Source organism: Falco peregrinus, chromosome Z, assembly GCF_023634155.1.
Source record: "Falco peregrinus isolate bFalPer1 chromosome Z, bFalPer1.pri, whole genome shotgun sequence".
Taxonomy (NCBI): domain Eukaryota; kingdom Metazoa; phylum Chordata; class Aves; order Falconiformes; family Falconidae; genus Falco; species Falco peregrinus.
Window position 1 is genome coordinate 50,721,874 of NC_073739.1, and position 144,179 is coordinate 50,866,052.

Consider the following 144,179-nt stretch of genomic DNA (forward strand, 5'->3'; position numbering starts at 1 on the left):
TAGCAAATTTTCCTTAGACTTCCATCACTTAGTCAAACCTGCAAATCTATGTGAATCTTGTGACAGAAAGCTGGAGACCTATCTTGAATTCTATGAGGTATTAAATAATTGGTGAGATTTGGCCTGTGCGCTTCTGCTTTCCTGCTCTTCTGAATGGAGGAAAAAAAATAATGTTTGAATACTGGATTTTCCTTGGTTGCAACTGCAATTGGTCAGTAAAATGAATATATGTTAATTTGGACACTTTAACATGCAACAAGATTTTGAATAGCGGTTAACTGAGAATTTCAGCTTTTAAAAAGTATCACACTTATAAGTAGGCAATATGTGTTTCTATTAAATTGATAATATACTTAGTTTTAATTTCATCAGCCACCCTGAAATAAGATCAAACCTGTTTTGCCATTACTTACAAGGCAAATTAGTCATGTCTGTATTTCAATAAAGACTCTGCCTTCTTGTGGGGGTAAAAATGATCTGAAAAGATTAGGTCACCTCTTTGTCTATGAATCTTTAATACATAAATGAGTGTATATGTGTGTGTGTGTTGAATTAAATAAACTAGCAGAAGTGGGGAAGAAAAATGAGCAAACCTTATTAACAGGAGCTCAGTTTTTAGTTTCAACAGACTTAACTAGCAGAAGGGGAAAGGAAGACCTGGGGCTGGCTGCCAGAGAAACATTGCTGAGTGTAAACACTCCAAGGCATCTCAGAATGCCCTTATCGTAGGGAGCCCGAAAGTGTTTGCACGCTGGGTCTCTGCAGTCAGGAGCAGTCCTGCAAGCAAAGAGTGTTTATTGTGGATTTTTAGTAGGAAGAGAACCACAGCCAAGCTGACCAGAAAGACTGGAATTTCATCTATCTCTTTATCCCCTCCCCCTCTCTGTCTTTCTTTCTGTCGCCCACTCATTGGATTTCTCTCTCTGCCAGTCTTTTAAACCAGAGATTACTGGGTCAGTGACATTCATTATTTCTTTTATTCTAGTATGATCTCGTGTTCAGCCTCCTGGAGAAACACTGCTACCTGTAAGTATCTGCTTCAAGTTTGTTGTATACATTGAATGCTGTTGTGTTTGTGGTTGTAATAATATTTAACAGCTTCAAACATCCAGTTTTCTGCTGAATGTTGCAGCAAAGCAGTCAGACAGTAATTTTTGTACTCAGGATGAATGAAAGCTCAATTCTAACTCTGGGGGAAAACAGGCACTGGTTCTTGCCAGTATTTTAGAAGAATTTAACTTGGAAGTTAAGGATTCAAAGAAACTTAGTGTATCCTAATGTTCAAGTTGATACAGATTTCTCAACTATGCTGACTTTCTTCCACCAGCTTTAATAAAACTTTGTGCATTTTTTGTGGTTTTTTTTTTCTTTTTTTGTTTTTTAATAAAGGTTTAGAAGCACTAAGCAAGATTTCTTTTCTTAAAATTGTCTTTTTCCTAAGACACACTGGGAGAGACAAATGTGATAAAAAGCACTGGAAGACATAATGAAAATTTTCAATATTAGTAAGTCTTTCTAAAGGATATATTTCATTCAGCTAGAAGAACTTTTTTTAAAATGCATGTTGTAAAATTGTAGACTTTTATTTTGCAGTAGGGATCTGTGAGAGTTTTCATGTCATGTACATTCAGACAGCTGACTTCATTCATCTGAGTCAGACAGACGTTCATTGGTCATATGCATGTGTAAATGTTTATGTGTGTTTCTGAACACACACATACATGCTTGCACAGTTTTTATATTTCCTGTTGATTGCTATGCATTTATCTAGCTCCAAACTCTTACAACGTCACCTTGTAGGGATTAGTTGCTGTCCCTCTGTGTTGTGCTGAGACACTTCAACAAAATCTGTAGAAACAGGAAAAAACGTTTCTTGAAACAGTTACTAAAAGGGAATTTTTTAAGTTACGTTTTTGCTAGTTAGAGAATTCTGCTAGGTCATTATCTCAGCTAACTTAGGACTGCACACTACCTCGAGAGAAATGCATCTCTGCTGTTGACATGTGTCCAAGGTGTCTGTGGGAGACATTGGCACTGTAAATCACCAGTTGCTTTCACCGTATAAGAGCACACACACCTGCAGAAATTGTCCCATCTCTTTTCTCTTAACTCAGGTGTTACTGCTGTGGGCCTGCCAGCATTTTCATGATTCTTCCCTAGGGTTTATTTTGCATGCAACATGACTGCATGCAGATCGTTTTGACCTAGAGACTAAGGTGGTCTGGATTGGGCACCTTTAGATTTTGAAATTTTTTTCCAGCATGGATCCCTGCTCTGAGAAGAATTAGGCAAGTACAAGAACAATGGATTAAACAAGTCCCTGGACAATGACTTGAGTTGTTAAATGAAAGTACCTTCTGCCTATTCATTCCTCTAATTTTCTGCAGTCCTTGTAGTAGTCTTGGTAATATTAGTCTATGATAATATTAGTTACAGTACAAGTGGTCTTGATAATACATGTCTATTATAGTATTAGTTACAGTACAACAGGAATTAACTTATTCATGGGGAAAAGAAATGATTTCTGACTTCATCAATCTAACGGTGAATTTAGGCAACAACAACAGTATGTGTAGTAAAAACATCATGGTAAAATAGCACATGTTAGCCAAATAATGATACATTAAAAGTACAATTCACTTGACTCTACCTGTTGAGCATAAAGAGAAACTGAGCAGGTCATTTGTCATCAAAACTTTGCTTCTCTCATTTTTTGAGATTCTGTGGCAGTCAGTTGTAGACCAAGATTAATTTATTCCACACTAACGGCTGCATGGGCTAGAATTACTGTAGCTAGGGTGTCCCTGCACAACTTCATCCTATCGACTTGCAACAGGAGATCCTCAGGATGATTCAGCTGCCTTTTGTGCAGTTGAGTAAATAAACCTGAATAGACTACATCTGGGAAGTTGTTAAACACTGCCTAATGAAATGTGCTATTTCCATCTGTAGTTGCTACCATTGTGAAGCCTACAATAGTATTTCAAAGAACACTAATAACTAACCGTAGCTGGATTGTGTTTGATTTTCTGACAAATGTTGTCTAAAACCATGATGTGACTACATGAGCTGACAGGTTGCAGCTGCACTGTGCAGGCATCCTGAATGCATAAAGATATATATTTATCAATGGAAATTGTTAACAAAAGAGGAACTTGGTTTCAGGGTTCTTTTTTAGTGGCTCTAGATTAATTTTGGTGAGATGTGTAACTGATCTAGTGCATACTACTTGTTTATCAAACATCATCTGAAGACAACCATAACACATCTAAGTAACTTACGGATTTCACAGAAGGACCTCAGATCAGTTTGATTTGTATGTAGGGAATATCAAATTCCCAGTGGAGTCCCCTCACATACCTTTGGAAACCTAAATTTTTGTCTGGGCTAAATCTATCCTCTTTCCCTTAGACAGCTATATAAACAGGAAGGAATTGCTCTTTGGAGGCATAGTTTTTTCTCCCAGAATATAGCAGTAATCCTGGCAAAAAGCTCAAATTAGCATCTAAGTTTCACATATCTGAGACGCAATGAACCAAGCCAGTGTGTTTGTGGGAAAGTTTAAACCTTACCATCTACCAGCTGTTAAAATTTAAGCATTCGAAAAAATCCTCCATGTAGCATGTGCAGCAGATTGCAAGTCTTCTTTTGTTTAGCACTGCAAGATGCAGAACACCTGCCACTGAGCTTGTTTTTGTGAAGAACAATTTGCTAAGTCTTCCTTCTTGAAAATTCAGAACTTTTGCCATTACCCTCAAGGCTCATCAACTCAAAGCTCAGCCTCTCCCCCCTGCTCAGTTAACCAGCCAAACAATGGTAGTGCATAAAGAAATTATTCTAAAAACACCAAAATCAGATGCTGTGCTTCAGGTAGTTTCTACCTGTAAGAGGGAGTCTGCCAGAGGTGGAAGTCCACTGCCATTTCATTGTTCTCTACTTCCATGTAGAGCAGGGTTGGGTGTTATCTCATTCAACTTACTGAATACGTGCATACTGCATAACACTATGGAGATGTGCAATATGTCATTGGTACTGCATTTTACCACCACTGTCTGATGATTGTTTCACTGAAGTATCAGACCTTGCTGTTCATGGTGTAATGAAACAATGCCATTGTTGGACCGATGGTCACAGATTCCTTGTCCCTGCTTCCTCACCTTGTTATTCCTTATGCAGGAGGCTATTCCTGCTCCTTTCCTACGGGTTTTGACACCCTTACACCTATGGGTCAGAGATCTGTTCACTCTCTGGTAGAGCTGCTCTGATGTAAGTCAAGCTCATCTAGCACCTTGTGCATGACATCTGACCATAGCTTGCAAAGGTCGTGAAAAGGTCTGGGGCTCCAGAGCTGGAAGCCTTGTGTTGTCACGTTAGGTACTGAATGTAATGCCGTAATTTCTGTCTTCGCTCACCAAAGTTATGGGTCAAGGTGAAGCTAACAATTTTGTCCTTGTAACACAAGCACAAAGGTCACTGCCTAATCCTAGGCTGTTTGCTGGGTTTCACTAGTTTCTTTTCTATTCATTGCTAGGTAAGTGCTGAAATGAAATGTCTTTTCAAAGTCAATGGTCTTGGGATGTTTATTCTATCCACTACACTCCCTTTATCACACACATTTTCCATTATTAGGGGTAGTTTTCATTTTTATTTTTGAGTCATTCTCTGGGTGGATTAAAGGAAGCATCCTACTACCCACACATTGTTATAGACTGTTCTTCTTTTAAGATCAGTAGGTTTTATTCCCTCTCTGCAGTGCATATGATTAAACAAGAAATAAAAAGGATGGCTAACTAGTGCTTTTATTTTACTGGTTTCAGTGGTTTCCCCCTAGTTTATATTCCTCCTCACCCCATAAGTGGGAATCTCCAGGATCCCTCTCTCCCTTCTTATACAGAAAAAGCAGAAAAGAAGGACTAAATGAGTTCCTGATCTTTGCAATTGTGTCATGCCCTTAGAAGAGTACCAATATGATATTATAAACCAATTAAACCAGTAAAAAACCACAGTGGTTTGTATTAACATTTACACTGAGAAGTAGCCTGCTCCCTTTGATCGCCAAACCCCCAAATCTATTTCTGTATTTGAATCATCAAAAGAAAATTTGAAGTGGAAATATTTAAACCTTCTGAAAATTTAACTAGTCCTGGAAATGGCAAAGAGGTTGGTTCAGTCTGTGTTTCTCCTAGGCTGGTTTGACCTTCCCTGCAAACAGCTATACCCTATAGCTTTACATTCTCAAAGGAAAGATGGGAAATCAGTGAGCACTGAGACCCAGGAGGATGAGGGTCATGTGCAGGACAGTAACCTATGGATAGCATCAGTGGAACAACCTCACTGGTAGCTGCAGTGTTTTATGGACTTCCTCAGACAGCTGTCAAAAAGATGGAATTATTTCCTTTTCAGAGTAATTTCTGCATTGCACTCTGTTCCAGTTCAGTGTTCATGTGTGGTGGAGAACAGGTGACAGCTCTTAGTTGCATAATGATCTTAAAAACACATAAGGGGCAACTAAGAGAAAAAAAAAAATCACTTCATCTCTATATTCTCAACTTCTGTTATGTGAGACAGTTTTCTGGGCTTAAAAGAGTAGAGGGCAAAGGCTTTTTCATTGGTCCCTTGAGGAGAAAGTATTTACCTGTTCAGAAAATGTAATTTAGCTGTTAGTCTCTCACCTTTATTAAAACAAAAGCCAAGACTTAATTTTATTTGCTTTTGCAGTTGTCTTCAGTACTATAGGCATCTGTTAACAATAAGATCTCGATCTCTATCTCAAAATGTAAAGTACTTCTAACAATATAATCAGATCTATTTAACACTTGAAAGGGAACAATGCATTGTCCTCAAGATAGTCTTTAAGGGGGCCACCACAATCAATAGCTCTTTTTTTGTTAGACTCAGTCTGGGACTCTGACCTTCTCTACCTTTTCAAATGTATGTTGTGTAGTGGTTGAAGGATAAGCTGTTAAGAATCCCTGAGATTGATTGATTGAATGTGTTCCTCTCAGTGTTGCTTTCTCTCTTTATTTTCTTGTCCATCACTGCCTAAGCCCCACCACCTGTCCCCTTACAATTTAGCCCTGTTTAATGGGAAAGAGCTGAGCACTGCTCCTTAGACAGAAACCCCTCTGGCCTTACAACTTCTGGTTGATGCAGAAGGGGGACTCATAAAGACTGGAAAATAAAGGGGTTCAGGGAGGGATACTGAGTAGTCCTGTGGAAAAGAATAATTCATTTTTCAGCCTTGCATTAAGCTGTAATACTTGATATTAATAGTGCAATAATGTTTATGGTGTTATATTCAGATTTTTCTCCTCTGCTATTTGTCTACCTTTGCCTAACGTCAAATATGTTTTCAGTCTTATGTTGGCTTGTCAGCATACGGGATAGTTCTACACTCAGATTCCACTACTTAATAGCCTAAGCTTGGATGGATCATAATTTAGTGTACAACAGTGACAATATTATGCTGAGAATGAAAACTGAAGTCAGAAATTATCTCTGTAAATTGAAACTGTATTGGGTCTTAATCTGACAATCACTGTTAAAATAGCTGTAATGTGAAAGAGGGTAAAATGAACAAAACCAATGTTTTTCTACCTTACAGTATTCTGCTTTAATACAACAAAGAAACAAAAGAAAAAAAGAAATGTTAATAACCTGGATACATCTGATGTGCTTCACATCCTTCATCTCTTTTCCTTGATGAAGAAAGGTCTATTCACTGACCATGTAATGAAACACTTCTTGTTTCCTTACTTTGCTAAAAAGTGTACAGGACTTCTGTACACAGACCAAAGCTGAGAAAGGAAAACAAAGAAGGAAACTGTTATCTACCGCTCCTTAACTCAACAAATACCTTGCTGAATACCTAGTTTCTATGTGACCTATAATCCTTGTTTCTAGTGCATGGAACAAAAACATTAAATAGTAAACAGTCCAAGGGATGCATGTGTTAATTGCACATTCTGAAGCAACAACCCCCTAATTTAAAAGCTCAGGATACTTTCATTGCCCGGGGCTAAGTTTTAATTGCTGTAATAATATTTGTCCTGTTTCCTAGAAATCATGCAAGGCTGCTATTTGTTTTCTTTAATCCCATCCTCCAAAAAAAGAATCCTATGTTCTTTCTGTGTCTTGTATGTTTCCTAGAAATCACGCAAGGCTGCTATTTGTTTTCTTTAATCCCATCCTCCAAAAAAAGAATCCTATGTTCTTTCTGTTTCTTGTAAACTTTTTCTGGTGTTCATTAAAACAATCAGTCCAGCTCCCAGCCAACAACAATCATCCTCTATAATCCCCTTCAAGCTTTGCAAAAGAAGAGGGCAATTTTGGATCCAATCGTTCTGTGAAATCTCCCAGGCAACCAGAGATTTTGTCAGGTACAGAGAAACTCTTAAATTCTCATCCAAATCCGTTGAAGACTTTGGGTGTCATTGAGACTTGGCTCAAAGTCACTGTGATTATAGATTTTTTAATCAGGTTTTAGGTATTGCAAATGAGAGTTACTGGTGCTGTTTCTGATCTTATTTTCAGCTGTTTTGCACCAGTAGATAGCTATCTAAATAATTGGGATTAGTCTTTATTTACATCACATTATCCCTCCTCAGAATCACTCAGGAATCTGTACACTTATAACTTCTAAATAAATAAGAAGTGCTGGAAATCTTCCCACCAATGATTAATATTTGCATTCTTTGAAGTAAACTTTATTCATGCAGGAGTTGTAATGACAATTATTTTTTCTCCCAAAAATTATCTAAAATAACAGATCTACTTAACACAAATCCAGAGACACACAACTGTGCATTTCTACATATACCTCTGGATGGGTCCTGCACAGATACATACACAGATATGCAGTTTTCTCCAGAGTCTGCTGTTGGAAGGACACCTAGCTTTAAAGAACTCTCAGATGCTCTTAGGGACTTCATACAGTTCTCCAGGTTCCTGAAGCGAATGACCACTTGACAAATTGGGAAGTTTTGACAGATATTTTGTGATGATAACTCTACAGCAGTTTTTTTAGTTCCTTTTCTGCAGTGTTTCTTTCATCTTTTTTTTTTCTTTTCTTTTGGGAATCTTGAAAACCAGTTGTATTTGGTGAGAATGGTGATGTTTGTAATTAGCCATTGCATCATTTCTCACATGTGCACCAGCAGCCTGGAGGGAAAACTAGTTTTTCTGGCATTTGGAAGAAATTTTTAAAAAACCACATCTGAAGTTCTCTGTAACCCTCCCCTACATTGTCCCCAGTCTGATTTATCCCTCTGTTAACTCTACAGAGCCACATCCACCAGCTCTTCAGAGGCCCCTTCTCCCCTCTGCCTTCTCCCCGGTTTCATGTGCAGAGTGGGGCAGGGGTCTGCCAGCAGACAAAATGCTCCTCAAAGTTGCAAGGGTCCCTTGCACAATGCCTTGGACATGTCTTCAAGACTCCTTTTCCAAGCTCCCAAATCCTAGTGTCAGCTTGGCCAGTCTACCTCTAATTACGAGAAGGAGGTCTCTTTCTTTGTTGCCACATTTTTTATACCAGTATGGTTTTGTATTGGATTTCATGGGAATTATGGGAATTTGTATGGAATTTCATGGGACACTTTGCAGGGTACAATGCAGTGTTTTGCAAAAATATACCAGGTAGTTAACTTGGGTCCTGGGAGCCAGAGAGTTCTGTCATTTCACGTTAGAGTCATCACATGATTTAGGGTGTAAAAGACCTCTGCAGGCAACTGCTCCCACTCCTTGATCTCAGCATAGCCAGCTTTTATGCAAGTCCAGCTTCAAAATCACATAAGGCTACTCAGCCCTTGATAATTTTTTTTAAAAATGTCTTTGAGGGTGAGGACTCCACAGCTCCCCTGGGAAAGCCATTCCACCAACTGTGCTCACTGTGGCTTTTCTTTTTCAAATATCTGATGTGAATTTCCCTTGTTATGCATTTTGTGGGTTGCATCTTGTCCCTTCCCTGTGCACCTCCAGGTTCTCGGCACTCTTCTGTTAGATGTCTAAAACCAGCGATAAGTCATCTCTTCAGGCTGAACAGACCCTGCTTTCTCAGCCTCTTGTCATGTACCATGTTTCTCCATCCCCACTGAGGGGTAACAACTGATGTATGATGTATCACTGAACTGACAAGGCTGTTTTACTTCTGATATTGAGCTTGTAGGCACAGAGTGCTCCTGGAGATGTTTCACCATATAGACAGACTCTTAGAAAGTCAGTGAGGAAACAGCTTATTTTAAAAACAGTGATCCTCCTGATGAACACTATTATGTCATTAATCCTCTAAGTATATCTGAAACATTGTGGTGCATTTGGAATTAAATAGAGCCTTGGTCATTTATTCATTCTGGATACACAGGTGACATGCCAAGGGATTGCAGGGATGAATCGGGCTCAGCTGTGATATTAAGGGCAGAGAAGTAAGGAGACTAAGGAAGTCCCAGGCAGCCACAAAACATGTCAATGGCATCAGCAGCAGTTGTAAAGCTGCCAGAGAGCAGTGTACTGTCACTGTAGATCAGTATTAAGTACTGTGTAGCACACAGGTGACTGCTGAAGCAATGGCCTTCTTCACACAGAGGGGAGAATATTGGTCTCATGGCATTCAGTCCAAAACTTTCTGATTTTATTGCCATTATGTGCTGAAAGGATCTCTTGTCATTTCACTTCAGTATCATTGGATAAGTGATTGAGAAAGTGAGTTTATACTTCTCAAGATCGTCACTTGGCCACAGATGGAGACAGCCCTGCAGCTGGGTAAGATGCAGGGTAAGAAGAAGCAGCAGAGGCACCACCACCTATGCCTGAGGTTTATACCTGCATCCGGTGCTGGGGTTTATGGAGCAGGCACCAGAAACAGGTTGACCTGGGCTTCATCAGAGCTGAGGTGCAGACACCTCTTCGTGAATGACTCCGTCAGTGACTACTGGAGAGAGACAGCTGGCTTTCCCTTCTTGTAAGCACCTAATGTAAGGTGTAAAGAGAACAGTATACTCCTGACCAGTGCTATTTCTGAGCCAGTGATTAGGCTGTCTCTGAGCTATAACGTGTTTTTGTGGTAGCTATTTGGGTGGGAGAGAAGAAAGCAAAAACTCCCCAGGCTGTAATTTTAGCTTTTCTCATAAGGTACCCAGTGCCCTGTGAATAAAGGCATTTTGCACAGTAAATCAGTGCCCTGGCCTGGTACCATGGAGCATGAAGTTACTAGCATTATCGTGAGGTGTGAACCACTGGGTCTATGCTTCAGAATGATTAACTGCCTCTTGACACTTTGCCAGGTCCAAGTTGGAGCATAAAATTCCTAATGATTTTCTTCTTATCTGAGCCCCTCTATGGTTTAAGAAACTGGGTCTTCTCTGGAAACTGTCAGGCTCACTCATGCATTGCTTCTTCATCAGAGGCTGGAGTTAAAGGATTTAAAATCTATTGCACTCCCTGTGCCAGGAGCTTCCCGCTGGCCAAGGATCCTGGGATGCCTGAAGTCAGAGGAGACATTAGGCAGAGCATCTTCTTGAGACATATGCCAAGGAAGTTATTTCACTTTCCTGAGCCCTACCTTCACTTGGTTTGATGTAGGAAGTAGGAATAGGGCACAGCAATAGAGGTTTCCGCTCAGAACATCTCTCCATTTTTTGCAGCTGGTGTTTTAAGGAAGAAAAGGTGGTAGCTGATAAACGCTAACAATCCATGCACTACGTGATAAATGCCAGTCAGATATTCAGGTTAAAAGGGTATACTGGCTGCAAACCATACTTTCTTATTTGGAGGCTGATATGTTTTCCTCCCCCTCTTTCAAAGTTGTGCTTTATAAAACTGTGGACAATGTTTCAAAACTGTGTGGGTTTTAGGAACTGGAGTGCTGTCTCAGATGCGCTTATTGCATTTAAGTGCTATGCCTACCCATCCCACTTAGAAAGAAACAAAAATTAGTAAGTACTTTGCACACATTTACATATCTGGATTTTAGTAAAAGCTATCTAAGTAAACTTTTTTAAAATTAATTGAGATTTTGATTTGTTTCTGGAACATGTTAAAAAAACTTGACCATGGATTTAATTCCCTTTCGTCTGGCTTGAATTCTGCATTTTCTCTCAGCTTTTGATTAGACTGATCTGGCTGCATAATTTCAGACTAAAATGGAAAGATAAAAGTCTAGAAAAATGTAGTTAAGATTTGCGGACCAGACTACATAATCAGCATACATCTAACTTTGATCAATGTTAGTCCCAATGTCTTCAATCTTCAATCTCAGCTTAAGTGAGTGAACCTGTCTTGTGTTACTTTGGGAAGTAAATAATTTAAAATAAATTCTTAACTGCTTATGGTTTTTCAGTGAAACATAAAACTAGGTGAATAGGTGCATACGATGGTAAGCTGTTCAGAAGGTCAATCTGCCAGAAACAGCAGAGTGAAGATTTACTTACTTGTTAACAATAATGAAGAAAATAAAGAGATACATGGATTTGGGTTTTTATTCATTTTCAGGAAAGCTCATGGTTGGTGGTAGGGTTGTGGTTGAATTAGACTTGTGCAAACAAGTAGTCAGGACACTAAAAACTTAGAGGAAACTGAAGGAATGCTGATGCTTTCCTAGCCTGAAATTGTTATGAACTTATCAAATTTAATTACATTAATGTCATTGCCTATACTTTGGGCCATAGATTCAATTACTTTGGAGGGTTATAGAAATTAGGGTTTTATAAGGATTTCAATAGTTCTTGTTCAACATCGAAGAACTGTGTTTTTCTTATGAGTTTATAAACATGAAAGATGAAGATTAACTGTAACTGGGAGCATGAGGAACTTGTGTAGGTTTTTTTTCCTCCATATTATCTTTTGTTCCTTATTTCCACTAAATTTGCCTCAGAATGACTACTTTCTTTCTGTGAAAAAGAAAAAAATCAGCTTTGTCATGACATATCATGTTTCTATGATGACATCCTGGCATAGTTACTACAGCAGGAAGAGTAGAGAGGCATTGGCAAAGTGTTTTCAACTAAAGGTTGACTTTCCACCCCCTCCCCCCACCCCCCACCCCCCATTCAATGTGAGGGAAATGGCAAAAACCCAGATTTAACAAAAAGCCACTCTACCTTTATCCTCCTTCCAGGTATATTTAATCTATATGAATGCCTACTCCTGCACTTTCAAATTACTTGGATGCTCATATATGCCCTTTTATTGATATCTACTCTGTCCAGAAGTAAAAAAGGCCAGTAGCAATGGATCCTACAGAGCAAGTGTTTGTATATGCACACAGATCAAAGTTGCCTGGAATCCACATTGAGAGCTGATGCACTGAGAGAGAAGTCTCATTGGTCCAGAGCTAATTTTCTGAGCATCTGTGCACTTCATAGTATTCAAAGGTGAAAAGCTGCTGCTTGAAATGAACTGCAATTGTAAAAACAGGCAGGTTTTTGTGTGGTTATCCCCCGCACCCCCACCCCCCAGGTTGATCAATGCCTTGTCTCAATTTTCTTTCTTTATTTTCAGGATTAACAAACCCTAAAAGTACTCTGGGAACACATTCGTCATTTTGTCAGGCTTGACCAATGAATTTTATATAAACCCAAGGATATTTTGAGAGGACCCTGTCCAAATTTCTGTCAAGGAGTGCATCTTAATAGAAAACATGTGGTACATTGTTACCTGTGACTAACATTTTGGTCCTTCATTATACGGTGAAAATCTGCTGGCAGAGAAAAAGAAGACTTCTTATGTTAAGAAGATTTTCACTGGTGGAGAAGAGCTGGCACCCCCTTGTAATATGAAGCCCTTTGAGAAAAGCTGGTTGTTTCTACTGCTGTTTGTTGTACGAAGAGTTGTATGCTCCTCCTTTATTAGTGTCAACCTTGGGGTGAAAGTGATGAAGGGACAGTCTGTCTTCCTGTCCGAAGATGACCTCAAGTTTTCCATCCCCGGAGAGAAGGATGACTGCAAAGTAGAAGTTGTGATTAATGAGCCAATAACACAGAGGGTTGGGAAACTAACTCCACAGGTAATGGGGCTCCGTTGTGCTGCTCTGTGTGTCCATGTGCGTGCAGATGTGGGAGAAACTAGAAAGAGCTGCTTTACTGATTTCTTTTTTGGGAAGTAGTGGAACACATGAAATCAAATAGTCTGTGAGATTCAGCCTTTTGCTAAAAGTAGCCAGCTGACAGATAACTGCACTCCTTAAATCCAAAAGCTGAGCTCAGTAACATGAGTGCATAAAAGTGAGTTCAGTCAGTCTGTTTTCACAAGCAGAGAATGACTAGGTCAAAAATTTTGGTAAGCAGATATCCTCCAGTCTCTCAACTGTTTGCTTTTGTACCATGACAGTAATCAGCGTCCCGCGGGTAATGCATAGCCCTCTGGAGCATTTTGTATTTTAGTCACGCAGCCACTACTTAAGGAGCAATTAAGAAAAAAATCATCACATACAATAAGCTCATTGTGTACACCATTGTTTGCTCTGCTCTACAACAGCTAAATTGCTAGCAGATGGCAAATACATTAAAAAAAATCATGTTTTCTGTTAAAATTTCAAGCTTGTAGGAATAATGAAATGTATTTCACATATCACTGTTCTGCTACTCATCCACCTTACAAATCTCCTCACCTAAGCCATAGCAAGAAGGAGTTGAAAGTAATTGACATGAAGATGTAATGGTAGAGGTAGAAGATGAATGGTTTTAATGAACCACAACCGAACAGTTTTTGTCTGTTTTAAAAATTTTTTGTTTATTGTACCATACACTTCTATCTGTTTGTATATGTCTATTGTTTTAAACATCTGCTCTGAATTTTCTGGTGGTCTCTGCAAAGGCTGATGCAGGAGCACCAGTCTCAGTGATTTTTCAAAACTTCTAGCTTGGTCGTCACCATTATTTTTGCGGACCCCTGATGAGTATTTCAGCTGAACCAGCACTTGGAAGGAGCAGAGGCACATCAGGGAAAACAGGAGGCAATGAGCAGGGCAATGTATGATCTTCTCTAGAGACTGTCCCCAAGTGCAGTGCCTCTGCTGAGACTGCCACAGGGCTTGCTCTCTGCCAGCACAGGTGCTCTGACTGTAGTCCCCCCTTTCCACTTCCCCAGGCTAGTTTGGCCCATGAAGAAAAAAGAGAGAATTAATGTCTCATTGCTGGCAGACCTCTTCTGTAGGCAAGCTGGCTGGCCAAGGAAGTGACTTTGCTTTCAATTTCTGTCTCAGCCTCCATTATCCTTGTCCATGCAGTCCATGCAGTAGGACCCCGGTATTTTGAAAAAGCCACTTTGTCCTTTGTAACCTGACATGCTTTAAGCACAGGGTCAGCAGCAGCTTTCCAGAGATGCCAGGCAATGTGTATTTACCATACCTTATTTTCCAAAAACCCCTAGTGTCCTTGGCTTCCCGCACTCCCAACCCCACTGCTGTCAGGCGCCTGTCCTTCCTGGGCCTGGACAGAGCCCGGGCAGCGCGGCCTGGCCCTTGGAGGCTGCAGGCACACCTCGTCTGGGGGGGCGTCAGCTGGGTGGGAGGCCCTGGGGTACCAGGACAGAGAGGGGCTGTGCCTGCTGGTAGAGCCTGGGATACCTCCCCTGGACGGCTCCTGGCCTGAGTGCTGTTATGTTAGGAAAGGTGCCTTCCCCTCCTCTCCTCAGTAGAGAAGTGGGAGTGCCAGAGGCTTACCACCTTGCGGGGACCCCCAGGGTGACTGCCAGTGAGATAGGCAGTCTGGTTATCTCAAGTCATATTTCTCTGCCCGGAGAGCACTAGATGGCATTTGTGAGTCGAAGGCTTCTGTTTTAAATGACAAAATCCTCATCCAGACACTGAAAAGTGCTGCTTGAGCTGCCACCATTCCTGAAAAAAGGTGCCAGAGTCTGGCTCTCCCAGTGCCACTCACACTCTTTCTACCAGGAAGTTCTGCAGCCAGATAATGTCTCTGGTCTGATCTGTTTTATTGCCATTAAAGTGAGTAATGTCCTAGGAATGTATGACAATTTAATTACAAATTGTAATTGAAAAGCAGTTGAAGTGGAAAAAACCAAAGCTCGACAGTAATTAGGAAAAGATTTAGATCTCCTTTATCTTACCCAGCAAATTTATAGACAATTAGAGTTGCCTGTTCATATAAAAGGAAAACATATTAGGAAACATAAAACAGATGTTTCTTTTTGCAAAGCAGATTGTGTCTTATATACATACAAAATGACTGTCAGTCAGTGGTAAAGACCTTTGTGGAAAGGTCCTTCATTTTCTGTCCCATTGTTGTCAGCTAAAAGGTGGAACTAATGATGTCTTAGAAATAAATTAATTCTTTGATATGATAAATCATCTCCTCTGGTGTGGGCAGTCCCCTCTGATATGAACAGGGATGCGTCATCTAAGCAGTGTCTCATTATCAGGTGCACACCAGGTCTATATGTGACCAAAACCCCTACTGACTTTGACAGCTCTATATGATTTACGTCAGTGAAAAATCTCATCTTCAGTGTACAACATTAAACTACTGGAAGCTATAAGTGGCTTTTGTATATAATATACTTCTTTTTTTTTTCTTTAAGGTCTAAACTGTCACTGTCTAACTACCGTCCTTGATTTTTTTGTTTTTGGTAGGATATCACTTAGGACTATCCAATTAATAACTTAACTATCATCTTCCTTTATGTTAGCTTGTACTAAGAAAGAAAAGCCATTAAATAAAAACAAGACACTTGTTTTGTTTTGCTAAACACTGAAAAATAAAAAATCACATAGAACTGTGACATTTGGGAACAATACACAACAGAAGAGCCACAACACAGTCAAAACCATCATATAAGAGAAATTCCATTTTTCACAAACTGTTCTTGTTTTTCCTTTCTAAGCAGTCCCAACAAATAAAATAAATTGTACTTTCCATAGCACCATATATTACAGATTATTCCAAGATTATTTTAGGAAAAGTGGTAAATTCATGTATATGTATCTGATTATCAACTAACTCGTCACTTAAAAAAAGTAAAAAAGGACTTTGTACAATGTGCTTCATGATGAAAGTTAAAAGCAGACAACACATTTTAAAATCACCAGGAATACAGAACAATTATCACATAGCTTGAGCATCTGAGAATAGCTTCAGTGGAAGTGGACACTGACAGTAATCATGAAAGCCGGTAAAATCTAATTTTCTTTCCAGTATAGAAAGATGCAAGATATAATTCTGTGTAATGGTCAGAAAGAAACAAACCTAGTTCTTACATCCTTTCTGTAAACACATGAAGTAGTCTTGATGCACTTTGGTTAACTATGCATTAACAAGTAATTTAGAAATTAAAGTATTACTTTATTTTTACATTGAAAATGTATCTAAAGACTTTCTCTATGCAATGCATTTCCCGTCAACATTTAAGAGCCTCACTAAAATCCCCTTTCCATTTCACTGTCCTCCAAAAGGGTTGGAGAGATGTAGGTAATTCAAGCAAGACACTTCATCTTTTGGTGTATTTTAAGAAATGACTGGCAGTAAGAAATGACCTTTCTGCAAAAAGATGTGGTTTGTCAATCAGCTGTATATGTATATTAATCCTGATTAACTATGGCTTCATTAGGTTTATTAGTGAATGCTGAACAGATTTTACTTTAGTCTGTAGAAGTCCATAGAATCATGTTTGAATGAATACTGCCCATAAAGACTCAATCAAACCCACATTTAGTCTCACAGTGAGACACTCAGGAAATGGAGTGAGTAGGTTTTGCCTTCTTGCTGACAAGAGTATGTCCTGTCTCTCTGCAGTTATGAAACGTGAGTATCCTCCATCTGTGCCTGGGCTGTGTAGAGGTTCCCTGTCATCACAAGGATAACATAGGCATGGTTTTATTTACTAGGGGCTTTTAGCTGTTAAACTCTATAAAGAAATATAGCTACATGGAATTGTAATTTGCCAGACTTGCAAACTGGCTTAAGCGAGGACATAAGAATTCAATCCGTTCTCTAAAGAATGGGTGTGTCAGAACTCTCCAAAGCCATCTTTTCTCCATTTCGGTCAGGCATGTTTTCCTCATTGCCTTACTTTTGCAAGTCAACAAATCATTGAATAATACAACCAGTCTGAAACCAATGTCTGCCTTAGATGGTTAAATTGTGGCCACCCAGCTTTGCAAATGTGACCTGTATCAGGTATGTCATAAGAGTTAGGGGTTTTTTTAATTAGTTGGTGGACACAATATAGAAATTCTGCTTGCTTTTATGCTGTGGGATTACACTGACATTGGGGCTGGGTGTTGGTATGGCACAGAGATGATACATGATCTGGTAAAAGGCTGCTGGTACAACATCGGTATTCCACTATGTAACAAATCTGAGCTAGCAAAGTTTCCAGCAGAGAAGTTTCACTGGGTCATGTTTTTGTAGTCCAGTGGTAGTGGCCATAAAGCAGGATTTACTATATAATCAAGCTACTGCCACTAGAAACTTTAAAAGCTATTAAATCTAACATTATACTGCAGGAACTGCTTGCTTTTCAGATCCACTGCAGTTGTCCCACTGAATACAACTGGATCTGTAAGTCCACAGGCTTTGGTGGTAGAGAAGTGTGCGCTAGAATTATTTGTTGCACTGAGGGAAGGACTCGGCGACCAGCAACAATCACATTTATATGCCCATTCCCTTTCTAACTATAGAGTACCAGCAGCCCCACATTGAAGCGGTTGCTCTGATTCTCACTGCAATACCACAGAACGAGTGAATACCTATTCATAGAAGTAAGCTACAGATTAAGTATTTCCTTAGTCTAATGCATTCCTGCCAGAGAGAAGCGGAAGGGAAGCCATGAAATTAATATCTTTGAGAGTTCTACTAGTATATTCTTTCTCCTTCATAGGTTTTTGACTGTCACTTCCTTCCTAATGAAGTAAAATATACCCACAATGGCTGTCCGATTTTAGATGAAGACACAATCATGCTTAGGCTGTACAGGTAAGGACAGAGGGATGTCATACTTCATTGTTACCAGAAGCACAGCTGCCCTCAGGAAGAGCAAACAGTCCATTTTTCATGGCAAAAGCATGTTCTGCTGTACATGTCATAACTACTTAGATCCAGCAGCAGTGTCACTAGTCAACAAATGACCATCTGTTTACAGACATATTTCTCACAGTGTATTTCATCTATGCTCAAATAAAGTGTTTGTCAGTATTAATACATATTATGTATTACTTGCTTATTATAGAAACCAGTGATTTTTCTTTTTATTATTGAAAGTGACAACAGTACTTTCAGAGCACTGTATGCTGTTAGGGACACAGATCCTTGCATATAGACGGCAAGTAACCTCTTCCCTAGCACAGATACCCTCTTTACAAGTATGAGCCAGTGGGCAGCAGGGGCTGGCACCTCATGGTCTCTGTCGGTCTGGGGTTTGAGGGCACATGAAAGAAAGGGGTTCAGGTAATTCAGTTTAGAAGGTGAGGCCAAAGCCAGACCCACAGAGTGAAAAAAGACAGGGTGAAGCATAACTAATTTGTCTTCTATCACTGCAGATTTACAGAAACTGAAACATTTGTTGAAACATTCACGCTCCATGTGCAGTTGCTTGAGCCAGACTGCAACATCATCAAAATGCGCCCCGGTGCCCTGGAGGTCCCTGAGTACTATGGTCTCTCCAGAGCAATTGACAAGAATGTCCTCACTTTTGACTATGACAGGAAGATAAATCTGGATTGCACCATTTCCATAGCCTCTTCGGAAACCCACCTGCCTGCTCATGGACAGCTCATCACCAGGGACGTGCAGCAAGAGCAGCTTCGTGGAGACCAGCTACAGCACTTCTTCTCTGGCCCTAGTAAGATGTGCTTTAGTTGTTTGTATTAGCAGGGTCAAAGAGACCCAGCAGATTAGACCTGCAGCAGTGGGTTGCTTCAGATGTGCTGCGTAAGGGTGGGTCATTTGAAGTTTAATGAACAGCTTGAGCTATCATGGGAACTGAAAGGGACATGAAGCTGGTGTGGGGCACAGCACAGATCACAGATCTGGGTCAGTAACCCCTGACTGGAATCTGGTTTTGGCTCCTAGATTCCTAGACATGTGGACCAATATGACAGCTTTGGGAGTGCCAAGACTCAGTAGAAACAGCACAGGGAGACAGCGGAGGCAGCATCTACCCGAGAGACCAAGGGAGGCTGGAGCTGGAACATGGCTGTTGAAAACAGAATCCTGTAGGGGAAGTTAAAAGTCAGGAAAGGAGTCCTAATTCTCATTACACTGTTTTTATCAGGGTTAGTTTAGCTATATGAACAGGTTCCCATGCTGTTTTCTGCTCCAGTAACTGCTTTCTATTGCTTTTGTTGGGTTACAGAGCACACCCTGGGCCAGCAGTGCAGAAATGGAAGCTGCATGCTGGGGCTGGGAGTCATTCACAACACAAAAATGAGCTGCGATGAATTTCTGAGGATGGGGATTCGATATCGGCACCTTGATCCTCCCTCTCCTGACACCGATTATATTCCTGTGAGGTTGGATCTCACAGACAGCAGAAGTAAAACTCTGCACAAGGTAGATTGTTATGTAACCTTACAATATCTTGATTGTCTTCCTGGTTTTAAAGAAAATGTAAATTTGTTGCTTCTTTTCCCTTTTGAAGAGAGAGAGTGAGCCTGGAAGTTTGTTACATTTTTACAACATTGCCAACTGGGCAAATGAAATGCTTTATCTCCATACCTCTATGATTAGACCATTATCGCTACAGAGAAACACCCCTGGCTGTTTACTGGCAGACAGAAGTAGTTTAGCCTGACGGCACAATGAATTCTGGCATGATTCTGTCCTTTTGGTAAAGTACGATCTGCACTGGCTTCAACATATGTAGTAATTAATAAGTTAAGAGCTGTGTGAACATATTCAGTTAATAATAATTAATGGCTCGTGCTGGTTTCTGTCAGGTAAAGTTATTCATTAAACTTAGATCAAATTAAGCAAGTTGTTTCAGTCCAAAATTAAGGACACAAATAAGACTAGTGAACCTGGAAGACCTTTTCATGAGGTCTGAGTATTTACTTTAGGCATTTTCTCATTAAAATGTTTCTATTTTTCTTTTCAAAATAATTATTGTTTTGACATGTACCTCAATTAGCTATGTGAAGGTGATGGAAATTGAATTTATTTTGTTTGCTTCACTTTGTCTTTCAGTTGTCCTATTTTTTTCCTGTTATAGACTGAGTATGCGTGGCTCCCTGTTCATATTAAAGGTGCCAGTCCCAATCAGATACCCAAAGCTGCCCCGATGGCAAAGTTCATCCTGGAAGTAGATCAATTTATTTTAACCCCCATTACAACCACAACTGTTGATGCTGAAGACAACGAAACTCCAAAGTCCCTGCTTGTATTCAACATTACCAAGCCACCTCCACAGGGCTTCATCACTCATCTATCTGACCACACAAAACCTGTTGGTTCCTTCACGTGGAAAGATCTCAGTGACATGCTCATTGCTTATCAGCCTCCAAATAGGAGCCACACAGAGAGAAGGAATTATGAGGTAACAGTGAAATGTATAAGCATTTGCTATTTTTCATATCCTTAGGATTCAGTTAGCTGTAAATAAATGCATTCATACATCAGGATATTTTTCAGAAAAAAAAAAAATGTCTCTCTCCAGATCTGCCACAGAGTGCTGCTGATGTTGAATGTCTCCTACTTCGGGTACAGAGTTGCTTTATTTTTTCATTAACCAGTGCTGCTAGGTATTTTGTGTAACTCAGTAGCATGCCAGCAGTCTGAGAAATAAACAACAGGTTTAAAAAGGAGATGTAACAGGAAGATAAATGATGTAAAGGAGCATTTAAATATGCTGAGAGTTATAAAATAACTATCTAATAAGACAGTTACAAGCAATAAACTAAACAAAACAAAATGTTTGGTATTAAAGTGATGAAACTGAAGAAACAGAAAATCAGAGCAAGGTAAGCTGCAGAAAGGGTGAACTAGAAAGCAGAGGAACACAGTAACTTTGGCACGTGATGATGACAATGCATCTTTTTTTAACCTTGGCTGTCACAGGAACCTCCTTTCTGTTTCCTTAGTATGAGGATCAGTCTACCACATCTCCTGCTCCTTAAGGGCTTCTTCTCTGTTCTGCTTTCAGCATTGCTTGACTGCAGGTTCAAGAATTTGATAATTCAGGAGTCTGAAATTTTTGTTTGTTTTGTTTTTGTTTGGGTTTTTTCTGTGCAGGTCTGTATCTTTTGTTTCATACTTTTTTTGGTCCTACATATGTTAAAAGAGTAGGAAAGCCCCTCCCACCTTTAATTATTACTATTAAAGAAGCCTTAAGTTAATTACTGAGTTAATTGTACCCCAAACATCAGTGAAAATGCTTATCTTTCCCATTAAATTCAACACATTGCAAACTAACTTTTCCAGCATTCACTGTGAAATGCATAGAAGGAAGATACGTAATTTAATGCAGAACCTCAAAAGTTCTTTTCAGAAACTAGGTCAAGTTTAATTTGTTAACGTATTATCAGAAGCCTTTAAGATCTCTCAGGAAAAAAACACACTATATGTGTTTTGAGGTACAGCTGGTTTTCAGGGTGGTTTTTTTTCCCAATAAATAGCTTGTCTGTTTTCACAACAGGTGGAGTTTGAGGTTCATGATTTCTACTTTGAAAGGAGTTTACCAATCACTGTGCATCTTTCTATCAGAACAGCAGATACGAATGCTCCTAGGGTTTCATGGAATACAGGTGAAATCTCTTTTCTTCAGTTTATTTTGCTACAGAATTTATAATGTTTTGACAGAGACAGTTGACAAATCTCTAAGATTTAGTTTTACACCTGGAGTTTAAGGATTATTAAATGAAGGGAGTGTAAATCTGTTTTTTTTTCCTTTATCCATCTTGGGGGACACAAATTGCTACAACTTGAAAAAATCTTAAGTTTTAACTGGAATGGAAAATAAAGAAAAAAAGGCCTTACAGGAAAACCAGGATTCCTGTATATAGCATGTTCTTCAAGAACGAGCTGAACATAAGAGAGTGTAAATAGTAAAGACAAATACATGATGGAATAGGAGTAGTAGGGTAGTGTGTGAGAAAGACCAAGGCTCGTGGGTATTGTTAAAGTGGAAGTCTGCAAAAATGAACAGGTAGAAAAAAAAGGCATGACATACCACCAGTCATTTCAAGCCTGGAAACCTTCCAGGGTTAAGGCTTATTCAAACAGATTTATAATGCCTACATTGGAGATGGGGCAGGCCCTCCCATCTAGAGTGAAATGTGCATTGATATTTAATCAACAGAAGGCAAAGGTGTAAGGTCAAGCAAGTCTTTAAGTTAACGCCAGGGAAAGTGCAGTCTCTTCACAGTAGAGAAGGGAAGGAGCTGAGAGGAACAGGCTTTTATGTCTCCCAGAGAAACTTCACCCAAAATGACTCTCAGAATAAAAAGAAGAGATACTGTCCTCCACCATGAAGATCAACATACATTTTTAAATGCAGACTCAATAAGGAAACTGAGTACCCAGTTTCAGATGTTGTGATATTTCAAGTGCAATGCTTCAGTTTGTGCACAAGTCCAGAAATCTGCCTAGCTAGTCTATCAGGTAATTTGGAACCAGAATATATTATTTCTCTGTAAAAAAGTCTTTAAAGACAGTTGACTAAGGCAAGTAACATCTTTTTTTCTTGACTGCAAAAAACTTTAGAAAGGTTAGATGCTGACAGCTTTTAAAGTTGCAGACACTTTGGTGAATTAACAGTCCTCTCTTCGCAGGCCTCAGCCTCTTGGAAGGGCAATCCCGGCCGATTACATGGAAACACTTCCAAATTGTGGACAACGATGACATCCAAAATGTTTGCTTGGTCACAGTTGATGGCTTACAGCACGGTCGGCTCACGGTGAGAGGTAAATCACTTCCACTTGAGGGCCTGGAAACATGTTCTCTAGTGACAACTCACTATGATAATGTGGCAGTCAGTAAGACATTGATAGAGCCTGTCGTATTTCCCTCCCTGCTGAGGGCTGCCAGCATGAGCAGGATTTACAAGAGAATGACGGTGAGGATGGAAATATCTGGATGCAGAGTAAGAGATTCAAAAATTCACAAGCTCATACAGCAAGTCAGTTGCATAGCTTTGACGCATTTGCAAATAGTGTATTTATGCTATCCACATCCTTAAATTTGAGATACTTTAAGTCTGGCATTTTGCCTACACATCACTTCCGTTTGAAACTGAAACTGGTTCTTAGTTTCTTCACTTGAGGTGAATCCAGCCCAAGTGAGCTAATGTAGCTAGTAGCAGCATGCAGCAGGTCTGGTGTGGCCCTGTCCCACCAAGGCGAAATAAGGATGGGTAACTCCCCAGGAGAGAGTGCTGTGATGCCACTGCAAAACAAGAGAAACACTAGCATACGCATTCATTGCTTAGTGTTTCTCACATGAAACAAGAAAACCCAGGGCATGAGAACACATTGTATGCAGGTTTCCCCTCTGGAGCAAAAGGCAAGACCCGCATGGAGAGAGGTGGGCACAGCCACACACTAGTGGGAAGCTGCTGCTGGCCAGTCTGGCTCTGCCATCCTGCCCTGGCTTCCGCAGCCAAAGGCAAGTAGACATGCTGGTGGTGCACTGGGAGGCTGCTCTCTCTGCTGTTTGGCTTTGCTTGCTACAACCACACTAGACACAGGGACTAAAACAAAAGTGTTGAAAAATTCAGTATTTATAAGTTATTTTCTTAACATACATCTACATCCCAAAACTGAAATTTTAAAGGAATCAGCTATGCTTTCATCACGCAGGCACAACCTAGGCAAAATGCAGTGACTATATTTTCACTCTTACATTTTTGCTTGAAGGTGCTGAGGAATGCCAAGTGATCTTGACTTGCTGGCAAATACAGACAGTACTTGGATATGGTTGCTATTTACTGGCAGCTTTAAGATTTATTTTGAAAAGTGGCAATTAAATTAGACTTATAATTTGTTAGCCTCCTGCAATGTCAATGTTGATAATTTTGCTTTGCAGTCTCATGAGTCAGCACAGTGCTGCTCTGCTCTCTCGGGGAAAATGGTTGCATAAAAAAAGTTACTCTGCTGTTGGCAGGGTGGAAAGATGCTGCCACTGTCAGTGCTGGATTTTTTGGTAGTTAAACATATTCATTAAAATGCATAGCCTGAAGACATAAAAAGCAAGTATTTAAAGAAAAAGAAAAGGTGATATTTGGAATTTAGTGGAAAGATAAACTATTCAGAAGTATGTTTCATCTCAGGAAATTATTGCCAAGGAGTTCAGTGTCTGCATAACCATCCTCCTGTAATGCCACAAACAGAAACTCTGTGGTGTCAGAATTGTTAGACAGGCTAAGCCCCAGATATGCTGTCATGGCGGGCTGTGCGGCCAGCCAGGGAGTGGGCTGCAGGCTGTAGAGCAGCAGACCAGCTGCACCTGCAGGGACTATCTCATGGTGATAGTCTCATCTTTGCATACACCCCCCAGGGTTTCTCAGCCTCCCATGGGCCAGCCAGGGGTGGATATTTCTTCTCCAGTGACTGTGCCTTACTCTCTTTTATGTGTCTGCATAGGCACCTGCAAAGTAAACCATCACCACAATTTTTGGCAATTGCCTTTTTTGTCTAGCAAGCACCAACTGATGTTCAAACTTTGAAACAAAGCTCAGGTTTAGTCCTCCAGCTGCACTATAATGCTGCTGGCAAATGGTCTGAGCCACCACCCACTGAATCAGTGGAGGGATTCCCATTAACTGTGGAAAACAGTGAATCAGCCCAATGTCTTGAAGTCTCTGTTGTTAGGTTTGGTAATGCCAGCTGAAGGAAACCCCTGAAAGAAAGAGGTATGTATGGTGGTGTTGCCTGTCTTCTGCCACCTTTAACAGACTTTTGTACAGTGATGAAGCAGTTATTTCTCCATCCTAAAGTTTACCCATAATTCTTTTCAAGTAAGGAGGCAAAAGGAGTGTGTGGGTGTCTCTGCTGATATTACACAACATGGAGGGCAAAAAAATGTTACCTTTGGAGGCCCTGCTTCCAGCACCAGTTTGCAGTTCTCAAAACCTTTAACCTGTCTGAATATTGCATGTGTGGGTACGTAACATGTCTAGTGAAGCAGTGGTGTAAAATTGCCTTAGTATAGACACTAACTTCACCATGCAGAAAAAACAAGACTCACAAACATTATTTTTTACTTGCAATGAAATGCTGAGCAGTAATTATAAAAGCATATTCTCTTCAATGCTTAAAATACATACAAAATGCTCTGATAAGAAAGTAGAGGTTGAAATAAAAGTGGAAACAATTACAGTTACAAGTCCTTGATATTGCCAGTTATTTTAATTGCAATGGACATTTTCTTTGCTACCACAGTTGAAAATTCTGCATTCTTATTAACTATTCTACCTTCTACAAACTTGCTTCCAGTAGGTGAAGTTTTGTTTGATTTTTCTAAAAATGCATTCTCCTTCTTTCTCCCTTAATAACATTCATATTGGTGGAAGGATTCTCTGGGCTGAACTGCATGTTTTTGATGCATTTTCTTCCACTGTTTTGACAGGAGGGAAAGGATTCATGTTCACAGTCTCTGACATTCAGGCTGGAGTTGTTCACTACCATCATGATGACAGTGATTCTACTAAGGACTTTGTGGTGTTTAGGATTTTTGATGGCCACCACAGTATTCGCCATAAATTTCCAATCAATATCCTCCCTAAAGATGACAGCCCTCCATTTCTTATCAGCAATGTGGTCGTTGAAGTTCACGAGGGACAGACGATTCTGATTCAGGGCTCCATGCTTCATGCTTCTGACATGGATTCCAGTGATGATTACATACTATTCAATATTACCAATCCACCACGGGCTGGAGAAATCATGAAGAAACCAGGACCAAACTTGACAGGTAATAAAACATGTCCACAATAGCAAGCTATTCTTTGTCCTCTCCTTTTAAACCACATCAAATGTTACAATTAGGGGACTTATCTTGCCTCAGGACAAATCATGGCAAATTTGGACTTTTTCATTATAGTGTAAATCCCCACCATTAATTACTGTTGATTTCTGCACCAGCATAACTATGCCTGTGAACACAATTTATCCTATAATTCTTCCATTCTGAGTCTATTTCCCTACTGTGTTTTTCTCCTCCAGAAAAGTTGGGCTGGTCAGTTAACTTTATCCACAAGGATCCCTGGCAAGTTCAAAGCTATCAGGTGACACTAATGGTGCTAAAAGAGGAAAAAAGCTCTCCTTCCATGTAACTGAACTCAAAAACTCCTGTGCTAAGCTGCAGACACTGCTAGTCCTGCAGATTCTTTTGCCCCCTAACAGGGTTTTAGGCCCATTTGCTGTGTTGCTTCATTTTTTGAATGATCTTTAAGGGACATAAAAAAGAAGTTGATGATCTTCAGGAAACATGGAAGACAATGAGATAACATTTCAAAGGGTTTATTCTAGTTAGGGTGAAAGAAAGGACATTATGCTTCACTGGTTACTTGCAAAGGTAATGGATAATTTTTATGAATTATTAAAATTATGCACTGTTCAATAGAAGATATATTTTTCAATTCAACAGGGTACTCTGTCAGCAGTTTTCTTCAGAGGGATCTATTTAATGGAATAATTTATTATCGCCATTTGGGAGGAGAAGTATTTGAAGATTCCCTTGAGTTTGTGCTGTGTGATAGCCATGACCCTCCCAATCTCTCAGAGCCACAGGTATGAAACTGAAGCATCTTTGACAGAGTACAGCATTTTTCCTTCAAAAGGCTGATGATTTTACAGATTCTGATATAGATCTTTTCTGTTTACCATCACCACAATCACTATCACAAGTAATGTTATCTAGATCTATCTCTTGTTCTTGCTTTTCATGGGGCAATTCTCTCTGCCTGGCTGCAGAGAGTTGAGTCCATTGCAAAGACTTTTTACCACATCGTAAAATGAAATGTTGAAAACAAATTAGATTTGGAGATGGTACAAACAAACTAAACAGCCCTCCTGAAGTCAGCTGAGAAAAGGCTACTTCTTTCACCCAGGAGTCCAACATACTGAATTTGACTTTGTTTTTAATTTAAAAGGAAACTTCTAACATTCATAGGCTTTGTATTGAATTGTTTTATATCTCCATTACTTATGTATTCATGATATGTCATGACAGCCACATCCTACATCTCATATTCCAGTCATCCACTTAGTTCTGTGTGTGCATGTTTGTAAGCAGCTGTCTGGACACTCTCTTACTGAGTGGAACAGCTGCTGATTTTACTGTCTTCCTGATTTCAGGTGATGATGGTACACATTGTCCCTGTGGACGATCAGCTACCCAGAGAAGCCCCAGGAACAACCCGTCACCTGGTTGTTAAGGAGACTGAGATTGCTCACCTAACAAAGAAACATCTCCACTTCATGGATGTGGAAGAGCAAGACAGGGAACTCACATACACCATAACCACTTCCCCATTTTTCTCTTGCATGCCTGGGTAGGTGTGATCTGCCATACCTTTCAGGTGGGACAGGGCAATGACCCATGTAAGAGGAGCAGTCTCAGTGGCACTAGCATGCTTGTGTCTCAGGTTCTTCATCTGTTTGCTTAAAGCACAGGTGCCAACAGCTGGGTGCAGCTCTACTGTTGATGAGTAAGGGTGAGCTAGAGCTGAAAGCAACAGAGTAATACACAGAGTAACAAAAAACAACCAACCAAAAAAACCCAAACAACAAACCCAACCCAACCCCAAAGGAAAGAAAGTATAATTTAGCAAAAAATAAGGAGGAAAGCACCTGAAATCTTTGCTTTCCTTTTGTTGGGCTTGCATTTTACACTGGCCTGTGGGATCCTGTAAAGCCTTGAACTTAAGTCACAGCACCTCTGCTAACAAAGTGGAGCTGAACTGGGCCTGCCCCAGGCTAAGATGAGGTGCTCCAGCTTCTTCTAGGATATGTATTATCACTGTGGCACTGTGAAGGACTCCTGATCCAGGACCAGGAACATGTGGAGCAGGATGCAGGCAGAACAAGTTATGGGGGCAATGGGGATATGGGATAGATGGGTGTGGTAGCAGTTTACATGTCACTGATACTGTTTCACCATTTGGTAAATTTGTGAGAGCACCAGCAACAATTTGCCAAGTTGTTTGAAGAGCCACACTCTGAGTTTTAACCGTAAACAACAGGGAATCATTATGCAGCTGGGGCAGAGGGATGTTTAGGCTGTTCCCCTATTCAGTCAAATCCAGTTCACTGGTTACTGCTGTTGGGAAGCTGACTTGCTGGGAACTGGTTCGTTTCACAAGTTTATAAGATGCACAAATCCCAGAAATAATTTATGTTTCTACATAAAGATAAATGTGGGTGTGTAAGTAATCAGATTGTGATGGACTAGACTTGCACGTGGTGTAAACGGTATCTGGCTTGTGCAGAGACACACTTGTAGCAAGCTGAGTTTGCTTAAAAGGTATGCAATGATTTTTCATGACCATCCTGAAAAATATTTCTTGCGTTCAGTTTGCTGTGATAATGTTTGCATTAATAACAAGGATAGAAGAGAGAAAAATGCTTTTCATCCCAATCCAGTTGGGTGTGGGATGTTAATAAATGCAAGATTGAGCTACGTGACTGTTGTTTTTGCCATTCTTCAGTATTGCTAACCAGGATGTGACATACATATTTTTGTGCAGCCATTCAGATGCTGGGAAGCTGTTTATGGTGGACACCATCCCCAGGCTGGTCAAGGATCCTGCTGCTCTTGCACTGCAGTCATTTACTCAGGTTTGTTATGATACCTGATACCACAACCAGTTCTAAACAAATATAAAAAGTTACAAGTGTACAGCTTCTTTTTGACAGGAAAACAAGAGGTGAAGAGTGAGGAGCAGTACTATTACAAGCTCTGCTTAAGAAGCTCAAAACTTTGCTAACTCAATTCCAGCTTTTAAAACAAATTTCCATCATGCTTCAGTCCTGCAATACATAAACAGTATTCTTCTGAAACCAGCAGGGGTTGCAGTTGCCTAGAGCAGCCTGAATTTGGCTTCAGCATGACATTTAGAGGAAGGAAAAAATACACAAAACGTGGAAATAAGGCCTTGACAGTTTCCTGCTTCTTCTCAGTTTTTCCACTGATAGATACAATACAGGCTGGAACAGGTCTTTTTTCAGGATTTTTTTGTTCAGTTTTCATGCTTCTGTGTTATGATATATATTTTACAAATACCAGTGAAGTACCCTGGTTTATATCCTGCTGTATGGTTAAGATTGCATAACAGTGATTATTGCAGTACTATAATGAAAGCTCTGAGGCTAGAAGTCCTTGATCAAGTGCCTAATATGTGTGTCTGGATGCAAGCCTTTGGTGATTATTTTAGCCTTTTTCACTGGCCTGCCCTCACCTGGGGAGACAGGATGCACATTTCATTTATACCGGTGAGGGCAAATTCAGCTGCTATGGGCGACATTACATTAAAAGTTATGTGTTGATGAATTGTTTATTTTAAAGTCACAGTTAGTAAAGGCCCTGGGACCAGCATTCTTAAAGGGCTCCATCAAGGAGATAGGTCCATTGCCTCTGTTATCACTTAGAAACTGTGTTTGTACTTTTTGCTACAGGTTTGAGTATTTGAACCTGTACTCACCTGATTTGTAGCTAAACATGCATTTAATCCAGGCATTGCCAGTGGCTAAAGAGTAAGTGTAAAGTTTCTGGGAATTATTTTTGACAGTTTGGATAACATCTAATCAGGGGATGAGAAAGGTCCCTATTGTCCTGAATTATGGCTGCTCCCATTATCTCTTCTTACATGCACCTCTCTTCTCCTTTTGCAGCATGCTGTAAACTATATGAAAGTTGCCTATATGCCACCGCTGCAGGATATTGGGCCTGAACCTCAGCAAGCCCAGTTTATTTTCTCTGTCAGCAATCAGCATGGTGGCACTTTGCATGGGATCTGCTTCAATATTACGATTCTTCCCGTGGACAATCAAGCTCCAGAGGTAGGGTGGTGGTGAAGGTGAAAGGAAAGGACTTGGAAATGGCTTTGAGTAGAAACAGAAGTGCAGAGAGATGTCTTGATCTGACTGAAATAAAAAATAAAACTTCCATGGGATCAGGGTTTCAGCTTCTTGCATGTAGCCTGCATTGGGACTGAAGTAGAAGGTAAAGTCCAGTAAGTGTGCAAGGTGATTTTTTGTGCTAAATAAACTGAAGGCTACCTTCAGCATCTGAGTGGCTGTATGAAAACACATATATCGCATCCTGGTTACCCAAACTGCATCCCTTCTCTTTGTGTTGCCTTTTGCCTGTGAAGGCCAGGACCATCAGTGAATGGGATCAGGATTGGGTTGCACTATCAGGGCCTACTGTTAGTAAATTCGTTAGGTTTTCCTAACACAGCATGAAAGAGTACAGCCTTTGGCATTTTCGTTTTTAAGGTGTCACAGGTCCTTATACCAGAGCAAACTGAAATTGCTCTATTTGGTGTGTGTTTGGAGGTGCAGTAGAAAAGAGAGTTCAGCCTTTCTCCTCCATGCAGGTTTTTACAAGCCATTTGAGAGTGGAAGAGGGTGGCCTGAGCCCTGTCACAGAGGAACACATTCTCATCTCTGATGTGGACACAAAACGGGACCATCTCCTTCTCTTCCTGCAGAGGCAGCCTCAGCATGGGGTGGTGGAGCTGGATGGCATTTCCATGAATGAAGGAGACAGGCTTTCCTGTGGGGACCTGCATACACTGGCAGTCAGGTTGGAAGAGTGGTCATCTTTTCCTCTGGCGGTGGCTGTGTCTCTCAGTCAGATGAGTGAAAGCCCTGCAGCGAAGTGGTGTGAGGTGCAGAGGGTACAGCTAGCCATGCTTGCCATAGCACAGACCTGGCAGAGCTGCTCAAGGCCAAGATTGCTGGCTGAGCCTTGGGGCCGCAACAGTCCCTGTGCAAACTGAGCTGCTGTGTGACCAGGAAGCAGGAGCTAGTGACCATGTCTGATGTAGAATGGTTTCTCTATAAAGCACTGCCCCAGGCAGATGAGGAGGCAAATTCTATATTCAGCCATGCCATTCCTGTGAAGAAAGCAATGGTTGCCAGCTTTTTTCTTTTAAAGAAGTTGTATATTTATTAAACTTGGTTAGTTTACAAGAAAATTTGTATTAGCACCAATTAACCTACAGATGAAATTCTTTCTGCTGTGTTTGTGACAAGAACAAGACTCAGCTTTCTACATGCATGCAGAATTAGAGGTCCCTGTCTCTGTTTCCATCTGCTAGTTAAAGAAGGCACCTACCACAGAGAGGACGTACATGTTTGGTAGACTCCTCCTTATAAGCAGCCAGGACACAGATGACAGAGCCTCAGTGAAGCCTTTTTCCCAGCTGATGTCTGGTATATTTTGAGGGTTTTCTTCTTGTAGGAGACCCCACAAACCCTCTAAAGACATTGATTCAGAATAAGCAGTCTTAGATGGACACCCTTGCACAGCGATTAGCTTTTTACATTGGGAGGGATCCACATTGTCTGGCATGACCAGAAAGTGCAGCTTCTTTGTGTGAAATCTGCATAGCCTTTTTTTCCCCCCACAGGTATCGGCATGATGGCTCTGAGACTCTCACTGATGATATCCTCTTTGTAGCCACAGATGGCATTCATTTTGTAGACTTCATCCTGCAAGTCAAGGTCAGTATATTGCACATTTCTGAGAGCACTTGCCTTTGTAGAAGAATGCAAAGCTTGACTTGTGAAAGCCTTCACATTCCCTTGGAAATTAGAAAATAACGGATATGCTAGGCTTCCATTTTAACCTCAGCTTTCAGGTTTATGTGGCAAATCTGAGAGGAGATTTGGGTTGTATTAGCTGAAAGGTGTTTGTGCTTGCTCTAGCTTGGGTTCTTCTGTCTGGAATTATTCTCTCTGTACTTAAATATGGGGAGTGAGTTTTCTTTCTCAAGTTATAATTATCTAGTTTGGTTTATTTTGTCTTTGTATTTGAAGAGTGACCTTAATTCAGCTGGTTTCATTTTGTTCATAGAGAAACCTCAATGTCCTCTGACACTGACATCATACTGCTGGTTTGGGCTAGAAATCAATGTATTAAAACAACAGGTTTCCACTGAAATGGAAAATAAAAGATGCTAAATTATTTTTCTGGTTAGGTATCGCCTGTGAATGACGAGTTACCTGTTATGCAAACAGACCTTGTTCCTGTGCTCCACTGCCTGGAGGGTGAAGAAGTGGTCCTCTCCTCAGAGTACATTTATGCCACAGATGCAGACAGCGATGACATGAAACTGATGTTTATGCTGGCTCGCCAGCCCTACCATGGGGTAGTGAGGAAAGCTGGCATTGCCGTGGATCGTTTCTCCCAAGCTGATGTCATCTCTGGTTTAATCACATATAAGCACACTAGTAAGTGAGTTAAGGACAGCATTAGACTGGAAATCAGAGAGTTTTTGGCAAAAAAATCTTAACCTGCATCCTTGTAATCTTTGCAGAAGCTCAGCAGGAATTGCTGAGACACCACATGTGTTGTGACTAGGGGAAAAAGTAAGCTGGCTTCCAAAGAGGGCTGATAATACACAACTACCAAGTGTTTTAATGTGTTCTCCAAATCCCTGCCTGAACTGAAAATCTTATTAGAACAAGCACATGAAAGCATCATAATCCTGGAGGATTTTACTGTTGCTGACAAAATATCTTGGGCTCTTTTGGAAAAATCATTCTTAAATTAGGTATAAAATTGGGGGGGTTTATTTGTTTCATGACATTAAAAAAAACTTCGACCTTTTCCCATAGTTGTTTTTAGATAAAATAGTGTAATGCTGTAAATGAATGTGCAGAGTTTTAATAGAAAACTGTTAACAACTTCAGGTACTTTTTACTTGCCACTCCAATCTAGATCGATATCAACTTTTGGACAGTTTATAGTCTTTCTGTACCACAAGATAAGTGGTGTTTGGATTTTCTTCAAGAGAACCACAGTGCTAAAAATATGTCCTTTTGTGGTTTTGTCATTAAAATCCAAAAATACTTTTTTTTTTTTTTTAAATTACCCACATAAATCAAGGGATGGTTAACTCCCTTTCCTACTTAATTTCTTCTTTTCATTAGCATTAAAAGGATTCTCTTTTCTACGTCTCTGATGACAGCTTTAGTCTATTTTTTTTCTCAAAGGCTCTGTTTTTCTGTGTAATTAGTCTGTAATTTTGTGCTAGCATGGAGCATATACATGATATTTTCAGGCTTGGCACTGTCTAAAATGAACAGCTGGTATTTGAGAAGAGAAGGAAGTACTTGACTATGGCCACCCATAACAAACTTTTCTTCAGCATACTTAAGATATCAGGAACATTATTTCAATGGCATTGTTTTGCAAAGGCAGTGAAGGGCAGACCTTCAAGGATGCATGCAGTGCCAGTGTTTTTCATTCCCAGATTTCTCCATGTCAAATGTGCTGCCAGTTGATACTGCAAGAAAGGGTGGGAGTTGTTGCCTTTCTTTTGCAGACAGCTTATTAGTAATATCTCGCAGCAATACAAGACACAGGCTGCCAGAAGTGCTGAGAACTGGAATGCACTCAGCTACAGATGCTTCTTGCAAGGGGTGACAGTTCCCAGTCCCGTGCTGTATCAGCCTACATTTTGAACATGATTACATATAGGCATAATATACAGTACAGTTACAAAGCACAGTCTTTGTGATAGTCCATTTTGTAGGGGTAAGAGGCACATAGAAGTACACGCATTTCTTGGTAGGTATGCAAAAATGTTTTCTTCTGGAAGAGCATGGATATTACCACTTGTCATAAAGAGAGTATATACATAAAGAAAGATCTTTTCCTACATTCTCTGAGTATAAGAAAAACCTCTGTTCCTGCACAAATGTACATTTTGAACATGCCTTACTGCAGAAAGAATCATGAGGTCTACTAGCAATTTTATTACAATTTCAATATAATATTATAATGTTGCAATATTATTATTTAAATAATTAGTAATACTAACTTAGTTATACACTTTTCTACACTCTTTTGCTCTAGAAGTAGGTTAAAATTAATTATAAACAGCAAACAAACTCCCTAACCAAATAGCACCCCCACCAGCCAGAATTAAGAAAACTAGTAATTTTGCTGCCGTTTTCTTCGACTTTGAATACTGCAGACTGCCCTTGCAGGATACAAAATCATTCTTCATGAAGTTTTGGTAAAACATTTCTTCTGAATTGCAACATTTTTTCCAGGTGGGGAGATTGGCCTGACTCCTCGCATTGAGATCTTAACCTTTGTTGTCTCTGATGTTGTGGCTGGCCTAGATGTGAAAGACTGCTGTTACAATGGACCTCTTCCTTCTCCAGTGCCGCGTCATGATGCATTTCCAGTATATGACCTCAACGTCACTGTACTTCCAGTAGACAACCAGCCTCCATCAATTGCAACTGGTGAAAGCTTCCTTGCACTATAGCATTATAATGTGGGCTATGAAGTACTGCAATAGCTAAAGACTCAGGGTTTTTGTTAGCATCCGAAAAAGTCAGCTGAGATGAGCATACAAAAGTTTTGGATCAGAATTTCCATCAATATTTGTTTTTTCTTTTGCTAGTTTAGTGCAATCACCAAATTCAGCTGCAGGTGCAAATATGAGTAACTGCTTGTGGCTCTTAAGTTGCATGTTTGAATCACGTGCTTAGAGATGAAAGCGCTCAGATCTGCTCTCCTCCATGCCCATTGCTGCATATGTAAACTATGGCTGAGTAAAAGTGATTGATATCTTGTCCCTGAAGAGAACTGAGGTCCAGACAATTGTCAGGTTTATACAATGCAAAAACATAAACATAAATATCCATCTACCTTTGCATGTAAAATATACTACAGAAATCTAGATTCTGGTCCTCACATGAAGGGAGAGAATCTTTTATTACCTATATTTAATTCTGTTAGTGAATAAAGACAAATCTAGGCGATATATATAACAGATCAAATTAAGAGATGTGAAGCCATGTTTTCACTAATACTCTTCAGGATGTAAAACAGTTAAAATGGAAATAATGTTGGTATTGTATATTTAGTCCAATAACCGCCCATTCCATGGACCTCCTGCCCTTTTGATGAAGTATATAGTATTCATATTAAAAGGTATGCTTTCTTTATGCTCATCTTTTTGAATGTCATTTGTTTGTAAGCATCACATATAAGTTACTTATCTCAGAGAATATTTAAGCATATGTATAAGTAGTTTTGTAATTTGCAGGCTTTTACCCAAGTAACGTTCTAGAAACGAAGCATTGTCCCAGCAGGGAAATTAAGCACAGATGCATGAAGAATTGTTCATTACGAGCAATTCGTAACACCTCTCATATAATCAATGCTCTGACAAACAGAAGTAACAAACTGATTTTAAGCAGGACATAAACTATACCTAATAACTTAGCAGTAAAATAATTTCATGATCTCATTCTTCTCTACTTACATGATGGCAAAAGTAGAGCTGATAGCACGAGCAGAGAAAAAAAGCCTGAACCAGAACCTCCTCAGTAATGCAGTATTTGTTGGTTTTCCCCCATAGCTATCTTTCCCATTCTGGTTAACAAAAACAATAGTAGAATGAGGTAAATAAGCACTAATGCTTATCATATTGTTTGTGCGCAGGTGCAAGGTTTGTGGTGGAGGAGGGCTCCTCAGCAGCCCTTACCACCAACCATTTGTTTGCCATTGACCCTGACACCACTGCAGATGACTTAGAGTTTGTCTTGGTTTCCCCTCCCCAGTTTGGTTACATTGAAAACATACTGCCTTCTCCTGGGTTTGAGAAGAGCAACACTGGTATAAGTATAGGTAAGTTTTAATGATGTATGGTAATCAAACAGATGAAATACAGAGGGCTTGTTGAGGGCTGTGTGGCGGGCTCTGGTGAAACAGCTGCAGGTGTGTGCATTAATATGGACTTACTGAGGAAGGCAGATGCTGGCAAATTAAGAGCAGTGGGACTGTGTGGGAGGAGTTCAAAGGGAGACTGCAGCTCTGCAAATGTGAAGAATTGAAGCACTTGGAGTAAACAAGCCAATCCTTGTTTTATGCATTCCAGCTGCAATCTATTAGAAGCGCTAATACGAGACATTAATCTGCTCTCTCTGCCTCCTCCTTCACTCCCCCATGCAAGGCTCCTGCACTTTGCTGAACTAAACTTCTGTCAATTAAATGTGGTAGCTGTGAATCTGAAAAGCCTGGGTCCCATGTTAGTTTCTAAGGCAAAGTTGCAAAAGTGATGGAGGAGGTGGTTGACTTGGGTCTCTTCCCTTGTCCACCTTCAAACACTGTAAAGCAGCTTTATCCTTAGCAGAACAGATTGTGGCATGCTCTGTAATGCTACCAGCTTTTTTTACCAGTGTCTCCAGCTGGACACCTGGAATCACTGAGCATTTTGGTCTCCATTTTCCTGGCCTGTCAGTCAAATAACAAACCATGTAGTTATTTAGATCTCAGATCTTTTCCTACTTGTTCTTTGCACCTTTTTATTTGGGCTCTGTTCTGCAAACTGAAATGAAAAGTATGAAGTTGCACAGTCCTGCAAGAAGCAGAAGGATGTATTTTTGTTTCAGGGGAAGGGCATGTGTCCTGTGGTAACATATGCAGTGTAAATCTTTCAGCCAAAAAATGACTGAGAACTTTTAAAATCCAAGTTATTTGTTCTTTGAAGAAAGACACAGTTTCAGATTTTTTAAATGATACATAAGACAAGAAAGCAGGAAAAGATTGTGCTAACTCATCATCTCTTTAAAATCTCCAGCTTCGTTTCAGCTGAAGCACCTGAAAGCTCTGAACATAAACTATGTACAAGCCAGGCACATGCGAATGGAGCCAACAGCAGACCACTTTGTACTTTATGTCACTGATGGGCTGCATCACTCAGCAGAGACTCCATTTTTCGTGTGGATCAACCCAACCAACGATGAAGTCCCAGATTTCATAGCAAGGAATATTACCGTAAGGAGAGAATCAAAATGCCTGTCATAGAATTATTTTATATCAGAAAACACTTTTTAATATGAACAAGAACATTGTTCTGTCACCTGTTCCTCTGCACCTTTCCCTTACTTTATTAGTCCAGCCTAGTTCAGGAAACAGCCAAGTTAAAATCCATGTAAACCTGTAAGGCAGAGCTTCAGCTGGACCAGTGCAGTGCACAGCTCTGGTAACTTGCAGTTAAGTAAAAAAGAAAAAAGTAATCTAGAAAGTAGAAGGATCTTTATGTTTTCAAGATAACAATCAAAAGCTTTTATAATTTTTTGTAGAGTTTTCTTATGTTTCTGGCATAGCCTCTCCCCTATCTGAAGACTGCTTTTAACGTAGACAATAATTCTGTGACCACCATGCTAGGGCAGTGTAAGCTAATCTTACCGTAAAGTGCATATAAGTGTAAAAATCTATATACATCAGATTTTTATATATATTTATGTATTTAAAGGCTTTCTGCTCTGTGCATTCCCTCATACTTACTAAGAAGTTTACTTACCCAACAGCTTTTCTATTAATTAGGGCAGGTATGAACCCCTTATCTCACCTTCTCATTTCATCACTGTAACCATTTACTACTCTGTCTCTTAAACTGTTTGAAATCAGTAGCTGGTTCAATACCTACTAGGAGGGGGGTGGAGCAAACAAAGAGATAAACTAATACACAAAAGTACCTACTTAAGAAATCATGTTAAAATTTTGTATCTTATTTTTATGTAAAAGAATTGGACATCTTTTCTTTCATGTTCAGGTCCGAGAGGGGGATATGAAAGAGTTGGATCTCTCTGTTATCAATGCGGTTGATCTGGATGTTCCTCAAGACCGTTTGGTATTTGAGGTTGTGCAGAGGCCCTTGTATGGGTTCCTTATTAATGGAGTTCATGGCAATGATATTCTGCACTATAAACAGTTAATTAACCATGACCACCACAGCCATGTGTTGCTTGTTCATGACTTTTCCATGGAGCTACTGAAGAACGGTATGTGCGCATTCTTCTGACACTGGTCTTTCTTTCCTTTGAAGGGGCAAGGTGGCACAGTAAGGAATCTTCACCACTTATTTATTCACCTGCCTTGTATGTATTTCCAAGACAGTGTTTAGGAACAGAAGTTAACCTAATTAATGCTAATGTTGTCTGTTGATTTTAGGAACTGTCAATAAAATCACCGTGAGAGTCCTACATGTTAGAAAGTGTAGTAATATGACTAGGGAGGCCATCTGCCCTGAAGAAATAAAGGAAATATTATGACTTATCAGCAAACAGGTCTCAAAATGTTTGACAGCACCTAGAACAGAGACAGAGTGATTTAAAAACACATTAACTGATCATGGGATTAAATATTGCTCTAAATGATTACAGAATCATAGAATTATAGAACAGTTTGGGTTGGATCATCTAGTCCAACCCTCCTGCCATGGGCAGGGGCACCTTTCTCTACATCAGGTTGCTCAAAGCCCCATCCAACCTGGCCTTGAACACTTCCAGGGATGAGGCATCCACAGCTTCTCTGTGTCTCACCACCCTTGTTATAAAACATATTTTCCTTATGTCCAGTCTAAACCTACCCCCTCTCAGTTTAAAACCCTTGCCCCTCTTACTGTCACTACAGGCTTTGGTAAAAAGTCTCTCTCTATCTTTCCTATAAGGCTCCTTTATATATTGAAAGGCTGCAGTATATACCTTCGTCATAACTCCACATACCTAAAGGTAAAGGTATGAACTGGGGCTATATAGCTTAGCATGACCAGTTAACTAGCTTTGAAACAACAAAGCTCTTCCAAGTATCTGTAATCAAAAAGTGTATTTAACAGTGCAAAGAATATGGTGGATTCTTTCAGACTGTGGCCATTTAATGAAACATGGGATGTATCATTATAAAGAGGGACACGTATTTAATCCTTCCACTCAGGTTACAGTTCAGCCCTCAAAACCTGAGGAAAGATTTCTTCTCTCTGCCTGTCTAATACAAACCTTCAGAAATATCATGTCCCCACCCCAAATTCCTGAGCCTTCCCAAGTCTTATTTTTGACTCTTTTGCAATTGTTTGGCTTTTCTCTTTTCCTGTCAACAATGGTGACCAAGCCACCTACAGCCCAGATCTTCCGATTGTCCATTGTCACAGTCACAAGGCCAGCTACTCTCCCCAGGGCTTGTTTAAAGCTCCCTGAGGATTATTTAAGACACAGAAGAGTGTTGCCTGATAGTCTCACCCTTTCTGTGGTCCCTGTTAAAATGGATTGGAATGAGGGGAGGAGAAACAAAGTGGCTTTTTCAGGCTGAGAAACTCTTTTGTGAAGTGACTTAATCAGGTCGGTCTGGTGTCTTTGAGTCAATAGTATGTTGTTAGATTAATGAACAGCAGTGGCTTGCCAAGCTCATCTTCTGGTATGCTGTGACCAGGGCATATGTAGAGGGGTTAAGGAAGGAGGGTGGTGGAAGCAGAGTGAAACGATGTGAGAGATTTTTGCAGGAGTCAGATTTATTTGTTCTTTCCATTTGTCTTCCTCCCTCCCTCCCTCTCTCTCTTCCTCTTCTCCCTGCTCACCCTGCATAGGAATGAAGCTGATGTACTTGCATGACAATTCGGAAAACCTCACTGACAGCTTTAAAATCCAGCTATCAGATGGGAAACATAAAGTCCTCAGAACCATTTCAGTAAAGGTCATCCCGGTTAATGATGAGAAACCACTGCTGAGCAAGTAAGACACATGTTCCTGTCTCTGACAGAGGGATGAGTTCAGACAAAATGATACAAAAGTGATAAAACAGTAAGTCAGTGACTGATGGGGATGATGCCATAACTAGTCACAGACTGTCAATGCAGATGTTTCCATGTGGGTCTCTATCAGCCAGTTTAACGAATAAAGAATTTAGTGAAAGAAGGACATACTTTAATACTGCTCAATATTAAAAGAATAGAGGAAAAAAAAAAAAAAGCAGGGTAGCATGCTTGTTTTGTCTTTTGCAACTAACTTTAAGATGTTTGCCAGAGAGTCCTGATCTTTGCACATCTCTGCTGGCCACTGACCATGATGGTATGGACTGCAGCTACTCAACTTTCCCCTTCCCTGGGGCAACCGCCTGTCTAAACATGTCTCTGAAAGCAGCTCTGAATTTTGGCATAAGAGAATCCACAAAGCTGATGCCTCCTTGCACCATGAGGGAAAGCCTGTCAGTTTAATGATTCTCTTCTTTTCTATTACAAAACTATATTTTTCACCCATAATTCAGCTTCTAAAAAGGTACATGATAACTTCCTTTCCAGTTCAAAACTAGGACTCATAAATGAATTAAAGGGTCAGAAATTGGCTGGCTGACCATTTGCAGATAGCTAGCTGGCTGCAAGAGAGCCAAACCTCTGGGACATTTTAACAAAGGGCTGATCCCTTGGGATCCCCATTTTTTAGCTGATGACCTGCCACATGGATTACCAGGGCTTCTGTCCTCCTGGCTGCTTTCCAGCCCTGGACAGGCAGATGGGGAGCTCAGGACCTGAAGGCTTTGGGGGTATAGCTCTGAACCTCTAAAGCTGGCATTTCAGAAATGACTTGCAGCCTGTTAAGCAGGCTGCCACTAAAGTGTGAATTTCTGATCCCTTGGGATATTTGGCCTACCTTCTGATCAGACCTCCATTTCCCATGGCGAAGAATGCTGAATGTTTTTTATACCATATAGAGCTTCCTGCATTAATAAATGTTAGTTTTAATAGTTGAAAGTTTATCGAGGACCACATAATGCTAACAAGAAAGTCCATATCTTGCTAGAATAAAGGTTATAGTGTTTGTATTCATATCATGTACTGATAATTACCTTTTTTTTCCTCACATGGTAAAGATTGATATGTTGTTTTCCACCCTTTCTTTGTGAAGAAAAGTGATGGACTTCAAGAAGCCAAGTGTTTTTAGCTTTGCCCAGCTCTGTCCAGAAACTTGCTGCTTTGTCTGGTGATGTTAGATCTCAGCATTTGCCATTCCTGTGGTGAACGGTAGCACATAGTGAGGCATCTACTTGCAAAACAGCTGTTTCATTGTAAGAAGTTACTCCTTCTTGCCTGCTACTCTTCCACTGACATGCAGTATGCTCCCAGTGGTTAAGCAGTAGTGCTCTAAGGAAACATGTTCTGTTTGGCATTGAAGTGGTTTAGCTGCCACAGTCACCACATCTTTGCTGTGGAGTAGGAACTCCTTTATGATACTGTGGTGTTTTACAGATGAACATTTGACAATACCTGTAAGCTTTTTCTCATCTTTTGATCTAGGGGCACCTTTCCAGCCCAGGGAATTTCAGCTCTCATCTCTGTTAGCTATGGTCAACAGACTGATGAATCTGGGATGGGACATTTTTGGCTGGCAAACAGTGGCTTTTATTCACAGTGATTGCCAAAAACTCAATCTGTCACCTCTTGGATTGCATCCTGTAGCAAGGGGTGCCCTAGGGGAATGTAGGCCTCATGAGGGTACTTCCAGGGGGTACTACATTCCCCTTGAAAGCTTCTTCTCAAGATGAGACTTGTGAGTGCTACAAGGACTTAATCAACTAACTGCTATGCAGAAAAATGAGTTGGGATTAGACAGCATTCAGGGTGTAGCTAAACATGTTTATCTTCACTTTTTTTTTTTTTAATCTTCTCTTCCTCGCTCATACAGTCTTTGGGTCAGACACCTGGTCTTTCTGTTTGCATAGTCCCAGCATGTTTATTGCTGGTATGAACAAATCATTAAAGCTGCTTGATCTTCATTAATATGACTTCATATACTTTGTCATATCAGTCCATTTTCGTTGCTTCTCATTTTGCCAAACAGGACATTTCTATGCCTCATATCCACATCAGTTTGAATATGAATCTTCAGCAAAAAACCCTCTGCTCTTTCTGAGAATAATAAATGTATTCCAAAATCACTAAGTAACTCTGACAACTCCTTCTCTGGAAACCTCAGCTGCCACTCTGCTTTGGAGCAGCCAGTTGCAGCTTGGCAAAGGAAGGAGCAGTTATATGAAGAATGTGTCTTTAGAATTCTTGTAAAAATTGATCTTTATTTGGCCTTTGAAATAGCACGGCTTGCACATGCTTAGTTGTGTCCAGCCAGAGCTTAGCTGCCCAAATGCCTAAGGAGTCTGTCCTTCTCCAACCTGCCCCATGGCCCCTGGGCAGATTAGCTTGAGGAGGTCCCATCCCTGTGGTGACTGAATATGCTGAATCCCCTCCAACCTCCTTGAAACTTTTGTATAGTCTAATAATACTGTTAGGGTGCTACATTGCAAAAATGTAAAATAGCCAATAGCAAAACAATAAAGCAGGGTGCAGAAGCAAACTGGAGGATGGCTGCTCGCTGAGAACAGAAACAGAGCAGGTATGATCCAAGAATCATCCTGGAGAAAAACTGCATGAATTTCAGACTATGTGGGATTTTTTCCCTAAGAGCTGCAGCAAATTTTATTTCTTGCTAGTGATGCCATTTCTGCCAAAGAATAGGTGGCTTTAACCTACTTTTTGAATCAAGAACCCAGGAGAATTCTGCAGTGGGGAGCACAGAGAAGTCAGATAGGTCTTTGTAGTGTCTCTTAAAGATCAAAGTGAGCAGGGACAGACTATTTGAGAGACTGTCTTTTCTCTAATAAACAATGAATTCATTAGAGCCAGTATTGCTACGCTATGGTTTATAGTAGTAGTAACATACAATACAGCCTGTTTGATTACATTGTCCTCTTATAAATTGTATGAGGGTAAGTGGAATAGGGCCCAGGGAAAGAAGGCAGATGTGGTAAATCTCAGGTTGTAGGTATCTACTTTGTTGTTTTTCACCATTGTAAGAAGAAGCTGGCCTACCCTGTTTGCTTTTTTTTTTTTTTTTTTTTTGGTTTTTTGAACTGAAATAGGCACTCTCCTTTCATTCTTTCTGCAGTTGTAATTTCTGTCAGCATCTGGGTAATCCATATTCCTGGCAGAGTAATTACATGTTGGAAAGGTTACTTTTCTTTTATTGCATAAATACATGACTCTAATTTTTGCAGGAAGGATGATATAGACGTGAACATGGGTGAAACTCGAATAATTTCTGGTGCTGTTCTGTCAGCAGAAGATAAAGATACCCCTAGGGAAAGAATTTACTACTTATTTGAAACACTTCCAGAAAACGGTCAGCTTCAGCTCAAGGTTAGTCTTTGTACTTCAACAAAAAGCAGGCATGCAAAGAACTCTGTTATTTTAGGGTAGAATGAAGTTCATCTTCCTTTTCTCCCAAATGTCTGTCATGTTTTGAAGTAGACAGCTGTGGCCAGTTCGATTGTTGGAAGAACGTTTGAACCAAACAATGATGCTGTCCTAGAGACTTTGACAGTAAAGGCCAGATCCTCAGATGGAGGACAGGGAGGGTGAGAAGCATGGCAGATACCTCAGGTGATAATGGAGAGATATGCTCAGAGAGTCAGCCCATGCAGGGGGACAGCCAAGTGTTGAAGCTGGGATGGGTTGGGGGGAAGGTCCTTAATCAAAAAAAGTGACTAGTGAGCCATTGCAATTATTTCAGGGTTCAGAAGGAATGGAGAGAGTGTGAAAAAGTGAGCAATAAATCATTAGTTAGAAGAAAAGTATGTGGGGAAGGAAGGGAAAAAAGGAAGAACATGTAAAGGACATAGCAAAAGGAAAGGCAGAAATAAGATTAGGAATGGAAGGAAAGATGGCCATCTGTTAACCAAAGGTAAGCCACAGGAACAAGCATAGAAAAAATGCCTCTTTTTAATGGCATGCATATATAACAGAAAAAAAATCCAGTTTCTGAGACATGTGAGTCTGGAAAGTATTTTGATGTGGGATCCCTCCAAGGATCTGTGGATCACCCGAGGGGACTTGTGAATTAAAGGTGTCTCACACACCGGGGTGAGGAAGTGTTGGAGTCTGGAGTTGTTTGAACATGTAGGGTGCCTGCATGTATTTGAGCTCTCTGTTCTTGATAACCTTTGCTCCAAAGCTACTGACACTGTTACTGCAGGCTAAATGTCAAACACACAGATCTCCAATACAGAGTACTATGTTATCTTCAGAAAAGCAGGAAATTGTATTGGGCAATTCACATCTTGCATGAGAGGACTTCTGGGGCTTTAAATTTCTGAGCTTCCCTGAAATTCTCTGTGGGTTCATTCCTGATATCCCTTTAGGTATTTTTTTTTTGTTAGAACCAAGAGCAGCTTTGTGAAATTAAGAAGTAGAAAACATAATCTGGGTCAGGAACTATCTAATTTTCACCTTGTTGGTGTCTCATTGAGAAGTGTGCAGAAATTTATTTCCTGGAGTAAAAATGGCTACATTCCACTTACTCCATTTTATTTATGATCACTGTATCTTCTCCACCCTTAGAGCTGTTTGGAAACAACTCCAGCTATTTTCTTCCCTTCAAAACATGAAGGAAAGGGTCTATAGCTCAGAAGGGAAGTCAGGTAGCTGCCACTAACAGTCTGCATAACCTGCTAAGAAACACAGTTAACGGGAGGATTCATGGGAGACTATCTGTTTAATGAAGCATGCCTGCTCTTTCCAGTTAGACCAAGGATGGATGACTCTCCAAACTGGAATGAAGTGCACTCAGGAAGAACTGGATATGAACCTTGTGAGATATGTCCATACAGGAGCTACAGGGTCCAAGAACCAAGACAGCTTCAAGTTTTATCTGTGGGATGGGTACAACAGATCCCCAGCTGTGGACTTCTACATAAATATCAAGGACACGGAAAAGGGTAAAGATCTGCCAGACCTGATGTTTTACAGTGTCAGTTTCTGAAATAAAGATGATCTGAGTGCATGTCCTCCTGATCCTTCCCTGAGAACTACATAAGCCCTTGGCAAGTCTCCTCGCAGATCCCAAAAGTCTGTCTGCTTGGATTTCACTGCTGACCAGAGCCCTGATATTCCCATTGGTGAAGAAGGGGTCCTGGGATTTTAAAAGGCTCTGCCTGCAGCAATGCCTTGCACCTTGCCTCCCAGGACTCCCAGCTACTTCCAAATGGAGTAGCAAATATCCTTCTTAAACTAGTTTTATGTCTGACTAAATCAAAGCACAGAAAAACATCAAGGATGCAATAAGGTAGGCAAAATATTGTTCAAGAACAGCTCTGTCTCCCAGGTTTATGCTCTTAGTCTCACTATCTCTCTCCTTTTATTGCATCCCTACCAGAAACCGAAATTATACCAAGTTAACCTACACTGCTAAGATAGAAGCAAGGGTCAGAGAGTTGTGCTGTCTCCATCCTTGACAGTATTCCCTGATTGGATAAAGCCCTGAGCAATCTGGTTATGGCTGATCTCATGATTCACCCTGCTTTGAGCAGAAGGTTGGACTAGAGATATCCTGAAGTCCCTTCCAGCCTGAATTTCCCTGTAATCCTACAGTCCTATGATTTCTCTACTGGTGATGGCTTGTGTGTGGCTAAATAATGCATAAGAGATCAATTTACAATTCACCATGACTATTTCAGTGTTGTTTTATCTACCCTGCAGGAGACATTGCTGTTTTCTTAAAACCTCTTAGAGTGCCAAAAGGGGGTCGGGGCTACATTACAACTGATGTCCTCCTTGCACTGGATGGTACTGACAAACCAGAGGAGCTCCTCTGTGTGATAACTTCCCCACCCCAGTATGGACAAATAGAATACATCAGCTATCCGGGTATCCCCATTACAAGCTTCAGTCAAATGGATGTAGCAAGACAGATAGTCTGCTATGTTCACAACACAAAGGCAGCTGTTTCTGAAGATACATTCAGGTAAGGCATAACACCCCACTCCCTAAACTTTTCCCCTTGAATGTTCTTTTTGATATTTAAAAAAACCCACAATACAACAGAAACAAAACTGAAACCCAGACAAATTATTAAAAAGAGGTGAAAGCTCTGTGGGTATTCTCAATATTTATATAGCAAAGATATTTCTACACATAGTTGTGACTGCTTTGGTAAAAAATGCATTTTCTAATGGATGCTGAAACTGTAGCCAGAACCACATTCACTCAATAATACTAGCTTCAATATTATTATAGCACCCAAATATACACAGCTGTTAAGATTTAAGAGAGGGAGAAGGACTGAGAACATGCTTTATGGAATTTTCCTGTGGTTTCTTGCTGCAACTGGATGTGGTAAAAGTGGCCCATACAGGTATTAAATAACTGCTTTCTTTTTTATTCTTATTTATCATATTCATTCGATTCCAGGCTTTTTGAATCCATAAGTAGTTCTTCAACATACTGAAAACCATTCCACTTATCTATTCTGGCATCACAATGGCTCAGAAATTCATGTAGACAATTAGATTTTTGGGGTAGACCTGGTTACCTATAAGCCCAGTTCAGCAGCCTAGTGATAAATATCACTAGGTTTAGTTTCATCTGTTTCTGCACCTTCCCCTTACACCAGCTTAGACTAGCTGCACTCCTAAAGCGAGTATTTCCTTGTTTTGTTCTTAAATGAACCTTCCTTAGTTACAGAGTGGAATGATGTAATGAGCTATAACCAGGTAAAGTCAGAGTAGAGGTTTTATTGTTCAAGTCTCGGGGACATTTTTGTAAAAGATCAAATTCAGGGGAAAAAAAAAGCTCAGAAATAAGAAGTTTCTAAAGGAGGAATGCTTACTTCTTGCTAGCATTGGCAACCCCCCCTGAAAACAGTTTTTGACACAAAACGGACTTTCTATAAAATTCAAATCTTCCACACAAAATTAAAAACATATTGTTTTTTTTCATTTGTGATTAAGAAAAATGAAAGATTCATCTCCTAAGAGTTGCCATTCAGAAAAGACTCCTTTTTACACTCTTTTTTGAATAGATTCCTGATCTGAATGGCATTTTCCATGATGCATGATGAAGATTCAAGAACATGTTGTGTCATCCAGTTTGAGAGCTTTTTTGCAGGGAAGTCAAGCAAGTGGGGCATGAAGACATCCAATAAACTTCCCTGTAACACCAGGGCAGCTCAGGTGACATTATCTAGACTTAAGGCAAAAGTAATTTTGTGACTTTCCTCAGTTGAAACATTTTAAACTATTCCTTCCAATAAACTAAATGTGGTGGAAATTCTAGTTAGGAGATTTCTCTAATCCACTTCTGGTCATAGCAGAAAAAGTGAACAAATATTCTCTGGCTTTGTGTTTCTTGATTGTGAAACAATATGACCAAAACTAGAATTAGCTTAGACAAGTAATGTTGCAGTAATGCCAGCCCTAGGTCAGGCAGCGTAGGAGTGGCTTGCATCACTATGATTTCTGTCCCACGCTAATTAAAGCAGGCCAAACAATTCTGAGGAAACTGTACATGTAGATAAACCCAATATCTTCTGTTTAGACCAATGGCTAAGAACCAAACTAGGAAGTCAGCCTTATAAAAGTAAGGTTATGATGCTTTAATAAATACTGATATTCAATAACTATTTTAGTCACAATAATTGACGTTCCTTGATGTTATCATTTGGAAAAGAATTTTATTTTGTTTAGGCATATAAATATTGTGGCAGGATATTATTCTTATTAAAACAAGGAATGGTTACATTAATTATATGGGTAATTATGGGGGGAGTTAACTGATCAGATTTTTACTTTCCACTGAAGTACTTCCTTCAGACATAAATTTGCCTGTATTGTTTGGTGCTGCTGGCCTGGAAGAAAGATTTGGCAGTGCTTATTTGGACAGATGACTTCAAGTGATTAGCAACCTGACATCAGATGCTGGCAGCAGGATACTAAAAGAACATGCTAATGTCCTCCATTTTGACACGCTGGCTCGATTTTGTAATGAGCTGGCACTATTTATGATTCCATTTTTATCTTTTAAATGCCATGACAGATGGTAGGTCCTACAGCCAACTCTGTTGCCATCAAACTGCAGAAAGCATGAAATGTTGGTAATGGTGAAATCAAACCATGCAACATGTCCTCCTAACTGTGCCTGAGAGTTGTCCCCTAAATTTCATCAGAGTGAGGAGAATACTGGCTGTTCTCCATTTCTGAGGAAAAGATGAAGCAGCCATAAACCAGAAACAAACAACCAAAATCTCCCAAGGTGCAGAAAAAAGGACATGTTGGACACAGGCAGCTTCATCACCTGTGAAATCAAGTGGCATACCACATTTGCATTGTAAATTTCAGTCTGATGTAAATAACCACGAGGTTTGCTCCTATCTGGTATTCTGTAAAGACTGAATGAATCTTCAGTTTAATGAACTGAATTATCTAATACTTTCACTTAAATATTGTTTGAGACATCATCCAAATGATTTTACAGCCATCAAAAGAACCAGAGGAAACTCTCTTCCACTGCAATCCTCCACACATTTTGAGATGGTTAAGGTCTTGCCTGAACATCTTTTGCCCTTTTTTTCCTTAGCATAGTATTGATCATCATTATTCTAGTTCTGTATTTGATTTCAGCTAGATTACTAATAGCACAACTCTTTTACCATTGGTACAATAGCATTAGGTCAGTGCAGACAGATGTCTCTAGGTTCCCAGCTGGGAATACCATCCTCAGTAAACATATTTTTAACAGCTATATAGTCCCTGGTTTGCCTACACTCATTCCCATCTGTTTCATGGCATACTGCCAGTTTACAAGTTGATCAAGCCCTAATCATCCAGCACTGGTGAAGGCAGTGAGGAGCTTTGGATGGGCAGTCTTTGTGACACAGTAAACTACTCCATGACCTACTGAAGGTCACTCATATTCCAGGCACACAACGGTATGCCAGGTCCTGACACTGTAATTATTTAAATACTTCTTTGAGGTCTGCAGTCAAGAGAGCGAAAGGAGACAGGAAATCTAAATGTCAACCAGTCCCATTTCACTTATGCGTGGCAGCAGCATGCTAGATGGAAAGCAGCCAGCTAGGCTGGCCCTCATATTGTCTGAAACAACTGACCCATGATACTGTTCCATACAAAATCAACTAAATAACTGTAACTGTATGTACATCTAAAGTGCTGGGATTTGGAGGGTGGGGGAAAAAGGAAAGTCAGGGAATGTGAACAGTCTACCACAAGCAAATTTCTTTGCAAAGCAGACCCTGTTCTGACTCAGGCAGAACAAACCTGGGTGGAAACCACCCTTGAAGATGCTTTTGAATGTACTATGCAGCATAACCACAGAAACTTCCTTAGAAAGAGAGGTAACTCTTGAGTACTGTATGGTGATGGGACATAAAGGCTCAAGAGACGTTTTCAAAGGAATTTTTACTTTGATATACTCTCAAAAGTCTTTGTTACAAGCATAATGTGCGATGTAAGAGCTTTCAGAAAAAATACTGAAGTAATAATCTTGACAATGAAAGTAGAATGAATTTTGAAGACTAAAAGATTGGTTTTCTCTATCTGATAATAAATTTCTGCAGACCATACTGTCACTCGTATGGCAAAGGCCCATACTCAGCTGGCAGGGTTCTGTTATGGTTTAACCCTAGCCAGCAGCTAAGCACCACTCCTTCACTTGCTTACTCCTCCCCAGTGGGATGGGGAGAGAATCAGAAGAATACAAGTAAGAAAACTCATGGGCTGAGATAAAGACAGTTTAATATGTAAAGTAAAAGCTGTGCATACTGGCAAAGCAAAACGAGGAATTCATTCACACTCCCCATGGGCGGGCAGGTGCTCAGCCATGCCAGGAAAGCCGGGCTCCATCACGCGTAATGGTTACTTGGGAAGACAAACACTGTAACTCTGAACATCTCCCCCTTCCTTCTTCTTCCCCCAGATTTATATGCTGAGCACGGCACAGTACAGTATGGAATGTCCCTCTGGTCAGTGGGGCCCAGCTGTCCTGGCTGTGTCCCCTCCCAGCTCCTTGTGCCCCCCAGCCTCCTCGCTGGTGGGGTGGGGTAAAGGCCTGGGCACTGGGTAAGCCCTGCTCAGTGACAGTGGCAACATCTCTGCATTGTCAGCGCTGTTTTCAGCACAAATCCAAAGCACAGCATCATACTAGCTACTGTGAAGAAAATTAACTCTACCCCAGCCACAACCAGCACAGCTTCCAACAGATTTTCTCTTCAGCCATGGGCACCCTTTTCTTTCTCTTGTTTAGGAAAGGAAAATTAACTATAGAGCATAATCAAATCATGATTATATTTATCATGAGTATATTTAAAGAAACGTTACTGTCTGAGAGAGGAATATAAGAAACTATGCTGCTAGTATATACGAATTCCCAGCATGGAATAAGAACTTTGCAGGTCTGAGCTTTTGATAAATACAGGGTACATACATCTACATTTCAGAAATTACCCTAGCAACTTGTATAGTTCTGCCCAATATCTCCCACAGAATCTTAGTATTTCAGTGAAACTTTACTTGAGAAACATGAGCCAGTTCCCCTGAGTACACAGAAATTTACAGACACAGTTAGTGCCTAAAAAACATGTAAAGTGAAATGAGGATGGATCTTTTTCCAGCTTGTTTCTTCAGTTTTGGGGCTATTGGCTACAAAAGGCTTGTAACAGTGAACAGAAAAAAAAGTATTGTCCAGGAAGATCATGCACTTCACACATCTCTTTCTGTAAGTTATGGGCAAGGCCAGCATTTTCACTGGCAGTTGCCACTGCCACGTAACCAAGTGAAGATAATGTATTTATGTATGTATGTATGCATGCCAGAGGGTGCAGTAATGCCCCCAGCCAGCCCACCATTTTAGATCTCCATCTGTATCTGAGCTAAAAGGTTAGATCAGCTCTGTTATTACTGCTGAGACTGATGGATACATCCTCAAAGCCATTCCTCTGGCACCTACCCAGATTCCTGCAGAAGCACTACAACTCTTGCCATATACCTGGCCATCAGCTTTCATGTTTTTCATCCACCTTACCCACAGTCTGGGTCTAAGCTCGGACCAGCTCTACTACTTTTGCAGTATCAACACAGGCAAGTCCTGTAGTAAAGGTGTGTATTATCATTTCATTTCAGTACATGGTGAATCAAGAACACATGCTGAAGACTACCTTGCCTCTCTTTGCTAGATTCGTCATCAGCAACGGACTGAGGACTAAGCATGGGACATTCATGATCTCCCTGGAGGCAGCCGACCAAGCTTTGCCCACACTGTCTAGGAACATGGGGTTAAGATTAGTGGAAGGCACTGTGGCACTCCTTTCTCCCGATGTCCTGCAGCTTTCAGACCCAGACACTGCCAAAGAAAACCTTACCTTCCTTTTGGCTCAGCTCCCCCAGTATGGTCATCTCTATTATCGAGGGGCTGTGCTACTGGAGTACAACTTCACCCAGCAAGATGTGGACAACGGGGATGTTGCATACAGGCACCGAGGTGGGCAATCTCAGATTGACAGATTTACGTTTGTTGCAACAGATAAAACTAATCAAGGCTTCATCGTGAATGGGAGGGTGCAGAGTGAGCCAGTGGCATTCACCATTCAGGTGAGTATGAACACAGGCCTACTTAAAAGAGATATATAGCACATATATGCAGATATAAGGTGGGAAATGTAGTAAATTTGATAAGAACTTGATGCAGTCTGTAGTTTAACTGAGGCATTTATCAGCTAAAATGTTTGCTTTCTGTGTTCCATGAATAATTAACCTGGAGAATTAAGTACTTGCCACAATGCATTACTCAGAGAATTTTATAGAGTGCAAAGAGATAGATGGTATTTAAGAGAAGAAAGACATCCTGTTTATATAAATATAAGCAAGTATATACCTGCTAAACTATTTTACACAGAAATCTCAACCCTAAAGTTGAGCCCAGCTATGAAGAGGAATGAAATTCCTCCTGCTCTGCTTTCCCACTTGGTACCTGACCCACTGATTTGCATTAGAGGGATACTAGGGTGACTGTAGATCTCTAAGCCATGGGAATCTTGAATTACAGCCACCTTGCTTCCACAACAGGACAGTCTGTCTTCCTTCTGGGAGTCTTTCTAAGATGCCTGCTCTGATTTTTACTTCCTTTACTAGGATGTTTCGGTTCACTTCCCATTTCCCTCATTTTCAAGTTCTTCCCACTGTGACATAGGCTCAGGTGTCTTTGCTATGACTTCTTGTACGTATTTATCTGGCATGTTTCAGTATATAAAGCAGGCCTGGTTGCACTATATGTCAAAATTCTGTATGTTTCAAAACACTGATACTAATGAAGAGGCTCCTAACTTCTGATGACAAAGTCTGAAGTTATATGATGAGCGAGGAGTGCCATTTTAGCAGAAGACAAGACACGGAAACAGCACCAAATATTGTGGAGTGCTAGAATATTCATCAAAGTTGTGAAAAGTACCACAGATTTGTGGAGACATATTGGCCAGGTCTATGATTGTATTTATGATAATCCTTGGGTGTCCATGATTGTTATTGTAAACAGAGGTAAGAAACCTTTGCTGGAGTTTTCATTTGCTATGAAGAAATTTACATCAAAAAGGAGGACTACGGGGAGTGTGGGACATCACGGCAGAAGTACACAGAATTTGTGTTGCCCTCCCCAGCACATGCTTTATCCCACCGCATGCAGCAAGTGACTGGGCAATCTGGGCTTGGAAACCTTGCATGGGAAGAGTAGGTAGCTGGAGATCAGACTTCTTCTGGAGCAGGCTGTGAGTCAAAGTAGCTATTGCTACCCTGAGCAGGCTGCTGTGCTTTTAGCAAAAATAAGACAGAGAATAATTTGATGCTGTAAATGAATATACATTTGTCTAACTTTCATTTAGGTGGATCATTTGGACAAAATGGCACCAAAAATTATTCATCTCCATTGCTTTTCTGATGTGGAAATGCTGAAGAATGGCAATTACGGGATCTATATTACTGCCAGGTCCCTGAAGGCATCTGACCCCAATACAGAAGATGACAAAATAATTTTTAAGATTTTACAAGGTCCTTATTATGGCTACCTGGAAAATGTAACAACAGGTGCTGTCTTCTATAATCTCTGTATTTTGGGACATACGTTAACGTTTGCTTGATAAAGGAAATCAAAATTTCTTAGCAAACTGGGCAAGGTTTTAATGTAGCAAGAAAGCTTTTGAAATGAAATCTGAGTTTCAAATTCATCATGAATCCTCAAAGAGTTTGAGATTATAGTCAAGAGCTTCTGTTGAGAAACTATTTTTTGTTTGTGTCAAGAAAATATAGATTAATATTGAACTTAGCCTTTTGATGAACAAATCACATGGGGAGAAATCAGCTGGGGCTTATAACGAGCTGGGACGTAGCTGTTTAGCTATAAAATCAGGTTTCTGAAAGTTCAAATTTTCTAAGTGTTCAACAAAAAGAAAAGTTGAAAACAGACTGTTTGAGCTACATGGCTTTTATTAACAGGCTTTTAATTGACCTGAATGTTTCTTTTCTTCCTCAGGTGGTCTTATTCAGGAAAGGTTTAGCCAAAAGGATTTAAACAGCAAAATCATACTTTATGTCATCAATACATCACAGGAAGTGAATTCAGACAGCTTGGAGTTTCAAGTCACAGATGCCAGTGGAAACTCCGCGGTGCCCCAGAGGTAGTTCCGACCCTGGGTGGTGCACTGGGTGCGCCACTCCCCCCACCCCCTGGGTGAAGGAACATGTGCCAGGCTTGAAGCTGTGTATACACAAATATAGCTATGACTCAAACTGCCTTTTCCTTTGTTGAAGAGTAGAGAAGGTTTCTTCCGCTCACGGAGGTGAAATACAAAGGGCTAGCTCCAGGTTAGGCTGAGGCTCAGTTCTCAAGGGCCTTGGGGGTCTTGCAGGACAGTATAATGGAGTTCACTCTAAATGGCAGCTGGACATTTTGAGATCTGAGATAGCTGGGTGCTGAGGGACAGGACTTGCTTCATGTACGTAGTTCTGCACCTGGAGGTCATTCGTGCCGTGTACTGACAGCAACACTTTTTTCACAAGCTTGAGATCACGATGGAAGAGATACTCTCAAGCAGTAAAAGCTATGAGAGCCATACTTCCAGGAAAGAGCACTGAAAGAAGCTGGAGGGCACACAGCATCTTCTCTGTCATCCAAAATTTGTATTAGGCATATTATCAAAATTTCCTTGTGAAATATGATAAGCCTCACACACAAAAATTAGAGGCTGGCATATCCTTCAAACTGCTTTAACAATAAAGGCCAAAAGTGGGAGCAGCTCTATAGCAAGGGCAATGTTTTTCTTTGTATCTGAAAATAAGACTGAATGTTCAACCAATTTATTCAATCAGAAGCAACTGAGAAAAATAACTAAGGCTATTTAGGCTATTTTCCTGTGCTAAACTGGCTACTCACAAACTGGGACTGATGGTGGGGGAGGGCGTCCCTGCACAGGGGAGAGGGGATGGGGACACAGCGGAGCTGGAGACAGCGTTTCAGCAGTTATGCGCTGTGCCAAAAGATGTCCCCATACACAAACACACCTGAATACAGCCAGCCCGAGCAATTCCCAGCTGCACTGGGCCAGCTCACAGATGCACAGATATTAAAAGCACCATTATAAAGCCACCACTCCTCGTGGGGAAGTGTGGCTTCTTGTATATAAATAGCAATGTGTAACATAGCTGTATGAAGAGAACAAAGAGAAGGCACTTTTTCTATGGAAAATGGGAGTTTCTAGGGAGTAGAAATTGTCTGTTACTCGCACTGAACCTCAGAATGAAGTGGGACTTGGCTTTTAAGGAAAAAATAATTCTTTTAATATTGCATTTAACAGCCTGTGAGACATTATTTTTTTAAAAAACAGTGTATCACCTAATGGTCACTGGTTCAAAGTACGAGTCTGATTTGCATGTTGATATTATTAAAATTGAATCCCAGCTTTTACCTGAATGCTGCTGGACTACATCTGGCACATGCATCCTCTTAAGCAAAAATAAAGCAAATCTAAATGGGTTGCCCACAAAGTCATTGTTACATGATATAGGAGGACAGGAAGAAACTTCCACTGGTGTTAGAGCTAGTCAGCCCTGATAGGTTTACAAGTTTGTTTTAGAAGCATTCACATTGTTTTGTAGGCAGCACAGCTCATTTTCCTTCTTTCTGCTCTCTTTCATTCCTCTCTGACTTTCACTAATTTTTATCACAGCTTTTAAAAGGGTGAGATCTTTATTGGCTACTCTGTGCAGTCCTCCAAGGTTCATTCACACCCCTTATAAACGATTCTAAAATCCAGTGTACGAGACACTCAGACTCAGCCACTTCTATGGCTGAAGAGTGAAATACAGAGTATTAAAGTAAGGGGAATGGGGAGGGCACTCGCACAGAGACAGAGAAGTCCTGAGTGTGTCCTACGCACTGTAGGAGGAGGGTTAGAGGGCAGATGAAAGAAGGTGGGAGAAAAGGAGGATATTGCAGAAAAATACTGGGGAGTGAAAGTAAAATAAAACTGTAGCATTAAAGAGAACAAGGAAGAAACAGTGATAGCTTGTCTCGGCCTGTTTGGTGTTATGGACAAATCCTGCTCATCTCAAATCTCAAAGTTGCTGCAGACCCCCTCTGGTTCTGCAACAAGGTTCAGGCTTGGTTTGGGTTAGACCAGGGCTTGACTGGAAGATTTATTAACCACCTCCCCCTCTTCCTAATCAGCCAAATCACACCAAAGTGTTGATCTGGAAACACAGACTTGGTATGTGTATTGGCTAAATCAGCAGGCAGGGGAAAGATAGCTCCTCACTGAACCTCGGAACAGCATGGGCTGGGGGTAGCAGGGGAAGTGGCTTTGCTTCACACGGGCTTTCCTTCCTCTCCCCCACACAGGCTGGAGCTGCGATGGTCTCGGATTGAAATGCAACAGACTGAATATGAAGTGTGTGAGAGTGTGGGAGTGGTGTCTCTGAAAATCACCAGAGCGGGACATTCTGCAGAGTCTGCCTTTATAGCTGTGGAGGTAAAGCTAAAAGCCAAGCTCCTAACTGGAAACTTGGAGCCCATTAATTTCTGCCTCAGACTTTAAAGGCATTTCAGTAATCAGCAAAAAGGCCATACAATTCAAACCAGACTCGCCAGGACACTGTCCTTGCTAGTACAGATGGTTGAAAAATTGCTGGCAAGACTTTCAGAGTTTTAAGTAGAAATGCTGATGAACCAAACCTGGAATATTTTGGAGTAGTATTTCAGTTTTGATGACCTTCTGTGACAGAGCAGGCAGTTTCCTCTGGTGCTATGCTCAGAAGTGAGTTTCCGGAATTTGCCACTTTGAAATCCAGGCTTTTGGCAACCTGGGGCCTTGAGACTTCTCTCCCTACTCAGGCTGGAAAAGCCCAGGAGCTATGGAAGCTTCAACTCCACAGTCATGGCAGCTTCCCTCATTTCTCTCTGCACTGCCATCAACCCAGAAAAAAGCCAAAAGGAACCCTCTATATCTTCAGTAATGGCCTCTGTCTTACATAAAAATGTATCGTTCTAATTTTTTAAAACAGGTTTTGTACAATTTGCCTTCACAAATTTTAGCCTTCCTTGTAAGGGTTGGCATGTCTTTTTTGAAGCTCCATGAAGAGGCACACAGTAGCTTTAGCACACAGCAGAATGCAGTGGTTTGATGAAACAGGTCACAGCTTGGCATTTACTGTTTGATTTCTTCTCAGGTCAATGGAGTATCTGCTGTGGTGGGAAAAGACTTTACAGTGAATCCCTCCAAGCTTGTTCAGTTTGATCCAGGTATGAACCAGCACACCGAATAATTTTAAAATTAACTCACCGATTTTGAAAGTTTAAACTTTCATTTTGGAGAGTGAAACCTATTACGTATCTGTAGCTATAGGAGCTGAATAGGATTAAAGACATTTGGGCTTATTTTCTAGAAGCACAGTGGACTTCCTTTGTGAATTAATATCCTTGAGATACTAATGGATGAGATGGAATACGGTCCCTTTACATCAGTTAAAATATCAGAGGTGCTGAAATGATTTCTTCTAATCTCCCTGCACCTAGGCTGAGGAGGACTCATCCTGAGCTGTGAGATGCTTTAAAGATCTCAGGCATAATATTTAAAGCCCAGGACGGTGGTCAAATTTAGGCATAACTGAGTACAGCTTAAGTTATGCAAGATATCCGAGACAAGAAGGGTGCAAAAGAACCTGAAAATTGTCAAACCTCATCTCCGTTTGCACTGTAACCATAACAGCAGCCTGACCTTGGCTGAGGCTGTAAATAGCAAGAAATGGTAACTGTATTATCAAAAGTAGCTTGACTTTTTTTGCTGGAGGAGAATCAATAGTAAAAATGAATACAAATGTGAAGATGCTGAAAGTAAGCTTCCTCTGTTCTGCACAATTTATTATTGTTATGCTTTGGTTTTCTACCTGGGTTTAGAGAGTTTCAGTCCAGGTCAGAGTTTCACAATTTACCATTCAGAAATTCAGCTTCACCTGAAAAACTTGCTTTTACTCAGATAAAAGGGGAATTTCATCTGGGAATGAAAACCCATTTGCTATCATAATCACTTCCTTTGAATATGCAAGACCAAGTTTTTTTGGAACACATCCTGTTGGCATAGGCCAGAACATATTTGAGTTTAGAAAATGGAGGTCCACACAGGCCTCCCAGGATGTCACCTGCAACACTGGCAGAGGTTATCCCAAGACTGTCACCAGTAAGGTTTCAATGGCAGAAAGTCACGGTGACTACAGAGGATACAAAATACATTATCTGTGAGTGGCTGAAATAAATAGTATGTATTTGATGGTAAAAATGTGTTTGAAAAACAGATATGGGGAATACAACGTCAGTTCCGGCCAAAGCCTGGAGATTTTTACTTTAGGACTTAAGCTTTTTACTTTGTAAAAAAGGCATTGTATGCCACAGAGATTTTGTAACACTGCATCCTATGGATGGATTCATATATACATCAGCTTTGCTTGGCTGTCCCATAGGAAAAATTGTAGCTTTAAGTTCAGAGTTACAAATCTGATTATTTGGGAAATTTGCCACTACAGTCCACCTTGAGAAAGGCAAATTTTGTGTGAAGGTGTGGAATCAGCAACTGCTGGTTAATTTTCAGAGGTGGGTGAAGGAGGACATCCAGCAGACAGCAGTAAAAAAACCCACCTGGGCAGAAAGGTGGAAATTCACCTTAATTTCCAGTGTTTCTGGAACATACATTTCAGAACACATGTTTATGAAACATCTGAAACCAATGATCCACTCTCTGAGACCCTTTAACTAGCAATAGCGGTGGGGTTTTTAGTTTGAAATTAGAAGATGGAAGATCTGAGGGATCAGTGTAAAAAGCCCTTCATACTGTGCTGACCCAGGATTCCAGCTCTCTTTCCTCTAATGTACCATACAGTCAAGCTTATCAGCCTCTGGAGTGAAATAGCTGAAGATCACTGTAAAGACATTTTTAGTGCAAGGACCTTTGATATAATTTTCCTTTTCTGCTGGTCCATGGAGATTTTTCAAGCATGGGACAGTTTGGAGTTGCTGTTGTTGTCTTTCTGAATGTGGTGTAAAGTCACAGGCAAATTAACTGTGAACGTAGATAGGAGACATGCACACTGTTCCCCTTTTCTGGGCAGCTTCTCAGTTAAGCCAGCTGAGCTCCTTCACACAGTCTTTTTTGGGTGGCTCTCTTCAAAAGGCCTTTGGTTAGGCTTAGTCTGAGAAGGACCCCCTGAACTATTACATTCAAGGCACCAGCTTCTTAGTTTTTAATTCAAGACATTTGGTATTTATTAATTAGAAGTATTTATTAATTATTTAGTAAGGCTGATAGGTCTGTTTTAAAAACAAACCTCAGCTATGCTAATTGACTGGACTGATTAGTACCTTAGGCTGCAATCCAAAAATTATAATGGAAAGGAGCAGAAGATGACCCTATTCAAGTTTTGGGTCTGTTTGTACTGACAGCTTCTCTTAGCTAGAGGATTCGTACTGGAAAGGAGCAAGAAAATAGAAAATAGAGCAAAGAAAATGGAGAAAATGCAGTGTCATAAGGATGTAGAGATTTTTTCTGACGTTGTTGCACATGTCCTTTTAATACTTATTTTGGATATTTACACCGACTTCATGATGCAGAAACAGCTCCCAAGATGTTTTGTTGACAGCAATGTGTATGTTGAGATCTGCTTCTGCCCTGCTGCCTCTGACTTTTCCTGAACAAATTTTATAGTCTTTCAGGTAATAATGAGCCCAGTCCTTTATCCTGGAATGATCGTTTCTCATTCCCATAATGCAAGCCTGAACTTATCCAGTAAAGACAAGCAACCAAGTAAAAAATTTTGTAATCAAGTATAAAATTTGCCTAAAAGATTGTACTTCAATCTAACATAGTCTTTGATCCATTTGCAGGTATTTTAAGTAACTGGTCCATCTCTAAAATTAAGTTTTCAAGATAAAAAGCGTATGATACATTTTCTCTTGAAAATTGCAATGGAAGTCCTAAATCCATGTATTTTGTAGTGTCATCTTGCACATCTACAGCAGCTTTTTGTTACAGTGTGTGCACTTGAACTGAATCACTGCCTAGGAACAGATTCAAACATGATGTTATTTGGGAGAACAGCAGGAGTCTAGTCAGTTGGTAGGAGTACAATAGCATACACCAGCTACTCCATTCTAGTGGCAGACATGTTAATTAATATATTTCTTTGACACCCTGATTGATTGAAATAGCACTTAAAGAGTAATTAAAATGTTTATTTCTGTTAGGAATGTCAACCAAGACATGGAATATAGCAATTACCTATGACGGATTAGAGGAAGATGATGAAGTCTTTGAAGTAACTCTGAACTCCCCTGTGAATGCTATTCTTGGCACCCGGACAAAAACTGTAGTGAAAATTTTGGACTCAAAAGGAGGTATTTTCTCTTTTGATCTGCATCATTAAGAAGGTGGGACAATCTTGGCTGAGTAGCTACTTATTTTCAACCACAAGTTGTTCCTAACACTCATCTTCAGATCAAAATGCTTAATTTCTCTTCAGAGAAAACGGGCTTGTCTGTTGCAGACCCTTTATTCTCTCACACAACCATATGCATCCTCTTAGGAAACACAGCATGGAGAAAGCAACAAGTACAAAATAAGAAGGTTTCAAGGAAATAAACCACTTTTCATAACAGCACTAGTTCAGTTCTTGTTTATTAAAGTAGGAAAAAAAATGGGTTTAGGTCCATTAGCATTTTTTCCCCAGTTATTGTTTAACAGTTGTTATACATCACTGAAAAAGATTTATTTTCCGCTCAAGATAGAAACCTAACAACTAAATCCAGCTCTTAGCAATACATCTTCTAATGCTTAACAGAGTCCACAGCATTACAGCAGGCAGCAGTGATCATTACAGTGTTGAGGCTTTTACGTCTGCATTATTATTGTGTTTTTCAGTGATCAGATGGGGTGTGCCTAAAATCACACCAAAAAAGAAGCAACTGTAGAAAAACAGAAATAACTAGCAAACCAGCTGTGTCCTCTGAAAGCAGAAGAGTGGGGTTTTTTTACTTCTGGTGCTTAATGAAACAATATTTTAAATACTTGTATTTAAATTATATGAATTAGGCTTCATTTTACAAAAAAATCCTTTTAAAATTGCACATCTGTTTTCCCTTTAACATTCAATATGTAAATCAGCAGTAAATTGACATAAAGTGTTTGTAGAAACAATAGTGTCCTGGATTTCTGAAGAGAAAATTGTCTGGGCGTGATGGAAGTATTGCCAATGTTAGTTAAAGATACCTGTCTATCCATGACCAAAACCAGCACTCCAAACCCCAGTCTATACATGAAAACAGGTATTTTTGGCAGACATTTTTGCTGAAATTCTGATCTGTGGGTAGACAGGTGCATATGAAAAACTTATGTATAAAAACATAAGATGTACAGGTAGTAGCTGCAGTCATAGTCACAGCAAACCCCACAAATGAGAATGACTGAACGAACAGCAAATCAACCACATCAAGTGAAAGAATCATCCAACTTAATGACAAGCTGTTTATATGCCCATGTCGGCGTGACCAGTTTTCTGCTCATGCAGTTAGAACTGACCATCTGCCATTTTTTATGCTTTCAGGTCAGTGCAGCTATTCCCATTCTTCTGGCCAAAGCAAGCACGACTTCTGGAGGAGAGGCATGCTGTTTCCACTTTCCTCAGGCTCCTCATCACCTTCCAGGCCTGGCAATGCTCCCTTGGAAGGGATCCCACCGTCTCCCTCCAAAGGGATGAAAGAGCATGGAGGGGACCTGTGGCAGGGACACAGCTTGGCGAATTGGTCCAGGACCAGGCTGAGAGTTACTGGAAATGGCAGAATAGTAAGACGCTTCTGTGGTGCAGTGAATTTATTGGGATGTGATATCTTTATTTAGTTATCATATTTCTGTAGTGATTCTACTTGATCATGCAATAACCATAAATTACCTGAGTTTGCTTTGAGTCAGGTTTGAGAACTATTTAAAAATATTGCAAGGAAAAAAAAAATAAAGTCCAGATTCTGAAGATCCATATGTGCAGGAGAGGAAGAAAAGTAGAGCTGGGGGAGGAAACATGCATCAAGCAACTTCAGCAATTATGCAGCTTCTAATCTTGTCTAAATTATGGGTCAGCTGGAAGAAAGAAGTCACTGGAGCCAGGCAAATATATACAATCTGTGCATCTGGTGCCGAAGTTTTAAAGCTGAAAATACCGTTAGCTTAAACATGGAACAGTTACTTAAAATTTGCCCATTGATTTTCCTGCTTAAGCTATACTGGTTTAGCTAGGTGGTTTAGTAACAGTCTGCTACTGTGATCTTAAAAATTAATAGAATCTGTTTATAAACACACTTGTAATGTGTGAATTTTAATGGTTGTTTTCAGAGGTGATCATTTTCCATTCTGAAAGAACTAAACCCAAGATATGTTCTACAAGTTTTGTAATCTAGATCTCATAGTAAATCTTGCATAAAGTGTTTTTGTTTCTATAATTCATGAATATGCCCACCTTATTCTGCTATTCTACCTTTTTCAGGTTCATCCTTCATCTGTATTCAGAAATGGAACTGATGTGGTTTTCCAAGTAAGAGTATTATGAGTAATGCTCAGACATTTGTATGATTTCTTTCTGATTCTGTTCTTTCCAGGCTTTATCACTCTTAATAATTCATTATGATCAATATTTCATTTTTCTAAGTATCTTTCTTTGGTGTCACTTTCCCTTGATTTGCAACAATTTGTATTTTTTTTATTTTCTTGAGTTTATTTAAGAGTTACTTGTATGTGCTAACCCTCTCTTTTCCCTCTCCTGTTGTCCTTGTGTGTCTAACGCTATAAAACAAAGTATCACAGTATGATATCACTCAAAATAGAGGATGACACCTCATCAGCTAAAGCAAACAAGAAAGCTCAAGTGTCAGTAATTAACCAAGCACAGCCACAGATAAATGTCGTCTCCTCTAGGAAGACGGAAGTCCCACAAGCTGATAAGGTAGAACCGGCATCTGAACCAAACTCAAGACATCAGGTATGAAACCTTTTGTCTCATAGGCGTTTTCACCATCTGTTTTCAGTCATGCTGTTTTCCAAAATGATTTAACACCTCTGAGATCTAAAGCCTAACCCTTCCTACTCCAAAGCTGAGTGTAACCAATACACAGATAAATTAACAACAGCCCTTAAAGAGTTTTCATGGCATAAAGTTTTAATATAAGGCCTATTTAAAGTTTCATGTAGCTGCTTTGTTTTGTGTAATTATTTTCCTTCAAATGTTTAAATGACATTTCACTTTCCAGGACTTTTATGTTTTTCCAAAGGCCTGTACACCAGATTTAAAGGGGCTCTTGCATTATGAAGAAAGCACTCAAAAGTTATTTCAGTGTGATGGGATAATATGGAAATTCTGGAATTCCCAAGGCAAGGTAAAAATGTCACCTTAAGTATGCATCTAAATCAGAGCATGAGGTCTAGAATGAGCGAGAATCTCAAGCAAAGGACCTTCCTGTCACAACTACTGACTTGTCCAGGGAATAAAAGAATTTTCCAGAGGCAGGTTTGCTGTCACCAGAAAAAAAGATTCCTAGGAACACGATGAAGGCTTGATTGCTGGGGCTGCCTTTCCTCTCTGCCACCCACAGGCACTCCTGGACAAACCACGTGAGCACTGATGTCTTGGTACCTGTGGGGGTGTGGGCATAAGACAGTCAGTGAATGGAGTCTGTGAGAATGAGTGGGAATCAGTAACATTAGCTCACTTAGGTATTCTGTAAACATACATCCCCTCCACCACGTAGATGTTGTGCTGGATTTTGTTGCACTGCATTCCCTACACAGACCACAGGAGACAGAAAACGGTGTCCAAAGTAATGTGATCTTGTAAGAGGATTTTTGGAACTGAAACCTGGTGCCACCTTTAAAGCTACTCATATGTGTCACATTTAAAGCCTACTCATGTGGGCTCCTCTAGCAGGCATTTATTTCTTTATATTTTTTAAGCAATGCTATAACTTCATTGTTACATACCAAAATTCATGTTCAATTTAATTCTGGCGAGGTCATAAGCCATAAGCAGCACCTCCAGCCTTCAGCCTGATTATTAACACACTGACGTAGTTCACTGTGGGCAGGAGTCTGTTTTGTCTTTTATTTTAGGAGGTAAGCCTGAAGAAATGTCCCTCTGGATGGAGTCATCATGAGGGCAGCTGCTACTTCCTGGTGGTGAATCACAAGGTCACCTGGAACACTGCTGCTCGTGCTTGCAGAGAACAGTAAGAGACTTCTCAGACCCAATGTGTTTGCTGTGACTGCTGTTGCCCTCAGCTGAATGCTGCTGTCAAGGCAGAGTTTATGCACATAAGCTCCATTTTGGTTGTGATGCACACCTCCCCAAAAAAACAGAACAAGACCTGGGATTCAGACCCAGTGGCAGATAGATATTATTAGTGTCGTAACGGTAGCGATGCTACCCTGTTCACAACATGAATTCCCAAAGCTGTCCACGTGTAGTGAGGATGCTTTTCTAATGGGAGAATAGTTTGGGAGAAAGGAAATAGAGAGCAAAGACTCAGTATTTCATCCGCTCTGACCCACCACTTCCTTTGCTCTACCTTCACTTGATATAGCAACAGCAAAATGTTGCCAGCTCCTGCATGCCTCACCATAATAACAGTTGTATCAAAGTAGGAGAGAAATTGAAAATCTGCCAGTCTTGCTCTTTGGAGGCCTGCTTTGTGGTTTTGGTCTTAGGAGTGGTAGCTTAGGACTGGAAGAAATGCAGGCCATGGTAACATGGAGTTTGCCCTGGGAGCATGCATATTCTGTACCTTGTGTTGAGCTGTGAGCACTGGGTTGAAGACCAAGCTGAACAACAGGAGGGGCTTTAACAGGCCTTTCCATTACTCCATGAAATTAAATTTGAAACAGGGAAGAACTGGAGATGAACGAAACAGAATACACTCCATTACATTAATACAACCATGCTTAGTGGTTGAAGGACATGCAGGAAACATGGACAAGCGGGCATAACAAACCTTGATTTCTTCCACTCAGTTATGCCAGATTATGTTGTCTTGGTAACACACAAAAGGAAAGTCTTCATTCTAATACCTCCCTGCTGATGGAAGTTATTCATTAAAATGTAGATGCTACCTTCTTTTGTGAGATCACTACAAATTTCACATTGTTAATTTGTTTATTCAGAATTTCAGGTCCTGAAATGGTTTTCTATCACCTGTTTTTATTTTGTTACTTATCCAAACAAAGCTCTAAGTTCTGAATATTCTAATATTTTCTTTCTGAAGGCTTCAACATTCAGTTGATCCCTTGGGAGCACATATCACTCTGCTGGGAGGTGTTCTCAATTTCCTAGAAGTGTGCCCCTGCTGACCTGTATTATTTGTAGGCAGCAACTTCTTGCCAAAGCTGTAAAGTGCAATATAGATGTTAAACTGAATAACTGTAAGCTGTGTAACAGTAAATTAATGACAGTGTTAAAGACCTACACAAAAAACAAGGTACGTCACTGAATCCAAAACCAAATGAATCCTAGGGCAGTGATGATTCAATTAATGTCAGACTGCCACAGACTGAAGAAGCTTTATCCTAGTAAATGGAGTTCTGCTGACCTCCATCTGGAACTGATTACAGAAGTACAACCACAGGCACACACTTAGATGTGGTACAAGAAGATAACAATGAGGTTTATTTTGTGCTTTTGCCCAGCTCATCCCTGGCAAGTTATTAATCATTCTATTAATCACAAGTTGGCATTTAAATAGCTGATATTTTCAACAAGGAAATAAAATCAGTATGGATGTCAATCTGCAGTTTTTAAATATATCAAACAAACATTAGACATTAAATGAAAAGATTAGAATTGACTTGCAGTAAATCAGGCAATTTCACTGAGAAATAAGAATGATTTTTATTATTACAAAAATGGCATTATCTTAAATAATTTTCTTTCTAGACTTTTTCTATTATAAAGAACAGGAAAAAAAGCACAAGCATTGTTAAAGTTGTTTCAGTAACAATCTCCAACTAACCAACCTCCTAACCTTGTAGAGAAAACAGTTATCCTGAGATGATGGACTTGAGACCAAGCTATACAAAAAAAGATGTGGACAGGCTGGTGAGGGTCCAGAGAAGGGCCAAAAACATGATCAAAGGACTAGGAACCCTGGCATACAAGGAAAGGCCGAGAGAACTGGGTTTGTCCAGCCTTGAGAAAAGAAGGCTTAGGGGAGCCCTTATCACCATGTTCCAGTATTTAAAGGGTGGCCACAAAGAAGATGGCAACTCCCTTTTTACAAGGAGTCACATGGAAAAGATGAGGGGTAATGGGCAGCAATTATTCCTGGGGAGATTCCAGTTGGACACAAGAGGAAAATTTTTTGCAGTGAAAACAATCAGCCGTTGAAATGATCTCCCCAGGGAAGCGGTGGATTCCCCAACACTGGACACTTTTAAGATTTGGCTGGACAGGGTGCTGGGCCATCTTGTCTAGACTCTGCTTTTGCAGGAAAGGTTGGACCAGATGATCCTTGAGGTACCTTCCAACCTGGTATTCTATGACTATATGGTTCTATTCCATCAAAGCAATGCTATCAACTTATTGTGGAAGCAACTGTTGTCTGGACATTACTGTATGTACATGGGCTTATGCAAACCTGTTTGGGCTGCTAATGAGCTTTGACATACATTGCATCCATTTGTCACAGGTGGCATATCAACCTTTTCTTCAATTTCCATGTGTAGCAATAGAAACAGACACAAAAACGTGCTCCTCTTGAGAGAAGTTGCTGTATGCCATGGTGATAGTACGGGTGGAAAAAATCTCAGCTAATTGCTGTGAAAGTCTTGCACCATTTCTAACCCTTCTCCAAAACATTGAAAGAAAGGTGGTTTAAGAACTCATTTCTCTGGCTTTGTTTAGTATGCATGAAGAGGCCCTTGGCAACATGAAGAGAAGCATCTGGGGGATATTACGGCTGAGTGACCCCACAGCAGCCTGATTTAGCAGCAATTTTGGTGATTTATGTTCCAGTTCTTGTTTATCCCATAGGAAAATGTCCTCCCCAAGGGTCAGTGCAGCAGGGCTCACTCACATGTGAGATGGTTTCACTGCTGCCACCGAAGGGACTCCACTGGATAGACAGAACCCACAGCTGCCTCTTTTGCTTTGTCAGTCAGATTATACTTTCATCAACATTTAGTTAGAGCTTAAATATGGTCAGATTTCAGATTCTTCACTTCCAGCTTTGTGAGGCAGGGTCTATTATTTTGTTTAGTGTTCGTACATGTGATCTCAGTCCCTGGGAATCATGGGCAGAACCCCCTCTAAAATTATAGGTTAGATCCTTCACGATGGCTCATTGTTGCCTAGTGCAAAGCAGGCTGGACCTTGCTGCCCTCCTCTCCTAATGCTGTGCTAGTTCTGTAAGTGACTGGTTTAACTTACATTATTGCTAGTGACTCCAGCACAGGGATTCTGGTACCTAGAGACATTTTAAAGGCCCAGTGCAGCTCGTCTGATTTGCAACTGCCATTCTGGAGGCACAGGGCTCCTGTAAGCTCTGCATCATGTCTGTCAGCCTCATCTGAATGTTTTGAATACCACAAGGTGTTGTAAACAACACTAGACACCTATTTCAAGGCACAGGATTACTCCCTAGGCGGTCAAACAAAAGCCTGGGATAAGCAGAGCCTCTCAGTCACTCTTGCCCACTTCATCATCAATATAGTATGTGGATTTACTACAGCAGTTCAAATTAAATGTCTTCCTGTGCTACAGAAACTTTCCTAGTTAGTCAAATGTGCTTTTGCTGAAGTGAAATTTATCAGAATGGTGCAAACCTCCTTCAAATGTATTTAATAATTAAATGTAAAATCAAAGTCTTTGTGATAAGTGTTTTGCATATAATACTTCAAGATCAATGTCTACTTAAACCTTTCCTTAATTTGGGCAACTGGTCTAAGATGATGGATGCTCTTGACCTTATGACCCCTCCTTTAGAGTCATTTAAGTTAGGAAGTGTTAGATTTACATAACTCCATAACATTATCTGGTTATTTCCTGTGTCTGGCACTCTGCCTAGAGGTACAGTTAGTAATATTATCCTAAGTGGTATGTTCCTTCAGGACTGTTCTTATTTCCCTACATTACATCAAAACCCCTGGCTAGGTATAACAGAATAGTCGTTCTCTCTTCAGTCATGTGTGTTTCTCAGGCTGTATTTAGAAAGCACTCCTATGGAGAAAAGATTAGATAATGTTATAATTATTGCAGTGCTTTCCTCTAACACTGCTGAAGTCTCTCCCTGGTACTTGGATTGAGGTGGAAGTCTGAAACTGTTACTTCTCAGACCACCCCTGTATGTCATAAGCGATACAACCATTACTAATACACACTGATGCTTTTTGTTTTCACATTTTTTAAAACAATTGAAACATCAGAAGTAAGCTATGCTTGCTTAAGTGACTTAGCTCCATGGCTTTGTTTTTCCTTAAGCAGAAGCCAGATAAAATGCCCTATTTCAGTTCTGGCTCAGGCAGTAGTGATACCACAGAGACTTCTGGCCAAACCTCTCCTTAGCCCCCAAGTTTGGGCAGTGGCCAGCCACAGCCACTGTGAGGGGAATGGCATCCTGCTGCTGCATCAGTTACTCTGGGAAGTCACCCTGAATTAACTGAGCCTGCTTTCCTGGACCTTTTTGTCTGAGGAAGAAGATGGAGTACAAAACTTCCCAAGAGCTTCTGTCAGTGTAACAGTTCTTGGTTCGCTGCAGATTCAGTGCCTGGTAGACGGGCCCAGAAGTGCGGAAGCACGTCACCCTTGGGACATGCAGGTGAAATTGTCCACAAAACTTTGCCACGGTGAGAAGCACAAGTCAAAGCCTTTGCTGGGAGCTTCTCGGGGTGAAGTTTTAGGAGCCTGTACCACACGGAGGTGCACAATCCTGACCGTTACCAGACAGTTGCTACTACTTTGTGCTGGGATGGTCTGCTGTTTGTGAAGTCATGATCAATGTTTCTGAGGCCATCCTGCTGCACAACTAACTGAGCACAGATGTCAGCGAGATCCCTTACATTTTGTTCTCTGGCAGCCCCTGAACTTAGGGGGCCCTTGATGGGACCCGTGTTGCTTTGCGGTGCTTGGTCTAGGGCAGCCACGATTACACAGACTGTGTGAGCTAATACTCAGCTGTCCTGCAGGCCTTGGCAGACCCACCATGCAAAGAAGAGCAGAGGGCAAATCCCCTGCTGCTTTGCTTGACTGCAGGGATAATGGGGGAGGTCTTTGCAGCAGGAGCAATCACATCAGCATTACAATGAATTTGCTCCATATCATACCGCGGCGTGCCCAGATTAAGGAACAGTCCAGATTTTCTCCAGTAGGGACTACCTTGAATTCCTCCTGATGTAAAAGTTGACTGCTTCCCTGTTTTGTGTGGTGTTTTATGACATCCACGGGGTCAGTGTTAAAAGAGATACAAGGCAGTTACAGAGCTCCAGGCATGGGTTTCTAACTGGGCAGCAGGCTTGGTGGTGGACTTGCACTTCAAGATCTGTTCATGGTCTCCATAGTGGACTCAAGTCTGGCATACCACTCTTGGGGTCTGGTTGTGGTCCCAGCTCTTAAAGAAGACAGTCTGTACCGCCTTTGGAGAAATACTGACCTTCTGCCTCTGTTATCTGGCAACAATCATAAAATTTGCAAAACAATGCCACTGACTTATTCTGCTGCCAGAAAAGTTTTAAACTCACTTAAAACGTCTTGATGAGCAGTGTTGTTTGCCTGGGCCCTATCAAGCATCACCCAGGATATTCTGGGAGGCTGACGGGGTTGGCATCATTGTTAGATTGACTGGCAGTCAGAAACATGGGACAACAGAAATAACAGAGGCTCAGTATTGAATGGAAGACAACAGCAGACGTGGCATGTAAAAAGGAGATGTGATATCAAGGCAGGCAAAAAGATGGATAAAAAAGGAAGTGGAACCACTGATGGCTGGCGGCTCCTGGCAAATGTGAAGGACGTCATTTGTATCTTAAGACTTCAAGATTTAGCCTCATCTGATCTCTAAATGGCTTAAGAGCAGCCTGCTCATGCTTGCATGCTTAGTACTAGTTGGAAGACTTCACAGTGTCAAGGCTGCTCAGTGGCTAGGGTTCGAATGTCTTCCTCTGGGGATGGCATACTTTAAATACAAACACAGAGCAGAGCTTATGCACTGGCTTCAGTCTGAAATAGTTGGTTCATACACACTGCAACTGCTCTCCATCTGAACTAAATGCACATTCATTGCAGACAACCCAACACCACCTCTTAGAACCACGCTACCACTCTAAGCCAGACCTCTAAATTACATGCACTTGGTTCTGTTTTGAAGCATGGCCCAGGTCTTAACTGTGTTATTCAAAGTTTTAGTTTTGTCACAAAACAATTTTAAAAATACATAGCCAGCTCTACTACCAAATGGGTGAAGCTGTATCTTTCAGTGGCTTAGATTCTATTGTGGGCAGATTACTATTTTAAAGAAAAGAACCTATCCATGATTGTGTCAACAGTTTAAAACACAGTTTGTGAGTATTAAGTACGCATTTCCTGTACACAGTTCTTTCAGTTGCCCAGCTGATTTAATTTTTTGGTTAAAAAATCAGACTAGGTTCCTGTCCAAGTAATCCAGAATTTTAAGAGTTTATCTTCATGTAATTATTCTTTCATGCCAATAAGTAGTGGTCTTCCTGTGAAGTGTTATTTATATGCTTCGTACTAGGATCTGTGCCCCTTGTTGATAAGTCGATGGGAGCTGTCTGTCACTCTGTGGAATGCTAATCACTCTGTCCTCTCTCCTTGAGCCTAGATACCTGGGGAGTCTAGCAAGCGTGGCTAATGAACAACACATGCAGTGGCTATGGGACTTCAGTGGGAGGAAGCCCTTTTGGATAGGCAAGTATCTCAGCTGCCTGTCCTCTCTGCGTATTACAGTTCCTGCGCACCTTGGAAAGCAGAGACTGCTGCAGCAGCTCAGCACAGTTTCCAAACATTGCATTGGCCTCAACTTTCTGCTGCTTTTATTACTCCAGAGCAAGGCATAAACTGAATGCTGTAATTTACCTGGCTAATTTTATAAGTCTTTATCAAAAAGAGGAGTTCATCGTGTTGCCTATTGCTGGATTGTTTCTTATTTTAACACTAGCTGGTAAAATAAGTCCTGGTGGAGCTCCCTCATCGTTCTTTTTACTGTGACTTTATTTATCTCTGATTTATCTTTTTTCAACTTTACATTAAACAAATATTTATATTACTGCTAATTTAATGATGTCTTCTTGTATCAGAAATCTTGTGAATTAATTAGATGATCAGCTAAAGAATGGTTCATAACATTATTTCAGATTTAGCTATTTCTTATTATGCACCTTACATTAAATGAGAAATGGAAAGAACTCAGATGGACCTTCTCTGTAGCTCCTGATCCCTTTCTGTGAATGATGGCCTTAGCTCATGGACTAGTGTTATTGCTTTCTTCTAACCCTTCTTGTTTCTGCTACATTGTCCATGTTTTAGGTTTTTCCAATTGTGAACTGCAATTTTCAGCTCTTAGTAATATTTTGAGATGGATTTATTAGTTATACTAAATTAACTTTAAAAATTACAGTTAGTTTGGGATCATGTTTAATGGTATAATGATTCTGTAAACCTGAGGGAAACTCCTGTGATAAGAATAAAGACTACAAGACCATTGTGTCAATTTTCTGATCTTGGTCTCTTCTAGCTAAGAAGACAGGTCATGTCTGAAAATATGCCACCCACGCTGGTCTTAGTAACTCAGAGGCTAAGTGAAAAGACGTGTTTTAGGTTGTATTAATGAACATAATCTAATTTTACAACTGCTAATTTCAACAGTGTAAACAAGGTCTACAAAGATCTCAGGATTTTATTTTCAGAAGGAATCTGAAGGCATCTAAGGCTGCCCAGACTTGAATACGATATTCTGCTTGGCATCTTAAGCATCAAAAGAGAAACCTGGGAGATGATAGACATGCAACAGATGGAAAGAGAGAAAACATTTTAGATAGGCAATAATGCAGAAAAGTGTATTTTCCCTAATTCAGATGGTACTACTTGTGATTCAGATGGCCTTATGAAATATTAAATTACATTTACTTGTATTCTTCCAGATGTTGTTTTTTTTCTTTTAGCACAATATTGTATGCATTTTTCAACAAAGGGACAGAACAGCATGCTTCTGTTGGCATCAGGCTCCAGGAACAATAAAAAATAAACATCACTGATTTGGTCTTACTGATTTCACACAGGCTTGAATGACCAAGTCAATCCTGGACATTGGGAGTGGAATGGAGGAGAACCTGTAACCTACATCAACTGGAGAAGAGGGTCCTACCACTTTCCAAAGAGAGGAAGAAATTGTGTATTGGTGCAGAAGCGAGGAAAATGGCAAGCAACCGACTGTGGGAAGGTCAAACGGAACAGCTATATATGTTCAAGAAGACTGTAAAGAGAGGAGGATCCCTGTGAAAGCATGCGGACATTCATGTTGTTTCAGTTCTATTTATCTGTAGACACGTAAGGGTGTGCAGTTAGAAAACTGTCCTAATTGTCAGCAAGGTTTATTTTACATGCTGCCAGAGGTGCAGATGCATTGAACTTTAATCAAGGAATAGAGGTCAGTTGCAAAGATTAAGTCCAGGTTAACTCTCCCCAAAGACTTCGATCTGTCACTTAGTCCTATGTATTTTTAAACCAAAAACCTAGGCCTGAAGGCTTTCATCACATTTCTATGTAAAAATATATTTTATTTTTTTTTTTAAAAAAGAAAGTAGCGCATCAGTTGATTTGCTTTGTTCTTAGGGAGGGGTTGTGCATTGGCTGTTGCTTTAATTTGTTTGTAATTAAAACTGCAGTTTTACCGTGCAGTCACAAAAAAAAGGAAGACTGCTTGGAGTGGAAGTAAGAGCAGACTCTGCTGGCTAAAAACAGGTCCTCTTGGTTGATGAAGGGGGGGAACATATGATGTCAGGAGACTGGGGCTTTTTCAGTGGTTGCCCTGGTATAACATCTTATGAAAATACCAATGAGAACTTAGTGACAGAGCACCAACAGGAGCAAAGCCTTTCTTTTTCTACCTCCCAAGGCCAGCCTCAGATCCTAATGGATCTGCTCACACAGAGCTACATATTGTTTCACATTCCTAGCCAAAATAATTCAATTTTTTTTGGAGTTGCAGGATGGTGCTGTAATTTTTAGTGTAATTAAGTAACGGCACCTCTGTAAATCTAATATTATCTTGGCATATTCAGTGATACATGAACATCAATAGGATTTATATGTGTCTATAAACCAATGTAATTGTGAGACATATTTTTTACTAAAGCAGATATGGCTTTTGAAAAGTATTAATGTAAGTCTTTATTAGGCATTTGAGGTTTTTAAAAATAATAATTAAAAATCCAGACTTAGTTCTGAGAAATGCTTAAAAACCAGCATTTAATAGCGAAAACCAGCTGCCTGTAACTTAATTTTTACTTATTTTAAATGTATGCAGTTGCAATATTACCATTTCATAACATTACAGTAAATTTATATTCAACCTGTCAAAAATCATCCTTTAGGACATTCTTACTGCCAGCCTTTAAAAAAGTCATAAGCTTCCTAAAAAAACTAAAATAAAATTACAGCTCCTCTCAAGCCCTCCCTCTGCCCACGATGAGTGTGTCACAGTTGGTGTGGCACTGAGTAGGGTGAATTTGCCCTATATTTTATGAACTCTTATCCCTCTCAATCTGCCTGCCTGCCACCAGCAGCTGATTCTCCCCTTGCCTCCCTCCTATCAGCTTGACTATTCGGCCAGCCTCTGGATCAATTGCATCTGTACAGTGTTTGCACCAGAGGACCAAACTCGCCTTCTGGGGTTCCTCACAGCAATTTCTCAGCCGTGAGAGGGACAGGTGCAGCAGAAACATCTCTCCTCTCTGGGCTGAGGGACACTTGTCTCAAGGATTAATTATCCCTCTTCCTTGCCTTTGGCATGCGTGGGTTATTTAGCCTTCCTCCTTGCCTGTAGCACGGTAAATGAACATGCATGCGTGTAGCTTTCTGAAAGGACTGTTGCAGATAAGCATCAGTGAATTGTAGAATTGTAGAGGAAAAAATACTGTGGACAGAACCTTCTCACCCTTATTGTTGGTGTCAACAGACATAGACAAAAACAGTTTTAAGATTTCTTTTTTTTGCCCTGAGCTTATAGACACTCTGCTAGACACTAACAGTTTTGCTTAAGGAGTTTTCTAGATCAACACAGATAGGCTAATTTTTTCAAGAATTCCCCAAACCAGTATTTTTCACTGCAAAAAGAATTAGCATCTAAAAAAGCACTCTTGGGATCTCCTGCTGTTACGTTCTGGAATTCCAGGGAAAGTTGACGAAGAGAGCTTACTTAGACATAAACTTTTATTTCTTTAGGGCCTTCTTTTTATAAAAACTGCTGAGTTTATTTGTGCTACCTTGATAAAGCCTGTTGAGACTATTTAAATACCTCTCCTAATTATTTAGTAAATGAATGCCATCAACAGAGAGGGAATTTTGACCAAGGTGCTTGTTACTTGATCAGTAACTAATAAATGACTCGTGTCTAGTCTGAGACAACAGTGATCTCAGAGGTTTTCTTTTGTGAGAAAGGAGATCTTCCCTTTTCTACATTTTGTTTTAACTGCTTTAAAGTGAGTGAAAACTATGAGGATCTCAGTACACAACAGACTGCTAGTTGTGCAAACTGTACGTGTTTACTGGTTTCATTAGATCTAATACAATACACTAATGAAGCTAAAATTCTTATATTGCAGTGCAAGGATATTTCTGCCCTGAAAGACTGCTGAATTGTTTTGCAATACAATGAACTGTTCCAAACACTTATTCATAAATCTTCCATTTTCTGTCCTTAAAAACCAAGTATTTTTCACAGATTTCTACAGCTTTTATTAGAATATTTGAGTTCAAAGAATACAACATACTCAAGTCAGGGAAAGCACAAATAAATCAGTTTTTCTGTTGCCATAGGAAGTTGTTGTCTCTAAGAGGTTTAGTCAAGGAAGAGCCTAAAATCCTGGGAAGTTATTGGGAATTTTTCCAATCTTCACTACTTTTGAATACACTCTGAGTAAACTCAGGGGAAAATCAGTATTCTGAGGACGAGCATCAGCAGGCGAATTTCAAGATGCTGAAAGTAAGCACAAGGAGCATGTAAATTCAGGTGTCCGCCCACAGATGCCACACTTTCTGGTTAAACAAAGGATTTATTTCACCAGAACTTTTAGGAGCAACAGAACCAAGACACAACAGCTTACTGAAAAGAAACCAGTGGTTAGCCTATATTTCTATAAACGGATGGGCAACATGAGTCCTTTGTGTGCCTGTCACTTTAAACCACCTTCTCTCCCTGTCAAGTACCTTTTAAATCTGTTGGCCAATTTCAAACAAATTTGACAGAGAAGCAGTTGACTCAAAGGCAATGGTTACGAAAAAAATGGATAGGCAACTGGCCACATGAGCACTTCTTCCAAACCAAAATACTCTTAAAAAAATTTGTGTTATTATTAACCTCACAGAATTTTTAATCTGAAAAATATTATAAAACTTTTCCAGATCTCTTTTGTACACTCCGGAATTTACTGAATGCCTTCAAGTCTTTATTCACTCATTCTACAATTATAAAACTAGCTTTGAGAGAATGATATATACAATTCAGTGAATACTGTGACTCTACATTATTTACATCACAAGACTGGTGCTGTTAGAATTCTTGTATTCAGAACACTATATTTATTGTGCTGTTTAATTTTGTAATGTGTGTTAATACAAAACTGAAACATATTTTGGTGAATAGGTACTTCTTCAGTTTCATAATCTCGTAAAAGCTTTTTTCCTAGTGATAAAAACTATAGTGTTGGGTGTAGTAGAAATGCACTTATAGTTAAGCATAATATACCTACTGTTTACTCTGTGCGGTTTCTGAATTTTGTTTCTCCTGTATGAGCCTGTTACTGAGTTAATACTATAAGGGCATTTGTGTGATGAGCACACCTTTTTTAAAAGAAAAAATGCTGTTTATGTTGGAAGTTAAATTTAAGAAAAATTACAGATCTGCAAGCAAATAATGCAAGATGATTAAAGGAAGACTGTTAGTCCATAAAATTGCATTTTAATATGATTCTTGATTTAAAGAAGAACATGAAAATGAGGTCATTTTCCCTCAGTAACCTCACTCATCTTCATGGAAGAGATGCAGATGTTAGTTCTCTTCTCATTACCCTTTAAAAAGCTATGCTGCTTGTAACATGGAGAACTCTGCTACTCCAACTCCATTGCTTAACTACTATCCTCTACACAAACTGTATAAGGTTAGAAGACAAGAACACAATAGGGTTGGTTTGTTTATTTTTATAGCATTGAGATAATGTATTGTTTTCAGTCAGAAGTAGTCCTAATGATTAGGTATACGGTATATAAGTACTGGATATAAGCACGGTAAGCCAAAGAATACAATTTTATTCATACAGATGAAATTTTCAGATAAGTCTAAATATATTTTTACTTTAATAAAAGAAACCTTATCTGCATCATCTTTCTTGGATTATGTTACAAACATTTCCTTGGTGTTGTCAAACTTCAGTGAATCGCCACTGTTCTCAAATTATTCATGGTAATCTAAGGTAGATGTGACTTCCTGAAGCCTGAAATGTCTCTTTGCCCAGACTCTTTCTCCCCTGTCTCACTGTCCCACAGCTTAACAACTGAAGCAATCAAACAAATTCCTAACATAGCTCCTCACACTGGGTTTAGAATTGGGTACACTCTCAGTTAAACAGTACATATGTGCCAGTACCATTCAGGAGGTGCTTCAGGAGGCAGACACTTGTCCAAAATCCACCAGTGTGAGAATTATAATAGAGAGAAAACCATCCCTTGCATCATGTGTGCATACCTACAGCCATGAGAACATGGGCCAACACACATGAAAGGACACTTACCCTAGCCCTGCTGGACACACATGCGAGCATTTTCAAGTGTGAGCATCTACATTTTGGCAGCAGTCTGAAACTCAATACTGTTCTCATTTCTGTTGCTACAGCACAGAGAAAAGAAACAGAGAAATGTGAACAGGAAGGTGTAAAGGAGTGAAGAAAGAATGCAACAGAGGACTTGAAACTGAATAGCAAAGGGGGGAACTCATGTATCTAAGGCTGAAGGTACAAAACCAAAGAGGTTTATTGTCTGTTCTTTCATATCATACCTTGTAAAAAGCCTTTTGGTATCATAATTATAACTTTCCCATGAGGCCTGTATGTAATCTGTTTTCCTGAAACTCAGTAAAACAAAGACCACAGATGGCTTTCTTTGATAAATGAGTACAATAATTAGAGAATAAACTGCACGGTGCAAATTCATTAGTTCTGAGGTTTTCATATGGGTTCTGTAAAAGATATATCTGGATTCAAGTTTGTCTACATAGGATGTGTTTTTAAAATGATAGGATATTGAATTGGGCTGTAATATATGAAATCCATTTTAATGATTTAATCAATCATGCTATGATGAGACTATTTAGCTCAACAGAAGGCAAGTAATTCAGGCACTGCCTAAGAATTATTTTTAGGCATCAACTGGCAGTGTAACTAATTATTCAGTTTATGTCCATAATGACTGAATAAACTCTGGCTCTGAAACAAATAAATAATACTACTTTGCATTTGCACAGCACTTGTCATCTATAGACCTGACAGTTTTAAAAGGTGGGCAAACATTCATGGTAACTATTTCTAGTGAAAAGAGAATGTCCTGAATAAATGGCTACTATGAAGGCAAATCAAAGCCTGCTTGAAAGACACCGCTGCATTCAGCCACAAGATTTAACAACCAAAACACAGTGAAAACAAGTGCTATGCTTATATGAAAGGGTAATTAGGCAGGAAAACAAGTTTTTATAAAAGATGCAGCATTGCTTTTTGTAGGAATCTGAGATTAGCTGTATTTGGAACATAATGATTATGTGCCCAGTCCAATCTCTGTTGCCAATTATTAGTCTATGCTGTTGATGTCACCACAAAAAGACTTAAAAATACTTACTATTTTTAACTTCAGAACAATTCTCCAAACTTGCTGAGTTTGGAGTCTGAGCTGGGATGCCTTACTGTAATGCAGGCAGGCTCCTGGCTGAGCTGAGAGGCTGAGGATAGATCTGCTAGCTGTGCACAGTTCTACAGGCAGCTGACTCCAAAACAGATTCAGACAATATGTCAACAGGTCCCATTCCTTACAAATTTTATCACTTGGAAAGCAACCACGGCTTACATGGGCATGAAGCAACAGTGTTAGACTGACCTGGTAGAATCAGAGATGGCATGCTGCTTTTGGGTCTCAGCAGGTCTTAGGTAAAACCATCCAGGAAAACCCAGGAAGTAGAACAGGCTTGACCTAGAGAAGAGAGCTCTGTTTTCTGCCTTTGGGTTGTGGAGTGGCTTGTGGAGTGACTTGCTGACACCGATTTGCTTCAGCCTTCTTTCATAGCCTTCAGTAAATAGTATTTTGTGCTTTTACATATGAAGCCCTCTAAGGCAGGCCTTTTTTCTTTCTTGCTGTATGATACAGCATAGAATGGTACATACCATGAATGGATTCTGATCTTGAACAGGTTTTTTCCAGTGCCATTGCACTGCAAATATACCACTAGCAGTTTAACATCTATACATATATGCCAGTACTGAGGTTTTTATGCATTTTGTTAATATTTGCACTGCACCAATCCGCCCGACCAGTTTAGTTTAGTCTAGGCAGACCAATCATTCCAATACTACCATTACTTTTTATCTATGCATTGACAGAGGCATCCTTAAATCATTTGAAACTTCCAACATGATTTATTGTTTGTGAAGAACTGCAGAAAGAACCCTTTGTAAACAGCAGTAATAAAGTGATTTTGCTCATATTCTTGCTACAAAGAAGAGAACCCTCTGACAGAAACTAAGATACTACATGGGTACCAAACCACACCTCAGCCACAACAGATAAGAAGGGCAGAATACACCTGCACACATACAAATATGTTTTTTTTCTTTCACAGTAGACTGGGGTAAAATTTAACTGAGGCTTAAAAGCCTGTTTTCTTTCACCTTGAAGGTGGTGGGATTTTTTAAATCAGGCTTTGAAGCAAGGTAAATTAGACCTTTCAGGCACTTAGTTTTCAATTCTGTAAACATATATGTGAGTAATCGAATGCAAATTTGCTTATATGGACAAAGTTAAATACAGACATTATAGGATCAAGATCACAGCTGGAACTTCTAAATAGTAAGAGCTAGTATACCACTGGTCTAGACTTAAGAGAAAAGGCACTTCCTGGCAAAGGAAGTGAAAAGTAGCTGAAAGACATAAAAGTAAATAGAAGGAACAATTCCATTGTGTTGCTACAATCAAGACAAAATCATCCTTAAATTGTTTTAGTTAGCTTTGCATTTCTAAATACTGAAGCAAAGAGCTGCAAAAGTATAAGTTGCTTCACTTGTGTTTGATAGACATTTCCACAGGTGTCAGACCCTTCTGAGTCAAGATGATACAATATAATACATAGGTCTGAGTATCAGTGCAGTCTTGTAACTCGGAGCAACTAAAATAGAGACGAAAAGAAGAAGGAAAAATCAACATGTAATGTCCTTATCTTTGCTGAATAATTTTGAACAACTACTACCAACATGCACCAGATACATGGAATTTTAGTTCCAAAGGTCAACTGCTTTCGTTCATTTTGTTGGCCAACAAAGACAGGATGTGAAGATACAAGTTGCACTTCTAGGCTACTTAATTGTCTTCCATCTAATTAATCCTCTTGACTCGTTGCTCCACCCTAATGCTACACATGCTTCTGTAAATGTGATGCAAGGACTTTTTGCATGTACACCTCACAGCCAGTATTGTTGCAGATGTCAGTACTTTCTATGATTTCACTCCTGGTAGTTGTGGGAGAATCTGCCCTCCCAGGGCACACTTGAAACTTCAGGAAGACACCAAACCAGTGGCAGAATTAATTTGCTTTTGGCTGAAATTGGCAATAAAGCTTTTTTCTTGACAGCTGTGCTTTCCTTAATGAGATCACCCCACTGAGGTCAAGGCACAAATACTCTCTAGTGTTGGAGTGTAAACCCAGTTCTTGCTGAACCTCCATGCACCTCTGTCTCAGGATGGACCAGAAGATTAGAAAAAAAATTAACTCAAGTGAATTATGCATTACAGAAAAGCTCTAGATCTTCACTAACTTTGTCCTAAATTTATAAGTCAGTGCATTACAAGGACGTTGCTAGGCAATTAGTTTACTACAATTATCAGGCAATAAACTAATTCCCTGGAAAGTCAAATAACTCCATATCTATACTACAGACCACCTAAATTTTCAAGAACAATTAACAGATAAGCTACAAACTTAAGAGTCTATTGACAGAATCTTTCTGGTAGAAAGGAGTGTGTAGAGATTAGAGTACCTAGATGGCAAATTATCTGAAGCAGAATTTCCTTTCAGTATTTTCAGATCGGGATCAGTGTTTGTAATGTTTATTGAAAATACCTTCTCCTTCTCCCAAAACTTTCCTCTGTCTGTTCTACCAGAGGTTTGGGGGTTTTTTTAGATGTTGTATAATATGATCATTTTGTAAAAGACGCCTCCAGTTTAGGGTCTAGTAGTCTTTATTTAGATGAGACACTGATGTCTAGAATCATAAAATACGTCAGTTCTAACATGTTTTGTTTAAATCCTCATTTTGCTTACCAACTTTTTAGGATGCCTGTAGTGGCTTTGGTGTCTGAACAGGATATAGCAGTGTTAGTTAATATTTGAGAATCTGGAGGGCAGGGTGGGAACTTTTATTCTGGGCTAGTGGCATGTCTGCACTCCAGCAGCTGCAAACCTGCTATGAAGGAGGTGTGTGAGCACCAGTCTGCCAGTTTGCAGTGGTGCTGCTGCAGGCCTCATGTCATATCCCAAATCTGAAAGATCAAAATTAGATGCAACTTTTGAAAACATGGGTTGATTCAATGTCTCCAGATCCAGTTTCATGTTTTTACAAACTTTAATCAGCTTGCCTTTGCCTGTAGTGATGAAATAACACTCCCTGTTTTGACAGTCTGTGGCTTTGTGAAATGGAAAGTCACAATAAACAATGAAGCCCACATTGAACATGCTAATACACAACCGCAAATGTTTCCTTAATTCCTAGGCCTAACCTAGACAGCTTATCCAAACACTTCCTCCTGTTGACTCCTTCTGACCCCCACATCATCCTGGGTTACTAGATTTTAGATAGGAACTTCTAATACACATAATCAAGATTGAAGGCAGAGTTTCATTAGCACAAACCCCCCTATCATAATTGTAATCTACAGTAAATGAATGCAATTAAACACACCAGGGTCTCCCATGAGCCCTCCCCTCCTCTGCACACAGGCAGCAGCCATAAGCTGACAACAGGCTCTCATATAAAGCTGGCACATACATACACTGCAATAGCAGCAAGTCTACAGGGTTGCACTTCACATGATCATGTTGTTGTTTCTCCTTCAGCTGTTGGTGCTCTCATGTCTTGGAGCCACAGAGCCACAGGGAGATTCATTGCAAAGGAAAAGAGGAAGGCCATTTCAGCACCTCTTCTACCTGGACAAAAATCTGCATGAAAATCAGAGCTTCCGTGAGCTGGTAGGGCAAAACCCGGGAGGTGTTGAGGAAACCCTGGGAGAGCCAAGCTTTTTTGTAGCAATTCCCCAGATGGCATCTGAAAGTGGGAAGCAAGAGGAGAAAAAAATGTCCAGATTCATCCTTCCCAATGCACAACTCCATGCAGACCAAAACCTGAGAATCCAGGCAGCACCCAGAGAGAGCTCTCCTGTGGAAAACTCTCCATCCCACTATTCAAGCAAGAGAGAAGCTGAACCTCCCTATAGAAAAGATGCCAAGAAATTTTGGGACCACTTCATGTTAAAGAAAAATTCAGCTTCTGAAGAGGTTGTCCTGCCAATCAAGAGCAATGAAATGCACCAAGAAAACTGTAGAACCCTGCCTTTTTCCCAGGTAAGAACAGGTGTCAAAGATCAGTAAGTGTGTCCTTTCCCCTGCCTCCGGTAATCACCAACTAAAGACACACAGGTTATTTTGTTTGCAAAGTCACAGGGCTACTTCAGCACACCCTCATGTGATAAGCTGCTGAAAAACACTGGTGAAAATGGCTGAAAATGCCTTAGGTGATGAGGCAAAATGCTAAACTATACTACTGGAAAGTCACACATTTCATTTTCAGGGAGTTATTTATTCTTTTTTATGCAAACAATATTCTGACCTTGCCTGAGCAAGCAGGGCAGCGGCAAGTAATTATCTAGCCAAGGAATATACATCTAAACAGTTTGTATACATGAATTACCTATGTATATGTATAGACATACATATTCACATATGTGTATATACAGAGTCATGGGGCAAGTATTTACAGGAGAAGCTGGATGTTTTCTTGCAGCTAAGCAAGGATTCCTTTCTGCTGTATTAATTGGAAAACTGATGCGTATATCTAATTCTGTGCTAAGAATGTTGGAGAACTGGTAAATTGTCCCATGCACAGATGAAGCCGTTCTGTAATATTGTAACTCAAGACAAGCAGACAGTATAGATAAAAGTGCTGTATTCCTCATAAGGCAACATGTGTTCTCAGTGTTTCTACAATCACAGTCCATCAAGGAACATGTTATTTCACATCCCTCAATAAATTAATTTCATTGGCAGACACAGGTGAATAGATATGGCCTAGAAACTTGTACTGTTTCACTATTTGTGCCATGTAATATGGCAAGCTTTCTCCAGGATGGTTGCAGTTATGCCAATATAAAAGTGCTAACTTCAGTCTAGCTTTTTATGGCTTGGGAGCTGACTTAGGCTTTCTTAATACAGGTAGTTGTTACTCTAGCAAACCAAGAGATTACAGAACTTCCATTGTACTTTTGAGATTTTCATTAAAAATACCTGCTAAAGAACATTATGTCTCTTCCACATAGACACAAATCTTCAAGATTACAGTTGAGTCTAGTTTGAGGTTTATATACAAGAACATTGGGTCAGAATGATGCTTTAGGTCCTGCTGAGTAGTTAAGACTGCTTTAACCATGTCAGAAATGGTTACTCAAAGAGCCATTAAAAAGTAAATATGACAAACCCACCTACTGTATTTTTCCCCATCAGATCGCAAAGGCTCTGACTGAAGCAAATTTTACCTTTGTTGTTCATTCTAAGAATTGTCTATAGGAGCACTAAATTTTTATTTTAAAATTTCTTATATTTTATTGCTTATTTGACATAGAAAATAAACATACTTTAAGTAAATGTTCTGAGAAAATACAGTATTTGGGTGGGGGTGGGGGTGTCGCCTTCAGGCCTTCTAGCAAATTCCATGAGTCATTCATGTACCAGAAACTTCAAAGTGCTTTCTGTTTCAGGGCATTAGTCACGACAGCTGTGAGAAGGTAATGGTACAGAATAATCTGTGTTTTGGAAAATGTAGCTCCTTTCACGTTCCTGGTCCAGAAGATCATCTTTATACCTTTTGTTCTCATTGCTTGCCCAGCAAGTTCTCCATGAAGCGCCTGGATCTCAACTGTACCAGTTCTGTCCCAGTGGTCAAAGAAGTCATGATTGTAGAAGAGTGTAAATGTGAGACCCAGAAGATTAAAGACCCTGCGACTGGATCTCTACTATCAGACATACATGCAAATGTACACGAGCACAATTAACCTGTGCAAAGTACCTCTTAATCCTTGATCATAAGAATCTGCAAATGAAAAAAAACCCTGAAATTAAAGCTTTCATCACACTGGTACACAAAACTATTAAAGACACAGACTTTCTGCTTGAACTGCTTTGCTTCAACAATAACTTTACCTATAATGTAACAGATATTTCCTTGAAGCTGTTAAAGAAATGCAGATGAGTTGACTGCGTTTATATATTGAGTGCTTACTTTAACAAGGGAAACCTTTAAAACTTTTTCTACCCCTCCTATCACTTTTTCTAGAATGCTAGTAAACAATTGCTGAAGAAGTAGTGTGATTTACATGTGCAAAAACCTAATGTATTGGCTGGTTTACATTGCCTTTGCTTGCAGGGGTTGCCAATGTAGCTGTATTGGCAAGACAGATGAGGCTTTAGTCTCTTCCTTGCAAAAACAGGTCTACTTTTACATTAAGGTAGTGGCTGGAGAGTGTGAAATATAAATGGACATAAGTCAGATAGAAAGCTGTGACTGGTTAAGGCCAGTCTGACTGCTCCCCGCTGGAGTCCAGTTCCCGGGGAAAATTTATATACCTCACAATTTACACACCTAAGATAGTGGGTGCAAAGGATATTTTGCCATAAAAACCACTTACTCTCCTTGTACATGTCTGAATTTGCTCTGCACTTTTTTTAAACTGAAAAGTGTTACATAGCAGGAGAAAAAAAATATTTAAAAAAAATGTATACTCCCACCAAAAACATCATAAATGAGTGTATTGTTATTATTATTATTTAAATTCACTGTGGAAAGACAATGCATGTTTTCCAGTCTGACGAATTTTAGTGCTGTCAGTGACTCCAAGGTAAAGTTTAAGAAAAGTTCTCAACACCTAAACTAAAGCAGAAAAGGCATTTGTGTGATAGAAAATCTGCAGAAGGATTTCATCTGCATAGCAATACCTGTAGAGCTTTATAGTAACAGCCAAGAAAACTCTCTGCTAGGAGAGGTCTGATTCTAGTGCCAGCCAACACAGCACTAGTGACTGTTAGCCGAATTGCTGGTTTCTCTGCTCTTTCCGGCTGCATCTTCCTGGATTTGTCTTACAGACCTGGCACACCAGACAGTGATCAGCTTCCAGCAACTAGCCTTCAGCCTATTTCTAACCCAGCTCCTTCAGTCCCCTAGGAATCTGCTCCACTGCTACTGCCAAACTCTCACACCTGGGCTCCTGTTGTTAAACTATCCACAGCTCTTTTTAGAGACATTGGCAATCAGTATTGATATAGCTGGCCAATTCGGGGGTTGAGTAGATGATTCCTTGTATTTGAAACACACTGTGATCAGAAGTGTCTTAATATCCTGTGAAAAACTTATGTTCAGTGTGGCTTTGGTGTGCAAGGCACATGTTTAATATTTACTGGAAATTGCATCTGAATTATATTCTCATATGGGATCTGAACTGCTGCAATAGATGTTTGCTTCTGCAGGTCACTTGCAGTGACTGAACTGAAGATCAATACACAGTTATTCTTCACTATATATAAACCTGTTTTTAAATAATAAAAATTGTATCCCAAAACTGAACAAAGTCTTCTCTCTATCCTTTTATGCTAAGGACAGATGTGCAAACTGTGAATGGCTGTTCATGTGCTATGGCATGATATATGATATCATTCCAAGTAACAAGCTGTCAAGGTCTTACCATCCCTGTATTGAATGCAATAAAAGAAATACTTATTTTAACTTCATCTTTATTCTAGCTTTATGATGCTGATAAATATTCTCAGGATACTAGTGCAAAGAACTACTACCCAAATTCAGAAATTTCCCTTCAAATGTTAGGTTGCATTGAGCATTAATGGGCTTAGGTTATGACAAAAAAAAAAAAACAAAACCAAAAAAAGCTTTTCAAACAGGCAAAATAGCACTTCACTAGCAACCATAGTTTCAGGGAAGAAAGCAACTCTTTATGACGTACGTTTTTTTCCAGAAGAGATTCCTCCTCACTGGGCATGTCTAGTTGCACAGTCAGCCCTAACAACTGGTCCTTTGTTAAAGTATGCTGTGTGCAAGTGGAAAACCTATGAAACACCTCCCTGCCTTACCATAAGGTTCAAACCTCAGCACCTTATCAAACCTTTGTGAATTACTGTGTGTCATTATTAGTGTTCATTTTTAACCAAGCCCAAGGAAGAAAAGCACACAAAGCATCAAAGTTCCCAACCTTTTTCCTCACTATTCCCAACTTCATTTTTTAGTCTGAAAAAAAGCTAATTCTGAGGCATCTAACTACTGACATTTGAAAGCTGTGTGAATACATAAGAATGTTTGTCTGCATTTTTTTTTTCTGAAATGCAAGCATGTTTAAGTTTGATACTCACATGGAGCCACTTGAAAGTAGGACCTACATTCATTCCCAGTAAGATCACAAGTCGATTAAAAAAAGTTTTCTGCTCTTGTAATTTTGACATGACTGACTGCTGAACTGTGACTTTTGCACATAAGGATGGCAGAACTGAGACTATGTTGAGGACTGTGAAGTAGTCAGACTACTTTTTTTAAAGCTCCTTCTGTGTGCTGAAGCATTATTGCAGTCAGAGAGAGCTGTTCATGTAAGGAGTCTGCAGGACCAGATTCTTAGTGTGAATTTGCCCAGCTTAAAAGTAGGTGAAAAGAGGTAATGACAGCTGTAGTAATTGCTAATTAGATTAGTGCTGCAGGTTTTTTAGATGAATGTTTAATTAACCCAGCAATGACTGGTTGCATGTAATTAGCACAGTATTCTGCAAAATCAAGAATGTGTTAATTGGATCAAATTTCTCAGCCTTTAAAAATTCTGTATTAGGAACGTGTTGTACCCAGGGACCAACAGGATTTTGTTTTCTCACTACAGCTATGATGGCCTCTACTAGAATAATGATGTGGGTCAGAAAGGTGAGGTCCATATCATGATAGGGATGCTTCCAGTTGTAATGCCATTATAGCAGCAAACCTGCATAACTTCCATTTACCTGTGTTCCCTCTGAGGTTGTGTGTTTCTGTAATGAAAGCTTTTCCAGTGTAACTATGCTTACAATGTAAATGTTAAGGTGATCTCTTTTATTTCAGAGCACTCCTTGTGCAAGCCAATCTTACAGAACAAGATTAACTCGTAGTTGGAGACCTCTGAAAATCCAGCTCAATCCTGAGTGGAGTTTGCACTAGGTACTTATTTGACCTACTGCCTCTTTTTCAAATGGGTATGGTTCAGCTTGAAAATAATTGAAGTGCTGTTTATTCTAATTGCTTAAGCAAAATAAATCTTCAGTACAGGCTATTCTCTTAAATAAGAGTTGTATGTAACTGGCTTCAATGCCTGTAATTACATCAAACACTAGAGTTACATCAAGCTCTTATCAAATTCCGCGCAATGATATATTCCAGGGAAAAGGCTCTGAAGTTGCACTCAGTACACCATGCTGTGCTTGGTACTTTGTTCACCATTTACGAAATATTCACAGCTAACCTCATGGCTGCCAGCTAACAAGCCTCTTTTACTGACAGGTGGTGAAATCTCTTGTACTACTTTCTCCTAAACGCACTAGCTCCTTGTTGCAGTAGCAAGATGAAGAGATTCCCTACTCAAGACAGAAGCTCCCTGCTAGTCTGTACAGCTGCATAATCACATCACGTCTGGGAGACATCTGGCAGCATGTGCTGTGCAGGGTGATGCATTTGAAGAGGTGTTGAGGTTACTCCAGGTCCTTCATCAGGCAGCTTGCCAGTGGAAACTGGAAACACTGATGATGAATTATAAATATTTTGCATTTGCTGTTTTGCTAAATCTAACTCCTTGAATATCCACTATGAAGCCACCAACTTCAGCTCCCCTGAAATCTCTCTCTGACAACTTGTGCACACTCTCACTGCTCAGATGAGAAAGAATGGGAATGAGAAGACCCTGTAGTTGGTCTGCTGCAAGAGCAATTATAAGAATGTTAATTGTCCACACTAAGAACAAAGTTGACCTTTTTACAGTGCCTCATGCTCTATGGCGCCAGTAAACTTCAACCTAAAAAAACCCCAAAAATGGATCAAAAGCTAGTAACAACAACAATAATCAGGCAGGGCTAGCCTTATGTTTCTGTAAGGCTTTTTTTGAGGCATTTTTGTTTTGCTGATGTAGGGTACTGCTATTACCAGCCATTTAGTCTGATACTCTGCTGGTGGCTGTAGCCTGCAGTCAGTGTTCAAACAGAGAAGGCATGTACCCAAGTTCCTTTCTGAACAAGGCTCAGCTCAACCCTCTGCTGAGGCTGGTTCATGTTCACCTCACCATGCAACAGACATGGAAGCACTGAACAGTCTGTTGCCCTGCCTGGACTTGAGAGAGCAACTCCTGGAGCAAGAGAAGTGTTAGAAGAGCTAATGCTAGGACATCTGCAGCTGGACATTATCTGAGGAGAGCTCCTCACACCATTGAAGTGCCTTGGATGAAAATCAACTCCCTATTGTACTACTGCCTGGTCTCACTCGGTCCCCATGTAACTTGCCTGGTCTGGGGGATCAGTAGATTTCACCATGCCTTACTAAGCTACTGAGGCAGACAGACTGGAAAACATTGTTGCCATTGATTCTTCTAGTGATTAGGTCAGAGTGAAAGCAGAGACATTTTCCTTCACCATCTTATTGTCTCATCCCGAGTATGTGACATCATGACTGACAAAACTTCTGGGTGACAAGTTCTGTTTCAGCACAGTATGTCACTAACATAGACTTCCGTCTTCATGATACAGATCTTCATAACATGAAGGACTTTCCTCCCATTCTAGAGTTAAAAAGTGTCTCCTATGTATTGGCAAAATTTACAAGCAAAGGCGCAATGCAATGGTGCTGCAGAAGAGAAATGGCAGTAACTGCACAATTTAGACAGACCCAGGAAGATGAGTACTGTGAGAAGGTTGGTTTCTCAACTGGGGGCAGCATCCCTTCTGCACATCAATCAAGGGGCATAACTGGGCTCAGAATGAATCCTGAAAACAGTCTAATGAAGCAAGGGTCTTGTAAGCAGTAAGAATCAGGGGAGTCACAGTGTGTACCTCTCTCTTGCATGTGCGCTCCATAACAGAGCATCAGCTGTTACTGCACATGGCTTGATTTTAGCATGCTGATTTAATATTTACAGAGTGCCAATAAAATTTATATGATGACAGCTGGTGGCTCCTGTGGTAATTTATAAACAGCAACAACACCACAATAGAGACATCAGAAACTCCAAGAGGAATTCTACGCTATTGTGCAATATTCAGCACTAAAGAATGCCGGTATTTTTATAATTTTGCAGACTTTTAATAATCTTTGTGTAATAAATTCATATTGTGCTTTAAGTAAGGTCTGTGTTATGCAAAGTTAGTAGTTCACCTGGGGTTTTTTTTTCCTTCAGAATGGAGTTCATCGCAAAGACTCATTGTCTATCTGGATATGATACTCTGGCAAAATTGCTGCATAATTTCTAAAGTCTGAGCCTTTGCAAGTCCAGTTGGGAAGTCCAGCATATGATTTCCTGCTTTTCTTCCTGCATTGTGCTTCTCAAAAGAAATATTAACAAATGGGAACTGCTGTGCTGACGACTGAGCCAGAATAGACTACCGCCCTTGTTTCACAACCTGTGTTTACTCTGAACTTCCATGAGCAGAAAAGAGTAAAATACAATCTGTCTGACAAGGTCTAATGACTGGCCATTACCAGTGTACTACTATAGAAACACAAACACCTGGTATTTGACTAGAAGATGACATTATTAACTGATTCTTTTTAATTCCATGAGACACCTCCACTGATCCTACTATCCCTCTGTTTATCTTTCATTTCCCAGGTCCTTGGTTTCCTTTCCACTCCTTGGTTGTGGTTTTTTTTTTTTTTGTTTGTTTGATCTGTTTATTTGTTGTTATTCTTCAAATCAGTGAAAAGTTTTCACAGCTGATTAGGTCTTTTACATATAGGCATAAATTCATATGTGAAATTTCTCATGGAATAGAGGCAGAGGTTGTTTTTTATTGCAACAACCTTTCCAGTGATTCTTTTCCCCATGATTTTTAATAGCTTGATTAATATGTCTATTATTTTCAGCATTACCTGTTCCTAGCAGCACATGTAGGCTGTTCTTGAGGAAGTGCTGTCTTCTGGCTTACCTGGAATATGCTTCATTCTCCTTCCAGGCTTCATTCTCCTCCAGTTCCTGCTAAGAATATGTATTTTCAGGTCAAAGTAACTTTAGCTTGAAATGTTAAGAATTGCCCTGGATAACAAAGGACTGTAGATACCAAAAAATAAATCAGGACAAGCTCCAAAAGTCTCAACCAACCTTGAAATTCACCTAAAGTCTGAACTGAATTTTTGGGTCTTCTCTTTTTAGAATAATCATATTATGATCAAGTTTTAGGAAGAATGTTACCAGTAATAAGGAAGAGTTTTCTGTATTGGTGGTGATCACCATATTACTCTTCACTCATTTCATCCATCATTATGTAGGAAAAATGCTCCAGGGCAAGAGCCCATCAATTTACAGTGGGAACCATGCCACTCAGACAGATGGGGATACCATTAGGTAGCCAAAAGATCATGTATGTGCATCAGCAATGGGTGCTCAAGGCACGATTCCCAGCTGGGAACACTGAAAATGCTGTCCGTTACAAGCTGTCTGTGGCTCTTAGCCACTGCTAATCCCTCACAAGATTATCTGCCAGAATTATCTTTTAAAAACAAAGATTGGCTTTTGCGGCAGTGCAAGGGCCCTTTGTGAGCAAGGGGCATAGCACAGCAGGGGACCTGAGTGTCACAGAAATGTCACAACTGGCCCGTGCTGACAAAGAGGAGAGGCTAGGGTGCAAAGTATAGAGTTATGACAGTATTCCTTTATTCATGTGCATGAGGTGTCCCATTCGAATTGGGGCGTACCAAATGATGTTTTACACATGGTTCTCATGACTTTCAAGTGTTCTGACCACTTGCTACTTAACACACACATAACTGCTATTTTGGAAAGCAACTATAATTTCATGGTGCTACCATCCACCTGATGCTTCTTTCTTGATCTAGGTGTCCCTGGTGCTGGTCTTTCTACAATTACTTATCGATGGTGACAGATAATGGGAGGGTTTCCACAGAGGTGTTGGGAGAGGTTGGGATGCTGGCATTACCGTGGTAGTGCAAGGGTATCCTTTCCTTATGGATGGCTTTAAGATGCCAAGAAACAAAAGGTTCTTCTCCTCCTCCCTGCAGTGACGTGGAGCCCTTCAGTTATGCTGACTTAACCATGATTATGCAGTATACAAGGTAAAGTAAGTATCAAGACTTAAGAAAGCAAATACCATTTTACACTAATAAGGTTGATACGATTTCATACTGTAAAGACTAACTGGTCCGATAGTTAGGGAATGAGATTCTCCTAACAGGAGCCTGGAGACCGAGGCAGCGGCCTTCTGCAGCGTTTGCGTTTTGTCAGGAATTGCAAAGGGACACCGCAGAGACAAAGGAGAGAGAAGGGCCCACCTCGCCTGGGCCCCAGCCGGGGCTTGCGCCAGCGACCTCTCGCACAGCAGAAGCGGCTGCACGCCTCAAGGCGGGTCGGGCCACCGGGGCCCCGACAGCCGCCCGCCGGGCAGGAACTCCTCCAGCGTGGCGCCCCCCGCCTGCGCAGAGGCGGCACGGTGCAACGGACCCCACGCAGACCCTGCGGGTGACTCAGTACGGGGCAACACACCCCCGCTCCGGGCCCGGGCCTGCCGCCCGCTCCTAAGGCGAACGCGGCGGGGCGGGGCGGCGGGAGCCAGGGGCAGCCGGGCCAGCCCTCGCGCCCCCCGCCCCGCAGGCTCTGGCCCCGCCCCGCCGCCAGCGCGACCCTGGCCCGCGTGCGCGCCCGCACGGCGGAAGCGGAAGGCGCTGCCGCGGCGGCGGGAGGGGTTGGGCGCGTGCGGGCGCGCGTGCTGCGAGCGGCCGAGCTGGCCCCCGCCGTTGCTATGGAGAGCGGGGGAGAGGGGGGCGCGTGACCGCGGCCCCTCCCTTCTCCTCCCGGCCTCGCCCAACGGTTGGTTCCGCCTCGCGCCCCGGGGAGGGGGGGCGGCGGGGGGAGGGGCTGCGCGGCCGGCGGGGCGCTGCCTGCGGGGGGCGCGGGGGGCAGCCGCCCTGTCGCTGCCGCGGGGGGGTCGCGCCGGCAGTGCCGCGCCGGTGGCGGGGCCGCTGCCGCCCCTCCTGCGGCGGTGGGGCGCCGGGCGCCCCGGGAAGGCCGGCCGGTGGCGGGCTTCTGCTGGGGTGCGTGAGGGGCCTTGGGCGGCCGCCTAACCTGTGTTAAATCTGCGTTAGCAGTCTCGGACGTCTGCTGTACCCCTGTTAACTTTAACTTAAGGAGTTTGTTTTCTGTATAGAGATTTGGGGAAGGGAAGTCCGTAGCAGCCTTCGTGAGTATCTCCGTATCTACAAAATAAAGGAATATTGTTGTCCTTGTCATGAAGCTCCACAGCGCGGATTTTTTTTGGCTAAATGCTGCAGGGGGCGTTTCCCGCTGTTGGGGTGGTCGTGGAAGAGGGGTGGGGGTTCTGCTGGCTGCGCGGGCCCCAGCACAGTGCGAGGAAGTGCAACGCCTTGTAACCTTGCTGGCTCTCATATTTTTATTTTCCATCTCCAGTAGTTAGTGCAATGAAATTGCAGGTCTTCATTCCCTTCGCACTGAGGATCCAAACAATAATATGCTGAAGTAACATATATTGTCTGTCTACAAGTGGCTGGTCAACAGTAGGTGAAGATAGTTTTCATGGATGTGCAATTGATGAGGTTATAGTGTATATACGTTAATATTAGGCTACATCCCAGTCCAAGCCCGTGTGGCATCTTTTCATGACTGCAGTCGATGTTTACAGATACACCTTGCAAGATTATATCTGTAAAAAAGAATGGGGTGGGAATGTCTTGCCTACCTTAAGCAACCTGTCAACTGCCACCTAGCAACTGTGTAGTGCCAAGGTCTCTGCTGACAACAGTCTATTGTATAAATACGTGCAATGACAGGTACGTGGGTTTTTGTCACGGCAAAAATATGCTGCTGCTTGCATTAACTGGTTATTGAGATACTAGTTTTGTTAAATGTAAAAGCTGCCAAAGGTGTAATGGTAATTCTGTTCTGACACTAGAATATCACATAAGTGACTTCTTTAAAATGTAGTTGAAAGTGATATATTTGTTTGGTTCAAGTCACTTTTTTTCCTGGTGAAGTGTTTCTTTGGTTTTATATCAGTAATTTTTGGCAGTAAATCTCAAGATTTCAGGGAAGCCACAGACCTAAAACCCCAGATAAACAAATGATGGAGGCTGTTGATTGTTACGGCCTTGCCTTGGCTATTGCAAATATTATACCAACTGTATTTCTCATGTTTCTACTCTCTCTTCCTTTTTCTGTCTGAATTGGTTAGAATACAGCCTTTCTAGGAGGTGGTGTTTTTCTCACTCTAGAAGTGCTTTTTATAGAGCACAGTATGGTTCAGTTTGCGTGGGATCCTAAAATGGGTGTTTCACAGTGAACAATACTACGAATTATTGTCATTCTGGACTTGTTTAAGCATTTGTGAAAAAAATTCTGGCAGTCAGAAAAAAATTCTGGCAGATTTCACAACTATTACTTTCTTGCTGAAGTCCAGGGCTAAAGTCAGGCAGAACATGTAGGATCTTGGTTTCTAGTTATGTCTCCATGAAACAGCCATAAAAGTGCAAGCAGCAGGATGTCATCAGAGCTGGTTCTTGTGCTTCTTAGGCTGAGAAATGGTGTAGCGCTTGTGTTGGAATTATTTAGGAAATGGATTTTTCTAAGTATATTTTGGGACGGTCTTGATGCAGAATTGTATACTTTTTTGAGGTCTGCATTCAAATAAGCCTATTTAAACAATCTATTATTTCATGTTAACATTTCTGGTTAGTGCAAAGCTTTCTCATTTCTCAGAAGTGATTTTCTGCCTGACTGACTCATTCTGTGGTCTCATTATTCAGTGGATGTCACATCAGAAGTCATATTTGAGGTGACTTAGGGAACAAGTACTGAGTTTATAACACTGTTAATTGAATTGGGCAGAAAGAAAAGACTTGGCAAAAAATGCTGTCCAGGCATCCTGTAGTATAAGTGTTTTTTTGGAAAGGCAAGAGCTATTCTTGATCAGGTAGGAAAGAGTCATGTTTTAGTAAATCTGAAGCGTTTCAGAGCCACAGCTACTCTTTGCTTTCAGATGCTTTGTGTTTGAGACATTTATTTAGAAAAAATGGCTGTAAATTAGGGTAAGAGGGAAGAAGACCACAAAACCTTTAACGTTAATGTTGTGTATTTTATCCTGAATTATTTTGTTGGAAAACTTTTAGGCGTTATGTGTATGAATGCTGAATGTGTATGGATATAAGTCACTTAATTGTTTCTTTTCAACTGGTTTGTTGTAAACCTGCTCATAGACTTTTCCTCTACATATTGTAGTTACCAGAAATGATGCACCCTAAAGAACAGGATTGTTTGAGTTCAGTCTACCTTTCTTTTGACATTGTATTTGAAAGAGTAAACACAGGATTTTTTAAAGTATGTTTAAAAAAAGAAGACTATAAATTCGCCTTGTCTGTGAGTTAAATTGGAATCTAGTACTTTACCTAATCATTAGAATGTGCACGTTAGGTTTTCTTTATTGCCTCTGCCTTTACATATTTATATACGGTACATAAGAGGGAGAGGGGGAAAAGTTCACTTTGCTGGAGGGAGGCAATCTATTAACATTGTTTGTGCAGTATTGCTAACAAAAGTATAATGAAAAATAGAAAACTTAATTTATCATTGGAATAGGCGTGCAGGAAGCAAGTGTATCACAGTTTAAAGTAACTGAAATACACTGCCAGTAGTGTAGTTTGATACACATCTTTCACTGAACACTCCCATCCTTTTAAATCTATATGAAAATTATGAAGTGGCCTAGAACTGAAATTTGAGGAATGCTAGTTAGAATCAGCATGTCAGTTCAGACATAGGAGGCAAAGGATCTGGATATCTCTGAATAGCTTGGGAGGAAGCTCTGCTCAGTGAGGTGAGGTATGAAGAACAGAATAGAATGTAATTATTATGTGCTGCCTTTCAAACCAATGATCACGATTGTTTGAGTATCACACTCTATTTGGTCTCTTTCAGGAAAGATACAGAAGAAGATGATGAAGAATCTCCCTTTCTTGAGAATGGAGCCTTTTTTTGCATAGTTCAAACTTAATTGTGGAACTTGCCATCAGAGGTATGGGTTTGGAGAGTGTGTGTTTGGTTTTTGTTTGGTTTGGGTTTTTAATTATAAAAGTGGATAATGTCACGCAGGCAAAAGTTAGCCTCTGAGTTATAAAAATTTGGGATATATTTCCATTATAGGCATTCTTACAGTTTTCTCCAGAATCTCTCTTGCTGCTTCTTGCTCACACACTATATTTAGTAGGTCACTTGGAAACAAGTATTTCAGTACTTAACATATCTCTGTTTTGTTTGTTGAGCTGTTATTTTCCCTTCTGAGGAAGTGCTGTGAAGTTACGGAATCGCTGCTGCTTTGACAAGACGGAAAACAGATGGCTTCCTCAGCAGTCAGCAGTGTTTCTTAGCTGCCTTGGTTTTTGTGGCCTCTGTGTTTCTGTCAGCCTGTGTGATTTCTCCTTTGTAAGTCCATGCTTACTACTCCCAATCTTCTTGTCTCTGATGTGTTTGGAAACAGTTTCCAGGATTATTTGTTCCACTTTCCCGGGAGTCAGGGTGAGGCTAACAGGCCTGGAGTTGCCTCGATCCTCCTTCTTGCCCTTGAAAACATGACGCTTTCTTGAGTCCTCTGGAACCTCACCTATCAACTTAAAACTGATGAAGATGGCCTCATGATGACAGGGCCAGCTCCCTCAGCATTCATGGTGGCATCTCATCGGGTCCCGTGGAACTGTTATGTCCAGTTTGTTCAAAGGTTTTTCAATCTGATTCTCCCTCACTCAGAGTAAGTCTTTCTTGCTCCAGATTGTTCCACTGGTCTCAGAGGCCTGGGACTCCGGAAAGCAGGTCTTACCCAGAAAGAACAAGGTAAAGAAGGCGCTTTGACCTTTTTGTATCCTTTCACCAGGTACCCCGCCCCATTCAGCAGCAGACACACACTTCCCCTAGCCTTCCTTACGCTGCTCATGTACCTGTACAAGACTTCCCTTTAGACCTTCACCAGATTCAACTCCAGGTGGACTTCAGCTTTCATAACCCCACCCCAGTACATCCAAGTGGTAGTTTTGTGTCGAGTGTGTGCACACGCTTGGTGTGGCCCCACTTCACCTCTGTTCTGTTGATTATAAGATCTCTGTTGTCCATGTCATTCTGCATCCTTTGCTTGCAAACCCTGACCTCCACTTCCTCACTTAATCGTAGGTCACCACGTCTTGCATTGTTCCTAGTCTAAGCCTTCCCTTAGCAGACTGACCAGCCTGTTAGCAAAGATGCTTTTACTCCACATAGTGTCGGGTGGATCCTGTCCCCCTCCACTGCAGTTCTTGATCCTTAGAGAAGGTCCTATGGATGTAAAAGCTGAGTCCCAACTTCTGAAACAAGCTGCACAACCACTTGCTGGTCTGTGTGATCTATCTCCTCCTCCTTGAGTCCACCCCCTTCACTAGCAGGATGAAGGAGACACCACACAGTCCCCTGGCCCTGGCCCTTATACCCCAAGCCATGTAGTCATGCTTGATATGCTCCTGGTCTCCCATGGCCATATCCGTGGTGCCCATATGGAAGAGCAGCTGAGTGTAATAGTCTGAGGGCCAGACTACCAGCCTCAGTAATAGCATGGTAATTCATGGTACGCAGGACCCAAGCCCTGGCGAGCAGCAGGCCTTGCCAGGTGACAGGTTGGGCTGGCAGAGGTGCCTCTGACGTTACTGCAGGGAGTTTCCCGCCACTGTTCCCTTGCCTCATCTTGCTTGCACTGCTGCAGGACAGAGGCACAGCCAGCTCGGAGGGTTCACTGGACAGAGCTCCCTGTCTTTGCCTGCTGCCAGGGCTCAGAACCCACTCTGTAGATCAGCGCTGCAAGTGGAGCGGGAACCGTCCTCCTGGTGCTGAAGCTCACAAGCTCCCAGACTTCTCCAGACTCAGCATCTCCACGCCCAGCCTGACAAGCTAAGGCTCTGCCTGCTTCTGCTGGTTCTGCTGGGTGCAGTGGGGCTTCCTGTAGCCACGCAGGGTCTTGGAGGGGATCTGGCCCATCTCCTTTTCGGCATCCCTGATATGGTACAGTCTGCTCGTGTCCTCCTGCACCTTCTCTGCTTGATGCGACAGATCCTCCATCAGTGCATGCTTAGAAGGATATAAAATGGGTTTTAGTTCTCAACCTGCTGGTTGCCAGAGCTAACTTACAACAGAGGGACGTTAACAACTGGCAGATTCATGAGTATAATACTACATCATTTATATGTCTACGCGTTACATGCATGTGTAGTGTATTAATACCAGGTATACAACAGACAATGGTGCATGCATGCTACATATAGTAAAACTAAAAAAGAATAGTAAATATAGCCCTGAATAGTTTTTATGATTATCATTTACTTAAAAACAGTTTTAAGGGCACAGTATCTGTGTTCAGTGTGCAACATAGGTTTCTGAAACAAGTATTGGCAAACCTGGTGCATTTTTAGCATAAAAATAAGCACTTAATCCTCTGCTATACTTGAATGGGAACACTGTTTCACTAGAAGGCAGCAAACAAAGGGTTATCATAAGTAGTGCATAGAGGAAGTGTGGGAAAATGTCAGATCGCTTATTTGGGTCTGATTTTGATCAGAGATCTAGAAAAAGAAAACAGGACATTATTGAAATCTGTGGATAATATTAAGCAGAGAAATTGTGAATGCAAGTGAAGATAGACAAACATGAAACAAGCAGAACCCCTGGAAGCAGGGTTATCTGACTGATAAATATGGTGGAATTTCAATGCAGCAAGGAGAAGCTGAAAGGAATGGAAGGAAATCCATCTGAAATGGGCAAGTTCCTTGAAGCCCAGAAGTAAGGCAGACTAATGGGTAGGAGAGTAGCTTGGGGTTTATGTTTGTGTTCAGATATTAAAATATGTATATGAAGACAGCCTGGCAAAAAAATTAACGGTAGTAATCTTCCTTTGAAGATTCTGCTGAATAGTGCTTACAAGTTGGTGCTGCATTTTTTATGAAGATCAGTTTATGAAACTCAGAAATTCATACTGTAGAACTTGGTGGGGTTTCTTCAGTCTAAAACAACAAAAGAACCCAGTACACTAAATCTATCAGAATGGAAATGATTTTTTAAGTGTGATTAATAGTGAGAAAACTTAGTATTGTATGATAACTGTTAATGATCTACACGACAGATGTTAGGGTCGGTGGTTTCTTTCTCTATTGGTTTGCTGTAACTGCCATGAAGGAGTTTTTTTAAGCAGGGAAAAATGACAAATTCCTAGGGAAGCTTGTGACTATTTTAGCATACAAGCTTTTAGAAAAATAAACTTAAAATGTGATTAGGAGACTCTGACAGTTTGGTGGGATGCGTCCTTGTGTAATGTAAATCATTACTTGTATTCCTTCTTTGATTTGCTACCTTTTTATTTTGATGGGAGACTTCTTTAATGTTTATATTCTTGGCTGCTGCTGGCTGGCTGCCGGTTGCTTGCTTTACCAATTACTTAATAGTGTTTCCAGGTGCTTATTTTACTTGCATCTTGATGATAAATATTACTTCTTACTGATATATAACTCATTAATGAAATTATAAAGTACTTCTCTTCCTGGTACTTGAACATGTGAAATGTCTTAAGTTTTCATTTAATTCCTTTAATCAATAGCTGACAGTTTGGAGTTTTCCTATTTAAATGTATGTGGGACCCTGCAAGTTGCATGATACTGGTTAACTTTTTTTTTTCTTTTTTATTATTTACCTCTAGGATAATTTTTTATTCCTGGGTCGACAGTTTATCACCTGTTTGTATTCAATGGGACGACGAGTTCACTTTGTGGTTGACCCTCAGGGTTGGTGCTGTATGGGCCTGATTATCTTTGTCTGGCTGTACAATACGATCTTCATTCCAAAAGTCATCCTTTTTCCTCACTATGAAGAGGGACATATCTCAGTTGTGGCAATTCTGTGTAAGTCAATTTAAATTAGTGAATTTTTACTAGTAAAAACAGTATCTTTGGGCTGTAGCTAACATATATGAAACAGATCAGAAAATAAAGAATAAGGTGCAGGTTAAAGGGTGAGAGTACTGGGATGCATCCTACATATTTGAGTTCTGAGAAGTTGAGACACTTTATTTTCAGAGGTGTAATGGTAAAACTTGTTTGTGTGGGAACTGGGGAAAAACATCTGGTTTTCAGATCCTGTAGCTAGAACTTGACAGAATTTCAGGCTGACAACTCTTGGTGCTTGGGGTAGGAGTAATAATGGTTGACAAACTGAGTTTTGTTAGTTTTGTCATACAACCCTTGATGGGTGGTCAGCTGAGTTACGCTGATAGGTTTTGCTGTGGAAAAGGCTTTAATTATAATTGAAACCAACTTTAAAGTGAAGGTGGACTATTGGGAATGTCCTTTCATGTCGAGGCTTTGAGGTGTAGAATGGCTGATGCTTCTTTGATAAGACAGTGGAGGAGCTTTTTATACAGAGTAGTAAGGTCATAGTGGTGGTCCTGCTGGTGCTATCTGAACAGTGTTCACAGCTACCTTTTCCTCTCACTTTCTAGGACTGGGGAAGACTTAATATTGTAGACTGTGTACTACCAAAAATATATTTGCAATTGAATGAGAATGCAGAGTAATTTCCAACTCGGTGCTGGAGCATCTATATTTGTGATGCAGTGTGTAGTAGATATTTTTGTACACCTGAAAAAGACTAACAAATGCTTATTTACTTTTCCAGGTTATTACTTCTGCTCGTTGTTTTGTATAGCTTCATTACTGAGAGCCTCAATAGCTGATCCAGGAAAGCTACCTGAAAACCCAAAGATACCAATTACAGGTACATTAAGTTGTTTCTATATTATCAAATGAAAGTTTTTTTAATGTCCTCAAAATAATTAGGAATCAATTTGATTTTGTGAGATTTGATGGAAACCATGAGCTATCTCTGCTGAAGCCTATATTGTTAATGAAATTAAAATTGGCTTGCCACTGTTCTTAATGTCTTCATTTCTAGCACTTTCCCTTGTGTAGGCTCAAAACTTCTTTTTCAAAACTGGTATTCCATCAGAAGTTTAATTATGTGGGAACTTCTAGGAAATCTTTCAATGGGAAGAATTTTTTTTGCATTCTAGGCTTTCAAACATACTGCATATACTTGTAACTTGATAATATTTAATTACAGATGTTTAGAGATGGTTATAATTCTACAGCTTTTTTCTAAGTAGATTTGTGAAATATTGAAAGTGGTAGTGGAAGGTATTCTTATGCTGGTTTTTACCTGTGCATTTTTTACAGGGTTTTTTTTTCAGTGACTTATGTTTGTATGGGCTGTTAACAAAAGAAACGTGACACTAGTTACATTGCATTGCTATAGAATAGCAACTTACTGTGAGAATTCCCTTCTGTCCTTGTGAATTTATCCCACAATTCATGTGTAGTATCTGATGCTCCAGAAATTGGAGGGAATTTGAAACCTTAATAATTCTCCACAGAAGAGGCGAATATTTTAAATTAACTGTTTGATGCTATGCATCAAAGGTGCTTGTCCAATGTATATTGCTTTTGCATAGCAGTTTAGAATGGCATAGGGCTGTTAAGCAGCATGAGCTTTGTCACATGAACAGAAAATATTTTTTGAATGTAGAAAATGTATCAAATGCAGTGAGGAGTGCATATTTCAGTTTTGTTTTGCAATGTGGTGGGTGCCAGGATTAACATTTTGCTCTTTCTTCCTGATGTTAATGAGAATCTAGGATGATGTGTTTGGAAACGTGATCTGTTTAGCCTCGGTGCTGATGTTACAATGCACACAGACTAGGCAGCAGATTGTGTAAAGGGATGTATCTCCCTGGGATTCAGATGTGAAACACCGATCACAGAAAATCTCATGTCTGTGTTTTCTGCTCCTGGTAACTGATCCTTTGATCCAGTAAAATGCAGGGTGGCTCAGACTTGGGTTTACCAGTCAATGTTTTTGCTGTAGGAAGAACAGCGTGAATTCTGGAACCTGAGCTGGAGAATGAAGACATTCAGTGCAGTTACAGATAATTAACATTTATGACTGAATGTTCATTTACCTGCAAAATACCAGGATGAGTATAAATTCCCGTTGTGCACAAATGCTTCTTTCTCTTTTAGGGGATCCCTTTGAATAGCTCTCCAGACTCTTCTTGCTCCATGCATTCCATATGGCAATGATTCTTTGTAGATAGTTCTGAAGGTGGAGCACTTGGGCTCAACTGTGACATTGAAGTTATGATTTGCTATGTGCTATATCAGGGGGTTTATACTTTCTAAAGTAGCACTTCAGTTCTCTGGTACTCTCAAGATTGACAGGAAGATACACTTTTGCATGGTATAAGTTTTATTAAAAAATGAGGTTGGAATGTTCCTGAACTCTGCTGATAGCTTCCCTGTTAGGGAGTGACACCTTTGTGACATTGGATTTATGGGAACAGATTGTAAATCAGTTTCCATCTGGCGTGGTTGCTAGTTTAATGATCTCAGATATTGGGCTTCTTTACTTCCAGTGTCCGAATGTTATTTTGCAGCAAAAAAGACAAGATTAGAGCTGCCTGCAGGTGGCTCAGAAGTGCTAAATTTGACTTTATTTTCTTTACATAGTTTACCATATGAAATTCCAGAATGACCTGCTGTAAAAAAGAAGCTTCCCCCCCTCCCCACCCCTCCACCCCCCCACCCGCCACCCCCCACCCTGGGATTTAAGAAATTTCTGTGAAGCGAAGAAGTTCTATTTAGGTAGAAATAACCAGTCAAATTATTTAAGATTGTCAGTGATATACTGATTTTAATTAAAGAAAGAAAATAAATGCTTTTGTGAACGGAAGTATTACAGTGTTGGTGTGCTTTATTTCCCATGTGAAGATGCCATGTTGAATATTTTTCTCTACACCTACCTGAATGGAGATTGTAGTGAAGCGGGTGTTGGTCTCCTCCCAAGTAACAAGCCGTAGGATGAGAGGAAACAACTTCAAGTTGCTCCAGGGGAGGCTTAGATTGGATGTTAGGAAAAATTTTTTCACTGAAAGGGTTGACAAGCGCTGGAGCAGGCTGTCCAGGGAAGTGGTTGAGTGACCATCACTGGAGGTATTGAAAAGATCTGTAAATGTTATACTTAGGGACATAGTTTAGTGGGATTTGGCAGTGTTAGTTTATGGTTGTATTCAGTGAACCTAAATGATTCTATGAATCTGTGAACTTTCTGAATATATAATTTGAATTCTCATTTTTAAAGGCTTCCTCTAATTTGGGTGGTGCCATTTGAGATAAATAATAGTTAAGCTGAGCGATAGTAGCTCCTAGTAGTTTCAAGTATTCTGTTTCTCAAGATCAGCTTAAAGAGTCTCACATTAGGCATCCAAACGTAGTGTGTTAATTTTAAATACAAGCCTGTCCTCTTATCTGTTTTTAGTTGCCTTATGTGTAAAATTGCATTTTGTGAGATGTGTGTCTTAAAATGCTTTGAAACGGAAGATGCTCTTGAAGTCTTCATTGTGTATTTTATTTTAGTTAGCTATCTTTGACAAATTTGAGTCCCAGTATTTTCTCAGGAGATTTTGGAATTGTTTGATGATTCTATCGGATAGATTCTTTTTCACAGTGGATGTGTAAGAAAATTATTGAATTACAGTCTTCCTTGTTTGTGTGACAGCTTTTGTGCTGTAATAATTACTCCCTAGAAATATGTAAGAGACAGCAGGATTTTGGAGAAGAAAGCTGGCACAGAGTGGCAGTAATAACCTCCATTTAATTAAGGTGACAGTGGGGAAAAAATTTTTATTTGCTGTTCACCCTTCTCAGATCATAGAATTTTTTTTTCTTTGAATCACTAGCATATAGATTTATCATGAGCAGGCTGCACTAACTTTAAATCTGTCTAAGGTGTCTTTATATTTTCACCTAGAACGAGAATATTGGGAATTATGTAACAAATGTAATATGCTGAGACCAAAGCGTTCACACCATTGCAGTCGTTGTGGACATTGTGTGAGGAGGATGGATCACCACTGTCCATGGTAAGACCAGGACATTTGTTCTAACAGTCTGCTGTGTTTTAGTGAACCGTTTCAAAGGGCTTGACTGTTGCCCATTTGTCCTATTTCTTTCCCAGTAGTGCTTAATCATTTGGTGTTTAGAGCAGGGAAAGAACAGCTTTGAGACTTTTATCATGTCTACAAGTAAAAATGGCAGTAAGAACTGTTGCAGTGTAACATTTTATCATTGTCAAATTGTTACATGCCATATAGTTCTGGAAGAGTCACATACTTTGTTTAAAGAATCAGAATTTTTACTCCTGAACTGTTCTTAACATAATTAATTTGTACATTGCAGATTTGATTTGTTGCAATTTAGTTATTGATGCTGGAAAAAAATATTTTTTTGTAGGAAATTAAATGTTATTTATGTTTATTGGATTGAAATAAAAGATTACAATTTCAGCATAACAGCATTTTTTTTACAAGAATAAAAATAGATCATGGTTTCAGACAGTTCTTGGTCTTTAGTTTGCCAAATGGCTGTGCTGAATAGAAAATGTTACTCTGTCATACCATGCTCCACTTGTCATAGCTTCTCTGATTTTGTAGTGAAATTGCTTGTTTTAGTGTTCTTTAACTAGTTTCAGTTAAAATGACTTAATCTGGCTAAAATTCTCTATTCAAACTGATTGATTGTAGCTTAAAATGAAAGTAAACATTTCTGTCAGTAGTTCTGAGGTATCATTTCTAGCAAGATAACAATGATGAACTGCAGAGGACAGAACTGATGTCAGAATCCTATGTTGATTTAACCATTTTTCAAACTACCCTTTTTGCCAATCGCTACTTCAGAAGATAGCGCCAGTATAGTGCTTTTGTCATTATGGCTTGGCTTGGTACTGATGTCTGTGCCAATGCTTGTATGAAATTGCACCCTGACCACATTTTTTGCATCCATGTAACTTCTGTGAAGCAGACTAGACCTAGAGTTCAAAGGTTTTGAATCTTGTACTTAGTATTTCTAGAGTCCTTGTGATTCCTTTACTTCTTTATGTTGTAGTATGCAGAAGGAGTTTCTGAATAGAGATGCCTGTTCTGTCTTCTGTGTCTTAAGCTCCTTCCTAAGTCATGCTTATTTGTCATTGTGGTACCGTGTGATCCCATTTATTTCAAACCATACAATTGCATTTCCAGTTTCTGGACTCTGCATAGTTCATAACCAGTCCAATGTGTTGAGTAGCAGAATATAAATACGTATTGCTGGGAAATTTTGCAGACATTTTAAGTAATACTCAAGTAACAGTTATTTTTAAAATTGTAGGAGTATCATTGCTATATGAAGATATGGAGAAATATGTCTCCTGTTCTAAGCAGTGATCTCAGTAATGCAACCTACGCTCAAGTGGCAGCGTAAGGAAACCACTCTTCACAGTAATGCCATCTCTGACGTAGAGACCATCACTTTGATTGAAGATGGAGTGATTAGTCAGTGGTTCTTAGTTTGCTCCATAAATAAGCATAGCTTCTCTTATTCACAACATCATAACTGCAGTGTTAAAATGTTTAGATTTCTGTCTTTATATATATATATATACACACACACACTTTGTTTCTCTGCAGGATTAATAATTGTGTCGGTGAAGACAATCATTGGCTATTTTTGCAGCTGTGTTTCTACACTCAGATCCTTAGTTCCTATACGCTGATACTTGATTTCTGCCATTACTACTACTTTTCGCCTCTGAAAAAAGAAAACTGGGTAAGAATCTGTTTTCTCTATGAAGTGAATAAATAGCTAGTACTGCAGTGTAATTTATTTTGGTATCTACTCCTCTGTGTTTCTGCTGGCTTAACTGTTGACAGTGAAGAGAGTTCAACTAGATGTATGTTACCAAGGGAGCAAACTGATTTACGGTAAGTGGCAAAATACCATTCTAAAAGGGTATATGATTTCTGTGGTTTAGAAACACAACATTAGTTTTCTTAGAAATCTAGAAAAGGAGGAGAGAACCAGTTAGGCTCCTTTAGAGGTGATTACTGAATGCTGGGAAGAAGCAAGGTAATTAGGTGTACTCAGGTGTTTTTTTTACTTTCTGCAGTGTGAACTTACGCTGAGTATGTATCTATCCTAAGTCCCTATTTAAAAATGCTGGTATCGCTAGAAAAAGGAGAAAAAACATATGATCATTCTGAAAGGAGAAAAATGTACGTTGGTTTTGAAGCAATAATGTGTGTTTCTTTGAAATGATCATATGGGTTAAGGGAGAGAATTTTGTTTAGTTTGTTTTACTTGAACTATATGCCATTATTGTATTTCAACACTTGTCATCAGCAAAACGCAGTTGAACATACAAACAGAGAAACTGGACTTACGGATTGGAATAGAGTAAAAAATTTATTTGGAATTTCTTACTGGAATAAAATTGGAATTTCTTCAGTTGTGGAATAGAAGTTGTAAAGCCTCTGTGTCTGGTGCTCGTTTATTATCTGCAATGATCAGAATATTCAAGAGGTTTGCTTGAAAGTTGCTGAATGCTTGAAAGTGCAAGAACAGCAAAGGTGATACTCTTTCTTTTGAAGAGAACGTTACGAGGTCTTGCTCATAAAGAAGCATAAAAACTTACACACAAAATCTGAAACAGACCTTGTATTTGTACTAGACAAGTGCACCTTAGAGAAAAACCTAGAAAAGAAGTTTAAAGCATATTCAAAATTAGGTAACGTTCCAGATGTCCTAAGTGAAGAAACTTAGACCATCCCAGAAATTGGTAGTGTACTCTAAATTTTGTTGAGATTTTTTTCCAAGTACTGAAGTGCTGCATATTTTTTTATTCCATATTGATGTGACGCCCCAGCACAATCTCTGCTGGTGACGTCACGCCCATCTTTCAAGCCTGCTGGAGACTGGCCTTTGGTTATGGGTAAGGCAAGTCCCATTTTCCATTTTGTGGAACAGCTTAAGTTCGTTATATTATTTTGTATCTTAAATGCTATAAGAATATTACATTTCCTGAAGAATTCTACTTCTGGAAAAGAATGGGGCATAGCTGTCCAAGCTTTGTATTTCCTCACGTGCCAGTGTGTAGTGGACGTGATGTTCCCAAGAAAGCGTATGTGAAGATGATATGTCAAAGGAAAGCTGAAAATGTAGGAAGGCTGTACTCCTTGAATCATCTAGAACTGATAAAAGTGTTCTCTTCAAGTTGATAAATACAAGTCTTTAGTTATATGGAATGTACCAAAGTTGAGGATTTTTGTAAATCTCTGTTAAAATAACTTACATTCTAAAGGAATTTCATTTTTTTTGTTTTTTCATCTATATGAATTTTTCCATTTAAATGGGTTAAGTGACTCTAGAAATATGGAAAAGAGTAGAATTTGCTGTCTGCTTGGAGCATCTTACTGTAGACACTGCCATGTAAACTGAAACAAACATAAAATGTGTCTCTTAAAATGGAGAACTCGGATTTTTCACACTGTTTCCAGTTTGTTGCAGATCAGCTTTTCATATTCACTGTTTTACAGACATTGTGAAATTTGAGGGAGCTATTTTCATTTGTTTTAGCTGGATTCAAGCTAAGAGATATTGTATTGCAGTCTTTCTGTAGTAGTGGAGAAATCTGACTTCTAATTAAATACTACATTTTGGGTTTTTGGAATGTTAGTGTTTTTGAAAGGTAACTAAAGGTAAATGCCTTTGGTTCTAGTTTCAGTATCTTTGTAAACTTCTTTTTAATTTATAAACAAAGTTAACCTGCTACCTTTCCCAACAGAGTAATCTTACACTTTCTGTGTTCTGAAGGCTTCCTATGTACAGGTTTGCATGTTTCAAGGGCAAAGTCTTCTCAGTGATACTGATCTGTATACTGGATTGGTATTGCAATGCTTCTAGGAGTGTTATTTTCCAAAGATAAAATCTTTGTGTGAAATTGGCGGTGCTTCTCTAACATTGTAATTTCATGGCAGAATATTTCCTTTTCATTATGGGAGTCCCTTGAATGCTCTGACTAAATTACTTTAGATAATGAACCCACATTTTGTTTGTTAGCCTTGCTTTTTAAGAGCAGGATGAAAGGGAACCAGATGGTTTGCTTGGATATGGCCTGTGCAAGAAAAGAAAAGGAAAATCGTATTTACCAGTTTACAACCTCTAAAGAGGTAATAATAAATATTTATTAGTAATAACAACAGTTAAAAAAATTGTTACATATAAAACCTTGTTGATGGTTTAACTGGATTAATTTCAAGTGTTTTGGAGAAAGACCTACTTTTAATATCTACACCTTAGAAGATGTGACAGGTTAGGAGGCAGGATACATATGCAATAATTATTTTAACCCAGTTTAATGCATTTGCCTGAGGAGTGGATCAGCTTCCTATGTTTGGCTGCCTAAATTTACAGAGTCGGGGGAAAAAACTATTTATTCTCTTTAGTTTTGTTTTACTTTAGCTGTGTGGTTATTGGCTTTATTAATTTGCATATGTGGACACTTCAAATGACACTCTTCCTTTTGAAAAACTGGATCTGTGTTAAAGTATATAACATTCTGTGCCTCAGAGAGATAAATATGTTTACACTGTATGAGAAACAGTAGAGGCAGCAGGTCTGGTATGTTCAGACCTTTGTTAAATCCGGTATTATAACGAATAGTATTTAACTTTCTCAGTTTTTCAGCTGTAAAACAGGGGGCACACACAAATACAGAAAATTAAGGATAATTTGTTTAGGTGTCCAGTCAGTATGTCTGCATGGAAGATGGCATCAAAGCCCCATTAAGCTGATTTTTTAAAGTGTTGCAAAGGATATGGTGCCATGTAACTTTGTGCCACAGAATAATTTGTCCAAATTACGTAATTCTGATGTCAAATGAACAGGTCCAGTGAGATTTGCTTACTATTAGTCAGGTTTTTAGGCAAGCATCCTGCAAGATTTTTTTTTTTAATCTTTGTGTATCAATTAAGGCTGAAGTACCAGGGCATTCCAGAGACTGCAGTACCTTCTAACTTTCACGGAAGTGCTGTTCTTTGTTGAAATTTTGGCTGTAACCAAGAGCTTACATTTTCTGAATTAACAGGGGCTAGTGGTTTAGCACAGATGCAAAAAAACTAGATAATATTTTCTGAACAGCCATCTGGAATTATCTTATTCCTGCTCATTAAACATACTTGTGAATTTTTTGGCAGTGTGCCTTCATCTTAATTTTTATTCTTTGGATATAAAATAGTGCATAACACAAAAGCTGTAGAATTAAAATTGCTTTCAATGGTGTTGTGAAATAATCATTTTATCACAGTACTGGTTAATGCATTATAAAAATATGATAACTGTATGCATGCTAATATTTCCTTGTGAATTAAAATGTGTTTTTATCTTTAAAGGGTTAAGCCATTTCAATAGAGATAAAATAATTCAGCTTCTAGCAAAAAATCACTTCATAGTATTCTTGGCTCTTGTAATTGAAACAGTCAGATAGACTGTGGTTATTGCCTCTGTTTGTCCAGCAGGAGGAGTACAATTACTGCTAGAAATGAAGGAAATGGTAATTTTCAGTATGAGATCCTAGCAGAAGTAAAATATATAATTAGAATAAAACAGCATATGAGTGCCTCTGCTAGCTTTGGTGTTTTTCAGAGGCTAAGACTGGAATGTTCTTAATTTTGCATCTTCATTACAAAACGTCAAGGTCAGGAAGTATTCAATCTTGTGGATAGTGAGATGAGAAGAATAAATACTAGTCTCATGGCTATGTAGTTGCTTTTTCAATGGCTGTGCTGGCACAGTGTCTAGACAGAGCTGGTCAACTAGAAGCAAAAATAAATGATTTGGCGGTATATTTTACCTGATTCATAGAAGGCTTTTAATCTTTTCAGCAAAAGAAATTTTGTTGATACATACTGTTTGCTAAAAATGTTGCTAGAATCATTGTCATAGCAAAAAACACTGACATATAAAAATCCAAACCCCTTTGCCCTGATTAGTTTTATTTTGTTCCTGCTTCTGCAGTTATCCATTGTATATTTTGAAAATATTGTTACTTAGCTAATTTTTAAAATTTTCTGAGCTCTGTTGGTATACTGAGGCAGGGAGGAAGAATAATGGAGGAAGCATTATGGTAATGTCAGCCTGCTCTGTCTGGGACTCAGCTTTTCCAATTCCAAATAAAATATGTTGGGAAATACTAGACTTTGTGAGAAGACTATTTACAGTAATCTTTATTTCAGTATTGTATATTAACTAATATTAATTAAAAATCCAAAAATACATATCATCCAAAGTCCATTTATCTTGTAAAGAGAATCTAAAGGAAACCTTTACTCTTAGGATCATGAAATGACCTACAGGATGTGAGAGTTTTTTAAAAAAATAAAATATATCAGCATTTTCCTTCTCAGTGTTCTGCAAAACCAACGTAAGCCTGCTCTCTTCCTGTATAATTTTAAGGATAGTATATGAATATTGAAATAAATTTAGAAGATAAGCATATGGTCTGTAAAAAAAAAAAAAAAAAAAAGATAGGAACAACTGAGAGAATAAGGTTTTGTTGAAACTTAATATATTGATAGTCATTTTTATGTGAAGATTGTAAGGCCTTTTCTTAAAATCTGGTTCTAGTCTGAAATTATTTCAGAATTATCACTTTGAATTGAACTCTGTGTAGACAATTGTTTTTGGAATCAGAGTGCTATTCCCATTCTCACTTAAAAGAAATCAATCATGAATCAGGCTAGAAAATGGCTCATTTAGTAGACCTGAAATAGTCCTGAATCAAAAAGTGCTTTACGTAAAACATCAGTAGTTATTATAATAAATATGTCTACAGAAGGGCTTATTAGAATGCACCTGATGTTCTGTGAATTAAATATTATTATTTTTTTTTTTTAACATGAATTTTCTCCCTTGTACCTTTTCTTCCCACAAAACCTGCAGTCTGTATTTTTTGTTTCACATTTTTTAATACAACAGCCTGGCTTTGTTCTGTATTCTACACTGTGTTTACAATAGCCAAGTTGATCAACTGACTTCATCACCAGACTGGGACAGACATCTTGGGCATTTGCATCTGAGAACAGACAAGCAGGTTAGCATGTGTTATATGAGGTATCCGTTCCCCAAGAGAAAGATAAAGTATCTTAATATATTTTGTTAGTATATTAATTTCTGCGTATATCATATTTCAGTAAAGAATTAAGACTGTATAAATGAATCTTACATTGTAAATGAAAATTTACGAAGGCTGTTTTTCACTTTGTCTCTTTGGGAACAGATACAATAGTCCTGTGTTGGTCCTGCTGAAAGCTCTGTCCCCTGGACAGAGTGTACTGTTTTGAAAGGAAAACTGTAAACCCTTGAAAATAACCTAATACTGCAAATGGCAAGGATCCATTGAATGTGTTCATGGTTGGATTTTTTGTTGTTGTTGTTTTTAGCAGGGTAAAAAGAAAGTTGAGTTTGGAAGCAGTGGTCGTATCATTGATTATGATCTTAAGCTGGACCTATCATTGTTTTTGACCTCTCTCCTGTGTGATACGGTAAAGCTATAATAGCTGGTTTTCTAGTCAATGGTAGCATTCGTTGCAGGGATCATCTGTAACGGTTGATGCTTACAAATGAAGACATGGCATGTGTTCTGCCATGGGGTTGAGGAAGTCTCATGTGAATGTGTCACTGAGACTGGTTTTCTGTGCAAAACCAAAAACAGATCTTGCCCTGTTAAAGATTCCAGATCTCATCGTTTGTAATCCATTCCTCAACATAATCCTACAGACCTACACTTTGGTCCTTATTTTGTGACAAGTTTCTATTGTACACATTTCTATCCATTTTTATAAGTATCCAAGAATCCTTGCAGTTTGACTGGATGGATAGAAGTAGTGGCTAAAGGGAACTTCAAAATCTTTAGAACAGGCAACAGCCGGGCGCGGAGGGCACACCTGAGCTGTGTAGTAAATGCGAAGTAGAAAGACAATGGCAGTGACCCATGTGACCTGAAGTTTGACTGAGCAGTTAGGCTGTGATGTTGATAAAAAGGAGAGGAGAAAGGGGCTACCTGAAGGGCAGGCATCACACTGTTAAAACTATGATTTAACATCTGTGCGAAGGCCACATGTGCCAGCCTGGCCTGATGTGGAAAAGAGCTGCGACAAGACAAAAGGCCATTGTGCTGTGAGAGAGCGTTTGCGCATTGGTGATACCAGCTTACGTGTGCTTATGCTTTGTGGTTTAGGCTGCATAGTTCTTTGTGTTAGCACAGATAGTGTGATTCTGGAGGCTGGGGCGCGGGCTGTCTCAGCAGTGAGATTGATGAGTCCAAAGTGGTGTTTGAACAAGAGGATCTGTTCAAAATACATTGGAAGAGAAATGGATTAATTATTGACTAGTCTTGGGAGTTGATTTATTATAGTTTTGGTTGTTTTTTTCTTAGCTGGGAAAATGTTTTCACCTCTCAGAAGGAATAGTAAAAATTGGGTTGAGCTTTTATGTAAATCAACAATGTTCTAAATGTATAATTACTATCAGTGTGATTTAAATTGATTTTTTTTTAATGGTCTTTTTTTCTATTTTTGTGGAGTCACTTGTTTCTATTTCAATGTGGAATTGTGAAAGTAGCTCTGTTATTAAGGTCTGGTTACCAGGAGACTCTATTCCTGCACATAGTTTGGTTTTCTATAGAAAAACACTGTTCTGTCTGTACACATTGCTGGGTGAGGGCCCAGTATTGATTTACAGGTCATCATTGACTTGGAGACCTTGATTCCCCAAGGGCTGTGTAATGGCTAGAAAAAACACTAGTGATGTCACCTCTTCTTACTAGTAATTCAGCAAGCCCCAGTCTCTTGTGGTGGAAGCTTTCATCTCAGCAAGTTTGCTGATGACGCCAAGCTGACTGGTGCAGTCAACACACTGGAGGGAAGGGATGCCATTCAGAGGAGCCTTGACAGGGGTGGGTCTGTGTGGACCTCATGAAGTTCAACAAGGCCAAGTGCAAGGTCCTGCATCTGGGTCAGGGCAGCCCCCAGCTGGGCGGAGAATGGGTTGAGAGCAGCAGTGAGGCGGAGGACTTGGGGGGTGCTGGTGGATGAAAAGCTTACCATGGCCCAACAGTGTGCGCTTGCAGGCCAGAAAGCCAACCATCTCCTGGGATGCATCAGAAGAAGCATGGCAAGCTGGTCAAGGGAGGTGATTCTCCCCCTTTACTCCACTCTCATGAGATTCCATCTAGAGTACTGTGTTCAGCTCTGTGGCCCCAAACATAAGAAGGACATGAATGTCTTGGAGTGAGTCCAGAGGAGGGTCACAAAGATGATCAGAGAGTGAAGCACCTCTCCTATGAAGACAGGCTGAGAGAGTTGGGCTTGTTCAGCCTGGAGAAGAGAAGGGTCTGGGGAGACTTTATAGCAGCCTTCCAGTATCTAAAGGGGGCTTATAAGAATGGTGGGGACAGACTTTTTAGCAGGGCCTGTAGCAGTAAGACAAGGAATCATGCTTTTAAACTAAAAGAGAGCAGATGTAGGTTAGATATTAGGAAGACATTCTTTACTGGTGGTGTGGTGACACATGGGAACAAGTTGCTTAAACAAGTTGTGGATACCCAGTCCCTCGATGAGTTGGATGAGGCTTTGAGCAACCTGGTCTAGTGGAAGGTGTCCCTGCTCATGGCAGGGGAGTTGGAACTAGATGACCTTGAAGGTCCCTTCCAACCCAAACCATTCTATGATTCTGTTATCTTTTAGGGAGGAAGGAAGGAAGGAAAGACAGGGTAGTATTCCTTGCCTTTCCTTTTCGGTGCCTCTAGCTTTAACATGGGTTAGAAGGGCCAAATGCAAAGCGCAGCCTGCCTTCTTTATGCTAGGATTTTCTGTTGTCATTTGTTGAGTGATGTCTTTTTCCTGCTGAAGGTGATGCTTGAGAGAAGGAAGTCTTCTAATTAGTGTGTTGGGAGGATGCTAAAAGCTGTCTTACAAACTTCTTTCTAATGGGGGAATTGCTAGATCCAAAATGTGACTTCACTGTTGGCACTCTTCTCTTAACTTTCACTGTTTCTTTTCAAGTTTAGTTTGAATAAGCTAAAACATTTCTGATATAATAAAACAACATACCTATGAAGATACAAAGAGAAAGTATTTTATAGTTAGTAGAACTTTTGTCTTACCTTGCTTTTCATTAAAGCTTTGGTGGGCTGGTGGAAAGGGGAATAAAGATTAGTATGAATGCTTTTATTTTGAGTTGATTTAAATTTGAATTAACTCATTACCTGAGTAAGAAGAGTTTAAAAAACATATGGAAATGAATCATATATTCTCTACAGCAGCAGGAAAGACCAATACTAACAAGAGCTGGCGTACCAGTTCAGAAAAGACTGGTGGGGTTTGCATTTTGGTTTAGCTGGTTAATTAGGGAGTTCTACTTGTTCATTAAATATTTACTTTCTTCACAGCTTTAGTAGCCAGTAAAAAGTTTTTTCCTGGGTTTATATTTTGAACCCTCATGGAAATAATTTATATCTAAAATCAATCTTTTAAACTAAGTATGATTTTCTTTAATTATTCTCGGTTTAATTAAAACCCAGTATTCCGGAATGTAAGAATTACTCATCCTTAAGTCCTACTGGTTGAACATAAAGAAGGAAAGTTCAAAAGCAGTGTTTTGGGTTTTCTTTTTTTTTTTTTTTTTTTTTTTTTTCTTTTTCATTCAGTTCACTTTTAATGTTGTGGTTGTAATTTAAAGTTTACTTGAAAGGTCTTAATAGTTTCCTGCTGTGATCTGGCTTTTTTAAGTGGAAAAGCAGATGTGTGTGTTCAAAAGACAGCCTTGAGAACATAATCGTAACTTATGAATATAAGAGAATGGGTGTGTTAACTCATTATCAAAGGGTAAGATGGGGTGTGAACTTGCAATACATCTACAGTAACTGCCATGTACAAGTCTTTTCCTGTGATAAAAATAAGGTTTTATCCTTTGAGAAATATTATAAAACTCTTACAATTTTCATATTTTCTTCTGGGTGAGAGCAGGCTTTCCAGAATAGCTGATACAGTAAATTCATATTCTCCAGTACCCTAAGGCAACTTGGTTGTGCACCCATGTCCAAAGTTACAGTAATCCACTTAAGGCCAAAATTCAAAAGATGAAGATAAGTGTATGTTGGATAATAGACAGCATTACAGCAACACCAGTCCAATACAAATACTTGGATTTTGTAGGTACCATCTTCAAGAGTCAATCTAGGAATGTTGTTTTTATTACAACAGAGGTGATGGTAAAATGAAATTTGCTGTGTCTGGGAGCAGAGATATAGGTGTCTTATAAATCAGACTGTTTAACAGAATGGATTTCTAATGTTTTGAAGCTTGTGTGTAGCCATCTGGCACAGTTTGAGATGGAGGATTCGGGAGTCACCCATTTGAGCTCAATCTGTTCCCAAATCTTAAATACCTGAATGAGTTTTAACAGTCTGGCAAAAAAAAAACCCAACTGTTTACATGTATAAATAAAAGATTTCTGGTTTATAATTTTAGCACATAAAGGTATCAATGATTTGCAGTGTAGTTTAAAAATCCAATATTTGCCTTTAGCTGTAGCTCTTTGGGAACAGATCTTACCTAGTATTTCCACTCGGTTCAAAGACATAAATTAATTTGTAAGTGCTAAAGTCTCTCTCTTCTCTGTCTTGTTCTAGGATGTTTTTGTATTTAGACATGAACTTGCTCTCCTAAGAATATCTGCCTTCATGGGTCTAATAATATTAGGTGGAATAAGTGGACTCTTTTACACTCAGCTAATGGGTATTTTCACTGTAAGTATCTAATTTCAGAAGTATTTATTAGTTTTATTTTCAAAATAAAAACAGATTGCACTTAAGGGGAGGATAGAGAAGCAGTTGCACTGAGGCACCTATTTGGTATGTGCTCTGTCAAGACTTGCCTCCAAGGAAGTCTTAAGAAGCCTTCTAACAAACAAGTGTCTAATAATTCACCTATCAAGGCAGTATCCTGATTTGTATTAGTAAAATAAAAACATACATTGTCCTGGAATTGTGCAGTGTGCAAGGTTCATATTTGTGGGGTTTCATTTTTGTTTTCATTTTAAACTCTTACGCACTCTGGTCTCAATTATACTTTGTGACAGCGAGGCTCGCTGATAAATGATACACCCTGAATTTTTGTAAAGTATTTTAATAACTATGCTTACTTTCACATCTCTTCAGTTACTAAACTGCGGAATGGGTACAGGTACAATTTATAGTCCAAATGCATATTCTGTGTTTAAAAGTACAGAAGAAAAATCCTCTGCGTGGAAAAATTTTCCAGTTATATGAATTTGCTAATGTAGGAAATACCTACAAGAAACAGGCTTTTGTCAGTGTAACATCTTGTTCTGTACATTAGACATTAATCACTGCCAGTGAATTCTTTAGTGTCATCTTGAGAATCCATAGAAGCATTTGAAGTCCTACGGCATTGACCAGAGAGAGTACATCACTTGGATCTGTCTATGTCTGAAAGGGTGTATGATCTGGCCTGAAAAACTTTTTTAAAAAGACAATGAACACAAGATGACAGCATCTTTATGACCACAACTGATTGAGATCTGCCCGAGATTTCTTTATGGGATTATGCGGATTTACACAGTATTAACCTTTGTAGGTGCATAATGGAAAACCTCCTAACTGTATTATGTAATTCCTTTGTATGGAATAAAGCACAAAAATCACTGTATAGTTTTTCCTTCTGTGACATAAAACAAAAATATTGCTTATTGGTTTTATTGTATTACCTTTACATAAATTCACTGCCTTCTGCTCTTTGTGTGACTGTAGCTATGCTTTGCCATCCTACAGCTGTTCTACCAGAATGCTTTCTGTGCTTTCTGTCAGCCTCCAGGTCTTCAGATTTGCCTTTGTGCACCTTTACTATGTGTCTGATTTCTCTTCCAGGGTCTTGCTGACACATTCTCACTTGCCTGTTTAAGTGCTGGCACAGAACCTTTGTGTCTGAGGCCTCTAGAGTTGGGTTTTTTTCTGATCTGATACTGTGCCTTGCTGGGTATCCAGCTGAAGTGGTGCAGAGATCTGAATTCTGCTCACCCTCACTCCCAGCAGCAGGATACAGAAGCTCAGGGAGCCTTAGATTTCAGGTGCTGAAGTATGGGTGTCATTTTAGTCTCTCTTAAATAGATGTATGGGAAGGAACCAAAAGGCATGTAATCGGTACTACACTAAAACACAGAAATTATATAAATACTATTAGTATACCTAAACACTTTCAGACTGAACCTGATTCTCTTGCATACACCTAAAACTTTGGATATTTCTGTTCTAACACGATACCAGCTGTGCTTCCTCTGCCACAGGCATGAATTCCCAGTACGTTCTTTCACCATTCTGAAGCTGTCAGGCTGCTACCACCACTGCAAACTCTTACAAAGCACTGTAAAGGCCTTCTATTTTATGTCAGTTGTACAATATACTGTGAAATACATCCCATTGCACTTACTGAGCTGGCTGCTACTCTGAAACAGGTGTGGGCTAATAGCATTTTCAATTCCAACCTCCTTTTATGTGCTTAAATCATAATTCTGTGGATTGCTGAGCTGCGGTATACCTGGATACTCCCTTTTGTCCTCTTTTTCCAAATTTTGTGAAATGAACACAACCACGGTAATTGTGGGTATGGATGGACTATGAGAGGCAGATGCTGGAAAGTACGGATCTGCATTAGGGCCTCTTGCTGCACTCTCCCTGTAGCAGAGGGGCTGTTGTGCTTGCCTCACATGGACAAGTTTTAGGTTTGCGGTTGTTGGGTTTGGATTGCTGGGGAAGTAGATATCTGTTACTGAGATCTCCAGACTCTTAATTCATTCAGACCGCATGGATGCTGTTCTTTGACTGATTGAAGACCATAGGTCATCTAGTCCACCCCCTGCTCAAAGCATTTCCATACTAGCAGTACAATTGTCGTCTTCCTTTTCATTCCTTTCTTTGTGAGTATAGAGCTGGCAAGCATAAACAATACAGTCATTTTGTGGAAATCTGCTTGGGAACAGCTAGTTGGACTTAATGAATAAAGCCAGATCTGTTTGGAGAGGTTGTGCTTACTCTGCAAGTTGTGTCAGATCTTTCGGTACGAATGGTTTTTGATTGTCAGCATTGTAGTGTGGGGATTTGCTTCCTCCATAAGCACTTACTAACAGCTTTGGCTAGCCAATGGAAAAGGCAGAGGAGAGGGCAGCCAGTGAGCACGTAGTTTCTCTGCAGGCTTCCCAAAGACATGCCTGTGATGCGTAGAATAGGGAAACATAGAAGCTGGGTATACACCCACCCACGGTCTTGAGCACACAGCATGGAAGATGTTCAAGTTCTGTAGAAGCAATGAACTGCAGTCTTCAAGAGATAGCGATGTTCCTACTGTGCGCTATGCTGGAGTTACTCTTCAGCATCTAACCCCTCTGTGTAAACTAAGCACATTGTATCTGAAATGAGCTGTTTAAAACCAGGAGTCGATGCTGAAATTAAGCTTAAATTATGATAAGGTACAGATCAAAATTTAACAGCAGAACACAATCATTCAAGTGTAATAGTGCAGACGTGATGTTAATTTAAAAGAAACTCAAACACTTGAAGGCATAGTTATGCGCAGTTAAAGCATTCATGTTATATTCATTGCTCCATAGCTATTGTTGAAAGCATTAATTTCAGTGATTGCTGAAGCTGCCCAGAGATGTGTGCAAGAGGTGGACAGGAACACGGGCCTTTTGAAAAAGGTGAAGCAGGGTAGGTCTTAATTGTGCTTGTACAGGAAAACATGATAAACTTTTTCCTAGTTCATGCTCCATGCCTATGTTTGCAGTTTAAGGTCAAGCCATGATTAGTTCCACAGCTCCTGGGGGAGACAATCAGCATTGCAACTCTGTGATCTGAACTTGGACTGATACATGCACGTGTCCAGCAAATTCAGGTTTGTCAGAGTTTAGTATTATTTAATCTGTATTTTAAATGCTGCCAAAATTTAAAAAGAAAATCAATCTCAATTCTTAACAAGTTTTGACCCTTTTGTAGCAAAACTTCCTGATTCTCTGTAAGGTAAACTTGCTTGACTGTCATTATATACTTTTCCTGAAACCAAGCCAATAGTTTCTGTTTCACCTAAGTAATAAAAAGCTAAAGCTAACTTTTCCCAGGAATATGGGATATGTGTATTAAAAAAATCTCCAGTTCGTACACAGAATGTGCTCTGCTTACTGCCAGCCTCACAGAAGCAACTTGGGATAATGAAGCCGTGGGGTTTTTCATCCTCCTCTAGCATCATCAGTAATGAGGAACTAGGACTTGAAATGGCAACTTCGTGCTTCATTGTTTATGGTTGATTTCCACAGTCTGGTGGCTCTGCTCAAATGTGAGTGGAATGTAGCATGCATTATGAAGCATGATATGTACCCTAGGTCAGAGCACTCGTGCTGATTCTTTATATTTACAGAAGTCTATCCTTTTACCACTGCAGCAAGATTTAAGTTGAATGTATAGAATTAATTTGCATTGTGACCTTTGTATACAGCATTTTTATAAGCAGAGTTGCTCTTTACTAGAATTGAGCTAAGTGATAGTTTGACAAGCCATAAGGACAAGCAGAAGATTTTAAAGGGAAATACTGCCATTTTCTCATCTTCGGTAATTTTTTTTCAAAAGTCAAAAAATATTGTCCGACTGAACATATAATGGAAAGGAAATATCTGATACATTCCAGCATGTTTTTCTGGAACAGGGCAGTAGCTAATACAGGAAGGGAAAACAGCACATTATTAAGTGCTGGTGGAATATTCTGCGGTGTGTGCTGGCACTTGCCAAAATTCATTGGTGGTGTGCAGTCTTCTGATCTTTTGTACCTGTCATTGCCTAACTTTTTGTCGTGGTTTGACCCCAGCTGCAACCAAACACCATGCAGCCGCTTGCTCACTCCCCCTCATCCAGACGGGTGGGTAGGAGAATAGGAAAGGAATGTAAAACTTGAGGGTTGAGATAAGAACAATTTAATAATTTAAACAGAATAAAAATGTCAGAACAATAACATTTAATATCAACAGTATTTAATAATAGCAACAACAACATTTATAATGGAAAGGTGGGGAAAAGGATAAAATCCAAAGGAAAAGGGAGAAAGGAAAACGTGATGCACAGTGCAGCTGCTCACCACCTGCTGACTGATGCCCAGCCAGTCCCCCAGCAGCGATTCCCCCCTCCACCAGCTACCCCCCCCCCCCCAAGTTTACATACCAAGCATGACGTCCCATGGTATGGAATATCCCTTTGGCTGGTTCAGGTCAGCTGCCCTGGCTGTGTCCCCTCCCAGTCTCTTGTGCCCCTCCAGCCCTCTGGCTGGCAGGGCCCGAGAAACTGGAAGGTCCTTGACTTGGTATAAACATCACCCAGCAACAACCAAAGCTATCTCACATTGTTCTCACATCAGAGCCAAACCCCAGCTCTGTACTAGCTACTAAGAAGAAAGTTAACTCCATCCCAGCCGAAACCAGGACACTCTTACTGGTTATAACAGTAGATCCATTATGTAAATGTTCTTTAAGAAAAAAATGCATGTAATCTGCTGTTACCCTGTTTCATGTGTGTTCAACAGGTATTAGTGCTTTCTAGTTAAAATAAAAACTTTCAGGTATTAGTGCTTTCTAGTTAAAATAAAAACTTTGTGCCTTGCGTGCTCAAATTTGGCTCTTGCACAGAGAATTTTCTTAAGGCTGTACTGCTTGAGGTGATTAATAGACCAAGTTACCTAACAAGCAGTAATTTCTCTGAGTATGTCTGTCACCTCTGTTATTGTGGTATCACTGTTAGAGTATCATTAGCACAAGGCTATTCATATCTCGTCTGGAGCTTCAGTAAGCCAAAGAGCAAGGGAGGTGACTTCCTACAGTGAGAGGGGAACAGCTGGTTGGCAAAAACTGTCCTTAGAGGAACTTTTGACATGAATTGTTCCAGTGGAGAGGGGAGCAGCTGAGGAGCGCTTTCTCCCTAAAAACCAGCATCTGTGAAACACGCTTGTAGCAGACGGGGCACATGGTCTTTTCATCCTCCTCCTCCAGTTGCTTTCCGCAAGTTCTGTTTGCCTTTACTGTCATCATTATCCCAGATTTTAGTACTTCTTCCAGAATATACCTGAGATTGCTCTTGGGGAACTTCTTTTTTTGGCTGCTTTGGAAATAGAAGTGTCTATGTTCTCTCTAATCTATGTCCCTGAAATAGGGAGAAATTTAAGATCTTAATCTAAGAACAGTAGGTTTCTAAGATACTGTTTTTAAAAACTCAGCGTGACAGGTTTTTTACATGTAATTCTCATGTTTCTAGAGAACTAGGTGGAAGAAATCGGTTCCAACAATGATTAACGCACTGTCTGATGTAATTTCCAAAATTATGTTGCATTTATATTGAAGGCCTGTTTATCTTCCATGCTCGGTGCTTGCTTTGCTAGTCCTCTATTCCCTGCCTTTGCTTGTAGTGCAAATTTGAATTTTGTATTCCTTAACTAGAAATGGGCATGTATTCTTACATTCCTAGACGGCGCGATGGTTTTTGATGACACTGCTTGAGAAGTAAAAGCAAGCTTAGCATAAAACAGTAAATAAACAAAAAAGAAAAAAAGGACAAAAAGATTTTTGCCAGTTGCACCCTAGAAAAACTAGATGTCCTCCTATGAGAATTAATTATTTTTTTTTTAATTATTGGAACCCTTACTTCAGACTACTTCTAGCTGCTTCTACTCCTGCAAGCAATTAGTCCTCTTTTGCCTCAGCCAGCCACTACAGGATAACAAGATAGTATAGACACTTTACAACTCCATGAAGGTAGAAAGATGCTTTTTTGTTTGGTGGTATGTCATAAATAGTAAAAATACTATCTATAGGTAAATTATGATTTTGCTTGAGATAGATAGCTCCACTTCAGAAAGATTTTAATTTTTCCACAAAAAAAAAAATCTAGAACATTCACTGTATTGTGCAACTACTGCCCATACTTATTAATGATCTGTATTGCAATGGCAAATGCAAAGTTTATCTAGAAAAGAATATTTTGCACTTAACCTAGAAGAAAATGTAACTTAGTTTTATTTCCAATTACCTATTTTTGGTAGCTATGTTGTCCTCATCAAATAATAAAATTCAGTTGAAAGCTAAATCAAATGGTATATAGAAACTTGCTTGCTTTACCAAGACATATTTTCTTGATGTGTTTTTTAAAAAGTCCTCTCTCATTTGGTATTTTTATAGGTAGCAGATACTTGTTTTCCTAATAAATGCATAACTAACCTGTTTACTCATTTATTCATAGGAAAAGGCATTAGTTCACTTAGAGGAAAAAAAAGAAAGTATCTTTAATCAGCTACAGATTGCTTCTGATTTATGATTGTAGGAGATAAAGACCTGCAGTTCAGGCTTTTCTAAAAAAGTGGAACCGTCAGGATGCTTGTGTGTATATTTGTACAAGACTAGCCCTGACATTTGCATTTCTCTCACTCATGTTCCATTTTTGCTTTAAGAAAGTACTTCTGTATATCTTCCATGTCACTTCAACAGTTAAATGATGTTAAAAAACAGTTTTTCTATTTATACAGTAAGATTCTGACATTGGTTATGTTTGGTCTACAAGGCATTACTGTAGAACAAGTAATAAATAATATAGCATGCTTTTTTAAACAGTGGCTTGTCTGATTATTTTGGTATCTGTTTATATCTGGCGAGGTTTTAAATTGCACCAGACAATAGTAAGAAGTATTCAGTTTGCTGACCTTTTTTAATGCTGGTACCTTTTGCATATGTGAGGTTTTCTTCCTCTCAAGAGCTGTGTTATTCTTTATTTTGTTGGCCGCCACCTGTCTGAAGCAATCAGCCGCTTCTTTTCTCTTCCTCTGTACAAAAGGAAAATCCTGTCTTCCCATGGATGGTGGAAGGTAACAGGATAATCAGTTCAGCAGTGATCCTCTGATGTCATTGTGGGAGCCCTCTAAAAGCGGATTATCTGTGACCCAGATAAAATAATTAGAAATTACTTGGACACTTACAAATAACTGATCTACTAATCTCATTTCCAAAGTTAAAAAAGGCCTGTCTCTCAACGTAACACTAACAGATGTTTCAGTTAAACAGCATCCTTTGCAGAGACTAATCTGAACCCTAATTTTAAAGGATTACCTTTGATTGTTTTTTATTTCAAACACTAAACAGTTTGTGTTTTCATTTTTCCATATGTTCAAACAAAGTATTTATGTGGAATTAAAGAAATGTTCTTCATTTTTCCGCTGTAGTCCATCAAATATGATTTTATGTGATTTTTGTGTGTTAGTATTGTGGGCAAAAACTTTTCATTAAAATTATTTAGTAATTAACTTGTTTCTCTGGGGCAGAACTATGTAATGGATGGGCTTTTATAAATTTAATAGATACCACGTGGTCTTTGTGCAAGGTAGTGGATGTATTATCATAAACTAAGTGGACAGTGACTTTATTAATTTAATTAATGCTACCGGGGTTTCCTGTTAATTAACTGTTTGAATGGTGTACAGTGATATGCCAATATCCTGGTGCATCAGTACTGCGTGGATGTGTTAGAGAGAAATTTCCCTTTATTTGCTTTGGGGAGGATAGAGGGGAAATAATTTAACAGCTGGTGTTCAGCAGGCTGTCTGGTGCACAGTGTGATGCCTACCACAGAATTTTTTCTTCTCAGAAGTGTTTTAAAATGTTGATACTTGTTAAGTGCTATGTTTTATCATTGTTGCAGTGTTTCTCCTTTTCAACTTCAAGTAGCAAACTTACTTCACTAGGTATTGTTTGTTGCTCTTGTAAACTGATCCATCTCCACATGAATGTCTTGAACTTACTAATTCATATGTTTTACTTACTTTACTTAGTGTGACTGATACTTAGAGTGAGCATGTAGAAAGGAGTATTGTTCATTTTGCTTATGGCTTCTATTCAAAAGGACAAAACCTTCCTTTTAAGGAAATTGGAAAAGAGGGAAATTGTGCAAATTAATTTTCTGATATATTTATCCCAAAGGAATATTTTCAAGCAGTTGATTTTCTTTAGGAGTATCATTTCATTTAATAGTGTAATGCAAAAATGAAGTACAAACAATAAAAATGCCAGTGAAAAATTTAAAAATCTTTGTGTAACCAGTAAGTCAGATAGAATGTTACAGAGGTCGAAATGCAAAATAATGAGAATGTAACTGCAGTAATTCTGTTAATAAAATCAAAGACTTTTTAATTCTTTGCGTTTTTCATAGTGTTAATCCATTTCTGTTTTAATGCGCAGAGTGCACAAGTGATATAGTTGTGCTAAAATGTTTTTTGTCTTTAAAAATAAGTATCTTATATATTCAAATAATCTATTCAATACTATTTTGATTAGTGAAGTACTAAGTACTTTTCCTGTTTTTTCAAACATGGAAGAAATATAATCAAGGAACTATTAATCCTCATATTTCAGTTTAGCACAAAAGAAATTAGGATTTATAGGGGAAATTAGGATTCCTAGGCAAACATATTCTTTACCTGGCTATAATAAAGTGTAAGATACAAAGTAATTGTAGAGGGAGAGCAAAAGGTTTATAAACCGCAAGCCTAAGCAGTAATTTGAAATTAGAGATGTAACAGAAGATAAGTTCATGTTAACATTGTCTCTCTGTATCTTCCCTGTTATTTTTATCCCTACCCCTTTTCCTATCTCTACCTTTAATCCATGTCTAGGTAAATCTCCTATTAGAAGACTGCCTAAAGTGCTATAAATTAAATTGTCAGGAATTAATGATGTCCTGGTCTTTGAATGGGAGTTTGTTAACTGTGTCAAGTCTTTTGTATCTTTACCTTATGTTTCTCAACTAGATTAGCAATTTGTTTAACATTTTTAATGCATGTATCCTGACAGTCTTAAAGACCTATTTACCGTCAAAATTTTAGTTTATTTAAAAGAGCTCTTCCTTGGGCTATTTAAAATGTAAGAATAAATTTGAGTTAGAGTAGGAATATTTTTATTGAAATTAATTATTTGCAATTTTATTAAGGAAAAATGTATGTTAGAAAATTTAATCAAAGAGTTTTTATACTGTGCAGAGAGTAAAAAATATGCCAAAAAAATTCCCTGTTATCAGTGAAGGCAGAAGTCCTTCCTTTTACATCAGAGTTATTTTTCTAAATAAATTAATTACCTTTCACCAATTGAAAATAAGTATCTGTAATAATGATTTTTGGGTGTTCCGAGGGCTGAGTACCCTTTGTTTAAACATTATGTGTGAAATTTAGACATCAGACCATTAAAATGGCTTCTGTGCGAGGAAGGTCAACAGCTAGCCTTCCTAAGCATTTTTTTTCTTAATAGTTTTGTCCTAAGAAACTATATGTAAGTATCAAGAAAAATAATGTTTTGTCCTGTGTCTTGCTGTCATGCAGCTGTCTGCACCGAACATGGATTTGAAATAGACTGAAGATATCTGTATCATCATCTTTGTAGATGTGTACCTAATTTGTTATCAGATCTTTTCATTGAATCATTTTCTGATATCTGATAAATACATTGAAAGTATATTTGACTAAATTCTTCAGAGCATAGAGGAGTGTAGGAGTATTCCCTAGATCTAACGTAGTATAGCTTCATTTTTCATTATCACAGTTCTTTTATTCAAAGTTAAAACTGAACTAGTAATTTTCAGGCTGAACCTAACTGTAATTGATAAAATTAATCCTATTATCATATGTGAGAAATTTAGATTAAGAAAACAATGCTAAAAAGTGGCCAAATGTAAACCCACAATGTAATAAATGCCAAAAAGGAAAATTTCTGAAATATGAAGTATTCTTTCTATGAGACATTCAGCATCTTACATTCTTCAATGTCTCACCTGTCATTTACATACACACAACAGGGGTATGTTAGGTAGAAAGAATGAAAAAATATGTTGTTCAGATGAAGGATATGTTGCCTTTGCTTTTGGATAAAAGCAATGGCTATGAATTGAGGAAGGGTTGCAAGTTTTGTTTGTTTTTTCTCTTTCTGTTTTATCGTACTTTCCTGCCAATTCTTATATCCCGAGTATTTGAAAATACTATATTAAGAAAACATGACATAATGCTTACATTGTTCTATTGCACGTATTAGAGCTGTATTGATTACACATCACTTTAAGCAGACACTGAAGAAAAATTGAACCAGATATTGTGGCTGCGTGCTTTGGAGTTAGTCCTGTGAGTTACAAATTACAGCTTCTCCTTTGGAAAACATGAAGCAGTAAGAGGAAAACACTCTTTCCATATGCTTCTTGCATGATAAATCAGTTCATGATGAATCCCATACTATAGCACAGTTTGTTAAACAGTGCATGTTATCTTTTTAGAAAAACTGCTTTTTTTAGGCACCTGGTTATGCTAATTAAAATACAGATGTGAAAGGTATGTTCCTCTTAGTGCAACCAGTGCATGTGCATTCATTTGCAAGTGAACTTTGAGCTGGTCTGCAGAATTCAGTTGGTGCTCTTATACATGTCTCTCCGTTCCTCTGATAATAGTCTTAACTGTGGCAGTAGCTTACTTCACTGAGACAAGCTGCTCTTACAGACTTGTACCAAGTCCTCAAAGGAAAAAAAAACATTCCTCGTGTCCTGAGCAGAATTCCTTTTCCCTTTTCCTCTTGTTTTAAAGTGATGCATTGTTAATAGTTGCTGTGTTTGGTTCCTCTTAATTTATTTTGCCTTTCTCGCTAAGGTATGGGGCTTTTTCCTAGTTGCTTTAAGATGTTTATGAATGGGTGTGTATCTCTGAATAATCAAGTGTAGGAACAATAGTTGTTTCCAATCTGGATGATGACGTCGGGGGTCCAGATGACCCATCATGTGAAATTAATCAGTTGTGGGTTAGTCAATTTCATCTTTATGAAGTTGTAAATTTTATGAGAGATTTGGAGGTAGAGATCACTAGGATTCAATAGGTATGCCATGTCTGCTCATACCAAGTTATTTTTAACTTTTGGATGAGGGCCACTTGTAAAAGATTTTAACATGAGCATTAGCTGTGAGTCGGGGGGGTGGCTAGGCAGGGAGGGGAATTTTAGCAGAGTTCTATTTGTATTAATAGTAATCCAAGCTGATGGTAGATGCAGACAGCCAAAGCCTCTTAGGCTGAACACAGTAGTACTGATGTAGCAAAACCTTAGTATACGTCAAATGCATAATTAAGAGAGATGATATTCTGGTTGAAAGCCATTTGTGAGATGTGATAATGAACAGAACACCTTGTCAATCAGAAGCATAGTGGTTATTCTGGTTTTCCTGTCTCCAAAAGAAGAAAAATTTGTCTTATCTGAGAAGAAAGCCTTAAATAACAGGCCAAAACTCAGCTGTTGTCCTCTCATTTCCTTCCCGTCCTGTGTCTGGAGAGGCTACCAAGTTTCCTGGGGTGCTGCAAAGTTTCAGTTTCATATGAAAAGGTAAATTTGTTCGCTCTCAAATGAAAGAACATTTCAAATGAGCCCAGCATTTGAACACTGACAGCAGTGTTGTGGTAGGGAAGCTGTGAGGGCTGTTCGGTTTCTTAAGTTCAGTCACCAGCACTTGTTAAGCAACTAAGCTTCAGCGAGGTGTTTCCTCCCATTCCCTCCAGCCCTAGTTCACAGCTTCTAAAATTGGCTATAAAGATTTTCTATTCTGAGAAAGTATCCCAGAAGCAAAAGATTCACTACTTACTCCCAATTCCTTTCCTGTAGAGCAGAAGTATTCTAAAGTAGATGTTGGCATTGAGGAAGGAAGGAAAGGAAGGAAGGAAGGATTTCCTTTGACTTCCTCTCCAGCTAAAATCCTTTAGTATGTTTTAAGGATGTGGTAGCTTGACAGTCTTTTCTTACAGTCATTTTCTGCAGTTCTTGTTTTGGTGTTTTCACTTTGTTCATTAATTTAATGGGTTACATTTTTTGAGGGGAACAGACCCTGATGAATATCTTTCAGCTCTTGGTAACATGCCATGATAACAATTAAAAAGAAATACAACCTCCAGTTCCCATCCTGGAAGCTCCTCCAAAAATCTCAGATACAGTATTTTAGGGAGCAGTACAAAGTGTTAATGAATGAACAATGCAGAGAAGCAGCAAAAAGCCATACTAAAAATATTAGCTATGTTTCTTCTGCACCCAAAGCTGTCTTAAGGCTCCTTTTGTGAAATGGTAACATAAATCTTTAATAGCTAGAAATCAATTATAGTCTTGACTAGCACTCTACTGTTCTACAAAAAAATCATTAGCAATCATTGATTTCAAACATACTAATGTCATTTTGTACTACCAGGTAGACTGCTTTGATTTGACCAGAGGATGATTGCTAGAACTGGGTATTTTTGCAGTTATGGAAAGAGTCTCATGAAAATGCTGTTACAACTTCACCAAAGTGTCATGGAAGTAATACCTGTTTACTTAGTGCCTTTCGTTCAGAAAGCTGTCTGTGATTTTCTGTGGTCAGGGAGGGTGGTGCTTCTGCTAAAAGTTGGCAGCAGAACATTCCTTGGCTGCACAGTCTGGTTGCCCTGACAAGGAGAGTGGCTTGTGTCTTGCAAAGCTTTCCTGCCATCTGTGGCAGGTGAGGGGGCATATGCTAGACAGGCCTGTAAGGTGGAGGGGAGAAGCGGTTTATCTATGGGAATTGAAACAACAGGCAGTATTTACAGCCTGCTGTCTGCAGTCCTCTCAATATTGAGCCGTTGTTAAAAGCTGCCTAATGGTGGGGCCAGGATGGTGTGTGTAGTCTGCTGCGGGCATGCCTCCTCTGCACAAACAGGGAAGAACTTGTGCATCCTGGTGGGCTGGCGTGAGAAGAGGGAACTTCTCTCCTTCGCTGTAGCGCATCTGGAATTCAGCTGGGTAGGTCATGGGCAGAATTAAGATTTTTGCCGTTTAGCATGTGGTAAGGGATCCTGTTCCAAAACTCATCAGAGCTGGGAAGAGGATTTAGGACAAAATTTGGCAAGGCGAGTTGAGGCCACCCATCCTGGTGAAGTGGGGAAGCAGCTTCCCGTACATTATTTCACACTTGCATTTCACCCTTCCCCTTCAAAGCTTTATGAAAGATGGTGGCAGAATCCCAGCAGTGCCTGCATTGAAGTGGATGCGCTGATGTCTGGAACCCTCAAGGAACACAGTATGGTTTTATTGCTAGGTAGTGTTTCCAGATGACAATGAAGTCACAGCCTAATTAAACCACAGTCCTTGTGTAACTGTATGGCCGGGACAATAGAGACTAGCTCTCGGTTTCATTCAAACGCTAGTGTAATCTGACAGGTGCATTGTGCACATGCCTAAATCAATGAACAGTAAAGGGAAATATCAAGCTGGCATGAAAAGGAAATGGAACGATGAGAAGTATTTCAATTACTGTATTTTGGACCTCACGAGTGATTGTGGGACACAATGAACTATGAATGTGCATTGAAAACCACAATACTGCTGGAGTTTAAATTGAAGTGATACTTACAAAGCAAGCTTTTTTGTTAAATATGTAGTGCAAAAGTGAGAAAAAAAGTGCTGTTGTCGGTGGTTGTAAGTTTTGTTTGAGGATGATCTAAGCTTAAATTGATTTTTTAATTATAAAACTTTTTGATGCATTAATCATGTTCAGAAAAGTAGAGTATGAATTAAATTTTGTTCACTGCAGGGGTGCCTCTACTCTGCACATTATTTACTTTTTGTTACATTTTAAGAATAATTTTTATGTTTGGTATTTACCTGTAGCAACTATAGAAAATGATGGTGTATTCCTAATGGTGCTGTTTGCATTATAATACTCCTGAAGATAACTATTTTAAAACTTCTTAATAATTCCTGCTTTTTGAAATACTACATATGTTAATAGTTGCGTTTTACTAAATTTTCCTGTAGTTATCTCAGTGGTCTACTCCAAGTCTGGAATGGGTGCTTATGAAATGTATGGCAAGAGTATGCCTTATACACATAACTTCTAAATGCCCCATGAATTAATTGTTAAACCTGAATTAATTTTAGCTGTAATAAAGCTGCAAGGTTTTGTTGACATTCCGTGGTGTGTGCTGTCATAGTAAAACTACACAGTATAGTTGCACATCATGTTCGTAAAAATCATTTCTAGAACGAGTACATTTGTGCATGTTATCTCACAGCCGTTTAAAACTAATATTGGGTATGAGTAATATGTAACTGACTGGACTAATGCAAAAGCATTCTGTACTAAGAACTGATTCCCTGTTTTACTTAGTTGCTTTCATGACATTTTAACAGTTAGGATTGTAAATAAATACCTTCTCATTGTGTTTTCTCTTCAACAGGACACTACAAGTATAGAAAAAATGTCAAACTGTTGTGAAGACATGTAAGTGCTGTAAAATGTCTACATTTATTTTCTGAAAAGTTAAATGAGTAGCTGAGGGGGTTTTTAACTGAGAGAAAAAGGAAACTGAAGGCACTTTGTTAAGATTATTTTGCATGGTCCTGTGCTCTGTACTTCTTATCTCTAGCAGCAGCAGCTCACTACTCTTTTAAATTGGTTGTACAAAAAGTAGCCTCACGTTTTCCCTGCTCCTTCCCTGCCCAAAGCCAGTGGAACTATTATTTTCTTCCAAAAGTACAGATCAAAAGACGCTTTCTGCTGTGTCTTGACAAACATTTAATTGATTCTGAGGTACTTCTCTACTTCAGAAGTTACCTTTGGTTGTTTGACAATGCGGATAGTTTCTGTTCTGCAAAGTTAAGTCTCAGCTGCATGCCATAATGAAAGAAAAGTATTTGTGATGCTGGGACACAATTCATCAGAGCCCAATAATGGATCCCCAGCCAACCTGCATTGTTCTAGCTGACTGAAGTGCACCATGGGTGTCCTGTCTTTCACTAATAATGCTGTCTTCTGTAGATCGAAGCCCCGAAAGCCATGGCAGCAGACCTTCTCAGAAGTTTTTGGCACTCACTGGAAGATCCTGTGGTTTATTCCTTTCAGGCAGAGACAACCACTGCGAGTTCCCTACCACTTTGCCAGTCACATCTAAACAGATGGATGGTGGGCACAGATGGGTCCTCCATGCTGGATGTGCGTTACAGGTTTTATGATAGTAAGACTATGACAGTCTTCGAGTCAATTGAAATCCACCCACCAATCATAGGCATCACAATGTGCCCCAGGCTTTATTTTAATAGTAGTCTTGATTCTGTTCTTACATTAAGACAAGTTGTAGGTTTAATTTTAGGCATATTTACTGTCAGATTAATTTTCCAAAAGGATTTCTTTCATCTTTGAGATTAATAACAAACCCAAATGACTGGAATGCAGTCACACTTTATTTGTTTGATACTGGCTGTTTTGATTATTTTTTTTTTGGTAGGAAACACTGAAGTTTACATTGATTGTTAATTTTCCCACTAAGTGTCTTATTCTGCCTTGAATGTTTTTTTATTAGTAGGTCTGTTGAGATAGTATTCATGTCTTTTTTCTGCTACATGTGTTTAAAACTCCCTGATACTGCCATTTATTTATGATATGCAGCAGTAATCCTGCAGCACTGCACTATAAAAGGTAACATTTACAACTGAGACAGACTTCTTCCTAAAACTTTTTCAGAGAGGTTTTTATAAATACATATAAATGTATGTGTTTATATAAAGCAATCTTACATTTTACAGTTATCTTCTGCACAGATGTGATCTTAATGAAAAATATTCATGTCTTTATGTCAACAAAAGTGATGAAACGTTCCAGGGTAAAATATGCAGATAGAAAGCATGTTTTCCCTGTATCCCATGGATTTCTTTGCAATACTTCAACAGAGAAGTTGTATGGTGCAAATACTAGAAAGATTACTTTTTAAAATGAAGATTTAATTATTTGGCACAATGTACCATAAAGAAGAGTATATTGTCAATAAAGTTAGAAATTTTGTATTTACTTTTGTTTAGTCATGATTGGCTGGAACTGGTCTAAGTGTTTGTATATTGGAAATATATGTGAAAATATTTTAAAGTATTTATACATAAATACAGATATTTGCTACTAACATGTATATTAACTGGTTTAATGGGTGTAGATGGCATGTTGTGGGCCCTTAAACTGTTGGAAGTACTTAACCAAAGAAAGCATCCTTAAGATTAGATCTGCTAAAATGGCAAGTCCCAAAGTACTGGCTCTGCTTTGCTGTGTCTGGAAAAATTATGTAATTTGTTATAGCCCTATGTATATACAGCATTAGAGCTTTTTTTTTTGAAAGTTAAGTGAATTTTTATGAGATATTCACAGCTTCAGTGTTTTCTGTTATGCTGCTTACTGTGTTTGCTGTCTTAACAGGAGTAGGATCCACCTTAAATGACAGCCATGCAAAGCACAAAATCGAGATGTAATATACGTAGGTTGTGTTTGGAGGGAGTAATAGTTTATTTGTGAACAGTTCATTCAAAAAGAAGGGCTAGGTTTGTCATGGGTGGTATTCATAATGAACTTTTAGATCAGCTCTTTTAAAATCTTAACACAGCCACTGCCCATGTTGGGTCTCCCTTTATTGAATTAACGATTTTGATAATCCATTGAAAGTTCTAAAGCGCATCTTAAAAATAATTTTAATTTCAAACTTTTGCAAATTTCTAACATTTGAACCAACTTTACTTTCCCTCTCCTTTTAAAAATAGATGCAGTATTTTCGTCATTTAAATTTCAAGCCGTGTTCAACCATTTTTTTCACGGCATTTTCAGACATGAGTTTAAATTTTCTCTAAGATGGTATTGGCAGCATACCAAACAAAAGGAAGCTGGAGGAAAGTGGGTGGAAAGCCTGGAGCAGTGCTTGAAGTTAAAAAGAATGTGCCTGTACATTATAAGGTAATGGCTGTATTTTCTCTTTTTTAAAATAATTCCACTACTACAGTCTCAGTGAACACGTTGGGGTGCCAATATTTAAATCTGTTTAATGAGAAAAATAGTAGTTTTTTAAAAGTTTTTCATGCCAATCAGTTGTCACAGTTAGCAGCTCATACCGTTCTGAAGTTTAAGAAAGAGGATCAAAAAGTTAACTATTCTTGGTGCATTCGCTGCGGGGGAATATATTTACTCTTTCTGGTTTATGATGTCATTGCTTCAGTTAATTTAGCCATGCATGGAGAACCAAATCTGTAATGCAGAACATGCTTGATGGTAGGAGCCTTCATTGTAAACAGTATACTTAATTTTTGTACATGGTACACGGTGAAGTAATAGGACCCGCTTTGCGGGGATAAAAATCCGCAAGCCGCCCAAATGTCACGCTGTGCACTGTATCACAGTGTTCTCAAACAAGAGGGGCCGGGCATGAGGAACCAGTGCTGATGTGGCACATGCTGGGAGTAAACCATAGGTACAAACCTCCGCGAGTCATCACCCATGGGCTTGTGCCATGCCAGGGGGTGGTGCCCAGCTGCCCGCATCATTATGACGCGATGGGTGGTGTCAGGGAGCGAGAACTGCATGGTTTGGGTGCGGGTCCATGCTAGCCGTGGGTCTTGCTCTGCAGGACTAGAGTACATCTTAGATGAGAAGACCCTGCCTCAGGCCTGCCACAGGTCAAAGTGCACCGTGCCATGGATATTTAGAAAATCTTCAGAACCATTGGACTTTTCTTCCAAAAGATCAATTAGAAATTAAAAATTAAAACCCTGTACATTCTAAATTACTTAAATGTCCGAAAGAAGAACCTTCAGGCTGAAGTATCAGGTGTCCATTTAAGTAAATTATATACATGAAAATCTTGCCTGTTTCTCAAATGAAAATGGTGGTTTCACAGATTCACAATTTCTCAAATGTTTTCATATTGTGGCTTTTTTTGGTAAATGTATTTTTTCTCAGTCTCCCATTCATCCTTAATGTTAGGAATTAATATGTTATATGATTAAAGCAGTTACTTAATTTTTTATCCCATTTCTGAGTATGTGGAGAAAAGAAGGGAGAATTTGGAGAGGCTTCATTTTTAGGAGGCATTGAGCTTTAGTCTTTGCGTGACAGGCCTCTAGAAGTGTAAAAGTAATCAAAATATTTTTCTTAAAATCTTAGCCAATGACCCTGTCATGTTGTTAGTTTTTCAGAGTGATGTTTCTGAAACTGATTCACAGAGTTGTTCCAGCAGGAAGAGATCACGTAGACTTTTATGATCTAATTTGAAATCCTTTAAACCTTGAAATCCTTGAAATACTTTGAACCTTTACTTTGAAATCCCACTTCTTTCCCTCCAGCTTTCCTTCATGATTTTTTACTTTAGTAGAAACTGCACTTCTAAGGCTAGTTAGCGCTTGTCATTTTTATTAACTTAAAAAAATCTTAGAGGCAGTATTAATGAATTTCATCCTAATATAACATCAGAACTATATATGCTGTACTGAGCACTTAGCAATATTTGTTTTCCTGAGGGGTGCAAAGAAAAGTCAAAGCAGTAATGAAAAAAAACCTGAAAACATTTGAAATAGCTGGTTTATCTGCAGTATGGGGTAGCTGCTGGTAGGACTGAACAATACTGCTGTGCTATCTTCTCATAATATCAGATACTGAGACTTCATTTGAAAAATCTTCATGTCTAAAACAAAAAGATTCTACACTAATGTTTACCAACCTGTCCTCTGATCTGTTGGTTTGCAGGGCAGGTTCCAATGAACAGCTGGTAGAATAGTTGAGATACACAATCATTTTCAGTCTTGAGGAGGATTCACAAATAAGAAACTATCTAAGAACCAAGTGGCAGAACAGATTTTGAATCAGGCAGCTTCCTCCTGGGTTTGAATCTAAAGTGGGGTAATGTGAATGGAAGATTCATAGAAACACAGGGAAGACAGAGATGGGGCCAAAAGAATTGTTTTGATTTATTACCAAAGTTTACCAAATGAAGTTGAGATTGCAAAGAGCAGGAGTTAAATACGCATGCTGTCATTATATGATGTCTTTCAGTGCTGGTCTCACAGTTGTCTGGTTTTATGCAATAAATGATACTTTCCAGAAATTACGAATTCATGCTTTTTTTTGTGCTATAGCAGGCCATTGTATGCCCATGTAAGCAATGTAGTTGGCAAGACCAGGGTTTCTGCAGTACTGTGAAAGAGAAGCTTTTTCAAGTCAGCTTTGCACTCAGATAAAACATATGAATGAGTTTTCTGGTCACCTGAAATTGTGAGTTAATATAAAACACCTTATTTTGCACTGCATTATTTACTGTAGTTGGCCAGCCTTCCTGCCAGCAGTACATCACTTAGAACAGAGTATTCCTGTCAAATATTTGAGGATGCTGTCCCTTAGATGTATTATTTAACTTGGCTATCTCCACCCTTTGTCTTCATCACACATCAGTTTTGCTCCAGCTAACAAAGAAGAAGCTAATGTAGCTTTGTTGGAACAACATATCACAAAGACAGATGCTACTGACTGGCTCTTCTCAATATCCCAACAAGAATGCCTGCCTTAAAAGTGGGGGCTTTTGTGCAGTGGAGTCTTGATCTTTCTGCATAAAAACTGTCACTTATTCTACAGATATTCCCATCAATAATACTTTATCAGGACTTCTAAACTATTACTAAAATAAAATGTAAATGTACTTTCTGAAGAATTAAGAGTTGTGTAAAACAGTGTGGATCTTAATTAGTGCCATCTAGTACTTCTAATTCAGTCTGGTACTTCTACAGTTATGTTATGTGTGCAAGCATAATTGATTTTTCTTAGCATTGTGTATAAGAAATACACTTTCATTTATAGTCTTGTAACCGGTTGAAAGTTAGCTGTCAGAAGACAAAGGTACTGTTCTGGTTTTTGCACTTCAAGAAGTTACTAGCTTTTGTTTAGCCACAAAATCTCGTCTCTGATGTTAACCTCTTTGGACAAAGGTTTGAATCTAACAAAGTGATCCAGCAGCACTGTAGCTGTCCAGCAATGCCGGTAAAACTAATTGCAGACAGGTTTGTATATACTTAGCACAAGCCCAATGTATACACTGATCAGGGCCTGTCCCTTCTCAGTGAGACCATTTCCCTCTGAAAGAGTTTTTCTTTTCTGCCCTTAATGTAAGCTGCTGTTATTCACACCTGGTTGCCACTGCGTGGCTCTCTGTTAGCTCTTAACTAGGCTGAATGAGTAGTGGGCACATGTGCTTTTTCAATTCTCGTAGGCATCAACTTCTTACCTTCCAACTATCTATCAACATCAGATAAAGAGGTAGAGGCTCGCTTTATCACTCTTTGAGATTATTGCTTGGTGGCCCTTAGATTTTGTAGTGCTTTAGCTAGTGTTGGTCCTTAAAGGACCTTTGAAACAAGAGGTCCCAGATCTCTAGAAGCTTACTTTGCACTTTGTTTCAAGCAGATGAGTTGCTTAAGTGTGGATAACTTAATTTTCCTGCTGAGTAGTTGATTCTTGCAATTAATGGCATGATGAATTTTTTTGATTGAAAAAGAAGGAGTTAGACTGTAAAATAACCTCAGCTGGTGACACAAAAGTTGAAGCTGCAGGTAGCATCTCCTTCAAATCAGGTTGATGATGACTTCTCATTTGTCTCCAGATCTTTTGGCCAAACTACTTGCTGTTTGACACTCAGTATTTCAGGAATAGGTCTGCATGGTAGGAAGGGTCAATAGAGTGCAGATGAGAATGTTTTCAAGAAGCATTGTCTTGTCCTAGGAGGAAGTTCTGCTTTGTGAGCAATTACCATTGTGATTTATGTAAGGGATCAGACCTTTCATGGCTGTACTTGAGTCTCATTTACCCAGACAAAAGCATTTCTGTTGTCATGAATTCTCTACCATAGCAAAGTTACTACCTTGAATGAGTTCTGTTGATTCCTCTGCTCACTTTCAACTTTGATGGCTCTTCTCCTGTCTTCTCACTGAGTGCACAGCAGCATAGAGTAGTCCTGCCTGCAGTCATGTTCATTGTGTCTTGGCCAGAATAGACACTGGTAGACAAGCCTGGGAAGGTGTGAACATACCAAGAATTGGTTTGATTTAAAAAGAAATACAGTTTTTGATATGCAAATTCCCTTGTTCCATTTGGGTTGGGGTTGAGAGCAAGCAGTCAGTTGCTTAAGAGATTTCAAATCCGTTATGGATTCTGTACACTGAAATACACAGAAAGAAGTTGTCATACCTCTTTATGGTTTTCGGGGTTTTTTTCTGTAGTAAAGCACAGCTGGAGCTTTCTGTAACCTTAAGCATTGTGATGTATATAATTCAAGTTGGTTTTACTTTGTGGTTGACCAAGTCAGTATCTCCTGACCTAAGCCAGTACATGCAATGTTCTTGTGCTGCCACAGGTACATTTAGCAGCTGGAGATCAAGCTGCTTTTGTGTCAAAAAATAACTTTTTAAAATTGGTCCAGTTGCAAGACTTGAATTCTCACATACATGGAATTTCAAGAATAAATCTAATATCCTATGGATCAGTCTTTATTAACAGACGTAACAGTTTTAAAATTTGTGTTCTGAACTATTCTTCAGATAATCCTGATAATTTTTACTCATTACTTTATAAACACATGGTTAATAAAACACCAGGTAGGGTGTCATATGACAGATCACATTGTTATTCACATTCAGGAAATTTTAGGATAATCCAGGGTTCACGTTCACATTATCATGTTCAGGATAGAACAAATAATGATATTGATATGTCAACTGAAATACAGATGCAATCTTTTGCTTTACAGTCATTAGGAAATAATCTATGTAAAATACAATGCTAGAAATATCTGGCTATACAAATTACTAAAAATCTTCGATTAAGTGAATATACTTATTTGAAAATACACAAGCATTACAAAGCATGATTTCAGTGCTGTTTAAAATTATTTAAAATAGATGAAATGTGACAAATTCCTGCTTGGTATGCTGTTTATATCAAAATCTAATTACCATTGTTACTACTACACTGTGTCAGGCACCTCATTTTCATGTTGACTGTTTTATATATGTGGGTTTTAAGGTTAATAGTTTTAATAGTTACGAGTGCAGAAGATATACTGGGAGTTGTCTCCTGCATTAGCAGACAAATTATCTTGCATTAATAAGTTGAATCTAATTCTAAATATCAAGACTTCAAAACTGTCTGAGTGATGGTGAGTGGTGCTAGCAATTGCTTTTGGGAAGAATTAGTACTTCTGAATACTGTGTCTGTACCTAAACAACATACTGTGTGACTGAATACTTCAGAAAGCATTGGTCTTCACAAGCTTTTTGTACTGCTTTCTCAGTGGCTGAGGATTTGAACTCCAAGATTCATTGAAGTACTTGTATCTGTGAGCTGTGTTAGACCTAGGATTCAGTTCTGCTGAAATTGCTCAATCGTATCTTGTGTCTTGCCAAACTGTGGCAGAGTGATTAAAGTCAGTTATTGCAACAAAGGCCATCTGATTATCGCTTGTATAACTGTAAAAATAGTGCAGATTTACAGTAGAACACGTGCTTTTCAAGTTAGAAAATATGAAACCTAAATTGTAATTTATGTGTGTTTCTGGGTAAGTATTTCTATGCACATTCCAAAGACTGATATACTATAGATCACAGTGTAGTTTATAGATGGAAAATTATCACTCTGTCTCCTTAACAGCTTCAATCTAAGTGCCAGGTTGCAAAATAATACTGATTTTTGTAAATTAGCATTCTGAATTTTGACATAGTTGACACATGGGCATGTGATTGAATTTTACTGATTTGTTCTTTCTCTAATCTTGACTGTTTTCAAAGAATGTTGAATAGTGTTTATACTGGACTTGTTGAATATTAAGAGGTCTAACACAGGTTATGCCTGAATGGGTAATGTACGAGGTGAATGAGTAAGATCAAAACAGGGAAACTTTGGTATTCTTTTAATCAAATCTAAAAGTACAGGAGTATGTCCAGCTGAGAAACAATGTATTGTCTTTTATTTCTCTTTCTTTATTTTATTCATGTAATATTTCTGATTTTTCTATTTGGATTAAGTTACAGATTATTTTTTCATTCCTATTGAGATTTCTTATGTACTGTATTTTTTAGAAATCTTTTTAAATAAAAAAAATATCAAAGATGCTTTTGCTCTTCTGGATTTCATTTACATTGATTTGAAGCTGTGTAAATACTTTGTTAATATTTTACAAATATGTTTATAGATTTTCCTAATTCTTTTATAAGTTACTCCCATTACTCAATATTTTTTATTGTGACAAGATTAAGCTATGATCCCAAGTGATTGTTTTGGAAAACCGAGCTGTGAAAAATCGCTGACCAGTTAGTGAGGTACTTATTGTCTGAACTTTTTTTTGTTTGTTTTTAGGAGAAAACTGAGTGTTGGTGGAAGCACTGGAAACTTCCTTTGGAATACCTATTGGTGTAACAACACTAGCTACAGTATTGGTTAAATTTCTTGCCTAAATAATTAAATTATGTGTATGCAACTATATTGATTCATTAACAGACATACACCCCTACCTTTTTTTGTTTGTTTGTTTACTTTTTGCTCTTGCTATGTAAGGTAAAAGCAATCAAATCTCTAAACCATGCTAAACAGGGTACAAGCACAAGAGACCCACGCATCTTCTGGCATGTTTATGCCAAGACAGAGTTCACGGTTCTCTGTAACCCCTACCAGAGTAGGAGCTTCTGATGCAGATATAAATTAAAAGTTACATAAATTGCCATTTTTCTAATTGCAAAAACAGAGGTTTGGCTTGTATGTTTTTATGCAATGTACTAGATCATAATTCTTGGTAATGCTGTTTGAGAGTTAGATGGATCTGAATCATTAACTTCTGTGTACCTGTGAATTCATAGCAGATTTCAATGCAGAGGGGTTTCACGCATTTTGGTCTCTTTCAGCTGAGATATACTAGATTCAGACATGTAAAAAGAAGCACAGAGGTATTAGCAGCCAAGGAAAAATGTGGCAGAGAGGAATAAAATAGAAACTTCTGGGTGTGGTGTGAGCAGTAGTCTCAGCTATAAAAGAAGAAAAGGGAAGATTTTACACACCTGGGAAGATCCACTTCAAGAGTAGTAAACCAAAGAAAAAAGGCAGTGCTTATGCCTGCAAGGAAATGATTAAAATAGCTGAATTGTGGCACTTCATGAATAAGGGAGCACAAGCTACATGATGACAGTTTGTGGCACAAGGCTTGCGTCTTCTGTTTCAACCCAGGAAACAGATTCTAGTAATAACAGTAGTAAAAATCACTTCCATACTGATCCTTCCACAATAGTTTAAAACCAACCTGTAAAATGCTCTGTGTATATTCCAGAAAAAGCTGTTCTTGCCTGCTGCCAACAGTTTCAGTTTCTCTTGTTTGAGATTTCAATGGGCCTCTTTTCCACACATAGTCATTTCAAATCTGGTTGATGTCCGCTATGAAATTTATTTAGTTTGGTATTTACAAATCAGATACAACTGACTGACGTGAATGCGTGCCTTCTTTCTGCTGTGTGGAAATGGAGATCTATTGCTGCTTGCCCATAAAAATAATTATAATATGTACACTGCAGTATTTTTAGTGCCTAAAGTTCCTGGAAGCATTTCTTGATGTGTTTTGTCCTTTTATAAACTGAATGAAACAAAGTATTCAACATTACTTTAAGTCTATAAATTCATTTTAAGAGGCTGCCAGGTAGTGCTGATGAACAAATGCATGCAAACACTGCTGTAGGCTGACCAATTACGCATATAAGCTGCAATTATATTAGTGTGCAAAGGCAGTTGGAGGGAAAATTGAACCCTGTGGACATCCAGCTGAGTAAACAGGCTTGAGGAAGGATGGAGGATGTGTTAGTCTGAATAAAATACAGCTAAGCTAATTTGATAAAAAACAGACACGAATTTTTATCAGTCACAGCACATTCTTTGTACATCCTCTAGTTTCACAATATTTTTCTCATTAGACTTCCCTTCTCAAAACATTCCCTTTGCTGAAGGTTAGAATCAGACCATGTAGCAGCAGGCTTTGTACGCTGTATTTCAGTCACACAGAGCTGAACGTAAAATGAACAGGACAGGTGCTGTTGAGGAATAGCTACTCTTTCAAGCCTAAGTAATGATTTATCACCAAATATAACATGATCTTGCTGTTTAGGATATACTCCATAACCTCACTTTTTTGTTCCATGAAGCTGGGACTTTCCGGTAGCCAAAAGGAAGTCAGAAAAATCAGAAAATAACTTCCCTCCTTTTTCCTGCTTCATTAAAAAAGTAATGATTTGTCTTATGAAGAGAAAGTCAGTTTGAGTGTATTTTAACAATACAATGAATAATACGCTTGTCAGAAAATTTTACACTGCAGCTCTCTGATAGCAGCATCTGATTTAAATGAACAAGGGAGAACCAATCAAAAAAAGTACATCTCCCCGACACGGACTTTAAGTAAAAATGCAAATATGCTTTTTGCCTTGAGTTAAACACTAAATGCAAGTAATTTCTGCAAGTCCCATTGCACACATTACCTTTCTACATACTGTGGGTAATTAAGTTCGACTTACTATCCTAATGTTGATCACTTCTCTAAATCAGACTTTCCCTACAACATTCAGGGTTGAGAAGTCTGACCAGGGAGTCTTACATTCGTTTTGGCTGGGCTTCCTAAAGACCAAGATTTCTCCAGGCTATGAGTTAATACTCAACAATCTGATGGATGTGTAAATATCTTAGAGTATAATTTTCCACAATACTCATGCAAATAAGTAGCCAAGTGTATAATTTTAGAAGTATCATAACTGAAGGACACATAGAACTGGAGTGTAACTTACCTCTGGTAAGGCACAAAGGGAACCCACGTGTGAGAGATTTCATCAACTAAGCTATCCCAGAAGTATTTCTGCCTTGCGGATTTTTGCTTTTTAAAAATATATTTTTTATCTAATCTGGGGCCATAAAATTTATGCCATCTATGCAGAAGCATAAAATTTCAAAATGATATTCTGGGAAAATGGAATCCCACCTTTTTAAGTCCCTTTGGAAGTGCTGTTAATAAACAAAAATAACCCTATTCCAAAGCAAAAGATCTCCTATATTTTTGGAATGGCTTTATCTTCTGAGGTACTCTTCTTCATATGTGACTGCAGAAAGGCAGATGTTGGTGAAGACAGGTACATATTTACTTATTATTTTTTAATTCCTGAATGTTTCTTTTAATGTGCAAATTATAGCTGTCAAACTTCCATCTTCCTGAACTTCTGTCATTCTTCATGTCTTGTTTTCTTTTTAGAATTGACAGATGCTTGAATAACTGCATGGATATCTTTAATTAATCTTTTTATATTTCACTGTGTTAAAAAAAACTTTTGAAGCCTAGAAAAAAAATTTCAAATACTGTAATTGCAGAATAACTTTTCCCAATTTATTCACTTCATATAATGTCATTATTGTTCTCAGACAGTAAAATCAGAAATTATTGGAGTGTTTTAAGAAAGGACGTTCCATAAAACATACGTGATGTCTGTAGTGATTGCTAAGTAAAAAGGGGAGAGGACTGCTAGGGAAGATAAATCTTGCTTTGAAGAGAAAGGCAGAGCTTTTATCTGGAGAAAGCACATTGTGCACCTGCAAAGAGGGGAATAGTGGAAGCCTTGTACCCCCAGCTTTACTGGCAACTGTCATGCTAACTGTAGGTAAGGAATTGGAATGGAATATAAATATAAATATAAATATAAATATAAACAGAAATAGAAATAGAAATAGAAAAAAGACTAGACTAGACTAGAATACAATTATAAATTAATAGAATAGAAAAGAGCTAGAAATAAGTAGAATAGAAATGGATGGATTAGAACAGAACAGAATAGAATTTAGGATAGGATGGGATGGGATGGGATAGGATAGGATAGGATAGGATAGGATAGACTATTCTAAAGTGGCAGGAGGAGTCTTTGTGTAAGAGAACATAAAGAACAATTTGTGTGGGCAGTAAATGGGAAGTTTGCTGGTAGGTTTGGCAGGGTCTGGCTGGCAGGTACACACATCCCACCAGCAGAAAGGTAAACTGTCATGAAGGAGTGACCTTTCAGGGAGTAAATTCTGTGCTCAAGTGCAGCAGCCTACAACATGAAGGAGTAAACAGTATCACCTGAACGCACTCGCCAGCTCTTTTTTTCCAACAGTTGCATACATAAGAATGTTTAAAGAGGCGAGGAAGGAGCTATCTTGTGTTAATAATTATGCAGGATTTCATATTTTAGCTTACATACACCCAAAAAACTTTCAAGTAGCGCGTAAGTGTGCTGTTTCACACACACTGAGTGGAATATAGCAATCTCAGAAGACAAAAAGAGAAGTTTGATTAGTGTACTGTGACACATATTTATTGCTGAGAAGTAGTCTTTCTCCAAATACTTCATTTATACTCCTTTACTGACAGAAATGTTAGTTAGTTGTATCATAGTTTGGTGATATGGGGAGAGAAGAGAAAATGTGGAAATCAGTCATAGTACAGACAACTGGTTTTCAGAGACAACTGTAAAATTTCTACTCTCTTTCCGATTGTTTTTCCTTTCAAGAGCTCAGGCTGGTGGACCAATAACCTAGAGTGCATCCATTCAAACATCAAAGCCACATTTGTAGTGTTTTGCAGAGCTTTCTGGAAATAACTTTTTATAATCTTCACTCATCTGTCACAACAGATGCATAAATGCATTGCAAATTCAAGATCTTAACCTGGCTTATGAAAAATAAACAATATAATTTGATTCAGCTTCTCTGCGGTCTTCTAGAGGAGCGTTCTTGAAGGTGCCAAGAAACTGGAAATCCATCACTTACCTTGGTAGCCTAGTCCTTCAGTTAATCGCTGTTTTCCATTCCCAGTTTTTCACTGTCCTCTTTTCCAACTTCAAGCTTTTCCTTTGAATGTATTGGACTTACACTTTTTAAAAATAAAGTGAAGTTGCCTTTTAGTCATATATTTATTTGATAAACTAAGTGAATGCACACTTACCGTCTTGGTGCAGGGCATTGCTGAATAAGCAGTTTTATTGCCTTGTGATGGCATTTGAACAAAAGTTGCAAATACAGACATGATATTTCATTAAGAGCTTTACTGTGGTCAGTGCCACCCACAGAAGTAAAATCCTTTGCCTATTTTAGGCTAATTATTCACTCAACCATTGTATTAGTCTTTTTGCTGCAACACCATTCTGGGATTTTGCCCACTACATTTCTAAATTCAAGGCATGGTGCCCGAGACTTAGTTGCGTTCTTTGTTCGGGTATGTAACTTTGCATTTAGCTCTAAAAAGGTGAATTCTTTTGAATTAAGTCCACCTTACCTGTATCTGCCTTTTCTTTACCACTGTGCTCAACAAATTCTACCAGCAAATTATTTTTTTTTAGAATGTGTTAGTTCATGTGTTTGATTATATGAATCCTGATACTGCTTATTACGAGGCCACACCAGCACTATCCTCGTTCAGCTATGATTCCTTATTGACAGCTACTTTTTGTGATCCATTAGCCTGGCTTTAAACTAGTACTGATGCTGAGAAACTATTAGGAGAAGGCAGTACAGAGTATCTCCCAAAATATAAGCAGATAAGAACTATGCAATGATCTTTGTTACAAATCTTTTATTCTCATCTGATAAGGAAACTAGGCCTGTAAATGCTTGTATTTATGTTCCTGATTAGTTTAGAAAAAGTGCTATAATGAATCCTTTCATTTGTGATTAATTGAATCACCCTTTCCTCTTATTTTTTTTTGGTATTAAAGTCAGCCTGTGACCACCCAGGCTCACTCTGCCATTGCTCTTTGGTGCTGCCACTCTTCAGTTTCCTGGTGCTTTGTTGCTGCTTAAAATCAACAGGTCAGCAAACTTCATCTGCAACGTTTTACAGACATTTGCTTGAAAATTATTTAGCGTGCCAGCATTCAAACTGTGGTTAGGTATTAGCATTTGTTTTAATCACTGATAAACTCTCTGCTCTTTGTGCCAGTGGTCAGCCCTTTGGGTCAGTCCCAAGGGACTGCAGGTTTTGGAGGCCCGGCGCCACATTGCCTAGAAAGAGAGAAAAGTGATGAGTGAGACCAGTACTTTTAGCTATTACAGATGCCTTAGGGTGGCAGGGCTAATGGGATGGGGCCAGCAAGTTCAACATCGCTTTTATGGGATACAACCCCTTTTCTGGATCAGCAGCTGGAAGTCAGGCATGGTAGTGGGAGCACCTAGAAATGACAGAATTTGAGATACTGGCATCACTCCTCGATGCTCCCATTCCTCTGGCTGAGGGCAATATCCATGATGCTGTGCAGTCCCAGCTCATCTCAGAAATGTATGCATCAGGTCCCCTGATGTGCAGTACTTGCATTAAGCATGCTTTATTGTTAATGGTACTATCTGAGTTACTGCATGCTGAACACATTTCAAATACTGTCCCTTCCCTTACACTGTATTACCCAGGTCACAGAAGATGGATAATCCACTTCAGAAGAAACAGCCATATCTCACAGGTCAGATAAGTACTTCAGGCTGCCTAACATCCAAGGCTGCATGGGTGACTAGAATTTGAAGTATAATACATAGTTTTCAGCTCATGCTGATAAACTTTTTGGATATACCAACGATGAACATCTGGACCAAGGAGGAAGATCATATAAGAAACTGCGTTTAGTTTTCTGCCTTTTAATTCAGATTAAAATAAAGAGAAAATTAACAGATGAGCATGCCTAGGTGATCATGTTGATATTTAAATTTGTTTTTTTTTCAAATATTGGTGTTTTATGTATATACCTTTAACATAGGAACTAGTTGTAGGGAAATTGAAGACACCTTTCTGCATCCAATCTGGCTACTCTAAACAGTTGCATAATTCAGAGCATATTTCTACAAAAAAACCCATACATGCATCATGTGTACATGTGGGCAAGAATTCTGGTGATTCATCACTAACAGCCAGGACAG

The 144,179-nt window shown here is 39.4% G+C and overlaps 3 protein-coding genes across 8 annotated transcripts; all 3 read left to right on the plus strand.

The window, feature by feature from the left end:
• Positions 1 to 829: 829 nt before the first annotated feature.
• On the plus strand, positions 830 to 75,913 carry FREM1 (FRAS1 related extracellular matrix 1). Of its 2 annotated transcripts, XM_055791575.1 has the most exons (37): positions 830 to 1,026; positions 12,493 to 12,997; positions 17,830 to 17,924; positions 18,488 to 18,789; positions 19,303 to 19,499; positions 20,158 to 20,481; positions 21,580 to 21,688; positions 22,715 to 22,846; positions 25,509 to 25,853; positions 26,529 to 26,671; positions 27,239 to 27,435; positions 28,630 to 28,720; positions 29,774 to 29,941; positions 30,481 to 30,689; positions 31,519 to 31,612; positions 32,089 to 32,341; positions 34,172 to 34,369; positions 35,577 to 35,762; positions 36,715 to 36,911; positions 37,693 to 37,921; positions 39,499 to 39,643; positions 42,957 to 43,098; positions 44,480 to 44,675; positions 45,436 to 45,700; positions 50,924 to 51,338; positions 52,622 to 52,823; positions 53,269 to 53,413; positions 55,633 to 55,762; positions 56,460 to 56,532; positions 59,524 to 59,673; positions 60,879 to 61,117; positions 61,812 to 61,859; positions 62,121 to 62,303; positions 62,572 to 62,697; positions 63,428 to 63,543; positions 70,141 to 70,226; positions 71,597 to 75,913. In XM_055791575.1, exons 2-37 carry the CDS (start codon positions 12,767 to 12,769, stop codon positions 71,794 to 71,796), a joined length of 6,561 nt encoding a protein of 2,186 aa, XP_055647550.1. In that variant the 5' UTR covers positions 830 to 1,026; positions 12,493 to 12,766; the 3' UTR covers positions 71,797 to 75,913. The 2 variants fall into 2 exon arrangements, with proteins under 2 accessions (XP_055647550.1, XP_055647549.1); XM_055791574.1 differs by lacking the exons at positions 36,715 to 36,911; positions 37,693 to 37,921; positions 39,499 to 39,643; ... (14 more) ...; positions 70,141 to 70,226; positions 71,597 to 75,913 and having other exon boundaries at positions 30,595 to 30,689; positions 34,172 to 35,662.
• A 4,967-nt stretch (positions 75,914 to 80,880) lies between these two features.
• Positions 80,881 to 83,108, plus strand: CER1 (cerberus 1, DAN family BMP antagonist). The gene is made up of 2 exons (XM_005241615.1): positions 80,881 to 81,405; positions 82,815 to 83,108. Exons 1-2 carry the CDS (start codon positions 80,881 to 80,883, stop codon positions 83,106 to 83,108), a joined length of 819 nt encoding a protein of 272 aa, XP_005241672.1.
• Positions 83,109 to 90,996: 7,888 nt separating this feature from the next.
• On the plus strand, positions 90,997 to 130,229 carry ZDHHC21 (zinc finger DHHC-type palmitoyltransferase 21). 5 transcript variants are annotated; one of them, XM_055790537.1, is made up of 9 exons: positions 90,997 to 91,154; positions 94,272 to 94,368; positions 98,056 to 98,257; positions 99,030 to 99,128; positions 102,216 to 102,327; positions 103,909 to 104,047; positions 113,967 to 114,083; positions 128,623 to 128,666; positions 129,204 to 130,229. In XM_055790537.1, exons 3-9 carry the CDS (start codon positions 98,104 to 98,106, stop codon positions 129,334 to 129,336), a joined length of 798 nt encoding a protein of 265 aa, XP_055646512.1. In that variant the 5' UTR covers positions 90,997 to 91,154; positions 94,272 to 94,368; positions 98,056 to 98,103; the 3' UTR covers positions 129,337 to 130,229. The 5 variants fall into 5 exon arrangements, with proteins under 5 accessions (XP_055646512.1, XP_055646515.1, XP_055646516.1 ...); XM_005241614.3 differs by lacking the exon at positions 90,997 to 91,154 and adding an exon at positions 91,255 to 91,524; XM_055790540.1 differs by lacking the exons at positions 128,623 to 128,666; positions 129,204 to 130,229 and adding an exon at positions 114,676 to 115,005.
• Positions 130,230 to 144,179: the final 13,950 nt, after the last annotated feature.

Excerpts from the sequence above, each read along its gene's own strand:
- FREM1 (XM_055791575.1), top strand. The coding sequence starts at position 12,767 with ATGAAGCCCTTTGAGAAAAGCTGGTTGTTTCTACTGCTGTTTGTTGTA. Across the intron at positions 26,672-27,238 it reads CCAATCTCTCAGAGCCACAG|GTGATGATGGTACACATTGT; the intron begins GTATGAAACTGA and ends TCCTGATTTCAG. Across the intron at positions 53,414-55,632 it reads AACTCCGCGGTGCCCCAGAG|GCTGGAGCTGCGATGGTCTC; the intron begins GTAGTTCCGACC and ends TCCCCCACACAG.
- ZDHHC21 (XM_055790537.1), top strand. The coding sequence starts at position 98,104 with ATGGGACGACGAGTTCACTTTGTGGTTGACCCTCAGGGTTGGTGCTGT. Across the intron at positions 114,084-128,622 it reads AGCTAATGGGTATTTTCACT|GACACTACAAGTATAGAAAA; the intron begins GTAAGTATCTAA and ends TCTCTTCAACAG. Across the intron at positions 128,667-129,203 it reads TCAAACTGTTGTGAAGACAT|ATCGAAGCCCCGAAAGCCAT; the intron begins GTAAGTGCTGTA and ends TGTCTTCTGTAG.
- CER1 (XM_005241615.1), top strand. The coding sequence starts at position 80,881 with ATGTTGTTGTTTCTCCTTCAGCTGTTGGTGCTCTCATGTCTTGGAGCC. Across the intron at positions 81,406-82,814 it reads GAACCCTGCCTTTTTCCCAG|GGCATTAGTCACGACAGCTG; the intron begins GTAAGAACAGGT and ends TTTCTGTTTCAG.